The sequence below is a fragment of the Clarias gariepinus genome, chromosome 24, assembly GCF_024256425.1.
Source record: "Clarias gariepinus isolate MV-2021 ecotype Netherlands chromosome 24, CGAR_prim_01v2, whole genome shotgun sequence".
In the NCBI taxonomy this organism is placed as follows: Eukaryota; Metazoa; Chordata; class Actinopteri; order Siluriformes; family Clariidae; genus Clarias; species Clarias gariepinus.
Window position 1 is genome coordinate 11,016,977 of NC_071123.1, and position 144,179 is coordinate 11,161,155.

The following is a 144,179-nucleotide window of genomic DNA, read 5'->3' on the forward strand; positions in this document are numbered from 1 at the left end:
ACACACACACACACACACACACACACACACACACACACAGAGAGAAAACAGATGACTTTGATTGGAATAATACACATAGTATTAAATAGTATTATCATCATATGTAATCTTAACTATGAATAATAATAATAATAATAATAATAATAATAATAATAATAATAATAATCATCATCATCATCATCATCACTATGAACAAACAAACTGTGAAATGATAGCGTGTGTGTGTGTGTGTGTGTGTGTGTGTGTGTGTGTGTGTGTGCACAGCAGGTCTTTGGGATACACAGGCAAACACACACAAACATTTTTGACAAATCTCCAAAATACACTCTTAGACCACCGTGTTTACTCCACGCTTTACATCCATACTGACAAACTGGAGAGTTTTCAGTGAGGCAGAAAGAGAGAGAGGTCGAAATGACAAACACTGTGAAATGTATCTAAAGCGAAATTTGGACTGTTTTGCAATACTGAAAAGGTAAAGAGAGAGAGAGAGAGAGAGAGAGAGAGAGAGAGAGAGAGTAGTAATCTCTCTCATCTCCCCTGCAGACAGGACAGACAGGGTGTCAGACGAAACCCACTTTCTCCACAACATCTCGCACACTCACACACATGGCACATAGGTGCCACCCAGTCAATGACGCGCAACACCCACTCTCACAGAGAAAGAGCGACAGACTGACGAAGGAAGAAGTTTGTGTGTCAGAGTGTAAGAAAAGAACAAGAGTCAGGTCCGTCTGTCAAAAACGCTTCATTCATGAATTTAAGGGGAATTCTCGGGTCCCAGGAGCCAAAATGTCAGTGTACTGTCATACACACAATGATTCACCAGTGATGACGTGAGCTATTTAATAACAAGACTCATAGAAGCTCTCTCGAATATAGTTTCACTACTGAGAATCTAACAACACCATGTTTCATATCTTTTATCTAAAGGCTGCAAACGAGAAAAAAGTGACTGTAAACATTATTTACAATATATTTTTGAAGTTACTGAGAGCTACCCAGTTCATAAAAATCGACTATTCAATGTATTAAAATCTGTGAAGCTGGAGGTCGAAGATGATGAATGCATAATGAATGTTTCCATTGACATTGCATTAGAGAAATCTTAATGTAGTCACTTGGCCAAGAGATGTTTAACTTATTTCAGTTAATGCATACTGCAATTTTAATCCCAATGTACTGTATCAAACAAGTTCTGGACCTCTCTCACCCCAGAATAAATATCAGCATCAAACAGCATCAAGTTCTTCAGTGATCTCACACAGACTTGCTGATGTAGTTTATTATACTGTACATTATGACCGACTGTACTTATTTGTACTTATAAACAGAACTTCACTGTGTAGCTAAAATCTGTGTTGTTATGTGGCAGACATCTTGGACAAGCAGAAACATTCCACCCAAAGTATTTCTCTGCACCAGATGACAAGTATGGTTTTGTTAGTGACTGGTATTTATAAAATCGTTTATTTAAACCTTTTTTTTTTTTTTCTAAAGATTATGTAGCTTAATGGCATTGTTTAAAGTAAGACTGAAGATTTAGGCATTTGTCTTCTCCTCGTTGCTCCAACAAAACTGGAGGAATAAGGGAGGATCATCTAGACATAAACAGATGGGTGTTTCCAACAGAGAGAGGAGAGAGAGTTTGCAATGCCTTTCTCGGACCACACACAAGGCAAAACCTCACCCCAACTAGCATTAAAAGTATAGTATAAAGTAAATGAGGATGCATTACCATGCAAACCAAGCTTGCCACAATTTTCTGAGATGTGTGATGCTTTATTGTGGGAAACACATTCATACAAAAAAGTGTGCTGTTGTGCTGGGTATCAGCACAGCTGTGATGTGCCATAGGCACGCGGGCTTTCATCCAACAGATCCGCAAGCATTATTTATCATCAGCATATTAGCACTTGTTAGTTTATTTAGGCAGTGATTTCGCTCTCCCAACACATATCCTCCTGCGACTGGTGGAACTACAGAAACGAACCGCAACTTCCGAAGCAGGCGACCGAGAGTTGTGGACAGTTGTGGAGTTCCGAGGTTGAATCCCAAATAACGTTAAATAGAAAGCTAGTGTAATAAGTAGGGGGTACAATAACATGTTCTTTGATTAAGGAATAAGAAGGGATTTGGGATTCTGCCTTGTTTTAGAAGTTAGTTGCTTTTTTGACTAGTTTTGAAAGTGGGTTTTGGCAGGCAGTTGCTCTCTCCTCAGTACTGTGGACCATACAACCATAACATGGTTTTCAAGTTTGGTCAACAAGTTTTCCCCCATACTGCAACTGACAGTGTACAGTGTACTTGTCGCAGTGCTGTTATCATGTATTATCAGTAGTCATGTAAAGGCTCTTATCCAATCAGATTACTTTGCCGGAAATAACGTGTGAATGATATTGATTATATCTTTACAGTTGTACCCATTAAGGGGTGGGATATACCAGGAAGCCAGAGAACACTCAGTTGATGTAGTTGTTGGAATCAGCTAAAATGGCTTACGATCTGAGCATCTTTGACAAGAGCGGAATTGTGACAGCCAGATGGTTGGTTTAAAGCATCTTCAAAAAAGCACTACGTGTAAAATGTTTCTGGTAGTATCTCAGAACAGGGTCATGGGTAGTGAAGACTAGCCCATCAGTCTGATCCCATAAAAGGGCTACAGTAGCACAAAGGTTAATGCTGGCTATAAGAGGAAGGTGTCAGAATACACAGTCCATCACAGCTTGCTGTTTACTAGTCAGATCACCCATGCTGACTCTTGCCCACTGCTGGGACGACCTACAGGGGGCATCACATGAGCATCAGAACTGGACTATGGATCAATGAAGGAAGGAGGGCTGGTCTGATGAATCAGGTTTTCTTTGACATCATGTGGACATCCTTGCTGTTTGTGCGTCACTCACCTGGGGATGAGATGGCACCAGGGTGCAGAAAGTAAGCCATGTGATGCTCTGGGCAATGTTGTTCTGGGAAACCTTAAGCCCGGGCATTCATGTGGTTGTTACTTTGACACGTACTACCTAAACATTGTTGCAGACCAAGTGCTGTATTGAAACTGTGTCCTCTAATGGCAGTTGTTTGTCTCTGTCAGCAGGTTAAAAAATATTCAGGAATGGTTTGAGGAACATAACAAAGTTCAAGGTCTTGACTTGGACCGCAAATTCCCCAGATCTCAATCTGATTGACCTGTGAGTTATGGACTCCTATTATTTCTCCATTACATTAGCCTCATAAGCCAAGTGCACAATAAAGTTTTCACCAGAGCTAGTAACAAATCTGTTTTAAAAAGATATTTCACTTCTGCTGTTGATTTGTTGAAAACCATGATATTAGATTTATTGATTATGTTACCTTTTTTTCACACTTCCAGCCCAAGAGAAAGTCCAAGAGAAACAAGCAAATCCAGCCCTGCGAACCTTCAGACTCTTGAACGTGTTGAGTGCAAACTGAGAAGGAACATGAGGACATTTTAGCAGTTATTAGAGAATGGCAGTGGAAGATAAGCACTGGGAAATATTTTACTATCTGTCACAAAAAAATTATCTCTTAAATCTGATGAATGTATTCCTATTTGGTTACACCCCTAAAATACAGATATCATCAGTAACCTTAAATTTTCAAAGTGAAAAAAAGGAAGGAGAGTAAAATGTTAGGTTGTTGAGAACTGTGATTAAGTGATGACATTGTTGTACTCTTGTTTGTGTAACTCCAAAATGCACAATCGGAATGAGTTTCAGTAAGTACTGGTCATCCCTCTCCATGTATTCAGGAGGGAAAAAAAATGAAGATTTTCTAAAATTGCATTAGTTATATGATGCAAATCTGACATTAAAGAAAGATCTGAAAAAATAATTTTACATAATTGCCCCCTATCACCAATGAAGTCAGAGATGTTAAACAGGAAACATTTGCCTATTTAGTTGATGCACATTGGAGCTGTTGCTAACAAATACAGTAATTGACGTCTCTTACTCATATAGTTTTCTGTAAACCGCTGGCACAAACAGCATCTATTTAGCACCTTATTGATATCATTCATACCATAGAACTCAATTCAGCTATTGTTGAAGGGGTTGCACCAGAATAGCAGGGAAAATATGGTTGCTTTACTATGAACAAAAATCATAAGTATAGCTTACCTTTGTTATTTTACAAACTCATGTTTAAAGCATTCAAATCTGCTTTTTTAAGACTCCTTTAAGGGAAGAGGGATTTAGGCATCACCAACAAGTCCTTACTGATCGACTGTAATTATGATTATTCACTGAAATATTAATTTAAGTATTCAAAAGGGTAAGTCAGACGTGAAAAAATGTGTGTGTGTTTGTGTGTGTGCGTCTTTAAGGAACACACAAATGTACTCCTAATACATGTACCATTCTTCACAAAGAGCCTCATTTTGAACACACAAACTCATCTTGCATCAAAGGCTCCTCTTTTATAACATTGTTCAGGTTGACTTGGAAAATATGCTGCTTTCTGGGCCAACAAAACCAAACTGCATGATGAGTCAAATGTTACACAGGGTGAATGTAGTGTCACTGAATACCATGGATGGTTTGAGACTCTACAAGCAGATACCAAAAATACCTTTGGTAAATCCACATGGATTTTGTACTGGATTGGAGCTCGCCGTTCAGTCATTCACAATCGCAGTGCTCATAAATTCACCAAATAGGTGAAATATAAGTGGGTTTGGTATGAATTATTTTCACAGCTGAGATTTGAATGTAGGTGCAGATGGTAGACTGGGAGGCCAAACAACCACTGTGTGTATTCTTTGTGTGCTTATGTAGCTTATGTAGGCTTTCTATTTTGGCAAGTGTTTCCAAAGAGGGTAAAGAGTCTCATGAAGTTTAGCTCATTCAAAATACAAATCTATGTCACAAGCTTTAAGCCTGGTACGAGGACTGACAGAGAAAGTGAGCTTAAATACTAGAGATGGAAATCACCAGGGAGTACATGATACAATATTATCATAGCTAGATGCCAATTTGCTTTGTTCCGTGATTATCAGTTCATATCATGATTTTATAAATATCTATATTCATTATTATTATCATTATTATTATTATTATTATTATTATTATTATATATTTTTCTACATCTCTAAACAAACAGTTTAGAGTGCACTGTAGCATTATAAAGGAACTGCAACATATTTCCATCTCAAATGCAAACATATATAAGGCAGTGTGGCCATACATTAATCGCCACCAAAAAGAATAATAATATATAAATAATAGCATTTTTCTGCTATTAAGTATCCTGGAAAGACTAGAAATAGAAAGTCTTCTATTCCGCACACTCCTCTCAAACTGCCTCATGCATCTTCACAGGCTTGCATTAGTTTGTTTTTCCCCTAATCCCCCTGTGTACAGTAGCAGTCAGAATGTTTTATCTTCAAAGAATCTTTGATCTAAATATATTGCTTGGAAGGTGATGGATTGATTATTACATTCCAAGATATATTTTTTTCCCTTAGGCAATCTGTGTTGGTAAATGTTGATATATTTCTCTAATGAAAAACAAGACTTATTTTACAGCATGTTATGTTAACCGAATAAAATTTTTTTTTATATAATCTAAAATTATATGTATTGTGCCTGTTTATTCTTCTTTTCTCAGTTTTATGCTCTAGTTCTGTTTTAAGATTCAAATAAATAACATGCCTTTTGGAATATCTCTAAGACAATCTGTATCTTTAAGTTGAAAGGATGTATAATACTGTTTTAACATCCAACACTTTTTTAATCATGTTTTAATTTAATTTGATGTAAAATGAATTGTTATCAGTTCACTCTTTATTTTCTGTTAAAACCGCAACGGATCTTAATAGCGCCACAAAACGCAATGGGAATTTTAATAGAAATACTGGCCAAAGTATTGCCCAATACTTGGCAAATTTCTCAGAGCACCATTTATTATCACAAAATTATCCGAATAACACTTTATCCTAATGTAAAAAATAAAGTCTGACTATTAAAACAAATCATAACTAATCACAAGTTTCACAATTATACTATTGTTATTAAAATATTGTGGTCATAGAGGTTTTATCACTGAACTTTTCCCTGATAAAACATATGAGGGCTCATGTTGACATTTTATAGGCATGTTCTTTAGTGTTATTTATTATAAAAAGAAAAAGAAAAAAAACTGAGTGAGACTGTCAGACTTCAATTTTAAACCCCTGATATATGCAGCTCTTATACTGTAGATTGTTGTGACTGAGTGTGTGCCATTCCACCATGTTCTACTTTAGAACCATGCCACTATCTCAAAAAGAAAACTATGAATTGCAATTATCTGTACGACAATTGATCATTAGTTAAAATTTCATAACCATGACAAGCTTTATTGTAATCCTAAGAAAGAGCCCAGAATGACTGTACAGACCCTACTGTTCACATCTGGCCTCTTCTACTTCTATCTTGATATACAGGTCAAGAGTTCACCAGGTGACAGCCACGTCTCACACAGGTGTGTTAGAAAAAACTTTGTTCAGGCATCACTTGCATGAGCTGCGCGAGCGCTGAGTATTGTGGCATTTAGCATTACAGCCTGCATTCCATCACCGTCTTTAGTGGACGTGTTGACAGTGAAGGGAGAAAGGAATCGCCTTCCTGAGCTCCAAAAACAAACTCAGCCCTGTACAAGACAAGACGCCCAGGTGTGCTTTGGATATAAAGTGTATTATGTGGTGTCCTGAAGATGAAGTTCCAGTTGGTAGAACGCAGGGATCTGATGACGTGCTGTGTTGATAGCCTGTGGAACAGCACACTCGGAGTCAGTATCATGAATTTGCACTTGGCTCTTGGAAGAAAGAAACATTTTTTTTCCTGATAGCGGAAATATGGAGCTGGATAAAGTTTGTGTCTCGGCAATAACCTTCACTAAAAGAAATAATATGGGCGAATATAATGACAAATGTGCCATTAATTGCTCGATAATTGAGGAGGGGAAATATTTGAACATCGCAGAGTGTTTTTATAGACTGAATTATTGTAAGTGCTTAAGCAAACTTGTGAAAAAGATGCATGAGTTTATCATCTTTGCCTAGCAAGAAATACCTCTTAAGAACATTAAGGATTTATTAAGAAGGACAGTGAATGAATAAGGAAAGGAAACGGATGTATCAGATATCAAATCTACCATTCATCCACTCCGTCCTTTCTCTCTGCTGACTCTAGATTGCAGGAATCTGTTTGCAGCAATACACAGTTTCTGGCCTTCCACTAACGTTTACTCTAACAAGGAGTCTTTCAAACCTTGTGAAGTGGTGAAGGAGGAGGCGTCCCAGGCTTTACAGAGCCCTGTCTGTGTTTTAATAAAATCCTTATCCTTGGTGGCCCAAGATCATCAACTAGGCTCCAAATACTGGGCTTTTAGCATTGTAATAATAATAAAAATAATAATACTAATAAAAATACAACCTATCCTTTGTATACAATATAATTATTCAATCTCATGGTCATGCAAACATTGTAGATCTGTCGTCTCTGGTATGATGAAGGTCATCGAATTTAACAAGGCAAAACCGACACTCACATAAATACCGGCGTAAACATACACTTCAAAGGCTTAAATGAACAGAGGCGTAGACTGTAAACACATCCAGGGAACCTCACCGTGATGATTATGCAACAGCGTCTCGTTTTAGGCTGCTTACACTGGATGCCTTGATTTAAGGTCATTCCTGATGCTCTCCATGTGAGAGGTAAACAAACACCCGAAAGAGGTACATACAGACTCCTAGCCTCTATTCTATCAAAAGCAAGCAGTTTGAAAACATGAGCTAATCTTGTTGATGCACACATGTTTGACCTACTAATCGCCATATTTTTAGCGATATACTATTTTTATTTAGGAACTTTTCCTATCAAAGCACTAGATTTAGGTTTCTGGGCTTTAGGAAGTCTTAAGGCTGGGTTTTCTATAACGAACATCCCTTAAACTCTAGTGTTTAATTAACCAAACCCCTTTTTAGCTGCATTTAGCTCTGGTGGAAAAGTGGAACAGAACTCACCCCAGAGCTATTTAGTTGTCATTCCGGATAGCGCCAGACATTTGTGTCGCGTTCCTTAAAAGATTCCCTGGTGAACACCAGCTTATTTATTCATTCATTTATCTTCACACATATCTGAGGAACAGCCTGCATAACTAGTCACTAGTCTATCACAGGGCACCATGCAGACACATTCATACACTAATTCAAATAAAGAGCCAGTTTAGTGCAGCCATTTAACCTACTGGTGAGTTTTTAGGATGTGGGAGGAAACTAGAGAATCTGGAAGAAACCCACACAAACACGGGGAGAACACGTGAAATTCCACATAGACAGTAACCTGAACTTACTTCCAGATCTGCTCACAATTCTTATGTGTTTCATAAATAGCTACAAAATTGACTGCATTTGGGGAATCTGCACTGTAAGTGGGATTTGCCTACAGCACAACTTACGGCTACATTTGAGTATATTTGTATTAAATCCGATGCCTCCGAGCACAGATAGCAAGAGAGAGAGAGTGCGCGAGAGAAACAGAGAATGAGAGAGAGTTTTATTTGGCTGTTTGTCAGTTAAACCCAAATGATTCATCTAACTCATTCCCAGTGTCAACCTGATGAAGACAGGCTTCCTTTCCTAAGTCTTAGTATTTCCTTTTCTCCTTCTATATCCATTCTAAGATATTTTCCCTTGCTGACTGGAAATTACGACAGCTGGGCCATTCCATGCAAAGGTCAGCCTCACCATGGGAATAGAAAGTTGGCATAATTCATAAACTTCCTACCAACCCATACTGATGCACTAAAATACTACATCTGCTTATGTTGACACAGCTTTTACTCATAAATAAAAAGTCCAACGCTGAGCTTCAAGAAGCACAAAAATTATGAAATTTACAAAGAAAAAGAAAGGTAAATGAAGAGAAAGGAAATTGTAAGAAATTTTTGATGATTTAATTTCATTAATTCAAATGATTCATGATTTTAAAATTTACAATTTAAGCATGTTCTTTATATAGTATATAGAGGACTGTTGTAGAATCTAGAAAATAGATTACTAAACGAAATGAAAGAAATTTGCAAGTGATCCCAAACTTTTTAGCGGTAGTGTGTATGAATTTACATAATTTGTTTGTTTTTAGCTGAAGAGGTTACTTTAAAAGTTATGTGAATTAACTTAATACTAAGCTTGTCCATGCTCTAAGGCTTTTTCGTTACCAATATGAATCCAAAAGTCACATCCATAATGCTGGAATCACCCAATAAAATATGTAAAGCTGCTTTTACCATCTGGGGGAAGAAAGTTTTTATTGTTATGCATCAGGTGGCCAAGCAGTTGCAGACACCAATCATCATAAAAATGTGACAACTGTCCGGTTACCCATTCTCAGACTCATCCATCTACTCTGCAAGCAGTTACAAAAAAAAAGAACCCAAGCCAAATTACACACTGTTAAACTTTTTCAATAATGCATAAATCTGCTTTAAATAAAATTTCAGTTATATTCAAATCTGTCAAAGAAAATCTCATATCCAGGATCAACATGATTTATGTATATTTTTATGAATAAATTAGAAGTTGTAGATTCTAGTTATAGATTATAGTTTTCCGTTTTGGTCACCATACTGTTGCGATTATCTTGGAGATTAAAATCACAAGTCAAACACATCACAAGCACTTAACTTATTTAATGGTCCAAGCTGGAAATTCACTAAGCTAGCACAATTAATTTCCCAGTTCTTGGACACCTAATTCAACTCACCAGCTTTACCTAGCCTTATCTCCAAATGATTATAGCCCCATAGACTCCCTCTGCAAATGCATTGATGAAATTAACAGTTGGATGTGCCAGAATTTCCTTCAATTAAACAAGGAGAAAACTGAAGTCATTGCATTTGGAAACAAAGATGAAGCTCTGAAGGTGAATGCATACCTTCACTCTAGGGGTCAGATAACTAAAAACCAAGTCAAGAATCTTGGGGTGATTTTGGAGACGGACCTTAGTTTCAGTAGTCATGTCAAAGCAGTAACTAAATCAGCATACTATCATCTCAAAAACATTGCAAGAATTAGATGTTTTGTTTCCAATCAAGACTCAGAGAAACTAGTCCATGCCTTTATCACCAGCAGGGTGGATTATTGTAATGGTCTCCTCACCGGCCTTCCCAAGAAGACCATTAGACAGCTGCAGCTCATCCAGAACGCTGCTGCCAGGATTCTGACTAGAACCAGAAAATTTGAGCACATCACACCAGTCCTCATGTCCTTACACTGGAATCCTGTAACATTTAGGATAGATTTTAAAGTACTTTCACTTGTTTATAAATCACTTAATGGCCTAGGACCTAAATACATTACAGATATGCCCATTGAATATAAACCTAACAGACCACTCAGATCGTTAGGATCGAGTCAGTTAGAAATACCAAGGGTTCACACAAAACAAGGGGAGTCCGCCTTTAGCCATTATGCTGCCCGCAGTTGGAACCAGCTTCCAAAAGAGATTAGATGTGCTAAAACATTAGTCACATTTAAATCTAGACTCAAAACTCATCTGTTCAGCTGTGCATTTATTCAATGAGCACTGTGCTACGTCCGAACCGACTGCACTATTTTATGTTTATCTAATATCTTTAACTTTTTTTTTATTTTAAATTATGTTTTTTATTAGTTTTAATTAGTCTTTTATTTTTATTTTTAATTAAATTTTAATTAGTTTAAAGTTTTGTTGCAAACTGTTTTTATTTTTATTTTAAAAGAAATTTAAAAGTTTTTGTTAAAAAGTCTTATTGCTATTATCTTTTATTCCATTTCATGATTTTTTTCCTTTCTTCTATGTAAAGCACTTTGAATTACCACTGTGTATGAAATGTGCAATACAAATAAACTTGCCTTGCCTTGCCAGTATGTTAGAATAAGAACACTGCTGAACATTTGATAAATCATGCACCTATTTGTTCTTATACATTTACATAATTTTTGAACAGTTTTATTTTCCCAAAAATTATATAAGACTTTTTCATAACTTGTATATTTCAGAGTTTTATATTCAATCATGGATACTCAGAGTAAGTTTATCCTTGCCTGTGTAATCCTTGGCTGGAACCTTATTCATCTTGCCTTTATGATATGTATTGCCATTTTGTGAACACTATTGTCAGAATCACTGCATAAATAGAAATAGAAATCTTTCACTAAACCCTTATATAATACCTACCTTAAAGAACGAATTGTTACACTCTAAAACTAAAGATCTAAGGGTAAGACAGACATGAGCGAAAGTCTTTTCAATGCTGTTATTATGTCCTTTTGGTTTCCTGAACATTCTGTGCAATGCCTGCACCACAGAACATGAGACGCTTCATGCTGACTATGTTGGTGACACATAACCACAAATTCTTCCCTCTGTAAAAGTATTCCTAATCAGACATGCACTACAGATGGCAGGTTAAAAACATGGCAACATTTCTATAAGCCGTCCAACGGATCACATGCATCAACTGAACCCACGGGAAAATTCTTTAGCTATAAGGGACATTGTTAGAAAAACAGGCACAAGAATGCTGTTTATGCTACTTTAGTGCATTAAATGTTTTTTTTTTAGGGTGGAAAAGATAAGGTTTAGGTAAACAATAATAAGAATTATACACGTTAGTTATAATTTAGACGAGATATCTCATTAAACGAGAGGCATTCCACAAGTGGTGATAATAGTCAGTAACCGGCTGGGGTATTTAATTACTTGTATCACTCCGCATCACAGGTATTCTAACAATCATTAACACTAACAGTCAGTCGCAGCATGGGTGAAAGTAGGATGGTATGGGTCGTAGTACTGGAAATAGCAGAGAGCACCTCCCACATTGAAAAGCGGTCACAGAAGCACTTTTAGTAAGAAATCACATCTGATAATGTTACGTCATCTTAAACAACAATTTGTCTCCTTCTGTCATCCATGCTGTATTATTTATGGCTAAGGCAGGCTACAAGGCTATCTAGCTTCTAATACTAAATCTGTTAAGGCAGAATCCAAAAATCCCTCTCTTAACCCTGATCAAGGGTACTACTTGGTGTGTGGAACAAGTGATTGTACACCCTAGTGTGCTAGCCGTCCATTTAATGCTGGAACCCTGAAATTAACATAGCCGATAGTCTAAAGAAGAATAAATTCAAGTTCAAGTTTCGTTAATTTGTCATATGCATGTAAAACAGGGCCAACAGTACAATGAAATGCTTAGAACAAGAAGAGCCAGTCAACTTGTATATGTGTATATGTGCATGTGTGTATGTACACTACCGTTTAAAAGTTTGGGGTCACTTTCTAACTCCATGATGGTTACTGATTTTATTTCTTTCTAAATTGTAAAGGAATGCTGAAGGCATCCAAAAAATGCATTAATCTCCTTTAAACAGTTGATCTCCTTAACATTGATATTGAGATGTGTCTGCTACTTCTGCTCTGTAAAGACTTCATAACGCCTCTAATCTGAGATGCTGTTAATTGGTCATTTTTCAGGCTGATAACTCTAAATGAACTTCTCGTCTGCAGCAGAGGTAGGTTTTGGTCTCGCCCTCCTGGGATGGCCTTCATGAGAGCCAGTTTCATTATGGTGCTTGACGGATTTTGCAAATGCACTTGACAATACTGTTCTTGCAAGAACTATTACAGAAAGGCCGACCTCTGTGTCTTAAAATAACAACTAACTGTTGTTTTTGTTGTTATTAAATAATTACCTAATTCCATATGTGTTATTTTATAGTTTTTAAATCATTAGTATCGTTGTAAAATGTGGAAAAAAAATCACTAAACAAAAACAAAGAAATTTGCAAGTGACCCCAAACTTTTGAGCGGTAGTGTATGTATGTATGTACGGTATGTATATGCATAATTAAGTGCATGTGTATGTGTTATTGCACATGAATAAGTTGAAATATAAAGAGAATCTTCACACTTCACAGGACTGTTTACCACCTCCATGTTTTATTCTCCTTTCAGCAATGGTACCAGTAAGAATTTTAAAATACTTTTATCCCTGAAGCCCATAACGACCCACGGTGACAGAGGTGACACAGATGACACAAATCCTTGTGAAAATTTCTGGAAAATTCCTTATTCAGCTTTATCCTTGACTTTGTCTCTAAGTAATATCTAATGAAAATTCTGATTCAACAACCTGTGAATATATGTACCATGACATATGATATGTATATGAATAACAATATGAATTCCATGACACAATTCCCCAAATGGTGGTGTGTCTGGGTAGCACATGTGATGGAACTAGCAAGAAAATCTTGTGTTTTTCGTACTGAAAGTAAGTTTCATCCTATTTAACAATTCTAATGATCTAAATATATAAAATCTTATATTTTATAATGAACCTGTTCTGTCTGCATTTATTGAGCAAATTGATTAGAAAAAAGGTCTGGACTGTTATTGGCTAACTATATTAATTGTTTAGTTAGTTTCAACAGTCATGTTGTTGGCGGTTATAATATCTGATTAAATAAATAAACAAATCATAATCTGTTGATTATAAATGGTGTTTGTGGAACCATTGTATCAAATCAATATTACACTCGATGTCATGCTGTAATGCTCTGTTCCCTCATGCCTGACCACATAACAGCCATGCTGATATCCAGCACAACAGCACTCAACACCCCATAAGCTCAGTAAAATAATTTGTAAAATCTTTTTCAATTTTGAACCCTTCATGTGGTGTACAATATTTTAACTGCTGAACAAACAATTTCTTAGGGAAAGTTATTTAAATGCCACAGCACTGACATACATGCAGCAAAATCGGTAAATTAAAAAAGTCTGTACTATATATGCATATGAATATTGCAGCTTTAAAAAGTCTAATTTCCTGATTAGTTGCCTTTGAGGCAAGTTATAAAGAGGTAACAAATAATTGTGATTTTTGGCTAATGGTAGGCATTTTAGGAAGGAAAAAGTAAGAAAATGTAGAAATAAATCCTTTAGAAAAATGGGATTCTCAGTGCTTTTACTCGAATCCTAACCAAAACAAAAGGTCTTAATGTGTACTTGGCTAAACAATTCACCTAATTTATTTTATTAAAAATTAAGCATTTCTCTCCACAGTTTCTCTTTATACCAAGCTTATTCAGCTCTTTTCTATCCACTCACCACTTACTTCATTAGGGAACTCTGCTTATTCATGAAATTATTCAGATTATTTATTTAGATCATGTAGCACAAACAAATCATACAAACTCAATTCACTCTCTCACTCACTCATTGTCTATACCGCTTTATCCTGTATTTAGGGTCGCGGGGACCTGGAGCCTATCCCAGGAGACTTAGGGCACAAGGCAGGGTACACCCTGGACAGGGTGTCAATTCATCGCAGGGCACACACATACACACACATATTCACACACTACGGGCAATTTGGGAACATCAATTAACCTTACCTATATATATCCTTGGAATGTGGGAGGAAACCGGAGTACCCGGAGGAAACCCACCAAGCACAGGGTGAACATGCAAACTCCATGCACACAGAGATGGGAATCGAGCCTTGCCAGGAATCGAACCCGGACCCTGGAGGTGCAAGGCAACAGTGCTAACCACTACCACTAGGGTGTACAATCACCATGCCACCCACATTCAACAGAAAATTATGGATATGAATTAGAAAAAGTTAAGAAAAAGAAAAAACTATCAGTTTCTAACTATCAGTTTGTACTGGTGATCAGGTTGAGGGTGACAGTGGCATGGAACAACTCCCTGAGATGACAATATAAAAAAAACACCTTGAGTGGGACCAGATTCAACAAGGCACCCGTCCTAATTTGGTGATATCAGATAGTGTGACCCTAAATCAGTCACTGATATATATGTGTGCTATAAGATCTTTTAGAAAAAAAAATTAAATAACATGACAGGAAATGTCCTTGAGGTGATATAAAGTCCAATTTTGCTGACCCACAGATCCGGGTCAAGAGCTTCAGAGCTTTGAATAAAACAGTGAGTTAATTAAGTTAAAGAGCAAAGCTGTAATATTAAATGCATTAGCCAAGCATCACAACATTTGTTAACTCCTTATTAATTGCCTCAAAACAAACTAAGACCAGGTCTTTTTAAACCTGCAATATAAATATGCATATATAGTACATGGCTTTTTTTGTTGTTGTGTTTTTTTACTGATTTTGGTGCATGTACTCTATTCAAATAACTTCAAAAAAGCAGTTTGTTCAGCAGTTAAAATTTTTTACACCACATGAAGGGAACAAACCCGGGGCTGTTACTTGCTAATGGGGTGTTGAGTGCTGTTGTGCTGGATATCAGCATGGCTGTTATGTGGTCATAGGCCCATACTGGTTCAATACAACAACAAAAAATTATAGTAATGTAAATAATCACTCTCTAACAGGTATATGTAGCAGCCAATACCATGAAGTAAAAAAAAAATCAGAATGTAGAACATGATGTGATGGATAACATATCAATCGATCAGCCCAGCTAAATAATTAGGTCGTCATTAAGCATATTATAGTAACTCATATAACCAGTTATCAAAAGTGCTGACCTCCCGTTTTGTCTGCCCCAGGAATCTCATGCTACTTTCAAATGCAATTTAAAGCCTCAGAGAAAGCACAGGTATTAGAGTTCCCAATGATAAATGGTATGGCAGAATTCTTAGCCATCAAAGAGTTAAAGAGTTATAAGATAACCAATGTTTACTCTAGCCTCTATATTTTGGTTCCTTATATTAAGTGTGAAAACATGATTCTAAGTTAACTAACAACACAAAACCATATGTTCTGCATGTGCAATACTCACAAAGTCAAGTTGGTTAGTAAATGTATGCTTAAAGAAAAATCTATTTTAATGTATAGAAATACTAGCACCATTTGTAATATTTATAATTAAACTTACACAGAAAACCATTAACCTTGAAAGCTTCTGGCCTTGCATGAAATGTACATTGACTCTTCACATGAGTTCGTACACTACCGCTCAAAAGGTTGGGATCACTTGCAAATTTCTTTGTTTTTGTTTACTGATTTATTTTCTACATTCTACAACAATCCTGGGGATTTCAAAACTATGAAATAACACATAAGGAATTAAGTAATTATGTAACAACAACAAAAACAATAGTCAGTTGTTATTTTAAGACACTGAGGTCAGACTTTCTGGAATAGTTCAGTATTGTCAAATGCATGGCTCTCATGAAGAACATCTCATTAAAGCAAGATCAAAACTAAGTTCATTTAAAGTTATCAGCCTCAGAAATCACTAATTAACAAACAGCACCTTAGATTTGAGCCGTTATGAAGGCTTTACAGAGCATAAGTAGCAGATACATCTCACCATTAACTGTTCAAAGGAGATTATTCCATATTTTGGACACCTTTAGCATTGCTTTACAACGTAGAAAGAAATCTTGCTGATTGGATAATTGCGAAATTGAGTATATATGTTCATTGAAATTTGGGCACCAACAGTACTGCTCACTTCAAGCTATCAATTTTCACAGTTGTGTGTCATGGAAAGCAAAGGAAGCTTAAATTTATCCTCCATTTTCCGCAATTTAACTGGATGGTTTGGACCTTTTTCCCCCCATAAATCTAACACACTCATTGTCTATAAATACCTCACTGAAAAATTTTCACAGCCAGCCCAACCCATGCAATTTCATGAATTTTCCAATTTAAAATGGCTAAAACAGATGAAGAGACAGGGCTATTATTGGGAATCCCATTTGAATTAGTATCTTTTAAGCATCTTGAAGTCTTTGAGTCTGTCATTACACAACAATTCATGGACGCAGAACTGCAGTTCTTAAAATGTTGAAGTCATGAGATTGCAGACATTCATGATTAGAACCATTTTGCGAAGGCAATGACAATAGGCAACAGGGAAAGCCCATGGAATGGGTCCCTCATGAGTCGCACAGCATGGCATCTGCCACCTAACAGACACCCAACTCTGAAAGCACTTCTTGTCCTATGTAATTCATTCCCCTGCCTTTGTGTCATATCTTTATGTTATTTTATCCTTTGCTACTTCATGTCCAAAAGTCAACACATAATGTAATGCAAGCACCAGAAAAGAAAAAGGTATTTGCTATATCAGCATATTAGTACAACGGTTTTCAGGGGAAGAAGGTTGGATATTGGAGGAAACAGCTGCTATGTTTTATTATACAAGTATTCAAAAGTGTAAATAGCAGTATTTGCCTGAGTTTGTCATCTGTTCCTCCTCAGTGTCCATTTTACACTGTTCAGAGTCACAGTAGATCTGGAGCAGATCCCAGAAACTCAAGAAACAAGGCTGTGTTACACCCTAGATGGGATTCAAGTCTATTATAAAACATTACACATGCACATACAGTATATTTGTACATTCATTTGTTACCATACATATGGGTTTTTTAAACAGTGAGAGGAAATTCCTAAAAATGTGAAACTAAGTGAACCTCTGATAATAACCTGACCGAACCAAGGACCTTATGCTCATGGTCATCAACATACACAAATTCATTCTCAGTTGGCAACATTAGCTAAATAAATACAACATATCATGTTGGAAAGGATTGACATTTTGCAGACTGATAGTAAGTAGTATTTTCTATATGAAGACATCAGCAATGTTTTCATGAACTCTCTCGTATGTCGTAGGCCTTTACATTTTTCATTTCATACAGCGAGATGATCACAAACCATGATCAACTCTGAATGATGGTATGAAATGATACTTAAAGAACTTTGCATGTGTCCAGGGTGCGTGCATTTCTCCCCACCAACACCCTAACAACACCATATTGTTTGCTGATGCTGCTGTACTGCTATGCAACCTGCTCTCAGCAACGGCCCGACCGAGGAGAGGCAGCAATTCAGAACTGATTCTCTTCAATTCACCCTGGACATTTTTTCAAACCCTTGCTTCCTACTGCCTACCTCTGCTGAGGCTTTTGGCTGTCTTCACTTAAATTCATCCGAGATGTTTTACTGTGTGTGTAAAGTATTCTCTGCAGGCACTGTATACTCCCTTTCCTTATTACGGGCCAACTAAAACAAGCATAACCAATGTTTGCCTATATATTTAATAATTTAACGGCAATAATGTGGAAGTGATCTCCAAGAATGAGTTCAGCTGACATAACTGAATCACCCAGGAGTCATAATATGTGTTGTTGGTTTGTTTATGAACTGCTGGGTTGATGAGGGCTGTTGCTATGGAGGTCACACACTGACTGCCTAAACTGGTAACGAAAGAAAGCAAGTAGCCAGACATGGATGAATGATTAAATGCAGACATTTCTTGTCAAAGTTTAAGCAGTTAACCGGTGCAAGGCTTTTACAAGTCAATGCTGTGTTCTTTCAAACATAAATTAATTTAGTTTTTTTTTTTTTTTTTTAAGACAGAAAGCAAGAGCCTGGGAGATCTTAAGCCTCTGAGACCGAAATGTCACTACAGTCAGTATCATTACTGACACCTGGTGTTGCCACAGTAAACATTCCACAATTCACAGAACCATCGGTGTTAAGCACTTATAGCCACGGAACAATCAAATTAAGTTGGTGGAACTCCAAAAGTGGAGTATTTAGAGAAGTAGTTCAGGACTGTCACAGAAGTTCCAAATTAATTCCCCAGCTGGGCATAAAAATAATGGCCAGATGTAGAAACATCTTGAGCAGATATAAATTGCTGTTTAAAAATAAAAGGACCGTATAGTGTAACTAATCTCATATTAGTTATCTAACAAACACCAAAAAACTAGTTTATATGAGGTCAAAATTATGTAATAAAAACTAAACAATTACGTAAAAAATCACTAGTGGCTCATGGATAATCTTTCCTACATGTGACAATGCCGCACATGACAGATTGTTGTTGTTCTTGTTCTTTTGATTTGTAACATATTCACTTTCACACACAGCAAAACAAGCTTTCCAGGAGCAAAACAAGGAAAAAACGTGACCATATACCACTCTTATACATTCCTCAGTGTGAAACTTGTTCATCTTATATTGCTCAGCCATAACATTAAAATCACCGACAGGTGAAGGAAACAAGTGTGTCCACTTGGTGAAGAGTGCTGAGAGCTTCTTATTGTAGCGTTCATATGATTGAAGGGTAATGTGGTTCCACAATTGCAAATAAGTCAGCTTACAACTGGATCTGCCATTAAGCATTAATTTAGCTAATCATTTTGCTGCACAGATGCTCAAACAAGTGATTTGGTTGTTCTCAATGTAATTAATTATTATCTTATTGCATAATCACAAATACATGTATCACATCACATGCATACTTGTTGCCCTGTCCAACACCTTCATCAGAGACACATTGGCTCCACTTGTAGTAGAGGCTAAAGACAGACACACAATACATACTGTAAGAAGAAGTAGTTCGGGTGTTTATACAGTATAAGACAGTGACACAGTTGTTGCTGGACCTCTTTGACATAGAATATTACAGTGATCTTTTAGGCAGCATTCCAATCAATGTTCAAGGCCATAGCTGTGTAGTTCACTGGGTTTGTTCATTAGATGAGAAGGCAAGTTGTTTGACTCAAGCACCATTGCCAGTGCCTTGTAAAACACTCTGTCATCTGCAGCTATTGCCTGGACGACTCATAATAAAAAGCTTGAATAAGACTCATTTAAACTCACAGCATGAAAGTAGCCAAGCCTGACCTGTTCACTGCAGACTCAAAAAAGGGGGGCAGTGGTGGCTCAGGCTGTTGAGACTCAGAGTTGCTGGGGGACTGGGGCTTTGAGCCCTGTCACCGTCGGCTCACCACTGTTGGGTCCTTGGGTAAGATTTTAGACCCTACGACCCAGTCAGTGTTGGTCCCAAGCCAGGGTATAATATGGGAGGATTGCAACAGAATGGACGTCCATAGTAAAACCTGGGCCTAATCTTGTGTATCAAATGATCCTATATGGTTACCTCTATGGTGTGAGGGACAAAGCCCAAGAAAAAAGTGACAGACTTTAAAAGTCAGCATTATTCATGAAATAAACCACAACAGATAGATAGAATTATACAGGATACACAGCGCGGGTCACATATTTGCTACCGCAAAAAATCTACTTTGTCAACCACCAAACACATGGGTCTGCTGTACAAGTGTACAACTATTTTTTGATCCCTGCATAAGGGTAATCAGTGGTGGACCTAAACCATCTAAACTACACTCCACAATATAACAGAGCCAATATATCCTCATTCTCATCTGTCACCATTCTCACTAATAGATCCTTTTTGTGTTTGTGAAAATTAAATCTTTTGTTATAAGAAGTCGTCTTTTGTCCAAGCGTACAGATTTTCCTACCTCAGCACAACTATTATAAACCGCAGAACCATAAAAGGTAGCTTTCAGCAATATGATGCCTTAGCTAATGTTAACATTTTAAATAGATGCTTCAACTTTTCTATCCCTGACTATTATGCGGCCTCTTAAACTCCCCTTAAAAGAGTGGAAAAGTTAATTGCCATGTGACCTAATATATCAAACAAACCTCAAAGCATTTTGATGAGGGGTATTACAACAATGGGAAAAATGAGCGAACAAAACATTATCATGGAAATTCTTTGCCGTTAACTGTAATCAGCTCTGACTTAACTGTATGACAAGGAGGCTATTTTAAAGTGTTGACAGAGTGAGTCTGCCACTCCCTGCACATACTGCGCTTCAGCTGATTACGTGGCTTTGTGAAAATTCCAAATGTAAAGTGTTAACCTCCAAAGTGCAAGGCCACATATGTAATATGGGTTTTCTTTTATTTGTTTTAGTAACATCTGTTTGCCATACCAACACTTGTTCAAACTGCACACAACCGCACACCTCAAATTGACTCTGCAATTGCAGTTGACCTAGTGTAATTTGTAAGCTATTTTCATGTGCACTTTACAGGTGGACACATACTAGTGCAGCATTCAGTCCGAACAGAACCCTGTTTTGACTAAATGGCAAACATTAAATTATTTAGTTTATTCATTTATAATGGCTACTTTATCCTGAACAGTGTTCTGGTGGTTGAACTGTTGGGTTGTGAAGTGGCTACACTGCCTGCTGCATTGCTATACCGCCCCAAGCATTTTATCTGAAGTAAAGAAGCCATGGCTTATTACCAAGACAAATGTATTTCTTTTGTTAAAGCATGGTGTTGGCGGCAGCTAGTGGTGTAGTGGTTTCGCCTTGCACCTTCAGGGTCCAGGTTTGATTCCCGGTCTAGCTCGATTCTCTGTATGCATGAAGTTTGCATGTTCCTCCCATACTTGGTGGGCAGATTAGGGTAACTGGCTTTCCCAAATTGCCCATAGTATGTAAATGAGTGTGTGTATGTGTGTGTGCCCTACCAGGGTGTCCAGGGTGTACCCTGCCTTGTACCCTAAGTCTTCTGGCATAGGCTCCAGGCCCCCCGCAACCCTGAATACAGGATAAAGTGGTATAGATGATGAGTGAGTGAGTAAGCATGGTGGCAGGATTATGTTGTGGGAATGCTTGTTTTGGGGGACGAATATGATCTACAGGTCTACACATTCAAGATCTAAAAAAATTGGACAAGGTCAATTTAAAGAGATGTATTTGGGTGGGTTGCCACACCCCATACTACCCATGCAATGCAGGTCCCAAGCTCGAATAACACGGAAAATCAGGTCAGGACAAGGTCAAAAGTGTCTCAAATTGGTCTAAAGGTTTGACTGGGTCGCAGCTATATTCTGACCTGAACTTGATAGAGACATTTTTTTAAAGACCAGAAAATAGAGGTACAGTACTGAGTTCTAATGACAACATCCACACAAGCTGGCATAGACCCCATGACTTTGTATAAAACTTAACAATCCATGCTGGATCAAATCCATCAGAGTTGTAAGAATTAGTGTACGAATAAACAGCTCTTTTTATAAACAGGCTACGGGCCCTGTAAAGTACACATTTTTTTTTGCTCAGTTCATGGAATGAAAGACAATCTTGTCCAATTTATATTAACCCTCCTGTTACCTTCAAATTTACTAGCATCTTTTATCCTTGGGGTTAATTTGATTTCAGAAATTTCAGAAAATTATCCAGAAAATTATCATAATTAAAATTGTTACCCAAGTTTATGAATAAAGTTCACTAAATATGAAGCAAAAAAAATATTATTTCAATCATTTATTTTGAGACTTTAAACATTGAATGGGGTCAAAATGACCCCAAAGATACTGTAATAGGAGGGTTAAGGTGTATTTCCCATGCCACGAAGAACAATATATCCTTCATCCTCATTCTCATTGCAGCACACACACATTCAGATGGAAAAACATTAACTGATCTCCCAAATGATGACTTCTTTTCATGTTTGTTTAGCCGTGAAATTGCTGGATCCGAATGGAAAATTCACAGTGAACTTGCGTTGAAATGCTACGTGACTACTGCAGCAGGCTTCAGCGATACACAAATAAACCTATTCAGCTATTTGTGTGATATTAACTATGCTGAAAGCCATAAGAACATGCTTTTGGGGCCAAAAAGACATTTCTCAAAGCCTTTGGCCAGTTTCGACATAAGATGTTTCACACGATCTGAGATCGAGATAAACACGCGGCGCAAATGGTTCAAAACTAGACAAAGATCCAAAAATACAACTTAAAGGAAAATGAGCTCAGTGGAAATCTCAGCATTCAGCAGATTTTTCCCACTGTCAATAAGCCTAAGTATTTATTCACTAGAAAACCACAGCTCTTTAAGTGGGCCTTCTTGTTTGAAATAATAGGATTGCACAAATTGAGCTAATTAAAACTTCAGATTTTTTTTCAGTTTACCAAACTGCAATGCATTTTTAGAATTAAACACAATTATTGTGAATGGAATTTTTCATACATTATATCTAAAATTCTATCTAATAAGCATGGCTCTGGCCATAAAGTCAGCACTGGGGAATCAAATTAGCCCAAGGTTTATCAAAATGTGTATACCCTGTTGGACAAACAAAAGTCACATGGATTTAACTAAGCAAAAATATGATATGATATGATATGATATGATATGATATGATATGATATGATATAATATAATGATATGATATTAAATTTTATTTGTATAGCACTTTTAACAATTGACATTGTCACAAAGCAGCTTTACACAATCAAAAGAATTGTGTATAAATCACAATGATAAAACTGTCCCTAATGAGCAAGCCGAGGACGACGGCGACAGTGGCAAGGAAAAACTCCCTAAGCTGGTAATAGGAAGAAACCTTTAGAGGAACAAAATTCAACAGGGAACTTATCCTCATTTGGGTGAAACGGATAGCAGGAATTGATCTGCATCATACTGTGCGAGACTGTTATTTCAGTATAACAAAAAATGTATTTAAGTTAAAAACCAGTTCGCTATTGGAGGCTCAGGTAGACTGTAGGAAGCTCCAGTCCTGAAGTATCGAGCGACTGAAGTCACAAGTCCCTAGAGAACAGCTGTCTGCATTAGCCGAGGACAGGACTGTCTTCGTGGAAAAATGGAACCGTCCCCAGTCACCACACGCATCCCAGGCAGACCACATGAGGAATCCTTGCGGCAAGATCTCCAACCAGGAGCAGGACACCAGGACGAGTCAGACAGCTCCAAGGGGCAGAGGGGGTCTGGATCACTGGCAGCTCAGGAGAGACATAGCTCAACAAAGAGATAGGTAGAGGGTAAGAGAGAGAGGGACAGAGGAGAAGAGAGAAAAGAGGAGAGAGCAGAAGAAAAGGAGAGAGGCAGTTAGGTATGGTCACAGTCAAACAATGTATAATGTGAATGTATATGTAGTGCAGAGTGCAAGCAGGGACTCCGGCACGACTAACTATAAGAGCATAACTAAAAGGAAGAGCCAGAAGGAAACACAGACATGAGGGCTCCCTGAGATGTAAAGCGACCAATCACTTCACCATCAACAAACCTGAGGGATCAATAAGAGTGGGGAAGACAGCATCTAAACATACCAGTTCACCATAATACTCTACGTCCATGAGTCCCCCAGATCTGCTCCTTTACCTAAGGCAAATCTACTCACGAAAATGCTTGATTAAATAAATAGGTTTTTAGCCTAGACTTAAACACTGAGACTGTGTCTGAGTCCCGAACATTATTTATACATTATTTAATACGCGGTACTGATAAGCAGCCTGCATCTTTTGATCGAAGTAGGCGTGGCGGATCGTAAGACACTAGCAGTTCACTCAGATACTGCGGCGCAAGACCATTTAATGCTTTATACGTCAATAGTAGTATTTAGAATTTTCACAGGGAGCCAATGCAGTGTGGATAAGATAGGGGTGATGTGTGCGTATCTTCTGACAAGCAAAGACTCTCGCTGCTGCATTCTGGACTAGCTGAAGCTTGTTTATGCACCTAGTTGAACAACCAGACAGGAAGGCGTTACAATAGTCCAACCTAGAGGTGATAAAAGCATGAACTAGTTTTTCTGCATCGTTTATTGACAATATATTTCTTATCTTGGCAATATTTTTGGGGTGAAAGAATGCTATCCTGGTAATATTATCTACATGAGCTTCAAATGAAAGGCTGGAATCTATAATCACACCGAGGTCTTTTACTGTTGCACTCGATGGAACAGAAAGGCCAAGTTACAGTGTGATCAGAAAGCTTACTTCTAGCTGCTTGTGGTCCTATGTCTAGAACTTCTGTCTTATCAAGATTAATCAGAAGGAAGTTAATTAACATCCAATCTCTTATGTCCTGCACACATTTCTTAACTTTAGTAAGTTGATTCTTTTCGTCTGGTTTTGCTGAGACGTATTACTGTGTGTCATCAGCATAACAATAAAAACTATTACCATGCTAAAAGGCAAATATTTATGCTATGAGATAATATAATATGACAGCTATCATTAGTAATGGTTGATTTATTAGCAATTAAGCAATTAAACTCATCCCAGGGGTTACAGATAGTTAGCAGATGTTGTTTTTCTTACCTGATTTTAAAACAAGTCTATTTTCACTAATTAAATCTTCTCTATTAGTCGATGCTAATCATGATTACAGAACATTTGGTAAGGTTAGCTTAGCCACACAGACAAACAGCACACAGTGATGTTTATAGCTAAACCTGTTTAAAATGGTGCTTGTCATTTTAACTGTGCTGTAAATTTTACCAACTTTTTGTAAAAATTTTTGCTTTGAATATTTATGCATTAGCGTCGTGTTTTAAAACTCATTTGTGTGTCGATTGGGAATTGATTTATTTGTATCCATGCATCACACAGCTACGTCAGAGACATGGACATCTAATACTATCTTCACCTGAATATAATATAAATGGCCACAAATGGGCCACGGATACGGGCATGGAAACAGTCATTTCCACAGTTAATGAGTTTTAATTTACTTTTCAAAACTGGTCGGCTAATGCTAATGCTTTGTTGCTTTGTTGCTAATGCTTTGTTGCATTCCTCTGATGGGGGAGGTAGGGAAAGCCAGAAAGGTGTCAATGAAGAAAGTCAATAAGGTTAAACAATTAAACAGAGTTATTGCGAACACACTGAAACACACTAAACTGTTGGGCTGTTTAAGCTGTTTAATGCAAAAGCCTGCTGTCAATCAAGATGTACAATTAAGCAATATCACACTCAACGTCGTGCTGTTGTAATGAATATCAGCATGGCTGTTATGTCCTAATATGAGTGTGATATTATTCTCAACAGTTCAACAAATGCCATTTATTATCATTATGATATTTTTATTTAACCAGTTATTTTGCTCCACCAGCACAAATCATTTCTTTTAAATGCCGGAACCAGTATTGAGCTGGTGGCTGAACGTTAGTGACTGAGAGTTAATGTAATTAGAGTAACGTGTAAAGCTAGTGCACTATGTAGGGTGTACAATCCCATGTTCTACACACCAAGTAGTGCCCTTAATCAGTAAATAGAGAGGGATTTGGGATTCAGTTCATGGGTTAGTAGCTAGTTATCATTGTGGCTCATGTTAATTCAGAACGACTTAAGCAGTAAGCAGTTACTATGGAGACAAAGTGTTGTTTAAGATGGCATAACATTAGCAGATGTGTTTTCTTATTTAAATGTTTCCGTGACTGGTTGAATATGAATTTGGCAGACAGCTGCTTTTCTCTCTTTCCAGTAAGGCAGATCGTCCCAACCTACTTTGACCCATGCCGGCGATCGAGTGGAATGCCTCTTGTTTAATTAGATTACTCGGTCAGAAACTGTCATATAATCCTGTTTTAAATCCATTTACACATCTGTGTTATGCTGTCTTACACGTTTAGCTTAATAAGTGTCTAAATACTGAGTGATGTCTCACAGGGAAATGTTGGGGAAGGTAGAACACTCACAGTGTCCCTTATTCAGTTGCTATTTCTGGTATTTACAGCAGCTCAGTTAGTTTGTGTAAAAAGCAAGGGGAGGCTTCTTTTGATTTTATCAGCTCTTCTTAGCCGGGCTGACCTTATGGAGGAGGAATACCCTCTAGACACCACACCCACACAGGAGGCAGAGGTGCAGAGTGAGCTGGACAAGATAGAACACTATATATATATATATATATATATATATATATATATATATATATATATATATATATATATGAATAAATTCTCTTATTTAATAAAACACTGAACTTGTGTTTCAAGTAAAAGTATAGTACTATTACTTTAACTACAGCATTACTTTACTTTAGTTAAGAATCATTTGGATGAGTCTGTGTGCATTCCTGCTGATTTGTCAATCAGTAAAACAATAATGCAAAAGAGCAGGTCAGCTCCTCTTCTGCATCCCTCTGATAGACAAGGTGGACAAGCCACAACAAGGTGGAACAGTTATACCAGGTTTTTTTTTATCATATTGCTGTTTAATTAAGCATGCTGAACTTTGGGGCTGTTTAACGCAAAAGTCTGTTGTTAAGCAAGATGTATAATGATAGTTGAATTTTATTTCTAGTGACTTTTATAGAGAATAAATACGCAGTGCTTTAGGACCAAGTGATAAACACATCTGTGTTTAAGGTGTGCAATGTTGCATAAAAAATTGTGATTATAAAGCCAAAGGAATGTTGTGCAAATAACAATATATAGTATATCATGCCCATAAGGCTTGTTAATTTAAGAGCACTTTGTAGTGATATTAATGCACATAATCTAATTGTGTGCTTTGTTTTATGAGAGCTGGATTTTATACTGTATACAAACAATATATAACAGTTTTATTACTGCTGTTTACATGGAACTAGCACTAATACCCGAGAAAAGACTTTTTAGAAATAATTAAATGGTTAAAGCTTAAAATAAGCTGAACAGCTAGTCCTTGTGCAGTAAACAAAGAGTGAATTACAGATGAGAAATCAAAAAAGTAGATCATTGTCCTAAAATGACTCCAGCGCATTAAAATTCACTTATACCACATCAGCGCTGTTATTTCAGCGGTGAAAATATTCAGTTTAGCTTTTCGAATTAATATCAATTGGTGCAGGTGTTTCTTTACTCAGTCTATCATAAAATCTGGCAAATAACTTTTCATAACATTACTTTTCCTCACCCTTTTGATTTAATTCATAGTGCAGGTTAAACTTGAGACAGATATCTAAGTACTGCAATAAAATTTCAATCGATTCCAGCTCCTTTATGTGGTAAAATTCCATGATAAAATGGTTTAATAGATATTTTTATAGCAATTATGTTGGGCGGGTGGCAATCTTGGGCAATCTGTGCCAGGTGGGCATTATAGTGCATAACACTGGCCTCTTAGTTCGTGTATTTTACACACCCTCACCTGGGACTGCTGCAGGTTTAGAAGAGAGAACCTTTGATGAGAAAAAAAATGTCGGGTCCTCCAATGTATAAAAATTAAAGATTTAATTTAAACACTAATTAATTAATTAATTTGAGTTCTGACCAATGTACAAACAAAACCTTTTTTTTCTTTATATATACACAGGGCTCGATTTGAGGGAGGATGCATCCTCCTTGTTGAAAAAAAAAAATTACAAAAACCCTCATTCCCCTTACCATCCCCCTCAGATAAATAATGTTGTGTATATTGCGATATTTGTCATAAAAAAGAAATATTAAAACTCTCTACGTATGATCATTTTTAAACTAATGATGGCGATTAGCCAATTAGAATTCAATATTGTAACGTGCTGCTCACAAGCCCATGCAAGTTTGCATAATTTTTCATGCTGTTCGCATTTTCGCAATGGCCAAGGGAACAGTAAAAGCACAGTTTTTGACATACTGTATTTTAAAAAAGGTACAGGTACTGTACTGAAGGTACAGTATGATATACATAATGCACAAATCTTCTCAGGGTTTTCAGTTTATCAAGTTTTTCAGTTTACAAATCCTCTCAAGAAGGATTCAGTTTAATACAGGAGTTTTCGAAATGATCAACTGCTTCAATGGTTATAAAAGACAAGTTCTCTACCCAATTTGTGTAATTTCATTTTCAATATAAAGAAGAGGCTTTGTTTTTTTATTAGACCTTGTGCCCACATACTTAGGTACAAAAGGGTAAAAAAAAAAAATTAATGCCTTAATAGTAATTGAATGATTTGTGTGTGTGTGTGTGTGTGTGTGTGTAAGAGAGAGAGAGAGAGAGAGAGAAGGGGGACTGGTGGTAGTCATACAAAACTACAATACTATTAAATTTAATTATTTAATTACTAATGTTTATGTAGATTTTTATTTGGATCAAGTGATAGTTTTGAAAATTACATGTTAAAATGCATGTTTTGTTTTGATGGCTCCAAGTTGATTTCATGAAGCTTATATTTTGTTAATATAACTGATCTTACAAATTTGACATATTTTGCAATCATTTTGTAAGGTTAGTTATGGAGAGAGAGAGAGAGAGAGAGAGTTTCTTGGGAGGCCAGGTAGTGAAAATAGCATACAAGCAGGGAGTCAGATCATCATGGCATAATTGCTCTTTCTACCTTGATAGTATCCTTAGATAAATTAAAGGAGGTGTTTACTCCTATATCTGTGCAAAATTCAGGGGTTTGACTTGAACACGGTTAGCTTAGACTGAGACATGAACTTAGCTGATACTAACAACACCCGCCGTCTATTGGCTGATTTCTGTGACGTGAAAAGGTCAAAGGTATAACTCGTGGTTTGGATGTTTAGCGGGCTCCAAAACAAACTTCTGTGCTCGTAGTGTTTGTTGTTTCCCCTCGGTCTAATGTCTGAAAGGTCCTCATTCACTACCAGTAACCTGGTACGAGAGTGACAGTTCGTTCCGATTTGAATACCGACGTAGACGGCGAGAACTCTTTAGCTTCCGGTTTGTTATTTCTCATAGTTACAGCTTACTGTAGTCGGTTGGTAGCTAAAGGCTAACAGTTAGTCGCTGGACTTCCCGGATTAATGTTTAGCTCCACAGGCAGCTGCGTAATAAACCCTCATACACTGCTTACTGCCTAACAAACCTCTTGTATTTAATAGCCGCTAGTTTCTTCTGTAAAACTGAGTTCGGAAGGGAAGTTTCCTCGCTAATTTGGCTAACGCAGGCTAGCTGTGCTAAGTGTGTGCGGTAGTAATGGCGGAGAGACCGGAGGACCTGAACCTGCCCAACGCTGTCATCACCCGCATCATCAAAGAGGCTGTAAGTACAACATTATCGCACACTTCCATACTTTAAACACTTTCTGCAGTACCAGGTGTACTTAATAGTTCCTGTTCAGTTTCTGAGGCCTGGGCCGGCACACAAAGCCGCAGGTGTTGCTCTATTTCATCAGCATGGATTACAGTCAGGCAGTGTCCTAAACAGCTGCACGCTCCCTGCACATGCGCACTAGCTCTACATGATATCTGTGATGGAGTGTTCTCCTGCAAGTGCACTACTTGCACTGTACGGAGGCGTTTAAGATGCAGCCATTAGCATTTTTAGCTTTGCGCTTATTAATTTCCACTCCTGCGTAATAAATGTGGCGGCAAAGTGACTTAGTGGTCAGCACTTTCATGCAACTTTTATGTTCTCCCCATGCTTGATTGGTTTCCTGTGTGCTCCAGTTTCTTCCCACAGTCCAAAGACATGCAGATTAGTTTAATTGGCCCATATGTGATTACCCATAGTGTGTGTGTGTGTGTGTGCCCTTGCAATGGATTGGCACCCTATCCAGGGTGTACCCCATCTCGTGCCCTAAGTCTAGTCCAGGCCCCCCGTGAAAAAGGAGTATAGATGAGAGTGGGTGTGCGTAATAACTTTTTTTCTTTATTTCTTTATTCATCATTAGTAGCCACTTAATACTGCTCACCATTACAGTGGATTCTGAGCGTATACTCAGAACATTGGGCCTTATGGCAGCGGTACACGGAGAAAGGGACAAGCTAATCGCAGACACCATGCATTCTCTTTTACAGACACAGTCTCACACCTAGGTGTCAAATCAGAGTCCACATGTTTTGGGGAGAAAACCAGCAGACACCCAAAGAGCAAACCTGTACATATGAATCTGAGCACAGACTCGAACCTGGAGCTGTGAGGCAGCAACACTACCTTCTGCAACATCATTTCGGTATTATAATTTTAAAGCTGGCAGTATGGTGGCTTACTGTTTAACACTGTGGCCTCGCACCTCCATGGTTGAGGATTCAAAACCCTCAGGTCTGTTTGCATGGGATATTTGGCTTTTCTAAATTGCTCATAGTGTGTGTGTGTGTGTCCAGGATGTATCCTGCCTAGTGACCTGAGCAGTGTCCAGGGATAATGTCCAGCCCACAGCAACATCGTGCCATAAGCGTTTTAGAGAATGCAAAATGTGCGTGAGACTGATTTTATATAACTTCTGATTATATAACTTTTTGTTATTCTTTCAGTTACCAGATGGTGTAAATGTGTCAAAAGAGGCAAGACGAGCCATATCCCAAGCAGCCAGTGTATTTGTTCTGTATGCAACATCATGGTAAGTTGGCAGAAATTCACGTCTGTATCGCATAAAGCACTATCATGGTGACACTCACTGACATTACTGATTTGATTACCAGTGCCAATAGTTTTGCCATGAAAGCCAAAAGGAAGACTCTGAACGCAGGGGATGTGATGTCTGCTATGGAGGAGATGGAGTTTGAGCGGTTCTTGCCTCCACTGCGTGAGGCTCTTGAAGGTAACTTGTATTAAAACTGTCTGTAATGTTGCAAATACACAAGTATGACCAGACATACCTAGTTACATTACTGGTCAAGTAACCTGAATTTCAATGAATACAATTTTTATTTACTTTTATAAAAAACAGCTTTTCTTTTTTTTCTTTTTTAAGCTGATGGTTGTCTTTTGCTTGTCTTGTTGCTTTTTCATGTTAAATAAGCAGTGTAATGTTTAGCGCCCTCTGCTGTCCATGTAGTGAAGTGAACTAGCAAAAGCTTTTAAACTTCTGTCAACAGCCTACAAAAAGGGCCAGAAGGGGAAAAAAGAAGCCTCAGAACAGAAACGCAAGGATAAAGAGAAGAAGAACGGCACAGAGGAAAATGACAAGAGCAGAGAGGAAGAGGAGGATGAAGAAGAGCACATGGAGGATGAGCAGGATGGAGAGAATGAGGGAGAGGAGGAGGATGTGGAGAACTGAGGGGAAAGGTTCAGCAATATTTTCTACAGCCCTGGTTCCTGCCAGAGGAGGGGGGAGAGAGAACAAACAGCCAGCACTTGATGTCTGAAAAAAAAAAAAAAAAACGCACAGGACTAAAAGATACTTCAAGCTGTATCCGGTCTATATAAGTGTCCTAAATGTTTGAAGTTCATGTTGTCTTAGCAGTATACATACTTTTCTATCTTCATCCTCCAAGTTTAGAAATTAAAGAAATCAGTGTAGATGTAGCTTGAACCGATGGGGTGAGTGTATAAATTCTAAAAAGTGTTTTTTTTTTTTTTGTATAATTGATGTCTGCAGGTGAAGTTTTACTGTTGGTGGGGTGTGGAAAAGTCATGTATTTTGGTGCTTTACCTTGGAATAAATTGTACAGAAGCTTTGGCAGTACATTCAAAGATGCAGGGAATGTGGAAAATGCAATGTTTGAAACAGACAAGGATGTTTAATAGTTTCCTCACATCTGGATCAGGACTTTGCTGATATCAGACCTTCGAGAAATGTTTTAATACTTTCTAATCAATTTGTACTTTTGTAGGACATTAGGCTTTTTCCTATTAAACGGGTTTTGTGTAAATGTCTGCTGCATGTTGCAATCTGTGAGCACTTGTGTAAAACTGCACAGCATTAGCCAAAGAGCAGTGTTCAAGTTGTGCTAAACTACAGTAGGTCCTAATTAAAATCTTCAAAGAAATAATTAAATTTGTTAAACCCAAAGCAGCTTAAATTCACACCTTTAGTTCTGATTGGATCTAGCTCATATAGTTGATGGCTGTAATTGTAATCTTACAGGCATGTGTGCTGGTCCCAACAAAAGGGAATTACCCAAGACTAGTTTAAAAAGCTTAAAACAGTAGGATCCTAGTGTAACAGTACTGTAGTCAAATTGTATTAATGGCCTAGTCTAAATAGACAATACACATCTAAATAAAATCCCAAAATAAATCTTGCCTTCAAATCTATGTAAACATGATGCATCATGTAACCTTGTGCACAAAGTGTTGGTACCAACCTTTCAATTTTATCTATTGGTAAAGTATTTTAATGTTTAAAAAGTAAACAAACAAAGAATGAATCTATTTTTCCAAAAACTTTTATTTTTTGAACAGTGTAGCTTTCATTCCTCCATGTCAGCCATTTAATCCTAAAAATAAAAATAGTTGTTAGTACTTGGTGCACCAACTATAATATAAATCATAACAGATACAAACTGCACTTACAGATGGGCACTCCTGTTTGCCGCTGTTGATGTCATCAATGACATCATGGGGCAGGCGGCCATCGATGGTGCAGCCAACAGATTGAGCTGTGCCCAGAATCTCCTTAATGGTTCCTGGAGAAACAGGACAAACTGTTAGCTTAATCTCACCTGTCAGTTCTGAAAGTGTTTCAAATGTCAGTATGAGAAATGATTTGAAAAGATGTTCCAGGTCTTTCGGCACAGAGTTACCCATCCAATAGGGCAGCCCTGCTTCCTAGAGCTGGGGTTTTCTCAGCCTCCACTGGTTTATACCCAGTCACTTATACAGACTAGCATAGTGGCGGGAGGCTGGAGCAGAAGGTCTGTATTATAGAAACTTGTACACACCTGAAAGTTCTCTGGCAATGGAGCGGGGCCTCATGACTCGGGCAATGCCAACGACTTCATCGAAGGTAATGCTACCAGAGTGCTTAACTGCAGGAAACATACAACAGTTAGAGCTAATCCACACTTTGAATACTTTAACCATTTACATTATTAAGACTGCATATTCATCTAGTGTTAACTCAGCAGGCAGTTTGTTCCAGGTCTTTCGGCACAGAGCTGCCCTTCGGTCTGAACAGCCCTGCTTCCTAGAGCTGGGTTTCTCTCAGCCTCCACTGGATTATACCAAGTCACTCACACAGACTAGCATAGTGGCGGGAGGCTGACTCGCATTGACCAGAGATTAAACAATGCTGATTTATTTCCTTCATGCTTATGACTAATGCTTATGAATGATTACAATTCAAATTAGGTATGTATTTTACCAATAAAACAAAAAGTCAATGAAACTTTGATAGTGCTTCATTTGTTTTATAGGTAGGTTTGTTTAAAGTAATGCTGTATTAATATCAACTGATGTTCACTAATTGCAAGCAGACTGACTTACTGTTCTTGACCTTCTTCCTGTCACGAGGAGGCTCCTTTAGGGCCTTGATGATGAGGGCAGAGGCAGAGGGAACCACCTCAATCTAAAGTGACAAGACAAGTCTGTAAGCACTGGAAAACACAGTCAAGCAACAAAGCATTTCAGCATTCGTGCTGATGTGCCAGGTGTCTAATGATTAAGTAAAATAATAGGATTCAGCCATGATTCAATCAACATGCAACGCCCAATAAACCTTAATTCTACCTCCATGGTCGCAAAACAGAAAACTAACTGAATTAGGTTAACTGTTTAAATTGCGGGACAAGGGGTAGAGTCTGTTTTCTGTTATGCAACTCACTGCATGTTAACTTAAAAAGAACAAAAAAAAAAAAAAAAACAATCCCATCATTATCCCTGCCCTTTCCTAACTGGCAAGCTTCACTGGCACTATAGAAATAAACATTTAAATGCTTTACACTTAAAAAGGTCAGTTTGCATCTGGACATATCGGAAATTATGCTGAGTTAATTATAGATTCAATAATTAAAACCAACCTAATATAGGCTGAATCATTTGGTCTGCCATGTATTTACCTGAACCATGAAAACACACAAAAAGATAAATTTTCTTTCAGAGTACATGCTGTTTTAAACAGGGAATGCTTACCGCTGCCTGTCTGTTCTGGATGGTCAGCTTGACAGTGATTCTCAGACCCTTCCAGTCACCGGTAGCCTTGGCAATGTCATCACCCACTTTCTTGGGGGACTGGAAGAAGCATAATAAGCATTGTTACTACTGAATCCTGATCCGTGCTCTCATTTAAAAGCTAAAAATTGACTGGTAGGTTTCCTTTGTTCCAGGTCTTTCGGCACAGAGTTACCCATCACACAGAGCAGCTCTGCTTCCTAGAGCTGGGTTTCTCTCAGCCTCCACTGGAATATACTAAGTCACTTAAACAGACTAGCATAGTGGCGGGAGGCTAATCACAAGACAAACTAGTTCTAGGCATCTAGTCCTAAAATGTAAAAGAATAAAAGTGTCACTTACCAGACCCAGAGGTCCAATTTTGGGGGCCAGAGAGGAAGTGGCACCAACCTCTCCACCCGTGCATCTCATGAACACTGAGGAGTTAAACAAAGTCAGTATTAGATGATTAGATAGATACGCCTCTTAGTACACAGTGACTTATTCAGTCTGTTCCAGGTCTTTCGGCACAGAGTTACCCATCATATAGAGCAGCCCTGCTTCCTAGAGCTGGGTTTCTCTCAGCCTCCACTGGTTTATACCCAGTCACTTCTACAGACTAGCATAGTGGCGGGAGGCTGTTCATTAAACATTCGTACAGATTATACTACACATGTCTCTTCTAAAACAAAAACTCTTAATTCAAAAATTCAGCTACAGGGTTACATTGGTTAAGTGCGGCAAAACCAAGACCTCGCATTTCCTTGACTTCAACTTGTATATATACACCCAACTAAAAACAAAAGCCTTTCTGTTTCTCATTACACTTTAAATCCACATGGTTTAAGCAAAAATACCAAAATTACATGTTGCTCTCTTTGCTGACTTATAGTCCACCTGCACATAGTCTCAGCCTCAAATAACTTTTGTAAACTTCACTGATCTATAAACTTAAGCGAGTCCTAATTTTTGTAGTGGTGGGGGGACAACACTCAAACAACTAAGCTTTGTCATGAGAGTCTCACCAACAAGCACCTTCAACCTATTCATGAGTTGTGTGAAACGGATTATGTAAAGGATTAGTTTAAGTAAACATGTGATTATCTTCCAAGTCGGTCAAAATACTGCTTCCTATAAAAAAAATAAACTTCTGAAGTCATTCTTTACTGTAGACCTAAACCAAACATTCAACTGTGTACCTTGAACAAGATTTGTACTTGCCATAATTTTAGCTGCTATAGGTTACACTGCACTACAGACCATGTCACTTAAAAACAGCACTGAGAGATTTATACAAGCAGAGTTCTTGTATTAGGGTCTTCCCTAATGTGTGTGTGTGTAGTGTCTAGAAACTTGGATGTAGGATGGTGTTTCACTCCAGCCAGCGGTTATGTTTCAGATGAAAATCAACTCTGTACTCTGTGTAGAGTAATTAATTCAATTTGGTATTCACTAAAAAACGATCCTAATAGTTTAACCTGATACTAGAACTGGGCTTGTATAAATACCCAATTGGTAGAGAAATACACAGCTTTTTACTACACTACATACAGCTAGTTAAACTAGTTTTAATGCAAGATTCCTAGCAGGAATATAGTTAACTTGTTTAAAATTTCAGGGAAGCATGACATGACTTGCCTTAAAAAAGGGGGACTAAAAGTGATTACAAAAGGTGAAGACTTCGGAGAGCCAAGGCTACGTTCACCTTGGTTAAATTTTAGTTTTTTTGTGGGGTGGTCAGATCAGATTTAGTCATAATTTCACATTCATAATTACAATCCAGTAGGTAAACTTATGCATCCTTCCCTGATATCGTCTTGACTCGTTTTGGGTCTTGGATTCTACGAGACTAATTGCTTTCTACTCTGTAGTTTTTGAAGCTGAGACATCATATCTAGCCTCTCCTACACGAAAATCCACGCATGCGCCCAGCGTCGCGTCTGTGCTCACGTTATTCAGGTTAAATCCGCTCGTACACGTTCGACCGGTCATTCATTTCAAACTTTTTAGCAAAATGAAGAGCTATCGCTTTGTTTTGAAAAATCATTCAGTCATGTGTGTTCGTTGAGGCCCAAAAAAAGCAATTCGCTATAGCTTTTAGCAGCCATTAAAATTACTGCTCTGAAAGCCATGCGCTAAAAACCCTGTTTGACGTCACAGCCCTACGCATGAACAATGGCAAAAGTCGCATGGACTCCAGCTTTTCCGTTGTTTAGACAGTAAATAAAATAAAAAGAGCAAAAATTGGAGTAATTAAGGCTGATAAATTGCACGTAGTCAAACTTAAGACGAGTTCCAGCCCACGCTAGGTCAGAGCTCCAAGCACGTGCTCTACGCTCACCACCGTCAACGTTATAATCCTTAACTTGTCTCCACGCAAAAGAACAAGTAGTAAGCTTAGCTACATTGTTAACTAAAACAAAAATATATGTAACTTCGACAACATCTAAAATAAACTAACCCATACACGCCGTCAATAGCCCCGGGCCTGGTCACAGATCCGAGGCCTCTCGATGAGAATAAAACACTCCGTCTGTATGTTATCAGGTTTTTTCTTCCTTTTCAAACGTACCGACTTTAATCTCGTTGGGGTCGAATTTAGGAGGCATGTTGTCGCTGAGCTCAGTTCGGCTTGAATTGGTGAAAGTGTCGGATGAACCCGGATTCGGGACGACCGATTACTGTTGCACCTTCACCACCTAAAGAGAAAAGGGAAAGGAACGAGAACCGCGTAGAGCGGGTTAATAAAGGACGACGAAATATCGCGAGACTAACCGTGTGGAACGTTTCAGCTCGAAATACTGCGAGACTCTAAAGTATCGCGAGATTGCATTTACCGTCAGTACTCAGGAGGAATATTATGATTAGTGACGTCAGGGAGTGTGTACACCCTCCGCTTTATTTTCGCTCTCTTCTACATGGCTTAGGGTTAGGGTTAGGTCTAAAGAGATAAACACCGGAAAGCTACTCTATATAAGGGGGATTTTAAAAGTTATTAATTACTTTTTGGCCATATAACAGCTTGCTACCCAGCGGCCTGGTTACCTGTGAGAGGGTTAACATCTAGCTAAGTCTCCACCTAGCTAACTGAGCTCTCGTGGATTTCTGTCTCTCATGGCAGCGCCAGTTAGACACTGAGTCGATTACTTCACGCTTCTGGCATTCTGTAGCTTGACAGAAACACAGCTTCGTATGGAATAAGCAGCTGGACACTGAAGGGAACTGAAGAGTCTCTGGATGCAGGATGCCTCTGTTCTACAGGAAGAAGAAGCCGAGTGAGGAGTCCAAGAAACGCCTGGAGTATCAGTTATGTCTGGTCGGTGTGAGAAGGTGTCTAGTGGGTTTAAGGCTTTGCGTTTGTAGTTTTATGTTTGTTTGAGTCACATGTTTGTTCCTTTGACAGTCTAAAGAAGCAGGTGCAGATGACATCCTGGACATTTCTAACTGTGAGCTTACAGAGGTGAGCAGTGATCAAGTTATTTTAGTATCGCTTATTTATCATGACAGCTGTATTAATCTCCAGTGGTGACATGGTGGTGGAGTGGTTAGCACCTCCATGGTTTGGGTTCGATTCCCACCTCGGGTCTGTGTGCGTGGAGTTTGCATGTTATCCCTGTGCTTTATGGGTTTCCTCCAACAGCCTCAAACCATGCAAATTAGGGAAATTAGTGTTCCCAAAATTGTGTGTGTTGTGTGTTCCACCTCATGCCCTAAGTCTCCTGGGATAGGCCCAAGGCTCTTGTGACCCTGGTCACAGAATAAGATGACTGAATGAATGTTATACACAGCTTTGTTTCTCTCTGCTCTGTTACCACACTTTGGGGAACACTGGTCAGTCTTGTGTGTACATTTTAAATAGGATGAGAAATTTTCAAAAATCAAACAGCACTTATGTATGCGGATTAGTCTAATCTGTGTTTACAAAAAATGCCCAGGGTCCACAATGTACCTCACCTCATATCCTAAGTCTCTTGGCATAGACTCCAGGCCCTGGAAACCCTGTACACAGGATAAGCAGTATAGAAAATCTAGAAGAGTTTGTGAGAGCTGGACAGACTAAAGGATTAAAGTGCTACTGCATCATGGTTTTTATGTAGACATGAAGCAAGAGCTGAATCCCAATGGATTGATAGTAGAAGATAGTCGAACAGCATCCTGGATAATGAAGGAAATCATTAACCAAAGTGGAAGTAGATTAACATGTTGATGATGGAAGTTTAAAAATAAAACTCAGATTTGTGTTTTATTAAATAATATTTGTTAGAATTTGTTACAATTTGGTATAAATGTATAGATTCTAAATCTATGGCATGATGGTGCACCTCCAGGGTTGAGGTTTGATTCCGGCCATGACTGTGTGCGTGGCGTTTGCATGTTCTCTCAGTACTTAGTGTGTTTCCTCCAAGTTCCACAGTCCAAGACATGCAGATTAGGCTATTTGGTCCTTTCAAATTGCCTATAGTGTGTGTGTATATGTGCTTGTGCTCTGCAAAGGATTGGAACCCTGTCTGGATCGTAGCCCACTTATTGCCCCAAGTCCTCTGGGATAGCCTCCAGCCAACCACCCCCCTCCCCCTGCAAGAGTGTACAGGATAAGTGGTATGGGGATTAAGTTAGTCCAAGTGAGTAAGTGATTATAAAGATCAGCAAGTCATTCAGGGTGAATATTTTTCTTTCATAGGAAAAAAAATTGTAAATCTCTGTCCTCTGTCTAAGCGTATCATTGATCCCAACATTAAACAAGCACACATACATTGTTTGTATAAATATATTTTTCGAGACTTTAAAAGCAGGTGGAAAAAATTTTAATGTTAAAATTTCTATCTTAAAATCGTTTTAAGTCCCATCAACTGGACATCAAACCGGTGTAGTCAAGTTCTACACAGATTGGACTTCCATCTGACCGTGTTGCTGTGCTGTGTTCAGCTTGGACACAAAGCACAAAAGATTTGGTTCTGTGCCAAGTTACATTTGAGGCGTACAGCCTATATACAGGGAAACTCTGCAGTAAAATGTTATGATAGATGTGACTCTGAATTTCTGAAGTTTATTTACAAAGAAATTGTATTTTCCATAGGTTCCATCCAATGTCTTCTCCATCTGCAAAGTGCTTCAGAAAAAGGTGACGTAAATATATACAGTATATACAGTACTGTACCCCACTCCTTTTTTTTTTTGGCATTTTCAGTCCACTCCCTGGATCTGACCTGTTCAAAGGAATGGTTTTTGTTTGTTAAGCCACACAGTGACCTATGAATCAATAAAGCATAAACCTTTTAAGGCATGAAATATTGAGAAACAGGTGCAGATGATGACAGATGATCAGGCTGGTGATGCTGAATGTTTAGTGTTTAAAAAAGACAAGAGGGGAGATGAGGTTGCTGAAGTTGTTACATAAACAACCAATTTTTAAATTGTACCTATAGGCAGCCTCTCAGTAAAATTTTTGTTCACATTTCACTAATTTAATTTCATGTGAACTAAAAGGGGCGCCACAAGACATAGTCCTATATATTTTGAAGTATCCCATTGTTAAGTATCGCTGGAGTAAAAAATCTAAGCCATTGCGTTAACTGTTCATTTGTTTATTTTATTGCAGGTGCTCATCCTCTGTGGAAATGAGCTCAAGTCACTGGTACCGAAAAGCTGTGTCATAACCTCACTGGCAACTATAAAAGTATGACATTCAGGCCAGAAATATGAAAAAATTCCTCATTTCATATATACGGCCAGTGTTCAGTGTGCTACTTTTTCCTTTCCCAAGGTGTTGGACCTCCACGAAAACAAGCTCACATCACTACCAGATGATATTGGACAGCTGCCCTCCCTGCAGGTCACACTTTCATCATTTTGTTTCATGCTATTCTATTCAGATTTTGTGCTCTACTGTGGCTATAACCATATTAATGGTGATGGTGTTCTGTAGGTGTTAAATGCAGAAAATAACCAGATCAAGACACTTCCAGTGTCTATAGGCGATCTTCGGAATCTACAGACACTAAACATGAAAGGTGCGGATTTGAGTTTGGGTGAATCAAATTCAAATTTTATTTGTCACATACACAGTCATACACAGTACGATATGCAGTGAAATGCTTGAGAAATGCTTGGGTGAAGACTAGATATCGTTTCTGTCCGTCTCTCTGAATTAATAGTTAGTTTCAAGTGTCGCATTTTAGTGTTTTTCTGCAGTGTGTAAATAATTAAAAGAAAACTCTTTGAGAAAGAATAATCACGTTAGGACTTTGTTTTGTGTGAAGGGAACTGCCTACGTGAGCTGCCCTCGTCTGTGGGGCACATGGGCAGTCTGCGCACGCTGGACCTGAGTGAAAACAGCATCAAAGAGCTGCCCAAAGAATTGGCCAACGTCCGAACCCTTGAGGTAAACGTGAAACCAGTTTAATCCAATTTCGCACTCCATGTGGATGTGGAAGCTCAGCTTAATTCGGCGCTATATATAAGGAAATGAGGACCTTAACCGAGCGTTTTACTCGTACACCCTGCCTGGCCAAAAATAAATAAATAACAAATAAGGGACAAGAAAACAAATAAGGAAATTTAAAATTACTGGAACACATTATGAAATTTGAAGAATACTGCAGAACTGTCAACTTTATGCAAGGAATGTGGTCTTAAAAAAAATTCATGAAATCGCTTGTAAAATCTAAAACCAGACGTGTGTTTATTAGTGAAAGTAAAAGCATTTCCATATGCACACAGTGTGATCAGAACTCAAAGGATTGGGACTAAACAGCTGTGTGGCCATAAGAAAACCACTTGTTTTCTGAGGCTAATCAGATAAGAAAAAGACTCAAATTAACTTGGGAGCTTAAAGATTGAACCTTGGAGCCATGGAAAAGGGTCATGTGATCTAATGAGTTTAGATTGACCCAGTTCCAGAGCAATAAGGCCATCTGAGTAAATGCATGAAGCAATGCACCTGTAATATATAGTCGCCTCTGGAAACATTGCCTTGGAGTTCTTATTCTCTGATGGCACATGTGTTCCTGGACTCGCATCATGAAAGAGTGGTTCTGGGAGCATGAGAAATCATTTTCACACATGAACTAGCCAACACGTTGTGTGCTATAATTAAAGCTAAAGGTAACTAAATGAAATCTTGGAGTGTGCAACTTTTTTTGGCCAGGTCACGTGTATCTATTAAAGTTCTTATCTTCCTGTGACTTCCTCGAGATCTATTTCTGAGATTAGGTTTAAACACCCTGCACACTTGTGGGCCAGTGCAACATATTTCCAGGAATTATGAAGTTATTTGGGATGAGTTTTAAGGTCAAAATCTGTGTGTGTAGAGCTTGACCCTTGATGCGTGCGTTATGAGCTACCCACCTGCCTCAGTCTGTACAGCAGGCACAGAAGAAATCCAGCGCTTTCTCTGCTCAGGTAAAAGTACAGTTTTTCCACAGTCAAACAGAACTCTGAATAAATTACATACTGTGATTATTTTCTGTCAATACGGCTGATTTAATGTGTGTTTTGCAGAGCTGGGGCTGGAGTATTGTCCTCCCTCACAGTACCTGCTGCCCGTGTTAGAAAACGATAGCAACAAGTCGAGCCTGGACTGCGTTGATGGGGAGGATCTAGCCTGGCAGGTGAGAGTTTAAAAAAACTGATAATTGGTACTTCCTACATGTGACTAACTATCTGGGACAGTGAACTAAGATGCTATGGACAAATTATGCCTAATAATGTAACGTTAGGGTGTATACTTTACGTTATTAGACATAACTTTTCCATAACTACCAGATGTAGTCGACTAAGGTGCGGTAAATGCCTTATATCTGAATCTGTGCACAAACTCTGGACATCATACTTGTCTTAGCTGAAGTTGTATATGTGTAGATGTAAAGATGTTTTTTACTGAAGATGTGTTTTGTTCCATACAATGTGTTCTTTACTGATTTAACACTCGTTCTCTTATATGGCAGAGCAAATTTATGGACTATGAGAAGATAAAGGTATGCTGGGACAGTCTTTATTAGTTCACTATAATGGACATTGGATTTTATATATTTTTATTATAATTTTTTTAAAGATCTTTTTTTTACCTCCCTCTCTGTCTGGTCCTATCAGGAGCAGAAGCAGCTGGAGAAGCTGAACTTTGAGAAGAACCTGGAAGAGAAACAAAGAGAGCAAACACAGCTTCTTCTTCTCAACAACTCACGCAAAGAGTGCATGCTCCTTTCGGTCAAACTGGTAACCTGTTTTCACTCTTAAATTTTTTGGTGACTGTTTCATTTTGGTCCGAGTCTCAGTAGATCCAGAGCTTGTTCTGAGAACACTGGATGGGATGGGGGAAGACACCCCACCCTGGTACCCTTAGCACGTGGCATATATCCAATGTTACAGGTTATAGCTTGTGTCAGTCTACACATATTAACATATACACCTATGTAAAATTACCTATTACACTGATACACTGTATGTTTCATAAAACCTGCAGAATGACTGGCCATCAGAAAAGTGTCTTACATTTATCTTTCCACACATAAATGAAACCCTTCAGGCACGTTTTTAAGTACGTGATGGTTATTTAGACACTCGTATTCACTGTTTTCTCTTAAAACATGTACACTTTTCCCCCCATATTTCTCCCTAATTTAGTCGTGTCCAATTCCTCCCCGTCGCTAGGGGGCTCCATATTAAGGCTACTACTGCCACTCTGTCAGGAGGGCCGAAGACTATCACGTGTTTTCTCCAAACCACGTGACGCCGTGGTTGCGGGAGCTCACAAGCGCCCCTGATTGGCTGTAGAGCCATGATTAATGTAGAAGCACTAAGTAACTCTCATCCCTCCCCTCTGAGAGAGCTCGGCCAATTAGCTCTCTCTAGACCTCCGGCTGCGAGAGGTTACAGCATCACTCGGGAATCGAACTCGCAATCTCTCTCTCCAATAACGAATGTACTTAAATTGGGATTTCATGTGATAGACCAACACAAAGTGGCACATTGTTTTTTTAAGTTAAAGAAAAGTGATAAATAGTTTTCAAATTTCTTTACAAATTATTACCTGAAAAATCCCAATACTTTGTAGAACCTTTCGCTCCGATTACAGCTGCAAGTCTTTTGGGGTATGTCTCTACCAACTTTGCATATTTAGAGAATACAATTTTTGCCCATTCTTCTTTGCAAAATAGCTGAAGCTCAGTCAGATTGGATGGAAAGTGTTTGTAGAGACAATTTTCAAGTCTTGCCACAGATTCTCAATAAGACTTATGTTTAGGATCGTTGTCTCCAGTCTCTAATAGGTTTTCTTCTAAGATTGGCCAGTATTTGGCTCCATCCATCTTCCCATCAACTCTGAGCAGCTTACCTGTCCCTGCTGAAGAAAAGCATCCCCACAACATCCCCACACAGTATTAATTTTCCAAAAAGTAAGCTGCTTCTCTGATTAGTGCTCTCCTTGCCTGGTCTGTTTGCAGTTGTGTCATACTTTTTCTATTTTCAGATGATGAATTGAACAGTGCTCCGTGAAATGTTTAACATGTTGTTTTTTTTAAATAAATGAACTCTGCTTTTAACTTCTCCACAACTTTATCTCTGACATGTCTGGTAGATTCCTTGAGCTTCATCATACTGTTTGTTTGAAATTTGAAAATCATTTATCATTTTGGTTTACTTCTCAATTATGTGACACTTTGTGTTGGTCCATCAGATGAAATCCCAATAAAATACATTTATGTTTGTGGTTGTAACATCACAAAATATGGAACAGTTCAAGGGGTATGATTACTTTTGCAAGGCACTGTAGTCCTGATGAACATTGAGATTCGGGATATAATTCGGGATATTGTCTTTTTTTATGCATATACTTTTCTCGTATGATCTGTGTGTTTCCAGGAGCAGGAGCGAGTAGAGCAGGGTGTCAGCCAGCAACAAAAGGTCCAGGAGGCTGAGAGGCAGAAGCTGCTGGAAAAAGTTCGAAGAGCTGAAGCCAGTATCACCTCTCGTATCTCTAATCTGCTGCTTGACAACAAACGGTGCGAGAACAAATGAAGTACATTTTTCACTTTTAAAAGAGAAAGCAGAATTTACTTGGTCTTACTTTGAGAATTTTTGTTTCTGCAGCCAAGCAAAAAGTGCCGAATTTCTGCAGGCGTTAGAGGAAGATCGGTAAGTGCTTGTTATTGATCTTCAGGATGGAACATTAAATTTGGCACAGACATAGAATAGGCTAAACACATTATTCGCTCCAAACAGATCTCTATGATGTGCACTAGTGGTTCAGAGCACACACGCACACACACACAATCCATTAGGCTTCTGTCTCTGGTCTATTATCACTCATTCATTCATCCTTAGTAACTGCTTCATCCTGGCCAGGTTTTGGTTGATTCAGAGATCCAGAATCAAATGAGTGACCCGGGGAAAACCGGGTCACTCATTTGCTTTATTGTGAAATACACTAAAAACCACAGGTTTCAGCACTAAAGATTTATCTTGTAGCAGCTATTCAGGATCTTATTTAGATCAGGTTTATGATTTTCAGGTGAATAGCCACAAAGCACAGAATTGGTTCTTATTTTAAGATTTTATTTCGTCATCTAGAATCCGGATGGAGCAGCTTACTGCCGTCACCCAGGAAGAAGCCAGCACTCTGAGAAAGAGAGATATTGCAGGTGGGATACAAAGTTAATCTTCACACTAAAAAAGTATTAATAAAAAGGTCCCAACATGACACAACATGATTTCAGAAATCAAAATAATTTTATTCACCAGTACTAGCTAGAAGAATTTGGCATGCTCATTGTTTAAATATCTGTTTGTATTTTACAGCTTAGATAAATCTGCCAGGATTTTTCAGGTTGATTTGTAGTTTAGTGCTGACCAGAGGAAAAAAAATCTCTATAATTCACTGTACTGAAGATTTTCTCAAGTTATCTTTATTTATAATGGAACCCAAATAGCAGGTCCTTTACGATATGGCCTTAGTACAGTGGAACCCCTGTTCACGCATGCCTCTGTACAAACAAATCGGTTTACGACCGAAAAATTTGTCTAAAATTTTTCTCTGTTCACAAACTGCTCCTCAGAACTCGACCAAAATCCAGCCATCCCCCGCTGCCACTATCAGCTGAGCAAAGCCTTTAGTGCACCATCCAGCATCAGTTTTGCTCAGTCCGCTGTCGCGAATCGCTCACATGATAAAAGATTTCGTGCAAAGTGGAGTGACGCCCAAGCTTAAAAAATGTCTGTGGTAAACAGATTGAACCATATGAACCATATAGTGGCTTTGTGCATCACCATCCAAAATGTCTCTGGATAGATTTTTAGTGAAAATTGCTGCCACCTACAAACCAGCGGGCAGGAAGCAAAAAAAAAGAAAACCAGTGAAGGAGAATTACCCAGTGTTATTATGGATGGGGGACTATCCTTCCAATCCTAACCTCCTTCCCACACATCTTTCTCTCCTCCATTTCTTCACATCAGTAAGTCTCTCTAGGAAAAGTGCATTAACGGTACATATTAAAATGAAGTGTTCACTCTCTTCTGTACAGTTTATATTCATATTTAGTGCTGAATCATTTTTGTATAGTTAAAGCGTTTTAATACTTTAATTATTTTGTGATGGAAACAAAATACATTAAAAGGTAAATATAGTTCATAGTGACAGAGAACGGATTAATTCTATTTACATGTATTCCTAGGGAAAAAAACAAATCGGTCTACAACCAAATCAGGTTCCACAGTACATAGCATGAATTTAAACCTAATTCAGCAAAAATTTTGAGGGATGTTTTGCATGTTTTCATTCAACAATTAATTAAAACCTCAGAGTCAAAGTAATTTTAGTTAATTTTACTTTACTGAAGGTTTTGTGGCATCCCTACGTGATAGGCCACATGAGTGTGTTGGAACCATGGAACCACAAATTGTTATTCATGAATATATTGTTATAATAACTGTAGTTCCCACTCTCGATTGCCAAGTTATACAGATGTATTTATACAAATGTATTCAGGTGTAAATGACTGGATATCAACTAAACATGTACAGAGGTTAAAAAGAAAAGATTAGTACTGCATATTCAATTCAATTCAATTTTATTCATATAGCGCTTTTAACAATGGTCATTGTCTCAAAGCAGCTTCACAAAAATGAAATAAATTCATAAAAAAAATATATATATATATATATATATATATATATATATATATATATATATAAATTCATAAAAAAAAAAAAAAAATATATATATATATATATATATATATATATATATATATATAGGACCAGCTCCAGCTGAATTCTGCCTTATTGTGGTTGGAGCTACACATCCTGCTCCTGTGCTCCCAGTGATCCAGATCCCATCTGCCCTCTGCACCTACTGACTCATCCCTATGTTGAACTGGACTTCATGTTAATTTAATTTATATAAAGAATTCAGCTGGAGCTGGTCCTTCTCTGGATGCTTCAGGATCCTCGCAGGGTTGGCCTTTGTCTACTGAAGCTGGTACAATCTCCAGATGCCTCGGGATGGGTAGAAAAGTACAGAACAGATGGAGAGGATTAGTGTAGTTGCCATTCAGGATAGATGTACTGAAGTATGAAGTTATGGGATGAGTTACAGTATGCCAGATTAAAGAGATGCGTCTTGAGTCTACTTTTAAACTGGGAAACTGTGTCTGAGCCCCGAACACTGTCTGGAAGGCTATTCCAAAGTTTTGGAGCTAAATATGAAAAAGCCCTACCCCCTTTTGTAGATTTTAAAATTCTGGGAATTACAAGAAGTCCAGAGTTTTGTGATCTTAAGGAGCGTGGTGGATTATAGCGTATCAAAAGACTGGTTAGGTATGTGGGAGCTAAACCATTTAAAGCCTTGTATGTACAGTAAGTAATACTATTTTGTAATTTATTCTAAACTGAACAGGTAGCCAGTGCAGGGATGATAATATTGGGGTTATATGATCATATTTTCTGGATCTAGTGAGAACTTTGGCGGCTGCATTTTGGACTAACTGAAGCTTGTTTATTGAGGATGCAGGACAACCACCTAGTAATGCATTACAATAGTCCAGTCTGGAGGTCATGAATGCATGAACTAGCTTTTCTGCATCAGATACGGATAAGATGCTCCTAAGTTTGGCGATAAATTCATATGTGTTTGAATTGCGGTTGGCATGAAACCCAAAACAAATGGTCAACCAAAAGTGAAATCACAGGCGGGACAAAGGCAGAATGGAACATTTTGCTTCTCTTTTATTTTTTACTCTTTATTATTTTAAATTTTATAACTTCTATACTTTATAACTTTTTTATACTAAATTTTTTGTTACTGGCTTACCAGTTTTCCTTCCTTGGGCATCTTTGTATGTCCTGACCACTGGAAACTTGAAACATCCCATAAGAGTTGCTGTTTTGGAGTTGCTTTGACCCATGCGTTCACACATCACAGTAGCCTTAGTTACCTTTTCACAGTACCCTTAGTTACAATATCTCGTTACAGTGGCACCTGGAAATGAGTGAGATATATCAGACCGCAAGTGAACATTTTGTCCCTGACGTCGATGTGTTCAAAGCAGAAAAACATTGGCAAGCAAAAATGGAGCAACTCCAAAACTGCAGCACTTGTGGGATGTTTGCATTCTGCAGTGGTCAGAACATACCAAAAGTAATCCACTAAAGGAAAAACTAGTGACAGTGTCATGGGCGGCCTAGTCTGACTGACGCACATTTGGGAGTGTAGTCTGATTCAATAGAAAAACTGCTGTAGCTCAAATTGCTGCAAAGGATAATGCTGGTTTAAATAGAATGGAGTCAGAACCCATAGTGCGTCAATGTTTTGGTGGCAAAAGGGGGGGACGAATGTAATTTTAGACAAGTGGTCATAATCTTGTGGCTGATCGGATGATGCATAACTGTCCTCTTTTACATTCAAACTTGTACACAATGTCTAAGGTGGGATAGTGTCTCTCTGAGAGTGATGCTGTCCCTCCTACCAAAGATCCAATTTTTGTAAAATTTTATTTTCTTAGACTTTTTAAAATTCCTCTTCCCATTTAAGGAAAAATTCCTTTCAGGACCTAGATTTTTGGTCTTCTATCCCCATGCAGTTGATGAGATTAATCGGTCAGCTCACAATGTCTCTATCTATCTGTACAGTTGCTATGCAGACCATGTTATCTGAGAGCTATGCAGTGAGGTTACTGCAGGAGGCCAGTGAGGCCAGGAGACAGAATATGGTGTCTGAAGCCTGCAAGAGGTACAAGCAAATGCTTTCATCGGACTACTACACTGTGGGCTTTTTTCTGCTTTAAGCCTTATTTTTTTCTTTTTTAGTATGGAGACATTGGACAGGAAGTTTGAGCAGGTTTTGGCCCTGCAGCAGCTTGATAAAAGCAAAGCCATCAGCCAGATCCTTCAGGAGGTAAAAGGCTGTTCATCTGTTACTCAGACGGGAGTGCTGCACCAGGATCAGATTTCCTTCTGGCAAATGCTATTGCATTTTACAATTAATGAGACCATGAATGCAAATTTGGTTTGTCTTGCTTGCAGGAGGAGATGCAGAAGGCAGCCTTTGAGGCCTTGCAGCTCCAAAGGGACAGTGTGCATGGCTATATTCGCAATCAGGTAGATATCATGGTTTACATTTATGTTTCTATTTATATATCTATTTTTGTTTGGAAGGTCACTATACAATCTAGTATAGTGTTGATCTGTTGTGGATTAATGGTCTTACTCAAGAGCCCAGGAGAGGGCCTGTTTTTTCTTTTCAAAAGAATTTATCCATAAATTGTTTGTCATGGCAAATACTGTAAAGTTGGTTTCAAAAGTTTTGAGATTTTATAATTTTACTTTTGTTAATCTGTAGCTCAATAAGTAGGCTGGAATTGAGTATACTTGGCAATGATTTGCAATTTTATATACTCGATTTAAAGTTTGAATGGCTTATTTTTCAAATTGCCTGCATACTTTTAATGAAAATTAAGAAAATCAGTCCCCCACACAGTACAGTGTGTGTGTGTGTGTGTAGATATACAAAGAATACAAAAATACTGTGTAGCAATATGTATAGCAATATGTAGTATTACATATTGCTATACATATACAGTAGTCACACCATCGTTGATACAATCATGTAACCGTCAAAAAAAGGCATACATTTTTCATGTTGGAGTGTGTATAAAATTTTTGGGTCCCTCTGTATATGTTACCTGGCCAATGAAGGGTCACAGTTTTAAAAGGGTCAAATTATTATATCAAGCAACAAAAACAATCAACCATTTACTTTAACCATAAACTTTTTGATATGCCCATGAGGATGAGAAAATCAACATTAGAGAAACATTTTTAATCTAACAGGAAGTTTTAGTTTAGTTTGATCTCATTAAATTTTAATGCAACTTACTAAAAGACTTATGAATCAGGTCCAAGTTCTCTGTCAGTCCTAAGATTAAGACACATGTTCTTGTGTTTAGTGACTCCACCTTAAACACTGAGTTATTCCTGGTTGCGAATCTCAAAAAACACACAAACTTACTGAGTAGAGGCAATGTTCACGTACACACCTGATTAAATTGGAATGATTGTGTAGACATTATTGATATTTTGAATTTGAATTAGTTTGTGGAAGAAATGTGGTTGAAACAAATTATGATCGAGCATAATTAGAGATCACAAACTCTTAGTGAAGTTGCAGACTATAAAATCTACAGTAGAGCTCGAAACTATGTTTTATAGTGAGCATAAGAGCATTTCCAAAAACCCAATGTGATGAGAACTCTCAGCATTGGGACTAAACAGCTGTGTGGCCGTGAGAAAGCCACTTGTTCATGAGGCTCATCAGGGGGAAAAAGGCTTCAGATTGCTAGGGAACATAAAGATTGCACAGTTGTCATGTGGTCTGATGAATCCTATTCCAGGGTGATGAGGTATCAGGGTAAGAAGTGCACCCATCATGCATAGTGCCCACTACTGTACAAGTCTCTGGAGGCAGTGTTATGATCCGGGGTCGTTTCAGTCAGGTTTAAGCTTGGCAACATTATTGTATGTGTCAATAAAATGAATGTACTGAATGACCAGGTTGTCACATCAATGATTTTGTTTTTCTTTCCTGATGCCACAAGCATATTCCAGGACTTAATTTATAAAAGAGTGGTTCTGAGACCCTGAGGAATCATTTTCACTAGATTTCATGCTGCAGTTAAAGCTAAAAGCAGTTGAACAAAATCTTGGCATGTGGGGAAACTTTTTTGGCCAGGCAGTGTATAAAAGTTAGTCATAGCTTATGTGCTACAATTTCTGAGCTGCATAAAGGAAAGTTTCGCACAACAGCACTTAGGAGCAGTTTGTTATTTAGTTTTAGAGCTTTGGTTTTCATGAAGTTTTGTGCATCTGCATGAATTCAGCTGTAAACACATTATTTGAGCACATGAGCATGAGAATGCCAGCATTAGAGAAACATTTTTAATCTAGCAGTAAGTTAAGTGTGGTCTCATAAAAATTTTTATGAGGCGCTGAGTTAGTCCTGGTTGCGAATCTCAGAAATCAGAAACCCACTGAATAGAGGCAATGTTTACTTACACACATTAGCAGGTTGGAATGGTTGTGCAGACATTATTACTATTGAACATTTGAATTAGTTTTGAGCTTCATATTGAATCTCAGTATTTAGTTATTAGTTCATTTGCAGCTGGCCATTTTTTTTTTTTTTTTTTTGCTCCTACATTGTTCAGCATTTTTGGTCAACCCTTTGTGTTTACATACTACCAGCAGACTCACCTACTGTAGTGTTCAAAGTACCCCTGCATTCAGAAACTTCTTTTAGGTGGCCTACTCCAATTCTCTAGATACAGACGTGTAAAAGCAGCACTTAAGTCACATAGATCTGTTTAAAAGAAGAAACCTTGAGATAGGAAAAAAAAACCAGCTAATTAGTTTGAAGCTGTCATGGTTTGTTGGCCAAATTAAAAGATGTCAATTTTAATTAGTTTTAGCTATATTTAGTTTAGCTCAAAATAGCTACAGCCATGTTATTGGATACTTGGCCATTAAAACATTTCTAATCATATAATGGTTCAGGGGCACTTTGAGACTTCTTATTGGTTCTTGCTTTTTGGCATCACCTCATCATGTCTTCATGTCTCTAGATAAGGCTAATTGAGGCAGAGTTAATGCAGCTGACAAAGCTGGAGGTTAAAAGGAGAAATCTGGATGCAGAAACCCTGCAGGTATGTTGGAAATGTAGAAGCTGATTTGGCTGTTTTAGAGTGTAATATTTCTGTATATAGAACAGCGGAATTTTTGTTCAGTATAGAAAACAGCATCTTGATATAATGAACTCGATATTCTATCCATAAAATACTTTGCTTCATCCTTTTGTTATTGCATCTTTTAATTTTTCTTCATTTATTTGATTATTTTGCTTCTGTCACTTTACTCCAATACACACAGGTTGACACCATGATTGCGCAGCAGCTATTTATGCATTAATAAAGATTTTGTATTTTTGTGTGTGTGTGTGTGTGTGTGTGTGTGTGTGTGTGGTATTTGTCAGGAGGCATTGGCAGAACAGAGGACAGCTCTGTCTGATATGCTCCAGCAGCTGCTGAAACAGAAGGACCAGAGGGAGATAGAACTCAAACAGATTCTGGTAAGGCGGCTGTGGAACCGAGCAATTAAATCATAAATCAACTTAAAGGATTAATCCACTTGTAACCTGTGATATTGTGTATGCACATACACACAACAGATTCTTTATTAGGCATGCCCCTACATCATCTTAATCATATAATTATCCAGTACAATGTACAGTACCCATGAGCTCAGTTCAGGTTCTGAAAATGTATGGAAAAAAAAACAGTGACCCCTAGATAATTACAACCATGCATTATTAGTACAGTATAGTATTGTGATTAGATTACAATCTTGAAATGCATGAGCCCCTTCCTTTACATACACCAGGTTGAAGAGCAAATATTATAATATGAGCAAACCACATTGTATATATCATTAAACTCTTTAAATCACTTATAATCTTCTGGGATTCATTTCCCAGGATGTTATCTTCACTGACTTAGTACACTTATTTAATTTTTAGTAATTTACATGTAATAGAACATTTTCTAGTTATTCATTAATGAAGGCACATGAAACTGTCATTGTGAACCCAGCTCTTTTGGCCTGCTGCTTTTCTTTTTACACGAGCCAACAAGTTCAGTAGGCTTTATTGTCATTACAACCATATACAGTTAGTCAACACCGTTGATGTTAAACATATTATATATTATCTTTAGATGGAGATGGAGCTGAAGAGCGACTCCACTCAGCAAAACTACTGGATGATCCAGTATCAAAGACTGCTGGCTGCCAAGCCTCTGTCGCTGTGCATGCAGGTTAGGTTCTTTCTAAACTTGTGACTCAGATGCCAATCATATTAAGATGTTAAAGTTTTGTTGCATTAACCACTTTGTTTTATTTGCCTACAGGAAGTTGGTGTGGATCAGGACCTGGTGAACATGTTGTGTAAGCTGTCTGCTCAGCATTACCTGCCAATTATAGCTCATCATCGAATCACAGCAGAGGTGCTGCGTCACATGACCACCAAAGACCTTAGCAAGGTTCGTCATTTTTAGTCTTATTAATATGAGGCTTCAGGATATCAGTCCCACTACACCATACAGTTCCATTTACATGCACATATCAAATTAAAATACATTGTTATATCCTGCTCTAATATGTGACCTAGGGAAATAAATCCTGTTGCGAGGGGTGGTCAAGTCAAACTGAGATTTGTGATGGAATTTCTTGTGAATGAAGGTGTAAAACCGAACTAACCGATAACTTCAAGCACAGCAAGGTGATGAAACTGTCAGATGCAGTAAATGGTGCGAAAGGTTTAAAGAAGGCCATCTGTTTGTAAATAATTCCACCCAAGGTGGCTCGGAGCCCATTGCAGTAGTTCCCACGAACATTGAGTGAGTAGAACACCTGATCTCTAAAAATCCTTATAATAACTTGTCCGTCAACTTGCAGAAGAGACACATCTGTCTGTGGAAAACGTACACACAATCACAGCCATTTCGACATGTAAAGGAGTTCCTGTGGGGCTCTTTAGAAGTGAAGCAGGCAGTCCGATCCGACTGAGAAAACTTTATCTTGATGGTATTCAAGCACTAATGAACAGTGTTGGGAAAGTTACTCAAAAAAGTAATCTACTACGAATTACTAATTGACTACTACTAATTAAATTGTAATTCAATTACATTACTGATTATGACATGTAAAAAGTAATCAGATTACTAATTACGTTACTGTAAGGGCTATATTTCATTCTTGTAATTTGTTGTTGTGTTTACTTCAGTCTATTAGTTAAGCATTAAGTATCATACTCGTAATTTGTATTGTGACATCATTTCATGAGTTGTTCTGTGACATCATCCCACAGTTATGTAGCTGCATGTCTATCACGCACGTTAGTTGTTCAGTTGTTGTTAAGACACGGAAGGATACAGAAAGGTGTGGAGAACACAAGCTTTTGACCGTGAGACTGTAAGCTAAAAGATACAGTAAAATAAGTTGTTGTAACTGTAATCTGTCGAAGCTACAGAACACAGCAAGCGACTTGTCGTGACTACAGTGGATTTATGCAAGAAACTGTAACAACTGTTGTACTTTGATGTTGAAAACAAAACAAGGGACAAAGAAATCAACGAATGTCTGGAGTCGTAAGTGACACTGTGTAACAAAAAAGACACGCGTCAGAACTTGTGAATAACATGCACGTACATGTAAAGTCAAAAGCTTTCTCCGCTGCAAAAATGATAAGTGAATTAAGAGTGTGAACGTGGAGTGAAGAGCGCACGTGCAATCTCAAAAAACACGCATCGACTGTTGACAAGCAACCGAAAGCCAGAAGAGGACTTGCCTGCTTAAATTTCACCATGTCAGACGGCGAGGACAACATCGCTATCGTCGAATCTGAGCGGGTGATGGTGCTCAACAAAAACGATTCCTAGACAAGCTTCACAGACTAAAGAACACCAGAGAAGGCAAGTGGAGTCAGTTGACCGTATTATACAACGAACTAGAGGCGCTTATGGACAATGTTTGTAATTTGCATGACGTTAAAGCCAAGCGCCGCGAATACAAAGGGCTGCTAGATGACTTTATTGAAAGCAATGTAAAAGTGCGAGCGTGCGCAAAGGATGAAGAGCGTGAAACCGATCAGCACCACTGGTACTACCCTAGATTGACGCGCTGCGCAGAATTCATAGTAAGAGTGAAGTCGTGGATTGCGGAAACTAGTAATCGCTTTAAGTTGTCCCAAACAGTTGACGATGGAGTCTCGCCAAACGACAGCGTGTCAATGTTGGAGCTCAAGACGCCCGCGCCTAAAAGGCACGGAAGCGTAACGTCAGCGGCATCCAAGAAGTCCTCAACATCTACAGCATCCTCAGCTCTAAAAAAGGCAGAAGCTAACAGAGCAGCCTTGCTGGCTAAGGCAGCAACCTTAGGAGATCGGCATGCACTAGAAATGGAGGAAGCACAATTCAAGGCACAAAAGGAAAGGCTGGAAATGGAAACGACGCTTGCAATTGCAGATGCTGAAATAAAATTGTACCAGGACTGTAAAAAAAAACAACACCCTGCGAGACAGAGTGTGGTCATTGAAAAGAGTGGTGCACCCCCCCGAACCGGAATACAATGAACACCACGACCACAGTTCGGCAACGGAATACCTCGAACTGCCATCACACCTCCGAGCAACCCACTTAAGCATGCCCGTGAGTTCCAAACCCATAATGTCAAGCACCTTAATGGGACGGTCTACCCAAGGTAACGAACACTCACTTTACAATACTGATACAGTAGAGTCTCAGGGTAGGATGCCACTTCAGGCAGATATTACAGAAATATTTGCGAAGAGTCAAAGGCAATCTTCCTTACCTCCGCGCGAAATTTCTTTTTTCGATGGCGACCCTCTTAAGTTCACGTCCTTTGTAAGAGCCTTTAAATATGTCATTGAAACCAGAACTGATAGCAATCTGGTTAGGCTGTTCTATCTTGAGCAGTATACTAGTGGACAGCCTAGGGAGCTTGTGAAAAGCTGCCAGCTGATGCCAGAACATCGCGGTTATGCAGAAGCTATGAGACTGTTACATGATTATTTTGGAAATAGACAAATAATCGCTACAACACTGATGCAAAGGGCACTCAACTGGCCGGAAATAAAGTCAGAGGACGGAAAGTCGCTGACCACCTTCTCCCTGTTCCTGGTAAACTGTCACAATACTATGTCAAGCATCGATTACATGGATGAGCTAGATAATGCTACCAACTTGAGGACTATTTTCTTAAAACTGCCCTACAAACTGCGTGAAAGATGGAGGTACCACGCATACGAGCATGAAAGGCGCACCCAAACAAGAGCCAAGTTTGTGCAGTTGATGAAGTTCGTAGAGCAAGAAGCAAAAGCAATGTCCAACCCATTTTTCGGCGACCTGAACGTTTCAACTAGTGATAAAAAACACTGCAACAAATCTCCGTCAGGACTCAAGCAAAAAATGGAAGGAAAAAGAGGTAGCAGCTTTGCAACCGGTGTAAAACAGGTTGGTAAAAATCATAAAGACTTGATTACAGTAAAGAGTAGTGGTGCATCGGTTATCAGTGCCTTTACTAAACCTTGTGCATTCTGTGTAAAAGATCATACCCTAGACCCGTGGTTCTCAAAGTGTGGGGCGCGCCCCACTAGTGGGGAATACAGACATGACAGGTGGGGTGCAATGAACGGGAGGGAATTAGTGGAAAATAATAGAAAAGTACCTATTCTAATTTATACTTTTTTAATTGACAATAAAGATCAGACACTCAAAACTAAACTATCACACGCAAAGAAATGGATCATTAATGCAAGTAAATTAAAATAACATCAGAGAAAAAGTGGAACCATGATGCAACAATAACGGTTTAACGTCAGCATGTTAATTTCAGAGGAACAACATAAGGAAACTTTCGGTATTATACAGGCCTACGTAATTTCATTTACTCCAATGTTTATGCTGATGTTTCTGTATTTTTGTTAAAAATTAATATTTTATCAGGCAGTTCTAGTCTGGCATTTCTAGTTTCCAGTGTGGCGACAAAGTTACTTTTTGATCCTTCAGGCGCTGAACAGAAGGGAAGATCAATATCGTTCTACGCTTTTTGTTGGTGTGCGGCATTTTGCGATGATCCCTTAATCATTCGTTGCGCCGTAGAGAATAATGGTGTTTATGCTTTTAAACATGTATAATTTAGGGCGGATGTAGCTTAAAGACAATGTAGAGAGGAAATATATCTGGGTATCCTATTTGCGGGTTTATTTACACAGCTATTAAATTCGAAGATGCGAATATCAAACTAACTTTACCTGCGACACAAACCGGTGTTATGCGCTAAAATGCCCCCCTGCCACGGATTGCACCCCTTCATAATCTCTATCAAATATTATATTAGGACATACATTCAAAGGTTTATTATTATCAAATATATTATTACTATTATAATTAACCCTAGGCACGTGACAGCCATCGAGACGATTAATACAAATTCTCATATAATGTTTATTTTATGGCACATTTATTTTGCAGGGGTTTGTCATTAATACAAAACTAACTTTTATTCATCATAAATTACACTAAATAAATATTGTTCATGATGAAAAATTAGACGAAACTATTTTGATTATAAAATAAGCAATATAAAAATATACATGTTGTATATGAAAAAATATATAACTAATTTTTTTCCCCTATACAAAATTTTTTATATAGTTTATTTTTTATAATCAAATTCGTTTGGTGTAATTTATAATGTGTAAACCATAAACCTATGACTTTATGTTCTAATATATTATTTAAAAGAGATTATGTAGGGGGGGAGGGGGGGGCAATTCGTGGCAGGTAGTGTTCTGTATGTAGTGAGCATAATAACGTCAATGGATACATTTGTTACATGGACCACAAAAAAGCAAGTGATTTAGCACTATTAGCCTAATCAACCAAAAGCCAGCCGAAAGGAAAACATGATGAAGCCTATGTTACGCTTAGATTCATGGTGGGGATGGTGGGGGCAGAGGAGAGACCTGTGTGTGTTTTGCAGAGGTGGGACAAAGTCATTGTTTGGCAAGTCACAAGTAAGTCTCAATTCATTGCCCTCAAGTCCCGAGTCAAGTCCCGAGTCAAGACAAGCAAGTCCCGAGTCAAGTCCAAAGTCCTACGGTTTGACTTTCGAGTCTTTTTAAGTCTTTTTAGCAGAAAAATAAAATGTATACAGATTATGTATGGTTGTAAGATCTGTATTTATTAAACAAACCTTTTTTTTATAAAAGAACATTGCTCAGATACATAAAAATACAAATGTTAGTAAATGCTAGTAGCAATGTAAAATGGTAGCACATATTCTCAATAAAGTAGGCTACTTCATACAAACAATAACGTTGTTTTCTTCACATAACATTAAAGAACTTTGCTCCCTACCTTGTGTGATACACTCACGTAGGCTACCTCATGCTGTGTCGAAGTTTGTTCCCCCATCAGGATGCGTTTTTTTAGCCCCACTCCCGTGAAAAGGGCACAGGGAACGCGCATTTAGGAGAAGGCTCGCCCGCGAAGGGTTATGCGCGGTAATAATTCAATTATTATTATTATTATCATGCGAGATAATCAGCATTTTATCCGCGTGATGTCAATTCACTAGGTCACATTGTTTGAATAAACCCAAACTGCATATGAAAGAAATCAGCAAATCATGGGTAGTGTATACCAGTGATTAAATATAAACAATACAACGCATGTACTGACATGTTTACAGCCTACAAGTGACTCAGCCGAGGTTCATCATTCTAAATACTGTATGTCCAAGATAACAAGGGAAACACATCCTGATGGCTAGAGTTAGTTCCTTTTTGGCCTTAACTGCGTTCCGTAGAAGCTCAGTGGTCCGCGCATATAGCCAATTTTTTATAGCCAAACGAAGCTACCTCCGGTATCATTTCACGAACTGGCGCATTCACGTTGTTGTCACGTTGGACGCTGTCGAATCAAAAGAATCTACGGTACTTTGATTGGATGTCGTGCCGAATACGCGCATGCGCTCTGTCACACACACGCGCACAGACACATAAACAGAGATAGAGCGGACCGTGTTAACATACTTTTTATCTTTGGGCTTTTTATGGGAAGTAGCAAGTCTTTACAAGTCAATAGGCGCAAGTCCAAGTGAAAGTCCGAGTTATTTATGTCCGAGTCTTTTTATATTTTGTCAAGTCGAGTCTAAAGTCATCAAATTCATGACTCGAGTCTGACTCGAGTCCAAGTCACATGACTCGAGTCCACACCTCTGGTGTTTTGTGTCTTAAACCGCTGGCAGCAGACAGCATGAGAACGAACAAAGTAGGAAGACACTTAAAGACAACACACCCCAGTCACGTTAATAAGCCACTTGACTTCTTTGAAAGAAAGCTCTAGATAAGTGACGAAGTAAGTCTGTTATAACAATTGCACGTGTATTTTATCTGTTTTGAACTTGGTGTTATTTTATCTTATTGGTTTGGAAATTTATATTTTAATAAATAGTAAACTTGGCTGATTTCGTTATCATTTTGTTGACAAGTGGGGCTTGAAAATTCACCCACCCTCTTAAGTGGGGAATGACAGAAAATGTTTGAGAACCACTGCCCTAGACGAATGCTACCAGTTTAACGGCAATACATATAAGGACAAATGAATGAAAAAGGAATGGATTTTGCTTTAGATGTTTAGTTAAAAGGACACTTAAGCAAAGACTGCACAAAGAAAATTACATGTCAGTTGTGCTCAAAGAAACATCCTCGCATGCTACACATCGCAGCACAAGACACAGCTCAAGCGATCGTAAAAGCCGACGAAACTGAACCAGTTAAAACACTGCCTGTTACAGTGAGTCATGAAACAAGCGCATGCACTGCGTCTGGAGATGATTGTATTCTCTCCATAGTACCTGTTAAAATAAAGTCCAAGAAAGGTAATAAGACAGTAGAAACGTTCACCTTTATGGACCCAGGTAGCTCTGCTAGCAAGGCGATTAAACGTACAAGGTATAAAAAAAATTTACAACATGTTAAGCACCTTGAACGCGAGGAAACAAGTAGAAAGTTACTGACTTTGAGGTTAGTGGTCTGGAAGAAAACACTTTTGTTGAACTCCCCAAAGTGTTCACACAAAAGAGCATCCCAGTCTCAGTGGAAAACATTCCACAACAGCACGACATTGATAAGTGGCCATACCTCAGCGACCTCTGCTACAGATTAATGCTAGAGTTGAAATTCTTATAGGTAACAAAGAGCATAGGCTCCTAAAACCATGTCAATTAACAGCAAACACAATGGGCCATATGCAGTGAAATGGATGGACCATAAATGGACCTCTTCGAGAGACGGTTGAGGAACCCACGCGTGACAATGAGCAAGCGAGCGTTGCAGTCAACAGAGTTTCCATCGAAAGTGTAGAACAAATGCTGATACAACAGTACAACCACAATTTTCCTGAACGGAACTCTGATGACAAAGCTGAGTTGTCACAAGAGGACTATCAGTTCTTAGACTCTGTAACTAACTCCCTGCAGTTCACCGACAATCACTTCTACATTGGCCTCCCATTTAAGAAAGCAGTTATTCAAATGCCCAATAACCGAAGTGCAGCCATGCAGCGCACACTGAACCTCAAAAGGAAGTTTAAGAATAACCGCTCCTTTCATGAAGAGTATTCAAGCTTCATGAACAACATGTTTGAAAAGAGTCATGCAGTTAAGGTTCCTACACCTCACCTAAGTCGACAAGATGGGCAAGTGTGGTATATACCTCACCATGGTGTATCCTCAAAAGAAAAAGCTAAGGGTAGTCTTCGACTGTGCCTCTAGCTATCAGGGAGTATCATTAAATAGCGAGCTCCTGCAGGGACCCGAGCTGACAAACTCACTCATTGGAGTGCTTACACGCTTTAGACAGGAGGAAGTTGCCATGATGGCAGATGTGGAAGGCATGTACTATCAGGTTAGAGTTCCGGAAAGGGACACAGATTTGTTGCATTTCCTATGGAGGCCGAATGGGGAGGTGAGTCAAGACTTGGTCGAATATATAAGATATATATATATGGGGGCCAGGGGTAGCTCAGTGGTTAAGGCATTGGACTACGGTTCGGAAGATCCCAGGTTCAAACCCCACAACCACCAAGTTGCCACTGTTGGGCCCTTGAGCAAGGCCCTTAACCTCAACTGCTTAGATGTGTAATAAGATAAAAAAAAATGTAAGTCGCTCTGGATAAGAGCGTCTGCCAAATGCCTAAATGTAAATATAAAATGGGTGTTCATTTGTTTGGTGCAAAATCATCTTCAAACTTAGCTAACTTCGCCCTTAGAAAAACAGCAGAAGAAAACCGCAGCAATGCATCTGCTGAGGCAGTCAACACAGAACTAAAAAACTTTTATGTAGACAACTGCTTGAAGTCTGTTTCTAGTCATAATCAAGCAGTTGCGTTATATAACAATCTCACCAAACTTTGCGCAAGTGGAGGGTTTCACCTCACCAAGTGGGCAAGTGATAGTTGTACATTACTAACTTCCATCCCTGAGAGTGAAAGAATCAAAGACATAAGGGCCTTAGACTTGAGTAAAGACGCACTCCCTGTTGAGAGAGCTTTAGGGGTGCTGTGGTGTATCAATTCAGACATGCTCAAGTTCAAGATTAGTCTAAAAGAGCGGCCTGTGACTAGAAGAGGAATCTTGTCGGTCACTAGTTCAATTTATGACCCCTTAGGCTTCCTTGCACCAGTCATACTGCCAGCTAAGATCTTAAGGCAGCAGCTATGTAAAGAAAAACTCGCTTGGGAGGATGACATTCCCAAACAGTCCACAAAAAGATGGAAGGCCTGGCTACAAGAGTTGCATCAATTGTCTGAGTTTAGTGTAGCAAGATGCGTAAAACCAGTTGACTTTGGGGTTACAGCTACAGCACAACTTCACCACTTTTCAGATGCAAGTGAGATAGGATATGGAGTTGTCTCATACCTTAAGTTAGTAAATGCTGATGGCCTCACACACTGTGCATTTATGATGGGGAATTCTTGTGTAGTGCCCCTGAAACAAACCACTATCCCCCCAATGGAATTGATAGCGGCAGTGGTTGCTGTGAACAATGACAAAATGTTGAAAGGTCAACTGGAAATAGAACTGCTAGACTCTGTGTTTTGGACCGACAGTACAACTGTCTTGAGATACATTGTCAATGAAAAACTTCGCTTTAAAACCTTCGTCACTAACAGAATTTCCATCATACGACAGTCAACCAAGCCACAGCAGTGGAGGTATGTCAACACTTACCGACGCCGCATCCAGGGGAGTTTCCTGTGAAAAATTCATGAAAAACAACAATTAGATCCATGGCCCCTTCTTTCTCAAATAACCAGAGAGTAAATGGCCTGAGAACATTCATGATCTGCCAATGAAAGAGGATGACATTAAGATTAAACATTCAGCCTCAGTGAATCTCGTAAAGACTACAGAGAGCACAGATGCCGTGAGTAAATTGATTAACTATCACTCTGACTGGTACAAGTTGAAAAGATCCGTTGCCTGGATTCTTTGCGTTAAGGACATGCTTAAACAGAGAACAAAAAGGATTAAGGGACAGGCAAATAACCCAATAACCGTAAGGTTATAGTAAAGTCTAACAATTAAGGACTTAACAAGGGCAGAAAACGAAGTTATTAAGTTTGTCCAAAACCAAAAATTCAAAGACGAAATTTCCATGTTACAAAAGGGTAGTGCATCTGTAAAAAGAAACAGTTGTCTCTCCAAACTAGATCCAGTACTGCAGGATGGAGTGCTAAGAGTCGGAGGACGTCTTGGTAGGTCTGCAATGCCTGAGCATGTAAAACACCCAGTCATTATACCCAAAGACTCACACATTACAACTTTAATCTTAAGAGACATTCACAAACAGGTCGGACATTGTGGAAGGAATTATATGCTTTCAAAATTGCGGCAGAAACACTGGATTCCGATTGTACATTTCCTTGTGAGAAAGTTTCTGTCCAGTTGTGTGATATGTAGAAAGATCAGAGCAAAGACTAGCGAACAAAAAATGTCAGAACTGCCACGTGATATAACACCAGATCACCCACCGTTCACTAACGTAGGTTTAGACTATTTTGGACCCTTCGAGGTCAAACCAGGTAGAAGTTATGTTAAAAGTTATGGCGTATTGTTTACTTGTCTGACAACAAGAGCCGTGCGCATTGAAGTTGCGCAGTCATTAGATACAGACTCCTGCTTAAATGCTATTCGATGCTTTATGTGCAGAAGAGGCCAGGTGACAGTCATGAGAAGTGATAACGGAACCAACTTTATAGGTGCTGAGATTGAATTGCATAAAGCTATCCAACAGTGGAATCAGTCAAAAATTTAAGGCGTCCTCATGCAAAAGGGGATACAATGGATATTTAATCCTCCTCCTCTCATTTTGGTGGAATATGGGAAAGGCAGTTAAGATCAGTCAAAAAAATCTTGAGGTCCATACTAAAAGAACAAACACTAAACGATGAGAGCTTGCATACATTCCTGTGTGAGGTGGAAGCTATAATGAATGACCGTCCCCTTACCACTGCTACGGATGCTGATGAAAAAACAGCCAAACTTGCCTCCTGGACTTTTCAAAAAGATGACATTTACGCACGTTGCAAGTGGAAGCAAATCCAATACCTTGCCGACTTTTTCTGGAAGCGATGGGTGCGTGAATACTTGCCCTTGCTTCAGGAGCGCCAAAAATGGTCTCAAGTGAGAAAAAAACTCTCAATTGGAGACATAGTTCTAATAATTGATGAGTCTTCTCCAAGAAATTCATGGGTCGTCGGACGGATCACGAAAGTGTTCCCTGATAAAAAAAAGTACTTGTGAGACGTGTACTGGTCAAAACTAAAACACTGGAAAGACCCATCAATAAGCTGTGCCTTATATGTGAAATGGACTCTCAATTATCTTATAAAGTGGTCATGTTCCTTTTCATTTGGTACGCAGCGATATGAATACCTGAAGTTAAACCGTAAACAAATGTTTAAAGTGTTAAAGTTAATTTAAATTTGAATTTAATCTTAAATTTTGTGGCCCTATTATTAAAGAAAAAAAAAAAATGTGTGTAATTGTCAGTCTCCCTGCCTGTCATTTAGGGGCTGGAAATGTAAGGGCCATATTTCATTCTTGTAATTTGTTGTTGTGTTTATTTTATTTCAGTCTATTAGTTAAGCATTAAGCATTAAGTATCATACTCGTAATTTGTATTGTGACAGCATTTCATGAGTTGTTCTGTGACATCATCCCACAGTTATGTAGCTGCATGTCTATCACACACGTTAGTTGTTCAGTTGTTGTTAAGACACGGAAGGATACAGAAAGGTGTGGAGAACACACGCTTTTGACCGTAAGACTGTAAGCTATAAGATACAGTAAAATAAGTTCAAATCAAATTCAAATTTTATTTGTCACATACACAGTCATACACAGTACGAAATGTAGTGAAATGCTTACACGACCGCCAGTGACCTTAAAAAGAGAATTAAAGCTTATAATAGTAATAAATATGAATAAAAGAAATACAATAGAAAATTTAAATAAAAAAATTAAATAAATAAAATAAAATTTAACTAGGAAAAATAGAACTAAAAATAGAAACTGAAAATAGAAATGTACTGTACGTACATTGTACGTTGTTGTAACTGTAATCTATCGAAGCTACAGAACACTGCAAACGACTTGTCGTGATTACAGTGGATTTATGCAAAAACTGTAACAACCGTTGTACTTTGATGTTGAAAATAAAACAAGGGACAAAGAAATCAATGAACATCTAGTGAGCAGTGAGTGACACTGTGTAACAAAAAAGATATGCGTCAGAACTTACTTTTAAGTGACCTCAACCTGTTGTCGCTCCTCGCTTACTCCGTAGGCTTCCTACGCAGGCGCACCCCCCCCCCCCTCCTGCAGGTGCGCGATAATTATGGCGGATTATACAGAGAAGTAAGGGATATTTTAACTCTGATAACTGTATTCTGTTTTACTGCATAATCAAAAGTTCCAGGTTTGACTTGGACACCCCCGTCAATTCTTAATGGTGTAAACGTTTGGATATGATTGTAACTGAAATTACAAAAAGTAGGCTGAAACTACATTTTAAGCTCTCTTACCTTCCCTCCTTGAGACCAACCCAATTTTTTTTTTTTTTTTTTTTTTTTTTGAATGCATGAAAATGACAAAAGTAATGCCAGTTACACAAAGGGCTGTCCACTCCTTAGTGTGCACACATTTTCACTGATTGCTTTCTATCTCCGTGTTTGCTCATCACCTGCAGAATCACATTCATCTACAAGTTATACAAAAATATTAATTTCAGGTTGGTCAGTTACGTCGTTAGTCTAATGGCCTAACCTTAATCTTGGTGAGTAACTCAAATCCAGCTAGACAGAGAATTTAAAATTTCTTGCTACCTGCTATTTCAGTTGGGAATCAGTGAAGTGGGAGTCCAGAAATCCCTCCTGCACTGGGCCAGGGAGCAACAGAGTAAGATTACACATATACTTCACATTCTTGAGATCATAAATTTTTTACTAACAGTAAAAGTTTTTTTTTTTGACTACAGTAGAAATGACTTTTCAAATGTCTTAAAACTCAGATTCCCCTAGGAATTCTCCTAAGAATTCCCCAAAGATGTTTCAGGAGGAACAAGAACCTGGTCCGTCCATGCCCAGCACTTCCCTGCAGCACCAGCTGACCCCACCTCGAACCCCAAGCACTCCCCTGACCCCTACAGCCCCCAGCCCACTGGACACACCAGGCACAAGCGAGTGTGTGGTGTGCATGGAGGATAGGGTGAGGACCCAGCATTTCATGTTTTACTTCAAAAATTGCATAAAATATTTAAATTCTGTCTAAAACATAAATGACATTAGGCACAAATTTAGCAATTCTCTATTCTGGAAATGCTTTATGTAGCATCGACAAATGTTTTACATTTACCTAAGTCTAAGTTAATTAATTTATTTGCAAGTAAGTGCTTTTTTCATAGTATAAATTAATTTTCAGGTCTCACATGTGCACATGTTCTTGTGTATTTCTTTAGTCCCTAGTGGTCTTCTTGCCATGTGGCCATATATGCTGCTGCCAGGTTTGCAGTGATGCTCTACAGTCATGCCCGCTGTGCCGTTGCCACATCTCTCAGCGTATCCGCCTTTACCATGGCTGAACCCGTCCAGGACCCGGTCTGACCATTTATGCTGTTCCACATGCTTAGAAAATACCTGCAATTCAGATACCTTTTTTCCATCATGCATGAAGTCCTAGGCTATGATTTTCCAAAAATAATCCAGGAACATTTCAAGTAGGAAAGGAGACTTGCTACTAAATACCAAATTATTTCACTTTATGCATTTAACTTAGTGAGAAACAGATTGTAAGAGTTTAGCCTCCTGAACTTAAGCAGGTAATCAAGAGCTCTGGTTGTCATGTTTTTGCACTATTTTAATATTTGTGCCTTTTTGTGTCCGATGTGCGTTTTCCCCAAATCCTGACTGTTACTACATAAAAATCATTTTGCATGTTCTTAAACGACATCAATTACTAAACTCGTTCACTATCGGTCATGCTCGTGAATTGTGACATGATGCCTCCATCAACCATCTTCTTACTGTAAGCTGTAGCTTCTGTGATGTATGGATCACAAAGGAACAAGGAAGTACAAATGGAGTTTTTCTTTTTTTCTCCAATAACTTTTGGGTAATTTGAGCTGGATGGGTCAGACTTGTGTTTGAGTGGTATGTTAGCAGACCTGAAATTTCCTCAGTTACCCCAGCTCCACTTTTTGCCCAATCACAGTTACGAAAGTGAGGTTATGAAAGGTTCCTCTTTGAACCTGAGCAAAAGTGCGGCTACCAGGTCTTTTTTTTTTTTTTTGCCATTTTATACACACAGTTTTGGTGTAAAAGGTTTATCCGTGGTAAAGGTGAATAATTCCCTCATTTTAATGGTCAAAGAAATAAGAATGAGCAGAAATGGCTTCACTACAATTTGAGTACCGTAGTAATCTATACTTGGTTAAATGTTTTTGTTTAACCTTTAGTACTTAAATGGGAACATATTAAAAGACCAAGACTACAATTTCAGAAAATGCTCTTTGTGCAGGTATAATGCAATCAATAGTTTCTAATAGAAATATGAAAAAATTATCTTTTCTTATGGAGCTTCACAGCCAAGGCTCCTATGGTATATAAGATCTAAATGGTTAATACACTGCTCGTCACCTGATAGTAAGCAGTTCAGTAAGGGTATTGTAATGTGAAACTTCAGTTTTCTTGATTGAGCCAGTTGGTTGATGGCATGGCCAGGCCGATTTATGCTGGAAGGAAGATGATGAAAAAAAAAACCTCAACCATTCCTGTATGTTGTCTAACTGAGTCATTTATTTGCTCAACACAACAGCTTCGTAAAGAGTAGCTGTTTGAGGTACTTTAGACTTCCTGTCAGCTCAAATACTTTTAACCTGAAAGCTTAATATTTGACATGGTGTTGCCTATGGGTCTGTGAACAGATTCAAACCCATCCACTTTCCTTAGTTTTATCTGAAAGGCAACACTATACACATGTCCCATGCATCGCATGAATTCTATTATACTCCATGACCCGTACCAAAGTTGATGTTTTTAAATTACTTACTGGACCTTGTTAAACACTGCCTATCTCGAAAGCTACAGTTAGGCATAAAATATACATTTGGCAGTGTTATCTCTTCTTAAAAAGACTTAAGCAGTCTTTGAATCATGTTTATTGTTGTGTTGGTTGGCCAGCCTACATCTAGCTGTCTCCTGCATTTTTTTTTTCCCCCTGCTGTGGTGATTTAAATTTTTCTAAGCTGTTAATTGAGCAATATTCTCTGCTGGTGGTGTTTTGCTTAAAGTCTTGCCCATGTCTTCCGCTTCCTGTTGATGAAATTTTGGTTGTAGGGATGACGTAAATAAGTTCATATATAGATACTCAGTTTTTACCCCTATATTCACTAAAGTGCTCTTATAACAAAGCATGCTTTAAAAAATCCATCTCGTCTAGAAATCGCAGTCGTTACCATGTCCTAACACAATCCATTTGAAGTTAATATTTAAAAAATATATAGCAGGACAGGATAACTGTGTAAAAGTCTGTCTTTTTTAGGTGGGCTGTGTTCATTAAATACTTTAAACTGATAGAATAATTATAATTTTACACCAATACAGTAGAAGTAACACGTCATTTTGCTGTGCTAGTGTTGGAATAAATTAAAGGGTTAAAAAACATCACTCACATCAAGGATTTCTCATACTTCACACTCCTCCCTCCTCCCCCAAATGCTTATTTTCAGTGTTTATGTCCCAATACAAAAATGGACGAAGCAAAAAGCACGAAATGTTTATCTTGTTTTTTGTTCACGCACACGCATCTGAATGTAGAAACATTAAGAAAAGATTGGAACACTGAACATGGACAAGCATAATCATAAGAGCAACAGAACATCATTCTATCAATGGTCATAACAGCATGGTGGTGTAGTTAGTTGTTAGCACTGTGGCCTCTCACAGGCCTCAGGTCTCTGTGTGTGGAGTTTACACATTCTCCCTGTGCATTACCTCATCATATTAAATTATAAAAATCTTCCCCCTACTTAATGTTTGTCATTACACATATATCACTATGTTGTTTAACCCAATTGTGAATGTTCTATGTTCTAAGAAAGCTTACCTAATGCAAACATTCTGCTAATCAGACATGAATAGAGATAAAGACTGTAAAATGTACAGCAAAAGCAAAATTAGTAGCCGGTATATACACACACGCAGTGCTACATTTTATTTAAACTCACTAAAATATTATCATTTGTGAAAATGCTTACATAACACCAAAGCTGTGTACCTCCTGTAATACATGTAAGACTGTGCATGTTTTTCTTAAAATGTGAAAGTCATTTTGAAACTTCTGTCAGACACTGTAAGAATTATTATATACATGATCTAGGTAACTTTGAAATTTCTGATCAGTCTCAGTTACAGTTTTGTTGTAGATTAGCATTACGTTTTAGCAGAAGCCAGGAGATTAATAGTGTTATGAATATTCACAATAAAGTCACTTTACAATGCGTGTATGCAGTGTCCATTTATGTCTAAAATGTATTTTAAATGTTTATTTTATTTAACATACTAAATACAAATACAAAATTACATATAATCTTAGCACATAGCTGGTTTAGCTGCTGTTTTATCACAATACATTTATATTAGTCAAAGAAATGAAATCAGCAATATGATGCCATTAAATCTGTAAATTTTAGTAGAACATAAAATATAATTCTGCAATTACTGTATTCCAGTATAGAATTATTGTGGTATGATTACCAGCTTAGAAGTTTGGCGAGTCTTTGATTGTTTTAGGATGGAACATATTTGGTGGATTCTGTCCATCATACACTACTAACCTAGTAAATAACCAGTAAGTGTGGAACAGAATGGAGTTTGCCTTTCCTTTTCTACAAAAACTTAGTTCCTCATTTTGGAATTCAGTCATTTTTTTTAAAACATTGGGTTCTTGTCTCCAGTTATGACTGACATCAGATATTATTTACAAACCCCTCACTTGCTGGCTCTTTCTGTACATCTGAAGCTAATGAAAAATCAGTGCTCACTTCAGAAGCTTCTAGACTGTTGGTTTCGTATGCAGTAACATAAGTGCTGTCCACACTCTTGGGGCTGTCAATTTCCTCACTTTTTATTCCACGTTCTTCCATTCTCCCACTTGGTGTCTTCTCTTCAGAGAAGTACTCCTCCTGTTCCTCAGACTTGAGCTCCTTGAGGAATCGCATGGTCACATGCTACCAAAATACAAACAAAAGATCATTTCATTAGTCATGATGCAACATTCCCCCTTAAGTATATATTCATTCACTCATTCATCAAGTGCTTTTCCCCAGTTGAAGTCAAATTAGACCTGGGGGTGAATGCGCACAAGGTGAGAACACCCTTTCACATGGGCCTAAGCACACACAAGTGCAACTCTGCTGCATGATTTTATTTTTTTAAGCAAATTCTTTTTTTAAACAAGAACTTTTAGAGTTTAGAATCAAACCAGTGACCCTAGAAACTGTGGAGATAGCAACACTATGCCATAATTGATGAATAGCCACATCAGAGTAATCAGTTCATCACTATGCAAAGACTGGGTTAATGCTTGTAAAGCAATACAGCTGTCACGAAAGTCAGTATTATACAAAAAACGCATGAGTCACAGTAGTTTTAATGCACTGCTTCTTCAGCATGCCTGCAACTTAATCCAAACTTCATTCAAATCCAAACATTCTCGCTAACTACTAAGTCATTAGTTAAGTCTTAAGGTAGTTACAAAGTTGTGCTGTCATAGCTCTGAAGAGCCATACCTTGATGGTACTGAGGACAACGTTCAGGACAAATTCACCAGAATAAGACTCCTGCTGATCAAACTCTGCCCTTAGAGCGCGGAACAAGCCATTCATCACCCATTTCAGCTGCAACAAAACAGCATGCACGTCTTGTAAATTGAATATGTCGCACATGAACAAAAGAACAAGGTTCTTGAGATTAGCACATCTCAGAATACCTGCATATGGTATGAATGCTAGATGAGAAGGAGAAAATAAAAGTACAGTGCTTTACTGGCTAACAGATGGTCATACGGCTAGTATCCTGATCTAGGATATACCACTGCTGTACTGAAAAACCATGACCACACCTCACCTGTACAGTCAGCTGAGCTTCAAATTGCTGTCGTTCGCTCTCCAGTTCTTCCTGCAAGTTTGTATTCTATAACAAAGCAGAGAAAATAATTCAGGAAAAAAAATAAGGTTATGGTTAGGTTAAACACATCTGATTACTGACCATCATACCTGTTTTTGTAGCTGAGAAATTACTTCTTCTAGTTTTGATTTCTGCTCATCCAGTGCTGCATCACACTTCTCCTGCCACTCCGGCTCAACCTGAAAAGAAACCCACATGGTGGAAGTATCTACATCAGTCACTGCACTCTAATCTGCCAAACCCGGAAGACTGGAGGTCTGGGTTGGACCATCTCCCAAAAATAAAAAGGAATGGTTTGAGAAGCATGAGGAGTGTTGGAGCATGGTTGGTTTGTACAGCACAAACAAGTCCGATCCATAGACAACAGTATTGTGGCTGACTGGTGAATATGAGCAGCATATCCATCATCTATTATTACATATTAGTATTACATTTAAATTACACTGATTGTTATATGCAGCTCTGGCCCCTTTGACGGTGTGCTGTAGTGTCTGACATAAGGAAAGCAGCAGATTATTTGCGTACTGTGAATTGTGGGATCGAGTCTCAGGTGTCCCCGGGGTGCCAGTGTCTTTTTTTTGTGGTCAGCACCAACATGTTTTTGGCAAGTTGTGCTACACTGGCTTTTCTATAAGATTGGACAGGACCAGCTAGTCTTTGTTCCACAGAGATATAAACAAGCTTTGTGCCCCTGATCTTGTCACCAGTTTACTGGTGCATAACTAATAATGGTAATGTTATGTGTTGTTCATGTTATTGATCAGTCACATGTCCTGTCCTGGCCTAATACATATTAAACTAAAAATGAATCATTGAGCCAGACATGTCAGTGGTGTGTCTTAAGAATAACCTTCTAGATTAAATGGCATTTGAAGATTGTGAAAATGTTAGGTTATGGATAGCTCATATAAAGACAGCCAACGTAATTTGTGGATTAAATTATCTGATGTGGCAACCCCAAGAAAGTGAAAAAGTCCAGGAAGAAAGGAGAAAAAAAAAAAAAAAAAGTTTTGTACGGTTTCTTTTTTTTCCCCCACATGAAGTGGATTTAGCATTGAAATGCTAAAAATAATAATAATTTAAACATCTGCAGCATAATCTTATATTACATTAATAAATAAAATTCACTGGTGTATAAATAGAAGGCGAAAAATCAAACGTATTTTTTCATGCATTGTGCATTACACTGTGTGCAGTGTTAAGTACAGTATCCTGTGCTTCTCTACACAGGACATACACTCATGTCATATCCCTGTACACTGCACCTGGGTTCTGCTGTGTGTCCCAGCGTAGACTCGAGCTTTCCTGAGCTTGTCCAGAAGTTGCTGCTGTTCCTGTTCATTGCTGTTGCGCTGCTCCTCCAGCTGTAATAGAAAACGCTCCCGTTCCTGCTGCCACTTCCTCCTTCTGTCCGAAAGCAGCTGGGACACAGGGACAGACACACACCTCAAATATCAGCCTTACAGCAGGAAATATCACAGTTTAGAGTTTGTGCCTTAATTTAGTGTTAATGTTCCTTTATTTTAAGTTTTTTTTTTTTCTTTTTAAAAATGCTTTACCAGGATAGAATACATTTAAGATAAAAAAAAAATTCAACCCACTGAAAGCCTGTAGTTTAAATTACTGAATGCTTAGTGTGATTTATAAAAAAAAAATTTCCCCCCTCATCAAACTTCACTGATTCAGCAGTGTCGTTTTTCTACACATGTGCAATTACTACACTGAATTTTTTTTTTTTTTTTTTTTTTTTTTAGAGTAACCATATTGAATACAAGTTCCCACTTGCACACATACTTACCTGGTTCAGGCTGTCATTCTCTGCCCTCAGGTCTTGAATTTCCTCCTCTCTGATTGTCATTGTCCATTCCATTTTTCTGCACTTCTGTTTCTCCTCTCTCCACTTCTGCTGAGACTGCACCACCTCCTTCTTCAATTCTGCACATTATAATATTCAATACTAATTCAAATACTTAATAACCTAAACCTTAAAACTGCATTAACATATGTTCAGTTATTGTACAAAATTATATAACAAGATTAAAAGGGTTGCTTCATTTGTGGTCATTTATAACATTGATCACTAGATGGCCGCAAAATGAAAGTCCTTTGAAAAAATACAATAAAAAATAAACTTACCTGTGGTAATATAATCGTATATAATACACTAGAACTCCATTAAATGCTCCAGTTGCACATTTTGAACTGAGCACTGATACAGCAAACAATTCTGGACAAATAGTGGTCCAAAAATAAGGGCTTATGTTTTCTAAGCCGAGCATTTTTACTCTTGTAGATGCACAAATTACAGGAGCATATTTTCATAAAATAACTGCATGGTACGACATGAAGACTAGCGAGGACCATCACATTAGCAAGCACTGTATATTCAAAGAAAAAAAAAAGTACCCCACTAATGCTGCATCAATTCAAGATTGTTTCTTAAATCCAAGTCAATCATTTAATTAATCAAACTGAACCAATCTCAGATTGATTTACTATCAATTTTAATTTATAAACAACCAGAAGGCAAATGTTGACCTCTACCTTCCACCTTAGCCTCCAGAGAACTCATAAGAGCACAGCGGTTCTGGCTTTCCTGCAGGACGGCACTGAGTTTGGCGTGCAGCTCCGTCACCCTTTGCTGGAGATCGTCTGCCTCCTGCTGCAGCTTACACACACGAGAAGATGACGCATCCAACTCTCCCGACAAACGCACCTGAGAGGGGAAACAAAACTGGTCAGTAGTTTATTCCTTTTTAAATTATGATGAAACACTAATTGTTTAGTTTACAGTAGTGTTTCATTTAAACCTGTCCCACATCGTGATCATACAGTATATTGCACCCATACAGTACTTGGAAGCAGCGCAATTGTCAAGGTCATGTTTTCAAAAACAGACATAATGAGCATTTTTCAAACAACTCAATTTATAGTGCATGTGTAATAAAGAATTTTGATATACACTGAACAGCCATAACAATAAAATCGCCTGCCTAATATTGTGTAGGTCTGTCTTGCGTCTCCAGAACAACTCTGAACCATAATGGCATGGACTCCACGAGACCTCTGAATGCGTTTTGTGGTATCTGGCACCAATATGTTAGCAGCAGATTCTTTAAGTCCTGCAAGTTGCATTTAAGTGGGGCATTCATGGATCAGACTTGTTAGTCCAACACATCCCACACTTGCTCATTCAGGTTAAGATCTGCAAGATTTGGCAGCCAAGTCAGCACCTTGAACACCTCTTTGTCCTGTTCCTCAAACCATTCTGAAATGATTTTGCAGTGCAGCAGGGTGCATCATCCTGCTGAGTATTTGGCCTGCAACCATTTTGGTAGGTTGTAGCTGAGCATCGCTCAGAGCATCATACTGCCTCTGCTGGCCACTTTGGAGATGCCATAACCCAGCTTTTCAACCATCACAATGTGGCCCTTGTTAAACTCTCTCAGATCCTTATAATGTTCATATTTCATGCTTTTAGCACATGATGAGTGACAGTTCACTTGCTTCCCAATATATCCTACCCACCGAGAGGTGTCGGTGTAAAGAGATAATCAGCATTATCCACTTCCTGTTAGTGCTTGATCCATTGCGGATGAGAGGAAGAAAGTCACAGGTTTGAGACTTTCTGGAAACACTGGAGTATTTCTTTAAACTGTGACTTCAGTAAGATTATAATCTATATTTTTGTTAGTTCTGAAGCTGGACTGCATGTATACACACCTTCTCCTGTTCAGCTTGTAAAAGCTTGCTCTGTAGGTGGTCATTCGTCTGATCTAGCAGCAAGTTCTTCTCCACATATCTTAAAACATACATGCAATTATTTTTAACAAACTGCAACACACTAAAGTAAAAAGCTAACTACACAAACCTACTTCATGGAACTTTTTCATTTCATAGTCAATAAATGTCAACATTGTAAGATGTTGACTGATTGGATAAAGATACATTAAGATTATTGATCGATTTATAAAACTGTCATGCCTCTGTTCAGTGAACTCTCCTGTTTTACAGTCATGTTCCTCCACTCTAGAGCCCTTCTCTAGAACACCCTTCTTCAGACTGGCATTTTCCTGCAGTTCACACGCACACACAAATAAATGCTATGTTAAACAACAGTCCCAATCTGTATCTTTCTAACTGTTTCTTTGGGCAAAACACACCTGAATAATTCTCTGTATGTTTTGCAAGATCATGCCTGTTTCCAGAGATCCACTAGATGGAGCAGAAGAGCAGACACCTTGCTTACATAAATCATCCACCTGGAGAAAAAAAAAATTGTTTACTAAACCTTTAGTAAAATTTAAGATTAGCTACATCTTTCTGATCAACAGGATAGAGTAAAATGACTTTTCTTCAATTTATAGCAGAGATAACCGTGTTGAATAAGTAGTTGAGTTTTATTCCACTCTAAATATTAATGCATTGGTAAACACCCAGGTTATTTAAATACACACTGAATCCATAAACAAGAAACTTGCTATACCTTTGAAGCCAAGTAGTCAACCTTGTCAGTCACTCTTGCAACAGCTAATCGGATTTCAGTATTATTCTGTCTCGCCTCGGTCATCATAAAGGAGCCGATTTCAGCTATAAGAAATATGTGCAAAACAGTCAGATACATTTTAAACGTAATACAAAACACAGACATATAGGCGGAGATCATAACTCGAAGACAAGCCGTAAACTATACAAGAACTATTTTACTTACTGAGGTATGGTGCGTGCTGGAGTGGGAAGGTTAATGGGTAAGGGTGCAGCTGTGATGCAGGATAAGGCTGTTGATAAAATAAGGGGGGGGACATGTCTATATAAATAAAATTTCCTGTTGTCTTTTTTATCAATCCAACCAGATTTTGTCAGACCATATTTCCCATCCTATGAAGTACAGTATATTTGTGCACCCCAAGTGCTGTGACTTACATAGTAAATTGGAGCGTTATATTTTATGGGGGGAGTGAAACTGGAGTTCACTTCATTTAGGTAAAACTGGGACTTGATTGTAAATCTATGCGAAACTATGTACTACACTAATGCAAGGTCAGGACTGTACAGGGGTTGTGGCAATGACAGACATTATATAATTTAGATTTTAAGAGAGACATATACTTTTCCATGTTAAATATGTAGCAAATTTATGGGCCCCTCTTTATTTATATGTATAAATAAAATGTGCTAGCAAATTGGAAATTACAAAATAGGAAATTTATACCAAAAGACATAGGTGCCAGAACAAATGTAATAGATACTGATATTGCTATGATAATTATGTTTTGATACTTTTACACCAATAACATAGATGATATTGCATAAAGATGAAGCAAATTGAAAATGAATATAGTAGATCACCACTCCACCTGAAACGCTCGATCTGAGCGGACATGTACATCCTGAGCTGTGCGTGTACTCACTGCCTCAGGGTATTGGACAACTGGAGGATTTAAGAAGACTGCAGATGAAACGCAACACAACACAGGAATATGAAAAAAGCTAGAAAGCTGTAATAAGCCATACGCTATCTCACCAGCTACAGGCAGTGGAGATGAAACAGCTTGGGCTGATGAACCACCCACTGATAGTGTCTCTCTTCGTTCCTTCACAGAGACGCAAAACTCACACTGACACGTCAAAACATCATGGGGTGTACATGTGGAATTTGAAATGTAAACCTAGAATATATTATGTTGTCATTTTAAATGTTGGAGGGAAAAAAAGTGATGACTCCGTCCTCATTCCCCACTTTTGCGTGCATCCCCTTACCTCCATCACAGAGTCGCTTGGTTGAGCTGGTACTTTCAGGAAAGGCAATGTCGGCTGGCCCATTTTAGCCACACGGGAGATTAACTTGGCTTTGTCTGCTTCGGGAAGCTGCAGTTTACAAAGGAGAAAAGAAGCAAGCGATCATGTCTATGGTAAAAGAAATTAAATCCAAACTCTTACTTTGACTTAAAAATAAACAAACATATAAATAAATAACCTTCTATAAAAGACATTTACATACTTGACCCAAAATAACTGAGTTCGCAGAGGAACATGTAAGCGCTTTTGATTATTTGATTTACTGTTTGGGAGTTATTGCCACATATCCCCCATACAGTCCTGAGCAAGTTACTGATCCAGGCCATTTCCACATGCACGGGCCAATAAATGAGTTACTGGGAGGCCTGCTGACATTTTGGACATGAAACCAGCAGTCAAGCGTATAGGAGAAAACTGTGAAAACTTTTTACATTGATGGTATCAGTGAAATGCTGGGATAAGTGCATTAGTCCAGCAGGGGATTATATAAAGAAATAAAAGGTAGATTTTACTGAGATCAGGGCTCTGTGTCCAAAAAAAATCACTTCCAGGACCTCCTTGCTTTTCTCTAAGCTGACGGTATTTCTTAATTTCATTGGCTGCATGTTTGAAGTTGTTGTCTGCAGACACTCATTATATACTCATTCAGCTCCCCAGCCCTTCAGCAAACAACCTGCCTTCTGCTACGGGCAAATATTAAAAATTTTGACTGAGCTTGAATAAGCGATTTTCCCCATAAGAAATAATTGAAATTGATTATTCTTTCCCCAACCCAAAAATCATATAAAAATTATTAATACAAAATATAAAGTAAAAATAAAACAATTTAACCTGCACTTTGCTTGTAGGACGACTTTCTCACACACACACAGTCAGGATTCTTCTCAAACCTCGCTCGTTTATTAAGTTAAAATCTATTAAACAAATTTGCTCGTCTTCCAAAACGCTCACAGACCAAGTTACTCACAATCCACTGTAAGTTCAAATGTTTATCCTGTTGTGCTCAATCTTGCCATGGTGTATGACCAGAGACATGAAACGGTCTTCCACACCTTAGTAGCAGAGGTTGGCTGGTCATTACGCAGTTTTAAGCCTCTTACACAGCGGTTCTTTTTCAGTTAAAGGTCCTACACATTATATTTTTCATTAAATTTTAATATGATCTTTAGGGTCCTAATGAAAAGTTTGTATTATACGTTAATTAAAAATTCAAAAGGATTGTGTAAAAAAAAACACTACTTTTACCTGGTAAAAACTAGCTCTGTTCTCAGCAACCTGTTTCAGTACATGCTAATTTAAATGCTCATGACCTCTGCTGAGCCCGCCCCCCCGTTCTGTGGGGCGTGACACGTGGGGTATAGCCACGGAAGTGTAGTCCAGTGCGGGCAATGCTTTGGACTGCATCACCCACAAAGCATTGCCACGCAGTGCTTTGTGGGTAATGCAGTCCAAACTGGAAAACTATGGATTATAGAGCCCGAGCCTGTTTTCTTCAGTCGTTTTTGGTTTGATTTAAGTACGGAACCTACGCGGAAGTTTGTAATATCGCCTGACAACGCAGAAATTAAAAGAATGGACATGCATCGACCCGTTTGTCTTTCTCATCACTGCATGTGCATGAATTAACGGGCTGTTGCGCTGCCGCGAGCAACAACAAGAAAAGCGGAGAAGCTTACCGAGAGAGATACGGACGCGATGTGTTTACTGATGTGTTTACATGACTTCTTAATCTTCGACAGACATCGTTATAAACCATCTAACGTAACAAAGGTAAGCATAATATAGTTTTCCGACTACGTACACAGTTTGCAACTAGACAATCACCTTAATGCATTGTTTATTATAAACGGGCGATTAGGGATTATATAGAGACGGATGTACATAGAGAAGAAGCCATAACCATGTTCTATGAGAGTATAAGTTAACTTACACTCCGCATTTATCGTGATTATTAGAAAAGGCGATCTGCAAAGAGTCATAGTAAAATAAATTACACTCACCGAGCCTGGTGAAGATGAAGCAGGAACACGAAGCGTTAGTACAGATCCGATTTTTAGGAGCAGCTTCCTAGTAAAACCTGCTTTATATTGACCCGCGTTTATAAAGCAGTCTGGTGAAAAATGATTATCGCAAACATGAACGCATTTAGGTAAATCAGCGGGGACGTTAGCTTTAAAAACTAAATTCAGCCACTTCGTCCTCAGTGGCTCAGATACCTAACCCTAGGTAGGTACCCTAGGTCACTAACCCTAGGTAGTGAATGACGACTGCTGTGTTCGCTATTACACCCAACAACTGTACACAACACTCGCTTAGGCGCCATTTTGCTCCAGCGGCGAAAAAACAATGGCCGACAGCGTCTTCTCACTCGGGGCGGGTCTTTGCTAAAACACCAGTGTCAATCAACTTGTGTAGGAACGCCCTCTTGTGGTGTGGCGTCACAAGGCAAGGCTTTTGTGATTGGCCTGATTTCAGAAGGGGGATGTTACTGTAATAAACGAAAAGAAAACCACTGGGCGGCTCTTTATCATCGTAGAGTGGTTGTGTACGCACTCTCCTAACACACAGTTTAGTCCAAACAGCTTAAAATAGTGCATGTAGTGCTGTATGACCCCTTTAACAACTGTACATGAAATTGATTATCATTAGCCCATCCCCTTGTATAATTTGTTAATCACACACCTGACTCTTATCCTATAAAATCCATGACTTTGTGCAAGTGTAAAAATTTAGGCTGGTTTGAATAGGAAAGTTACACCATATATTAATTTAATTTAAATTTCCTTTATGTTTGCTCACTTTGCATTTTGTAAATTGATTAAAAAATAAATATTTTTTTAAACCATTCTACGTTTACACCATTTCTTCATACCTGCCTCCTGCCTAAAACCTTTGCATAATACCCACCCCAATCAGCCTCTATGTACAAACACCCAAAAACCCTTTGATCATAAATAAATCAAAGTAACAAATAATTGTTGCTTTTAAATATACATCATCTACATATAAATTTTATTATATTTATCTGAATACTGAAACAAAATGAACAAAAATACAGGTCAAGACATCTGGAAAGCATTTGGTTATATTGATGCACTTAAAAAATAAACAAACAAAAATTCTTCTTTTAAAGTGACTTACCTTAGGGAGCTCATTTACATCTCTGCACTTAACACCAGGTGCTTGATTTCTAAATGTTAAACATTAGATATTAAACTGCAGTTTAGAGAAATAATGTATAAATTAGCTAGAGAGATATGCACTTAGCAAGTTAACTTAATATTTAATATCTTAATATTTAAGAGTCTTAAATTTGTGTGGTGCTGATAAATACCATTACGTGTTTTATTTTTACCTAATTGTGACGGGTAAGAATGATAGTTCAAAACTTGTACTTCATTGTAAATGTCCTATTATGGATCTAATTATATTGTCCAATTGAAATAATTACAAAGCAAAATTATAAAAGATGTTAGATTCCATGCTAATGCAAGCTTGTTATGTTAGCATGTAGTTGTAGTGCGAAGGAATACAAAATTTCTATGTGGAGTTGTAATGTCATGACGCAACATGTCTTGCACAAACCCCTTGTTCAGAGCTGCCCAAAGCGGACGGGACTGACCTCTCAACATTGATTCTGTCTAGATCAGGGACTAGAGACTTGTAGAAGTCTGTAGATCCAGCAGCGAGGCTGTCTGCATCTTTAGAGAAATGAACCTTAAAAAAAAAAAAATTATAAATCTAAAATTTTAATCACCCGCTAACTATCATTAAATACAGGTAAGAAATCCCTACAATGAAGCATGCATGTGTCACTCAGTGCAATGGGGAGAAAGAGAGATAGCCTACCTGATGAACTTCCACTGCAATCACTAATGCGCTGGAGGGTGGTACATGGTTTGGAACTTCTTTTGACTCATAACCCATGATGGGGGGAACAATTATAAGACGTCGACCTCCTTTCTGCATCCCTAACAACCCCTTTTCCCATCCCTACCGAAGACGGTGAACAGAGGAGCTGAGCAAATCTAACTTGTGTTGGATTTAACAAGACAAATGTGTAAAGATTAGCTTTCACAAATCAAATAAAAGACTTACCATCAGGGCTGAGTTAGAGGTCAGACTCACTCGCTGGAGCTTTTCTTTGCATGAGCTGGAATCAAATAACTGCAAAACAAAGATCATGTGTCTCTGAAGATGTAACAAACATCTCTAGAATGGAACAGGACACACTTAAAAATACAATGACTTGGGTTTCTGTTGTCGATTTGATGTCCTTGTTTAAATGGCAAGTGTTTATCTAATGTCTTCATAAATACAAAATATATACACTTTGAATTTTAATGATATCCCTACCTATTTTAATTTCAATTTATTTTATTTGTATAGCGCTTTTAACAATTGCCATTGTCCCAAAGCAGCTTTACACAATCAAAAGAATTATTTAAGTTTGTATGGAATGTGAATGTGTATGAATCAAAATGGTCAGTTTGTCCCTGGTGAGCAAGCCGAGGGCGACAGTGGCAAGGAAAAACTCCCTGAGATGGTAATAGGAAGAAACCTTTAGAGGAACCAGACTCAACAGGGAACCCATCCTCATCTGGGTGAAACAGAGAGCAGGAATTAATCTGCATTCATACTGTGAATTCATACTTTAAAACTGCATTAACATTAAATAAAGAATATGGATTTTCAAACTTCAAATTTTATTTGTTACATAGTACATACTCGTATACTGTATATGCAGCGAAAAGATTAAACAACAGTTTGTGACCTAAAAAAAAAAGATAAGGTAGAATAAGAAGATAGAACGTTTTCCCTGCATGAAAGCAAAATGTAATTGCCAACAGAGGAAAGGGGAAGGAAGAACTTTGGCAAACAAAACCAAAGATTTGTAAACAGAAGAATACCTGTCCTATAGCATGATTCTGAAGCAGCCAGCTAGACAAGACCACCTCCACCGTGTCCCCCATGCTGACAGTCCGTCCCTCTCCATGGGCCAAGTCCTGAGTCAGCAGTGTGTCCCTGAAGGTCTGACTGTTCCACCTGGCCACACACACCTTAGAGACAGAATGGTTTATGCATAGAAACTTCATCATAATTAAAAAAAAAAAAATAATAATTATTTCGGGAAAATTAAACCTAAAGAAAAAGTAAGTGGGAATACTGGGGAGTACTTTGTCATTTTATCGATGTACATCATCACTTGTTTTTTATGCTTGAATGCTTCATAGGGCTATGTGTAGCTTAATGCACACAACAAAAAATTCCTATGAAACTGGTCAGGTGCAGGAACTGGACTGGAAAATGAAGGCCTAAAAATAAGAGTCAAAAGTCCTTTATGAAGCCTGGAAAACAAAAAGTCTGGCTCAAAGTCTGGTTGACTTTTCCAAAGTTGCTTAAAATAAATAAACAGACCAAGCTACATCAGTGCACAATCTTTTCTCTTGTTGTAATACTTTTGCTTTCATACTTTTTGTTACTCTGTAAATACACCAACAGAATAGGCATTCTTTTATACTTGATTTCAATGTGCCTGATTTGTTTATACAGTAAGAAACATGCACTATAAGCTTGATGATGATTTTTAGATAATTGTCCCATGACTCCAAGATGTTAGTATTTAGAAAAGTGAGATTACCTCTTTACAGAAGTCTATCCTAGCTTCCTCCGAGTCGAACCTCAGGGACCAGCTCTGCCGCTGATCATCATAGAAGGCAGTGTAGTTACCAGGCTGAACCTGTGGCGAGAATAGTTATGCACAGCACTGATGCTACTGAAAACAACAGAGGATAAAAAAAGGATAAAAAGATAAACTTGCGGTGAGAACAAATCCATGGTGGATTCGTGCTGTAGTGATGTGTTTCTGTTGACTTGCATACAGCAGAACTTTATACTGTGATGACAGAGTGAGAAACCACACCATTATATAAACCACATACAGTATATGGCGGTTTATTTTATTTTCTTTCCCTCACCTCTTTGTTTGGATGGTTTCCCAGGATGGCCACGCCCAACTTGCCATGCTTCACGTACTGTCCATTCACACTAAAAACTCACTTTGTTAGACATCCCTCAGCTATTATGCTTAGTTATTATAACCCGAAGTCAGCCAGCCTTTTCATGTAATTCTGTTTAATTGTCACATATACTTACAAGTGAAATGCATGGACCGCAAAAGCCAATAAGACGACTGGAGCTGGTGAAGGAGGAGCCTGTTGCTGAGGATGTGGACCTAAAATGGCAAACCCCACATTTGATGAGATCCACTAATGCTACAGACATGCGTTGTTAAAACATGCTGAAATGTGTTGCGTACCAGAAGCAGAGAGGACTTTTTTGGGCTGCTTGGGGGCAGTAAACTTAAAAGACTCATTTCCTTCTGGCTCAGCATGGGATGGATTAAAAAGAGAGGCCAGCTTCGCCCTGTGAGCACGATATTTTTTGTTATTGATATATCTTCAGAGCAAAGGATGTTTGTTTCATCCATAAAAGCATTAGTATCACAACGCATGTTCAACATTTCAACAAAGTTCCTCAATCTGAAAAAGGAAAGTAATTCACATAATCAATTATAGTCTAAAAACTACTGATGCGGCTATAAGCTTGAGGGCGGAGCTTGTAATGACGACAGTTAGTGTAATTAATGAGGTGAAAGTAGTTTAAATTCTTACCATTACATAGTAAGCAAAGAGAATGAGCATGGAGGTGCTTTACAGCCCTAAAAACATTACAAGATTTACTTTATATCTTCACTTATTCCAATTTAGAATATTAGCTAACTCCCAGGGTTCCGAGGTTAAATCCCAAGAAGTGTTTAATGGAAAGCCAGAGTGTACAATTCCTTGTTCCACACAATAAATAGTGCCATTGATCAGGGGCTAGAGAGGGATTTGGAATCCAGCCTCATGTTAGAAGCTAGTTAGCTTTGTGGCTCAGCTGTGAACAGAACAACATGGTTCTGGTGCAATTCGGAATGACTTAGAAGTAATTACTAAGAGGGTTGTTTAAGATGACATTATCATCAGATGTGCTTTCTTTCTAAAAGTGCTTCCATGACTGGTTTTGATGTGGAATTTGTCAGGAAGCTGCTCTCTCCTCTTTCTAGTACTGTGGACCATAACGATCTATTTTCATTACTTTAACGTCCCAGTGCTGTTAAAATCCCAGTTATAGTTAAATGTCCCAGTACTGTTATGGTCTAAATCAGCACTTGTAGAAGGCCTCTCATCCAACCAGATTACGGAGTCAGAATAATTCCTTTTAAAACCCTTAGAAGTTAGGCATAGCATTATATCATAGATTTACATTTACAACCTATTTTTAAACAGTAAGAAAACAATTAGAAGCTGTTTGTTATCAGCTAGACAGGCAGAACACACACTGCTTTTCTTCAAGTCGTATTTTAATATAAAGCTTTGGTTAAAAAATATTAATAATGGTAATTATTAGTGTGGTTAAAGCAACAACAATTTTATTAAAGTAAATCTAAATAATAATGTTGCGATAAATACATTACACGCCCTCTGGACTAAAAAAAAAATGCATCAATCCTTTTTATATTATGAAATATAAAAGTTTATAAACGTACTGCCTCTACTTTACAAGAGTTGTGGACAAAACCTCCAAACCAGACACTCAGAACATCTAAATATTTGATCTAAAAATTTAAAATTGCATTAAAAGGAACAGAATCAGCAACTAGGAGAATGACAGAAGAACGCTTAAGTTTACTAATTACCAGCACCACATGTCCACCAAAACATTAAAATATTTTCTCAACCAGGCTTCCAACCTTGAGCCCTGTTCTTTTAGCCCTACAAAGCTTTCAGCATCTATTCCTTAAGTGCATCCTTCTGATCCATCCATTCACCAGGACGATTTCCATCTCTGAGGGCTCAGAATTTAGTGTACTGACCCTTGCACCTCCCTCCACAGGTAGTCAGTGTCCCACATAGCCGACACGAGCTCCAGAGATGTCCAGGAAGCCTTTCTCACTTCCTTCAGTCTATTCGGTATTCTTCAGCATGGATAGAAGGTAGTGAATCCACCCAGTCAGCCTGCCCTAACCAATAGCATGTGAGAGGAATTACAGCAAGGAGTCTTGTGCCTCGAGGTAATCTATGCACTTCCCATCAGATGGAATCTCCTATTACAGGCTTTCTTGCTTCTTTATTTTTTTTTTTTCTGAAAAAATATTGATTATGCATATTCACGATATAAAAACACAAAAATCCTGCCAGATACCAGAGTATAACCTGAACTTTGAGGCTGGTGTTACTTGGTGTAGTAAATGGGAAAGTTAATGTGGCTTATCAAAACATGAGTATTAAACGTGACAGCAAATGAAATCATTAATATCATGTAAAACTATCTAAAATGGCACAGGAAACCTAGACAGACTAGACTTTTGTAAAGGTCTGAGGTTTGACCATTTTCAAATTCTCTAAGGATGAAGCTAACCAAGAAAAGGCACTACAGAGGATGCCGCAGTGAAACACGTGATGTTTGTTTTGAAATATTTGTGAGGTACCCAGTGATCCAGGAGGTAATTCCCTTCCTGCAGCACTAATGGTGGTCGTTTACATGGATGCTGAAGTCTTGGAAGCTGATCTGTTTGAGTATATATTACAGAGGAGGAGGTGAGGGAGAGAGCTGAACTGAATAAATGATTAAAGCACTGCTGGATCCCTCTCTTTATGGTAAAGATGAAATGAATGCCAAGTTTCACGGGCACCACCAGTGGCCATTCTAGAGGCTGTTGGGGCCTTGTGCAAAAATTTGCAGGTAGCCTCTCCATCCAGCATTCATCACTAATGTCTTATAAATAATCTGACATCAACCAAAAAAACTGCTAAATGTAAACATTAGTTTCAAAGTCAACTGTATTGTTTTTAAAATATAAAGACTTTGTAATTTTTAAATAAAGAACATTTAAAAAAAGAAAGAAAGATTGGAGATGTCAGGTCTTCTATTGTCATTGCACACACTTGCATAGTTACTGATAGTTTGTTAGCCCACGGGCGCCCCCTACTGTCTAGATACTATATTTCTTAATATGATATTTTCAATTCAGTTAAATGTTTTTATTAATATATAGCTGGAAACAAATTTAATGCCATAATTCAACCAACAAGAATGATTAAAGACAACTAGACTGCGACTTAAATAAGGAACAAAGTATAAAGACTAAAGAATTTCACTTTCTTTTTTTTTTGTTTGCACAAAAATTTTAACTCAAACTTATGAAGCCCGGTACCGTATTTTCGTCGGTAAAGTTATTAGGAGCTGTAATAACTATAAGCCTCCTAAACACTGCCTGCTCCTGTTAAACATTCTTACCCGCTTTTCGGGGCCAGAAACTCGCCGTCATGATAATCAGGAAAAATATCTTTAATTTCTTTCATCACCAGCTGAGACAGAGAGCACGCGCACACAGGCCAAACCCAAGCGCGTGCGGACACCGCTGCTTTGGACCGTGCAGGTGGACGTGACGTCACATTACTGCGCGCACGTAGACACGCTCACGCGCACACTAATTCTAGCCAATTATTCAATTAGCACGTGGCGTCTGTTTACTTATGAAGCTTTGAAGAACTTTCTAGTTAATGCAGGCCTGTTTGCTCTTAATCGATTTAACTATGGAGACCCTAAATTACCACATTCATTCCATATTGCTCGTACAAGATATTGTCTTTTGGAACACGTACTGTATATCAGAATCTTCTGTTCTGTTTATCCTTTACAGGGTCGCAGGGGCCCCAAGCCTATTGATGGGAAATTGAGGGCATGAGGCAGAGTACAACCTTGCATTGTGCGCCAGTGCGCAGACATGTTGGAACTGGTGTGGGGTAATTCTTCAAGAGTTGGACTCAGCTCCTTCGTTCCAGTGAAAGGAACTCCTAATGCTTCAGCATACCAAGACATTTTGTGCAGTTTCATGCTCCCAACCGTATGGGAATAGTTTGGGGATTGTCCCTAAAGACATGGATGATCAAGTTTGGTGCGGAAAAAAGTGACTGGCCTGTGAGTCCTGACCTCAACCTGATAGAACACCTTCGGAATTAATTAGAGTGGAGACCAGGCCTTCTTGTCCAACAAGCCTCACAAATGTGTTTCTGGAAGAATGGTCAAAAATTTTCATCTACACTCCCAAACCATGTGCAAAGCCTTCCCAGAGAAGTTGAGGCTGTTATAGCTGCAAAGGGTGGGCCAACATCATATTAAACACTGCGGATTAAGAATTGGCTGTTGCTCAAGTTCATGTGAAGGCAGGTGACCAAATACGTTTTGCAATATAGTATACACAGGTACTGTACAGTGCATCCGGAAAGTATCCACAGCACTTCACTTTTTCCACATTATGTTATAGTCTAGTTCCAAAATGTATTAAATTCATTATTTCCCTTAAAATTCTAAAAACAATACCTCACAATGACATGAAAGAAGCTTATTTGAAATCTTAGAAAAATAACACAAAAAAAGCAAGTCACATGTACAGACTTTGCCATGACACTCAACATTGAGCTTAGGTGCATCCTGTTTCCACTGTTCATGCTTAAAATAGACCTCCAAGACAGGATTAAATCGAGGCACAGATCTGGGGAAGGGTACAGAAAAATATCTACAGCATTAAAGGTTCCAATGAGCACAGTGGCCTCAATCATTTGTAAATGAGCAATCAGGGGAGAAGGGACTTGGTCAGAGAGGTGACCAAGCACCCGGTGGTCTTTCTGAAAGAGGTCCAGCATTTCTCTGTGGAGAGGAACACCTTCCAGGAGAACCACCATTTCTGCAGCACTTCACCAATCAGGCCTGTATGATAGAGTGGCGAGACAGAAGCCAGTCCTCAGTAAAAGGCACATGACTACCACCTGGAGTTTTCCAATATTTTTTTTTCCCAATTTGAAAAGACTTCAAAACTTCTTTCCACATTTTCAAATTGTTGTTCACACCATCAGGTGTCCCTTGGTCGTCATCTATGTATCCTGCTGCCATTAAGATATATAATTATTTAACCAAGCCCTAATTATTTAGTGCAAATTAATTCCAGACATGGACTTTCTGAACTTCGTTTATTGCTGAACATAAGAATGAATATTAGAAATTAATTGTTGCAGAGAACTAACTATTTCAGCACTTGTAGAAGTTACAAGTTACACATTAATTACAAAAATAAAATAAAAGTTGTTTATGCAGTGCTGTAGCGATTACAATCTCTAAATACAGTACATGGTACTCGCTATAACAAGAATGTTAAATAATTTACAGTCTGTGCAAATCATTGTGCACATAGGTCAAAAAACATCATTCTGGCTCATTATTAAAGTATATAGTAATAATCTGATTCGCTAAGTTAAATTTCACATCTATATACGCTCTCTATACATATGCGCACACAAAATTGGCATAGTGGTAAATAATGACATTTAAAATCCTACTTAGGTTTTAAGATTTAAAAATTAAATCAATAGGAAAAAAAGAAATTAAACAGCTGTTAGCTCTATTGTACAAAGGATGAAATGAATGAATGCCAGTAGTCTCTTAAGAGTTTTGTTAAATTTGTTTGAAATTTTATGAGTTATTTTATTCCTACTTCTGAGGAAAAAACAAAACAATTAAGTGCCATCTGCTTCAAGTGACTACTTTAGTCACCAGGGCAGTAAAACCTAATAAAAAAGTCTTATTATTCCAAACAATGGCTCCGTGCAAAATGACTGGCATACTGTTCATGAAAAGTTATTCAGCTTGGACTTAATGTCCTCTCAATACTTCAATGAAATGGCCACAGAGTCAGTAGTGAGTTTCACTTCATTTACAGCTTGGATTTGAGTGTCTGATCCAGCAGCCTCTTCATATCCAGCAAAGCACCCTCGAGAGCGTGGGCCAGGTGAGTGGCACTGGTATCTGCACAGCTGTTAAAAGAAGACACTGCAAAGTTAATGTGTTTCTCCATGGGGTTGTAGCAAACCCCATAGCCATCGGGCACAACTGGGCCAAAACACATCACGCAGTCGGTCTTAGCTGGGACCTGAATGGAGGACGAGAGAAAAGAAGGCAGGCATCAAAGTATAGTCATTGGTTTTCCTCAATCATACTGAGATTGAACTGTATAAAGAAAGTGCATGCTGTGTCCATCACACCAAAGTAAAGATGTTTGTACCTGGCTGGTGGAAAGTTTATAGTGATTTGCTGAGGCATAAGACTTGTCCTTGAAGATTTCTGGTAGGACAGACAACTCTTCAACAGCCTGCAGCTTCAGGCCAAGCAAATGTCTGTCGATGGCTTGTCCATGGATCGCCTACACAAAACATACACAAATACTCCTAGGACCCTGGAGCTGCAAGACTGTATCGCTACCCAGCTGTATCATATTGCTGTATCAAACGTACAGTAGGACCACCCAGCTTTATCACCCATGCATGTCTCTACAAATTGTAGCATAAGTTTAAACCCGAGTCTAGTCTCTCACCATGTCTGTGTACGCTCTGTGTGCCTTCACTGCCTTCTCCAGCAGGGTCACCTTCTCTGGGTGCTGTTGGTCAAAACAGGCATCTTTTAACATTATTAGAATAACAAATGTACCCTGCACAAAATACCACTAGGGCGGATGCAATACTGTAACTGTCATTTGATTCAACTATTAATAAGCCAAATTTATCCTGTATTTACATTTATAAACATCCATATCTATACAATTTCTATTATGTATTCAAACTTTCATGCACAGAAGACGTCTGATTAACTGCTTACAGAAAGCTTGATTCATGTAACTTTAAAAGGTTACTCTATAGTTTCTGACATTTAAGCCCCATGTACATAAAGCCAAAGAGCAATTTGTAATGGTGTACTGTAAAGTAATAAGAGCTGAAGATAAATAAAACCAACCTGCTTGACAGGGTCATCCATGGCTCGGACAAAGTTGGCAGAGTCAATGGATGCTGAGCGAATGGTGTCTGTTCGGCCAAGTTTAAACATTCGCAGAGAGGCACTCTCGTAGGTGGCACAGCAACGCTTATACATCCTAACACATTCCACCAAAAAAGAAAAAAGTTGAAATGGCAAGTTTTCAATTATTTAAATCACAAACTACGTACCTAATGTACCTTTGAGAAATCAGACCAATATATCCACTTATAGAACATACATACTACAGGTAGTCACCAACTTACGAACATTAAAGTTCACAGATATGAACGGCCCAGTTCACCAAGTTCGGCCCGGTTCCACTTCCGGTTCAATCACAGAAGTAACTCTCATGAATTGTATGTAAAATAGACATTGCAGTGCACCAGATACTTATAATTATTTACAATATTTTAGTATATTAGTAAATGTATAAAATGTCTGGTATATTATGTTTGTGTGTGTGTGCGCGCGCGCAGGAGAAATGAGTCCGGAAGCACAATGGTGGACAATGGCTGTTCTGTAAAGCTGTCTGTGCGGTGAATACTACCAATTTCATATAATTATACATATAATGCCTGTACATGTTTATATGGTTAGCACAAAGTCATCACAGCTTTGAACAGACAGAAGTAAGCAGTACAGCTTATCTGCTGAACTTACCTGTAATATGCCAGCTGTAGAGCCACCTGAATAAAAGCATCAGGACTCATCTTGTATGACTTTGGAACATTTTTACCAAAGTGGGTGAACACAACGACTTTCGCATCCAAATCATGAACCATTCTGTGGAAAAGACATTAATAATGCAGAAAACAATAATAACATGTGCGCACAGTAGCGCAGATGGCTTTACTGTAATCCTGTGTGCACCTACTTTCTATTTTATGTCTAACCTTTTAGATCAGTGATTACAGCTCATCTCCTATCACACACACAGTGTGTGCTATTTGACTTTGTGGCCACATCAAAGCCAAACTATGCTGCTGTGCTGATACGCTCATGCCAGCATGTTTTCATGTCAGTGTAACTGCCGTAAAGAATGATCCATCATGTAAATCATATTTGCTCCCTGATGGGGCCTCGGAGGTCTCTTTCCACTGAACACTATTTTATAGAAGGTTTAGCAAACTAAAGTTTGTTGGTCTACAAAATACATGCTATTTAAACAGTGCATGTTGTGAGGTCAGTTAAAAGGCCATGCATTTGCATATAATTATTATAATATTATAATAATTGCATATGATTTGTTGCTGTTCTGTAAACTTTTTCAAAAGTCTAGAGAATTGCAACAAATCAAAGGAAGGGTTATATAGCACACAGCCTTTTAACTGATCTCAGAGCATCATTATTAATAACTACAGCTTAGATGCATAAGAATAAGATGTATAACAGGTTTATGTATTAATTTGGCAGTCCACAAAAAAAAAAAAAAACTCTGCACATTAACTATTTTTGAAATTCAAAGATGAAGGTTGAACTGAATCAGCAGAAATGGTTTCAATCTAGAGCTTCTTACAAATTCATGTTTTGCTTGGCCTCCTCAATGTCGCTTTTAATCTCTGGTGTGATGTTGAAGCGCAGTTTCTGGGGCACAGGAAGAGGAGCCAGGGGGGAAGAAATCATCTCTGACTTCTTTCTAATGGACAGGACCAAACATAACACTTAGGACCTGCTGGAATTATATTTTAAAAATAGTCTGCATTAAAATGTTTATCATGATGCTTACGTATACTCCACCACATGATCAATCAGCGCAACGATTGGAGGACCTTCTGCAGGGGCGTGTTCGTAGATCAGACCGCATGTCCCATCTTCACCAATGATAAACTACACAGAGAGAAACAGCCAAACTCAGGGCTACAGCAGGGGATTTCAAATGACCCCCTACCTATTTATCCATTTGCCAACTCCAGGACATGTCAGTCCCCCCTCCCTTATATAAATAAGGTTGCACACATTTACAGACCATATTTACTTAAAATCTTTTCTGAAAGTTGATTTTAAATCTTAAAATTAAATCTTTAAATTATTAATCTAGTTAACCCAGTGTAAGTATGTATCCAAAGTTGTAAACATAAAAGCACTTTTTGTAAGTCGCTCTGGATAAGAGCGTCTGCCAAATGCCTAAATGTAAATCTTTTTTTTTTTTTTACATAGTTAAAAAACTCTTTATTTGGGCCAGCGTATAAAAATATTATGTCTTCTTGTGTGATCCTGCATTTTTTTTTTCCCCAAAAAGTAAATTGACTGTCGTGTATAATTCTTCATACATGCCAAATTCTAAATCCTAAATCAGACAAGTTATTTTTTACTTAATCCAAACAACCCCACACAAATTTGATTGATATTACATAAAAAATAGATTAATTAAAAAAACATGATTTGTGACAATTTCTAAAAAAAATGGAGATATATGTAGTATTGCAAATAAGCTCTTCAAGTGTGTTCATTCTTTCAGTATATTACCACTGAACTGATCTTTATCCTCTCCCCAGGCTAACCTGAAGTGTTTTATCAAACCAGCGGTTTCCACTATTCCATTGGCTGCCTCCTCCATGCAGCATCTGTAAAGCTGCTCGAGTATGGTACATCTTGTCTGCGACCCGTGGCATTGGAGAGTCCAGACACACTATAAAGATGCTTGTCTGAATTTTCTGCACGGACTCCTTATTTTTTCTATCTGGAATATGAAAAAAAATATATATTTTTTTAAATAAATAAATAAATAAATAAATAAATATCAGCTATTCTTTTATCAAACCATTTATACTGTGATCAAGTTGAAATTTCATATGTTAAAAGTGTAACTTTAAAAATGCTTTGATCTGGGGAACCCCTGCATTTTTAGCTGAATTCAGACAAATAGAAAACTAAAATGTGGCCAAATTAATTTGCCTCAACAACCCTTAAATATTTTTTATACTCCACAGTCTAGTGGAAAGCCTTTCCATAAGAGATATACTGTATATTAAACAAGCAAAGAGGGGGCTGAATCAAAAACTAATGCTTAGCAAGCAAATATCCATGTGAGGTCAGGCATTCACCAAGCAGTCATAACATTAAAACCATTAACATTAAAACCACTTAGGTCTTGTGGTACCGGGGCAACTGTGGCTTGTTTGTCCGGTGCATCCAATACACTCTGAATGACTCTCAAAAAAGATCTGGGGAGTTTGGAGGCTGTTTAAAGTCTATGATACTAGACACTTGTGAAACGGCACTACAAAACAAAATCTAATTTAGATCAATGCACTAATCATTAATGTTAACTTAAGAGTTCAAAGGTACGCCAATCATCATGTCAGAGGCTTACTGTATATAGACAAGGAAATTTAACAAGGAGTTTTCTGCAATACTGTTAGTATCACAATTTTTTAAATATCCCGATGAATAATGATTTTTTTTTTTGTTTTTTTTTTGTGGTTACAATTCTAGCCAAACATAGCAAATAATTCACTCCTACCACACATGACACTGGGCTGCTTGACAATGTGTGACCAGTTTAGAGCACACCAACTGTACGAATATAAAGAAACTGCAACATTTTACCACCTCAAATGCAAACAAATATAAAAAAAATTTTGTTGTTGTTGATTTTGGAGTCATACATGAATAACCACAGAGAACAGAATCCCAACACATCACTAAATCAATTTCCCAAATCTCTACAAATTAGCACTGAACACCCCTACTGCAGGTCCACTCCCCGAGGTTACACACTTCTCTGACCTTTAATGAGGTTGGCGTAGGCTTTGCCCCAGCTGTCGCGATGATTGGAGGTGAGGATGCCGATCGGGTCCTCGCTGGGCTGCGGGGAAGAGTTACAGATTTTCTCCAGCTGAGTGTAGAGCTGATCCACGGTCAGCGGAGTGCCATCATTGTGGTATACATCCAACACAAAGAACTACAGCAGTGCAGAGAAGATAGAGAGAGAGAGAATATTGTCATGTACAGTTGTGAATGTCATTGCATTGGGCTTTCAATTATTTCTTTCTACTGGTATTTCTCTGAAAAAAATCTTTAATAGTGGAAAACACCAGATTTTATGGAACAAGATTTAATTTCCTTGAGGTTTTTACCCTATTAACACAGGGTCAAAATTATACCAACTCCCACTCAGATAGTTAATTCAGTGGTGCGGAACATCCCTAAATGTACACACTTCCAAATATTTTCTTTTCTAAAAAATTATTTAATTTTTGTGAAGCTGCTTTGAGACAATGACCATTGTTAAAATGTACCACAGTACAACAGGAAAGTCCAAGGAGCTCAGCATGAAAAGGATGAAAGACATATACAAATCAGAAATGTCTCTTGGAGCCTAAATCCTTAATCAATTTATAAAATTGCATGTAAAGTACAAGTTATTACTCAGTGTAGCCACTTTGCCACGATCTGGAGGAAGACCAAACGGTCGCCATCAGCCGAGATAAAGGTGGTTCAGGTAGTGAAGAACCAGCCTGCTGAAACACCTGTCTACAGTCAAGCCCGTTTTACATCACCATGGACTGAAAGGCTGCCATCCAAGAATGAACTGCTCCAAAATACTGACTAAGGTTGACAAAGAAGACGCCATCTGGAGAAAGGTATGTTTGGAGGAGTAAAGGTGACTTATTTAAGCCCAGGAACACTCGCTCTTGTAGATTCCTTCTTTACAATATCAGAAGAATTTGTCAATTTCTTTCTTCACAGGCTACTCAGGTGCTTGTTCAGTCCCATGTTATTTCAAGACTGGACTACTGCAACTCACTCCTGGCAGGCCTGCCTCTGTCCACGATTCGTCCTCTGCAACTGATCCAGAATGCAGCAGCACATCTAGTTTTTAACCTTCCCAAGTTCTCCCACACCACACCATTCAAAAACAATGATGCTTGCCTACAAAGCTAAAAATGGCCCAGCACCTACTTACCTCTCTGCTCTAATCACACCACGCACTGCACCATGTTTCCTCCGATCCTTTAGCACTGCTCGTCTCATCCCACCCTCTCTCAGGGATCGGGGTCGGCATTCATCCAGGCTCTTTTCTGTTCTGGCACCTAGGTGGTGAAACGAACTTCCTCTAGATGTCCGTACAGCTGAGACTTTGAATATCTTTAAACGACGACTTGAGACGCATCTGTTTTGTAAGTCGCTCTGAATAAGAGCGTCTGCCAAATGCCTAAATGTAACACTGTATCAGTTGTTGTGGTGTGTGGTAGCATCACGCATTGGGGCTTTTGCCAGTGTGGATGGAATCATAAAGACATCAGAATTCAGAATTCTTTAGCATATCCTTAAATCTTCAGCTTAGATGGCTGAGACCTGAACAAGACTATTTTGTCCTGTTGAATGTTTCAAAGGGACAAATTGATCCCAAACCCACATCAACACTGATTGAGAAATCAATACTGGAGTTGCTTACTCATATCAAAGTACAGAACTTAGGTGTGGAGGGGTCAAGGTGTGTGTGAGCATCCTGCCAGTTAAAAAAAAAAGAAGGTGTTTCGTGAAGAATCTGCCTCTGTACACTGACCTGGAAGTTGCGCACTACGGTGATGTAAGTAGGAGGTCTGCTGCTCGAAGCGTGATTCACCACAGAGTCACTTGTTATCCCGGGAATGCGGCAAGAGGACAGAATCTGATAATACTGATTCATACACAGTGGCTTTCCACCAAGATACTCCACTGGTAACGTTTGACTGGAACACAGAACGTGCTTGTCATTAGAAACCAGCTTTAATTATTTCATTTTGACACGGCATAACCTGCCAATTTAGATACGAATTTTGGAATAAATAAAAAAAAATAAATACTCACTTGTCAATCATGGTTTTGAAATCCAGAACCCCTGCAATCAATGAGGCTGCGTACCTGTGAGAAACAAACAGCAATGCACATTCAAACAAGGACTGGCAATGTTAAATTTACACCGTTTTTAAACTTAAAGTAAGCAGATTATACGGGTGTCCTTTCTACAACTGAGTCACAAATTTAATTTTGAGTTGATTGTAAAAATATAGACAAAATTCTAATTCAATTTTTTTGTTTTACACGGTATATTTTACACAGTATGATATGCAGTGAAATGCTTAAACAACTGTAAAAGAAAAAAAGAGTATAAGAAGATAAAGGTGTGGTTAAATAATTAATTTATAATGAATTAATTAATTGTAGCCTACCGTTTCTACTACCTGACCCGCATGGTCTTTGTTTTACTCATAACCAAACCATAAATAAATAAAAATAAGTTACACACAAATTACCACCTGGCAATCACTTTTTTCGCAGGACTCTGGCATGAATGGGCACAGTGATCTGTGTCGTTATAATGGCGTCGACAAACCTAGTTGCTAAAAAAGGTGCAAATTCACCTATCTGGCAATACTTTGGCTTTAGACCGAATGAAATAGGACAGCCACGAGATACATCTGAAGTAGTGTGTAGGATTTGCGGTAAAGTTGTCCATGCAAAAGATGCGCAGATGACAAATTTACATGACCATTTGCGTGTTCACCATGCCGCGGAATACAGTTCATGGCCAGTGTCATTACGAACAACTGAACCAGTGCTCCGTTTGAACGTGTGTTCAGCACAGCGGGTAATGTTGTTACTCCACTTCGCAGCTTATTAAAGCCAGAAAAGATGAACGTGTTAGTATTTCCGTCCAAAAACCTTCATTTTTAAACTTGTTTTTGTTTCAAGGTCTGTTCGTTATGGTAAAACCATGGAAAAGCCATATTTGGTGTAGATTATTCAATCCAATTTAATAAAAATTATTTCGATTTTTTCTGCTGTTTTTGTATGCCTCATTTATTAATGAAAACAAACTAGTTCGGGTAATTCGTTTGGAGTTCACTGTAAAAATTGAAAATTGAAAGCATGCATTTTATTTGGCTATATAGTGTGATTAAGTGTGTGTTTTTCGAGCGCTGGTTGCTGGTGGGGCCGGGCAGAGGATCACGATGCCGGCTTAGCATCGTGCAGTCTATCGGCCATCGGCGATGAACACTGGCATTGTCTATCGACCCAACCCTAGACTAGGTGATATTTTGTCACTGCCTAAAACACAAGTTACACCAATATTTTTTCACTTACTCATTTTCTATACTGCTTTATTCTGTATTCAGTGTTGCAGGACCTGGAGACTTAGGGCACGAGGCAGGATACACCCTGGACAGGGTACCAATCCATCGCAGGGCACACACACACTCATTCATACACTACGGGCAATTTGGGAACGCCAATTAGCCTAACCTGCATATCTTTGGACTGTGGGAGGAAACCGGAGTACCTGGAGAAAACCCACCAAGCACGGGGAGAACATGCAAACTCCATGCACACAGAGACGGGAATCGAGCCTGGCCGGGAATCGAACCCGCACCCTGGAGGTGCAAGGCGACAGTGCTAATTACTACACCACTGTGCCCCCCCAATAATTACTGTTTGTGGACATTTTTTGGCTCCTTATTCAGCATAAGGTAAAATGTTATTGTAAGTCATGCTGCAGCAGTTGCCAAAATATTTTTCAGGAGTATGGACATCAGGTTCTTTCATCGATTTTCGTTGCACTTGAACGATTAGGATCTTCAAGCTAATTTTAATATTACACAAAGATAAAGAGAGTAAATAAACAGAAAATAAATAAAATAAAAACAGAAAATCATCCAACGTGGCTGAATTGATACAATTCTGCAAGAAAGAGTCGGCCAAAATTCCTACACAGCAGTGTGATGGACTCATTGCCAGTTATTGCCAATGCTTGATTGCAATTGTTGCTGTCAAGGGTGGCACAACCAGTTATTAGGTTTAGAGGCAAATACTTTTTTCACATAGGGCTAGGCTTTTTAAAAACACAATTTAATGGCTCATTTAAAAACTGCATTTTTTATTTATTCAGGTTATCTTTGGGCATAATTAAAAGGTTTAATCATTTAAGCGATTAAATAAAGGAAGTAAGCATTTAATTTATTTCTTTAAGGAAGACTGGAATGGAAAGCCGGCTTTAGAAGGCCAGAAGGATGAGAGAGAGTGAAACCTATAGGTGGGTGTAACACAACTTACTGGATGGCAATTGCCATAAAACAAGAAAAAGGTGGGTAATAATCAACAGTCATATGCATAGTTAATATTGATCTCAAAAGGCAACACACATTTTTGTAAGTGGATTTACAATCCCAAACGTTAATTTCAGCATGATGTTGAAGTTTTATTAAACTTTCAGATGGTACTGCTGCTCATTGGAGCTGACATGATACAGGAAAACTGTACTGTAATTTCAGAACTGTGCATAACTGAGAAACGCCTATATTTTATGGAAACTAAATTTTGCATGTTGACAGATTATATCAGATAACAAGACACATTTGACCTCAGTCACACTTAAGTGCACTTGTGATCCGATCACCCGAGGCGGATCTTAATACCAAGTTTGGAAGTTTTGCTTCATGTGCTCAGTCTTGCAAAACACAACAAACACAGGCCTAAGGACAGTCTTTAGGTAGTGAAACCTGGACTGTATGAAATAAAACTAAACCCAAGTGTAGCACTTCCTGCTATTGCAGCATTCTGAGTAACTCATAGTAAGTTCAAGTACAACTGGGTTAGTGTGTACAAAGGTCATTGCAGCTGCCATATTTATTATTAGTCTTGGAATCACTGGCACCAAGCCTTGGTCATGCATGATGAGCTGTGTACAAGTCATTAGTTACATACGAGTTCTATATTATAGAAGTCTAGAATTAGTCTAGAATAAAGTAGCGTTGTTTGTTATTTGGTTTTGCTTTCAAAAAAAGAACAAATAATGAAGTGACTAATTATTTAAACCATCAAAGATTTTTCCAACATTTTTATACACAAGCATACCAATACAGTGCTGTCCTGACCTTATTTGACCTAGATGGTCATTAAATTCTAAGCGAGGAAGGACGACTCCAGGACTCGAGTGGACAACCACAGGCATTCGGTAGTCCAGATATGCAGTCTTTAACCACCAGTCAGAGAGCTAGAGAAAGAGGGAAGAAAACATAACATCAACATTCTCTGTGTTATGAAATACTATTTATTAAAAAGATAAGTCAGCAGATTGTTAATTTAAGTACCAAAAAAGTCAACACTGTTTGTGCCTGAATTACAAATGGTGAGAATCATAAAGCAGAGCAAGTTAAGATTGAGGAAAGACAATGTACCTGTAGACTAAAAGCTTGATTGCTGTGATATTTGGCATGAATAAGGACACACTGCACAAGTACAAGGTCTTTCCAGGTCATTCCCCTATCCTTGCGTAAAACGTTTTTTTCTTATCTCTATGCTTGCTATGCTGTTTCATGGCTTCTTTCTTTAATCACATAAAGGGAACCCATACAACTCAAAAGAAATGTCTAAAGACAAATACAACTTGGTCTTGGTCTTACTCCGACTACAGAAGTTGGATGCTTTTTCCAAAATCATGTCCCTGTACTTTTTTCAGACCAACATGTTTCCAGTGTTAGTAATATGTTGTACCCAGTTTTCCAGCTTGCTTGCCCTCCTCTCCAGGCTTTTCTGCAATCTTTCTCCCACTTCACCGGGCAGCTGGAACTCCTCCAAGAGTCTGCGCGTGTGTTTCAGCTGCTCTTCATCCACTATAGGTTCCAAAGCGGTTAGGTATCTATCACATGTCTGTTTCAGTGGAGGCACTGGAAGCTTTGGGAGAGACTCCTGATGAGCCAGATAACGACCGGGTATCTTAGTCACGGACACCGGCTTCACCAGAAAGGACGGCTTCGCCATGCCACCCTTCGCCTGCAAAAGAAACAAGGAGATGCAAAAAAAAAAAGAGGGGGGGGGGGGTTAACATCTGATTGATGTTTTCTTTTCTAAAAAAAAAATTAATAATTCTTTAATTTTTTGTGAAGCTGCTTTGAGACAATGACCATTGTTAAAAGCGCTATATAAATAAAATTAAATTGAATTGAAAGAGAGTATCAAAATCAGAAACGGGACATGCGTAGCTCACTGGTTAAGCCACTGGACTTTTGATCAGAAGGTTTAAGTTGCCACTGTTGCAACAGTTCAGATGTATAAAGAGATAAAAATGTAAGTTGCTCTGTAATGCCGTAAATGTAAATGCTCCTAACATCAGGATACAATTCACTTGCACATATTCATAGACTTTTAAACAGCTGTAATTTTAGGCCAGTTAAAGGAAAAACTCCCTGAGACGACATGAGCACTTATATCCCCACAATAATCCATTAAATTAAAGCAACTGTTAACGCAAAAACTCTTACCTAAAGATTAAGCGGTGCTTGAACTAAACAGCTGGTTTAAAAACTATTATGATTATTACTAACGTGCTAATCAAACGCAGCTCAAGTTAGATTTTCCAGCCAAGTGCTTTAGTGACTCCAACAACATCTGATCTGATTAAACAGTCAGCTTCATGTCGTGTCAGTAACTAAGCCTATAAAATCCCACTCAGATCTCAGTTTCAGAGTTCATTTGTTAGTTCGATACATAAGCCGGAACTGGTACTCTTAGCCCACAGGTATCAGCTAGCTAACCAGGTTGCTAAGCTACAATAATGTAGCAGTAGATATAGAGTAAAGAGCTAAGAGCGAACCGTTCCGTATTTCACTCGCGCAAGTGTCCGTGTACGGGAGAAACAGAAACCGGATACAGTCTCCACTCACCATGACCCTGGACAAAGTCCCCAGTAAAGTCATTGTAGACGTGGTTTGGCTGAAACGCCCCCAAAAACAAACTGTGACAACGTTCTCACAAACGACACCACGCTACCGCCAGAGATATGATTCCAATCTCCGAAGCCTAAGTCGCCCAGAAGGGGCGGTTCCAAATAAGGTAGACGAAGACCTGTGTTGTCTTTTTTTGTGACGTGACCAATGTGACGTCACGCCCTACGTGTCCAATCAGCGTACTGCGCGCTAAAGCAAGCCCTTTTAACATTAGCTTGTGTGATATATATATATATATATATATATATATATATATGTACAGCTGTACATATATATACATATATATGTATATATATGTACAGCTGTGTAAAAAAATGTGAATATATTTATCCATAATTAATTCAAATGTGGATTTATCATGGACTTTGCATGTGAAAATCGTAATTTTTAAACATTCAATTTTTTTTTCTAAGTTTTACATATGTGAATTGTGTTTTGCATTTGTGAAACGTATATTATGAATATATATTTTTTCGTTCACGTGAATTGGGTTTCACGCATGTGAATTGGGATACGCATGTATGCATCGAGTCTTTTGTGTGAATTATTAATGAGACTATTTTGCTTCCATATGTTTCTATGGGTCACGGTATTCTGTTATATCTGAATATCACCAGATTTGCTGTTAATTCATTAACAGCTTAAATGTGTATAGCATAATGGATTAAAGCTCCATGATTGCAAATTTGCTTTGGTGCCGTCACTGAGCCAGAGAGCAGTTGTCATTTATAGGTTTTATTAAACAGGTTCACGAACAGTCTCTTCAGTCACCATTATTTCTTACAATATGGTTTCCTTTCAATAATTCAAACTATCAGAGGTACTGGGATAAAAGTTTTTATTTCTGAGATAAACACTAATGTCTACAAAACAAACCAAAATAGAGTTTTTTTTTTATTTTAAACATTTTAAAAGTAACTTTAGCTTTAAATAAAGGTTGTATCAATTGTATCAGGAGGTAAAGACAAGTAGTTGCAAAAAATGTACTTTATTCATTCATTCATTTATTAATTCATTCAGGAGATTGGTTAAAAATGTTGATTTATTAAAAATAAAATAACACCAGCATATATATATATATATATATATATATATATATATATATATATATATATATATATATATATATATATATATATATATACTCAGCAAAGAAAGAAACATCCCTTTTCAGGACTGTGTATTTCAACAATAATGTTGTAAAAATCCAAATAACTTTGCAGATCTTCATTGTAAAGGGTTTAAACAATGTTTTCCATGCATGTTCAATTAACCATAATCAATTAATTAACATGCACCTGTGGAATGGTCGTTAAGACCTTAACAGCTTACAGAAAGTAGGCATTTAAGGTCACAGTTCTAAAAACCCAGGACACTAAAGAGACTTGTCTACAGACTGTGAAAAACACCCAAAGAAAGATGCCCAGGGTCCCTGCTCATCTGCGTGAACGTGCATTAGGCATGCTGCAGGGAGGCATGAGGACTGCTGATGTGGCTAGGGCAATAAATTGCCATGTCTGCACAGTAAGACGCCTAAGACAGCACTACAGGGAGACAGGAAGGACAGCTGATCATCCTCGCAGTGGAAGACCACGTGTAACAACACCTGCACAGGATCGGTACATCCGAATATCACACCTGCGTGACAGGTACAGGATGGCCACGACAACTGTCACACCAGGAACAGACAATCCCTCCATCAGTGCTCAGACTGTCCGCAATAGGCAGTCCATGAGGAGGAGATGCACTGCAGTACTTCAAGCAGCTGGTGGCCACACCAGATACTGACTGGTACTTTTGACTTTGAGCCTCCCTTCATTCAGGGACAGATTGTGAAACATTTTTAGTTTATGTCTTATGGGGTTGACTCTTTGACTCTTTACCGAAAGTAAAAACAGTTAAAAGTCAGAGAACGTTTCTTTTTTTGCTGAGTATTGAAGCGTTTTACCGCTAAAAGAACGTTGGAGATACGAGTGAGCTTGTTTGCTGCCCAATGCAAATGGCTGGGAGTACTTTATTCAGCATACAGCATGTATAGCATGAGCAACCGATTCACTTTGAGAACCTCTAATTTAGCCTAAGCATGAACCACAACACATTCAATAGGATACACACACCTAACACACACACACACACACACAATATGGCCAAAGCCACTAACCCAAACACATTTCCCCAACAGGGTAAACACACAGGAACCCTTACCGCAGGGCATGATGTCATGATTGTTTTTGTTTAGTGATTTATTTTCTATATTCTACAACAATACTGGGGATTTTATTTTAAAATAACACATATGGAATTAGGTTATTACGTAACAACAAGAAAAACAACAGTTAGTTGTTATTTTAAGACACAGAGGTCAGCCTTTCTGTAATAGTTCTTGCAAGAACAGTATTTTCAAGTGCATTAGCAAAATCCGTCAAGCACCATAATGAAACTGGCTCTCAGGAAGGCCATCCCAGGAGGGCGAGACCAAAACTTACCTCTGCCGCAGACAAGAAGTTCATTTAGAGTTATCAGCCTGAAAAATGACCAATTAACAGCACCTCAAATTAGAGGCGTTATGAAGTCTTTACAGAGCAGAAGTAGCAGACACATCTCACCATTAACTGTTAAAAGGAGATTAATGCATTTTTTTGGCGCCTTCAGCATTTCTTTACAATGAAGAAAGAAATAAAAATCAGGAACCATCATGGAGTTAAAAAGTGACCCCAAACTTTTGAACGGTAGTATATATATATATATATATATATATATATATATATATTTGACTGATCCACTGACGCTGTATGAAGTTGCTTAGATTTGACAGGGCTGTCATGACATCTTCTGGAATATGTATAATTTCATCCATGGCACCAATAACCACCAGCTCCTGTCTGCAAATGAACTGTAGGTAGTCAATGTTCAGTGGCTGTGTCTCCAAGACATAAACCAAACCTTCATGAAGTCATTGAAGAATGTACTGCTGGAGAGATTCCTAAATTGTGAGAAAACTTGTGAGAAACATGTAATGAAGGTGGTGTGTTATTACTGTGTTATTTTCGGCGAAGTTCATTAATTAAACATTATGAAATAAATTAATAACTTAGATGTGCATTCTGTTCTTGGTTTTAAGGAGATAAAACTGATTTCTGTTGTAATTAACTCAGACTGTGCAAAAGGTGTGGAAAGCTGAGCTACTCGAGCGCTGCTGAAGGGCTATGATTGGTTGAATGGTGAGGTCGCATCTATTTGGCTAAAGAGTACCAGTGACATATTTTTGATAAAAATACACACACACAAATCCAGCGATATTCACACACGTAAATCGATTTTCACATGCACAGTCCATGATGCACTTTTTTACATAGTTGTACATATGTGAATTGTATAATATGAATATGTATATTATTTTATGCACGTGAATGAGTTTTTTGGTGAGTATATATTTTTTTCGTGCACGTGAATTGGGTTTTACGCATGTGAATTGGATTACGCACGTGAACATCGTGTCTTTTGTGTGAATTATTTATGAGACCGATCTGCCTTCATATTATTTGAACACACCCCATCGATATGTATGGACGGATATAATGTGCCTCTAATGAAAAAAGGTAGCGTAAATAATTGTATTTGTCTTGTGCGGAGCAAATTCAAACAGTTTGAATGGTTGTTATCAGTCAAAGTAGCTCTAGTCTGCATCTCAAAACTCATAAACTCATATCATTTTACTGTTCAAAATGAAAATTCCAGACGTCCACAGCGTCACTCTTGCTAGAACAAATGGAAAATCCCGTTTGCCATCCATGTGTCTGGGGTTTATGTAATTACAAATATCTCAAATATCTTTAATTAGGTTGTAAATTACGATTATCCGTAATTCCAGTAATTTCTACACTGTGTGTGTGTGTGTGTGTGTGTGTGTGTGTGTGTATATACCCTAGCAGAGCAACACTTGTTAAAAAGCTATTATTTTTTACTGATCTATCCTTGATAGCACCATTAAATGGACATTGTATGTTTGCTCCGTCTTACACGGATAATGCTTTTGGGGTTTGGTTTAAGTGTGGTATTGTGTCATTATACGATCTTTACATTGACAATATCTTTGGCTCATTTGAACAACTTGTACAAAAGTTTAACATTCCCAGGACACATTTTTATAGATATCTACAGCTGAGGAATTTCATTTCCTGTAACTCTGACTCCTTCCCTTTGTCTCCTTCTCCATCCCTTTTAGATTCTGTTTATAGCCGTAAACCAGATGCCAAACAGATGATTAGTGCTGTATACAAGTTATTAAACACAAGTTACTCAGCCACATTAGATACACTTAAAGGCAAATGGAAAAATGATATAAAAGAACAAATTTCAGATAAATTGTGGCAAAAGATAATACATAGAATTTACTCATCATCAGTTTGCCTCAAACATACAGTCATTCAATTTAAAATTGTTCACCGGCTTCACTGGTCCAAGGTAAAACTGGCAAGGATTAGAGAGGACTTTGATCCCACATGTGACCGATGTAAGCAGGAACCAGCTACGCTACTACATATGTTCTGGACATGCCCAAAGCTATACAATTTTTGGAGTTTTATTTTTGATACCTTGTCAAAAATATGCCAAATACCATTAAAACCATCCCCATTTATTGCACTTTTTGGTGTTGACTCAAGTGGTGTCCGCTTGAATGACGCCAAGGCCAATATGATTGCCTTTAGCTCCTTTCTCGCTAGGAGACTGATCCTGTTTAGATGGAAGGAGTCGTCGCCACCAGTGGGTACTCACTGGATTAAAGAGGTCTTGTATTTTCTTCATCTAGAAAAGATTCGCTATTCTATAAAGGGATCGACTCAGAAATTTTATGATACCTGGCAACCATTTATAAGCCATTTTGAAAATATAGATGCAAATCAATTAGATCTGTAATAAAATATTGCTTTTTTAGTCTTTGTTTCTAATACTTTCCTTCTCTTCCATTTCTGTTTGATGTGCAATTTATTTATTTATTTTTTCCCTTTTTTCTGCTGACTGGCTTTTTTTTTCTTCTCTTTTTTTGTGGGGTGGGGGGTGGGGTACAGTTAGGAAAAAAATAGTGTACAATGTATGTATGTATATGTAACTTTATTTATTTTCAATAAAAAAGACTTTGTTAAAAAAAAAAAAAAAGCTATTATTTTTTTTTAATACAGTCACAATCAGAAATTTCTCCCGGAATGGCAATTACTGTAATGAATTGCTTAACAATCAGACATGGAAGTTATGTGCACAAACATTTGATTTTCACAACAACTCAACTTAAAGTTAGACGCCCTAATATTTTACTGATTTTGCTTAATAGTGTTCACTTTCATACTGTTAAAGAAGAGCAGCAAAGAAGCCACTTCTCTCCAGGAAAAACATCAGGGACAGACTGATATTATGCAAAATGTACAGGGATTGGACTGCTGAGGATTGGGATCAAGTCATTTTGTCTAATGAATCCCCCTCCCAATTGTTTGGGAAAAAGCTTGTCCAAAGAAGAAAAGGTGAGTGCTACTATTTGGTTTATGCCAACAGTAAAGCATCCTGAGACCATATATGTGTGGGGCTGCTTATCAGCCAAGTGAGTGGGCTTAGTCATTTTGCTTAAGAACACAGCTACGAATAAAGAATAGTAAAAAAAAAAACATCATCAGAGAGCAACTTCTCCTAACCATTAAAGAACAATTCGATGACAAACAATGTCTGACAACAACCAAGAACAATAGTTCTGGAACAATTCATATTTGTGTCATTCTCAAAACTTATGGCCACAGCTTCAGTAAAACTGTAAATAAATGTTGTATTAGAGTCTACCTATATTGTAAATAATAATCATAATAATAATAATAATAAATTAGACATTTTGCTTTATTTTTTTACTTTTTTTAAAAAAAAAAGTGAAAACGAAGAGGCAAAACTTAAATAAAAGTCTATACCGAATATTCATTATAGTCTACCGTGTGATACACATGAAAAGTTGAGAGGTCATGTTGTGAACGTTGCCATCAGTAAACATGGCGGAGACTGAGCAGCAGGCAGGTAAATTTCAAACAAACTTCACTTACATCCTGATGAAAAGCATTCTAAAATTCACTGCTTTCATTTGTATTCCTAATATTTAATTTTCAGCACATATTTTCTTGCAGTCAGATTTCATTTGCCACATTTAGGCACAACGCCTGCTACAAGTTCATCGAGTGTGCAGTGCAGCTAACTAGCAAGCTAGTTTATTTAGTTAGCGTTATCTTTCGTCCACCCGTATTCAGTAAAAACCCCGCCTCCTGCGTTTTTAGCATTTAGTTGTGAAGTCCAGACTCTCTATGATTCGTTAATCCAAGAACGCGTTGACTGACTAGCTAATCGGAACAAAGGAAAGGGATTCGTATTAGCCAATCCTAGCGCAAAGGGCGGGATTTTTATGTATACGGGTGTAAGAAAATAGCGTTTTAGCTGGTTAGCGCATTATTGACATTGGATTTTCAGGTGTGTTTTTCGAGTTAATATTGATATTCCCGTAATTATTACGCCTACTTCGCTTCTTTGCAACGTAAATACGAATGTAGAATATGTAGAACATTTTAGGAGTTTTGTTTGTGGGAGCAGAATGATGCTACAACGGGCTAATGCTCGTTTTCTGTCGCACCGCGGGGTTAAGGCGCTAGAAGATGATTGATATATTTTGTAGTCGTTTCAGGCAGAACCAGACGGATATCAGTGCAAGGCGTTTGTTTCGGTTATTCAATAAGTACATTTTCATCTTAAAGAGAAAAAAAAATCTTAATTATATGAATCATAATTCTTTTATAAACGCTCAATAGTTCATGACTAAAATTCCTACATACAAGTACCTGAGCCTCCAATAATGAAAGCTGACTCGATATTAATTAAAGACATCTCCTGTTATATTAAACTTCCAGACCCACACTCAGTATGACTGCAAAACAGTTCCCAAATGAGGATGGGTTCCCTGTTGAGTCTGGTTCTTCTCAAGATTTCCTCCTACTACCATCTCGTGGCAATATTTCCTTACACATTTCAAATAAATTTTCTTTCGATTCCTTAAAGCTGCTTTGTGATAGAGACTATTGTTAATAGCACTACATACAAGAAAATGTATGTGAACCTTTTGCAATTTCAGGTTTTTCTGCATTAATTTGTCAAAACACGTGATCTGATCTTCATTTAAGTAAAGGGTATTGACAAATATAATGTGCCTAAACATAATTTAAAAAAATCTTATCTTTCATGTATTTATTAAATGCACTTATTTACCCTTTTCAAAGTGGTAATGAAAAAAGGTAACGTAAATGAACGTATTTGTCTCAAAACTCATATTCTCAACAAGACTACAGGTAAATGCTAAAACCTGACTTCAGTTAGCTTTCTTTGAGGTCATTAACTCAAGGATTTATATACTCTTTGCACTAGCACTTTGGTGTTTTATGGTTGTTTTCAGTAAAGACATGGAAGATCAGATATATTTTTTTAATTGTTATTTTGACACATTATATTTGTCAATTCTTTTGACTTAGATGATCAGATCTATCGAACCATTTTATGACAAATTAATGCAGAAAACTATAAAAAAATTTTAAAGCATGGTTAAAAAGGCTAGATAGGAGAAACTAACGATCATGTAGCTGTAGAGAGAATTCATTAATAATCATGTCATGGCATCATTAATCAGAATCATCTTGTGATTAATGTGTTTAAGTGATTAATGCAAATTATTATTATAAAATATTTTATGTTATGGATTTTTTAAAATCTTTTTACATTACCACCAAACTTCTGGAACAAATTCAATGCTTAGGTAAAACAACAGTGCAGCTGTTGTCAGCCATGGTTTGTCTTTTTCTTTTTTTTAAATTATTATTATTATTATTATTAATACACTAAAGGATTTAAGAGGGGCATCGGTGGCTCAGTGGTAGGTTTCTCGCCTGCCATGCAGAAAGTCCGGATTCAATTCCCACTTAATGCCCAAACCCCTGCCACTGGATCCAGTGTCAGTCCCAAACCCAGATAAAATGGGAGGATTGCATCTGGCGTAAGATCTGTGCACAGATCAGATAGTCCACTGTGGCAATCTCTCGATGGAAGCAGCCGAAGTACTAAACGATTATCATTGTTATTTTAAAAGTTTTTGTAGATTCCTCATTAAAAATAATTTCCTGTTTGCTTTTTCTGCAAGGCTTATCTTCTAATTTATCCTAAACATGCTTTCTAACTAGACTTTGTGTGTGTTTGTTTTGCTTTTTTTCCCTCCTTAGCCGCCTCTTCTGAAGATGACGCACATCCACGACCTGCCAGCTACAACTTCATGGTGCCGAAGAAGGAGATCAGCATGGTGCCTGACATGGGCAAATGGAAAATATCTCAGGTGTATCGACAGTGACTGTATTCATTCTCAATTTAATTTACTAGTCGATCATATAATGTAGTTTGTGAAATAAAAGTTAAACCCTACACAAATACACCTGGGATGATGATTTGCAGCAAAAAGAGCACAAGTAGAGCTAAACTTCTGTGTTTGTGTTTATTAATCAGGCGTACGCAGACTACATGGGATTCATTCTGACTCTGAATGAGGGAGTGAAGGGGAAGAAACTCACATGTGATTATCCTGTCTCAGAGGTACAGTCACAGTCATTTATTACACCTATGTTTCAATGTGCATGGAAAACCAAATTCTTTCTAGCTACTTTCCTCTGTCGTTTCTTGCACACTTGTCTTATTTTATTATAATTTTTTTCATCATTCTCTCTCTCTCTGTGCATTCAGACTATAAAAAAGTTGCTGTCTCTGCTGGGAACTTTAGACCGCTGGATAGATGAGACACCACCAGTGGACCAGCCGTCACGCTTTGGCAATAAGGCTTACCGAACCTGGTACGGCAAGCTAGAGCAGGTACAAGCAATGCTATGTGTTTAAATACTTTTTGCTTTTGAGTAACATGGCTATTTTAGGATTGTTCTTACCAGCACCTGCTGGCATTTCCTGATGGGTGTACATTTACATGCATACACACACCTTTTGTTAACTTGTATAATAGTATAGTAATATACAGTGGTATCTTGCATACAAATTAAATCCGTCCTGGAGGCAAGTTCTCTACATATAAAATACAAGTTACAAACTTTCAAAAATACAAACAAAGTGCAAAGTGCTGATGTGCACGTGGAAGTTAAATTACATGTCAAATGTGTAGCGTGTGTGCAGCGTGCATGCCTGGAAGCAAGTGTAAAAGCACCAGCAACAAAGCTGGTACTACTAAGAAGCGCCAAGCAATAACGATGGAGAGTTAAATACTGTACCTAGACAATGTTTGTTTGACTAACAAAAAAATTTGCCTTATAAAGGAGCTCTCGGAATGGAACTCGTTTGTATGTCGGAGACTTGCTGTATTGCAAAATGCATTTTCCCAGAGGTAATGTAAACGTGGATAATCCGTTCGAGCAACCGAAAAAAAAATTCAAACACTAAAATCTGATTTTCTCATATAAAAACAATCAAAAGACATGTAGATGTACATTAAACCTCACGTAGCCTTAATCCATGATTCCTCTTGGCATTGGCTGCTTTAAAAACAAAACTGAAAATGACTCCCTTTTTTTCTTGCTATCGTTTTTGCTAACATTTCTGGGTCCCATGGGGCTATGTCTTCACTTAATCTTGCACAAAATGCAAAAAAGGTAAACTTGTTTTGCCTGGCTTTATGTTGATGCAAACAAGTTTTAAAAGTCTAGTGTCAAATGCATAACTTATCTGACATTCGGTTCTACTCGGTTCGTTTGTTTGTATGCCGAAAATGCTTTGCAAACATCTGCAAATAGTTACCGTGATAATATTGGATCAGTGGCTCCTGGTAATTTCCCTTCCCTTACTAATAGGTAGGGTCTGATTTAAGTTTTGTTTAAGACTTGATTAAACAGTGTTTCCAGCTTTTTTTTTTTTCGTTGTACTTGATTAAACTCTTTAATATTGCTTTTCAGTAAATTCAAAGCAATTCTATTTATTTTACTCAAGTGAACATTGCATTTGACCAGTCAATAACTCCACCCTCTGAATGACTTAAAAATTAAAATGGCTCAGCATTTAGGGGGAAAAATAACTTAAACAAAAGTTTGGATGCAATTTTGGATTTATTTTTTACACTGAAAAATACTGGATTTTTTCTTAACTGTTAAATAACACATATGGCATTAGGTAGTGACTTATTAACACCACCATCAGTCAGGTGTTATTTTATACAGTTAGCAGTTCTTGAATAGTTAGACAAGAATGGTATTGTCACATGCATTTGCAAATCCCACCAGCACAATAATAAACCTGGCTGATATTAACTGTTCAAAGGAGATTATGTTATTGCTGCATAATTTGCATGCCTTCAGCATTATTTTACAATCTAAAAAGAAATACCATTCAGGAGAGAAAGTGCTGTTTTTGTGTGATGTCTGAGTGGTACTGTATGATTTTGTGTAATGTCTGAGTGTTAGTGAATGATTTTTTTTGCTGCACTGTCCTATAACACTGTCTATTAGAAACTTTCTTGGTGGTCTCTATATTTGATGTGTAATCATACCGATAGATATGCAGTGTACTTTAGTGTGTTGTTTGTGTGTGTTTGTAGGATGCTGAGGCTCTGGTGTCTGCTGTTCTTCCTGATCAGCTTGGTGCTGCCGCTCCGGAGATTGCTGTGTACCTGAAGGAAGCAGTAGGCAACTCTACAAGGATTGATTATGGCACAGGTGTGAATGTAACCATATGTAATATTAAAATGTATATGAAATATTCTTTATAATGTATTGACTAAGCAGTGGTTTCTTAAATGTTTAATATTTATAAATCATAAGCGGTTGTGTAGGTATGATAATTGAACAAGTTGGGTATGGCAACCTGCACTATAAAGACCACCACTAGAGGGCAATGTTGTAGTAGGAAACTCGTAGAGCCTCACAGCACCTCTGTGGTAAAATGTAAAACTAAATCAGATCCATCAATGATTCCATGTTGTCTTTAGTGTCTCCAGGCTCTTTGTTTATATATTATATAAAATGGGATCTTTTGGCTGCTGTGCATGCTAAAGGGTGTTTGTTTGCGTGCTTGCAGGTCACGAAGCTGCCTTTGTAGCATTCCTCTGCTGCCTTTGCAAAATAGGAGCTCTGCGAGTGGAGGACCAACTAGCCATCATTTTCAAAGTCTTTGACAGGTTAGCAGCATCCTCTCATATTGTCTTCACTCTCCAGAGTCAAAATCTGTCCTGAAAGAAAACATCCTCACCAAACCACTTACATTTTAATGTTACTGTTGTTACATCTCAACCTGTGGGCTTTGATTGGTGCAGGTATCTGCATGTGATGCGGAAGCTGCAAAAGACGTACCGCATGGAGCCAGCGGGGAGTCAGGGTGTGTGGGGGCTTGACGACTTTCAATTTCTGCCCTTCCTATGGGGCAGTTCACAGCTCATAGGTAACTGCTGATCTCTACACTGCCATTTTTAACATGTCCACTGTGGGTGTCTATAGCAGCAGAATGTCATCTGCTCAGTGTCTTTATCATCGGCCTTAACGTTATGTGTTGTCATAACCGTTAGCTCAGAATGATGGGGCCAGTTGCCTAGTAACAGTGTATTTTTAAACAAACACGTTTTAAATGAAAGTGCATTGTATGGTAAAATTAGAAATTTGCAAGTAATGTTAATGCTTTCTCTATGGTAAGCCTTTGGCATTGAGAAAGCTATTATTTACCCTCAGACCAATACTTGTCCAAGAGCTTCTAATAGTTTTCATACTAATAATAGTAAGTAAAAAATGGTGGCTTAGTGGAGGTCGATTACCAGCCAGGTTCAATTTCTGACTTTGTGCATGTTCTCCCCTGTGCTTGGTGGGTTTCCTTCCACAGTCCAAAGACCTACAGATTAGGTTAATTGGTGTTCCCAATTTCCCCGTAGTATGTGAAACAGTGTGTATGTGTGTGCGCCATGTGATGATTAGGCACCTTATCCAGGTGCACCCCGCTTCGTGCCCTAAGTCTGCTTATATAATACATATGATATAAGACTGTAGTAAGCGATACTCCAACATTCTTTTAATCTATTCTTTAACTATATTAGGTATAACGTCTGGGAAGTATTTAGTAGTGTACGGTCACCATCTGGTGGTGAGACTGAGGAAGTGCACTAAAATGTGCGTTCTGCCTCTATTGCAGATCATCCGACTCTGGAGCCGCGGCATTTTGTGGAAGAGAAGGTGGTAAACGAGCATCATCAGGACTACATGTTTCTCGAGTGCATCAAATTCATCAATGAGGTGTGTGTGTGTGTCTGTCTGTCATGTGATGTAAGAGCCTTCTGTAAATAAAACACCAAGAGCACACAGGGAGGAGGTTTAATGGGAGGAGGAAAAAGTTTAGTGGGAATTATGGGATTCAAGATGATGAGGCAGTTTTTTCCAAGGATGTACTGAGAAAGGCAGAGGAATTGAGCTTGGCAGGACGTTTTATGACCAGGCGGGAGCATTACTCGCTTTATCAGCCTTACTGATTGAGTCGACCTGCCGTCATCGTTAACCTGTTTACAGCTTCTAGATGTTGTCACAGTTGACTGTGTTTAATATTAATTTAATCTAGATTTTAAAAAAAAGAAACAGAAATGGGTGATTCTGGAAGATTGTTAGGGTTGTCTTCATGTTTATAGGCTAGAGTACACCACACAGTGTCCTGAAAAAATAATAAGTGAGCTGCTTTTTTTTTTTTTTTTTTTTTTTAAGCTGTAGTGGGGGATATCCCAGTTATCCTGGTTCATTTGTTCAGAATTTTTTTTTTCATTTTGCTGAATTATTCCTTTAATGGAGTGACCGTGTGTGCATGTGTGTTCATTTAACTCTGAGTGTGTGTGTGCGCGTGTGTGTGAAAAGATCTGCAGCTGTGGTTACAGAATGACTCAACTTCCCAGAATGCAGAAAGGAGAGGGTGTGGGGGGCCAGGGAGTGGTTTAGCCCAGACTGAATTTACAGCACAATATAATACACTCAGTCTCTCTCTCTCTCTCTCTTTCTCTCTCTCACTTACTCTCTCACTCTCTCTTACACACACACACACACACACACATACTCACTATCTCCCTCTGTGTTCTGTAAGTGCATGTTTGGGCACGTCATATTCACTGTAGCCTTAAGAGACTGAGAATCTTGGCAAAGCTCCCTAAACACACACGTGACGCGCACGTTACTCACACATGCTCGTATAACACGCACACACATACACAGTAAGAGTCTCGGTCTCTCCCTCCATCTCTCTGTCTCTCAGGGAGGTTATGTGTGGAGCACTCGGCTCACATGAGTCATTTCCTTCCCCACATGCTGCTGTGAATCACTGGGGCCCTGAGCCCCTCCTCCTCCTCCACCTCCTCCTCCCCCTTTCCCTCCAGCCCTGTAGGGCCCCCACTGGAAAGTCCAGCTTGGTGGAGCAGTCTGGGAAAGATTGTGTGTGTGTGTGTGTGTGTGTGTGTGTTTTCTGTAAAGCCACACAGCACTCCCATTCATGAGCTCGTCTTTCCTTAGGGCACGGAAGCCCTACACCAGCCTTTCTCCATCGCTAGCCTCCAGCTACAACTAATATTACTATTCGCATCGGCGCTCTCATCATACTCGAGTTACAGCTCGAATTACCAAATACAAATCATCATAGCACTGTTGTTTTTACTGTCATTCTCATTCCCTGCACCAGTTATTTGGCCTATTTCATTTAGATCAGCTGTTTGATTTATAATCTGTGCTCATGGTCGGTATCATAAGGAAGTATTAGTACTCGGGGTGGGGTCAAAACTGTGATACAGCATCACACAGATATTTGTAGACTACGGTGGCCCATAAGCACAAAACAAAACCAAGAACGCAGCAACATGTGTGAAGATACACTCAGTGAACTCGAAACGAAAAGGTGCTTATCAAACATCAGACGAAGACGGTTGTAATAAAAGGAAATGTGAGCCGGGATGAAGATTTTCCATCGACATTGTACAGGGAACACAGAACACCCACCCAATGGAAGCTGGATCATTCAAAAAGCTTGTACCATTGCTGTACGGTTTTAGGAAACACACAAATAGAAGCCAACGGTGTATTTTCAGGTCATATGCTCTGTTTTGAACTTCAACGATTTCAGTCACTAAAACATAATAAAAAAAAAACATTTGTATTTCTTACTAAAAATTAAGCACTAAAACTAAGAAAAGTAGGAGTAAAATTATCTTTAAATATTGTGCACATTAAGCATGTTCAATCCAGTTTAGGATGGCTTTATGTCAGATCATTTCCATTATACATACACATATTTATAATTACAGGCTTGAGCCGCCCCTCATTTTTTAAATAAAATTAAATGATGTGGATAAAATTTAAGAAATGGGAACAAATGTTTTACGGTGACAGACTGAAAAGCTTCTAAAGATGCAGTTTAAAAAAAAACTGGGGGTTTATGTAACTCAAACTCATCTCCCCTCTCATTTGTTTTAACCACTCAGTATCAGCGCTATACTAATCACTGGCCTGATCATCTGTGTTCATCCGCACCAGTTTCTCACTGGTTCAACTGTTATGCTAGATTACATTTATTTATTTATTTTTTTACTGGTTGAATCATTCATGGATCACTGTGTGGTTTAACAAAAAAAAACATTCCTCTGAAAATTATCATTTACATGTACTGAACTGAAAATTAGATCAACTCAAGTCGTGCTATTCCTGAAGGCCACGCTTAAAAACAAAACAAAAAAACACACGAAGTCTGGCTCTTTGGAAACTAAATGTGAATAAATGTGGGATGGCTGAAGATTTTTGAACAGTACTGTATAATTATCAACTTACCATACGAATCTGTGCCTTTATTAGTCAGATAAGTGGTGTACTTGATGATGGTTTAAATGAGCTTTTATTTATTTCAGATTACATTTAATTTTATTTCTGTGCTTCATCTCCTTGAATTTACACCCACAAGATATCAGAGAGATAACATAGTCTGCTGTCTTATAAAAGATTCCAAGATTAGGTTTTGTTGAGGGCACAAACACAATGGAGATTCAGCTATTTGAGCTGTAAAATTGACCAAGAAAAAAGCCCACCTCTATATATGTTTTACCAGCAAATAAATAAGAGCGGGTCAATGGGTGACTCCCCCTCTGTGGTGACTGCGTCAGGGCAGCCAGCGGTCAGTGACACAGATGGTGGTGTAAAAACGGGGGTGGGACAAAAGGAGAAAGGGGCCTGATTGACGTTATTGCACAGGTTTCTGTAAGGTCGCTGATACTGACGACGTTACGATCCTTCCAGTTGTCTGTCACGTTGTTGAAAAATCCTAGAATCCTGAGTTCATTTGGTTCTTGTTTGGGCCAGTTCTCGTTTTCAATGTGCAGTAAAAGCGGTATAAGTACCGTACCTACATGGCAGGGCTTTCATTAGCAGTAATGACTACACACTCCTCTTGTTTTTACTTTTTCCCCCCCTCAGTCTAGCTTTTTTCTTCCCTCTTTTTTTTGGAAAGTATATTTTTTTCTGAGTCATATGGGTGACTAAAGGTCATGTATATCATGTGTGCTTATTTTACCCAGAATAAGTGTGTGTTGCATCATTATTTTTATATGATTTTTTTTCCCCCCTTAATTTTCCACAGGCTTTAAAACCCATCCTGATTGTGGAATTTTCAGACTTGCTAGCTTGAAAATGAGAAATGTGAGCGTGTGACTGTGAGAAAAGAACTATTTTAATATGTAAAACCATGAACAGAAAAATGTGCTGATATCATCATCATAATATAAATATCCAGCCAAATCCACCCGACATAAAGCAGGAATTCAAACCTTGACTTTACAAATCTTTAGCCAACTTGTATTTTTTAAAAGGAATTTCATAGTTGTAGTACATGCAAGAGAAAAAAAAAAAAATTATGGGATTCATAGATTATTAACAGACCTACATTATTAGTAATGAATCATGTTTCTTCACATGTTTACAAGCAGGCGCTATCATTATGGTATTAAGAACTTATTGGTCCATAGTGATGCCACAGCTTCATGTTAATAAGCTGAGAGGACTGAACCCTGATGTATTTTTCTGCTCATGTAGTCCATCCAACCTAGTTATGTTGCTCATTTTGAAATTCTTTTCTGCTCACCACAGTTGTAAAGATTGATTATTTTTGTGTCCTGGTGTGCTTTAATGCATCAATCTCTTTCCCTTTGTTGTTTTCCCCAGATGAAAACGGGACCCTTTGCTGAACACTCGAACCAGCTTTGGAACATCAGTGCCGTTGCCTCCTGGTCCAAAGTCAACCAGGGCCTTATACGAATGTACAAGGCTGAAGTAAGTTTCTTTTTTTATATAATATAATATAATATAGACATCACGCGGTGGTTGTAAACCACCGTATCAGTTTAAACATTACTCTGACATATTTTATATTGTCATATTCTGTGGTTTACCTTTTCATCTTTACAGCATTTATAAACATCTTCCTTTACAAAAGCACATTACTGTACATTATACAAAAAGTCTCATGATGTTTCTGTTCTCAGTTCTTTCCCCGTAATCTGATCTCATATGTCTGTGTGGCATGTTTACTAGCAGTTGGACTCGAGTTCCTCTTTCCTGGGGAAATCCCAGCATCACTTCTGGGAAGTTGTATTCTGGGTAGAGAGAAAAAAAAATATATATAGATAGATATATATTAGTATTTGTTTTACTTCTGTTTTCTTCTTTTAGATTACTTGATTATAACGTTGTTATACTAAATGTTTTCTTTTAGCCAAAACAGAACAAGATTCAATGCAAAGTCTTCTGACTTGAATGGGTTAAGTGTGTGTGTGTGTGTGTGTGTGTGTGAACCAGAAGGCCCCACCCCCTCCTCCAGAGCCACATCCTGTGTTAAGAGAGCAGGCTGTTCCCCTCCCTTAAGCAGAGTGCTGAGCTGAGGGGCCGGTGTGTCTGTGAACCTCCCAACCCCCATCACACACGCACGCACACACATACGAATGAGCACTCGCGCACACCCTCACATTTTCTTTCCTGCTTTATCTCTGCAGTCGAAAGTGAGCCTTAAGTGTCAAGTAAAAAATAAAACCTGAAAAAACTTGCCAATGTGATTGGGGAAGAATTTAAACAGATTTAGTACAAATAAATAAAGCTCGCAAATAAAAGTGATTAACCATTAACAATCTTTTTGTGTACATGGATCCACTTTATAACCCTGTAACACAAACTCTTGGTAAAGCCTGTGTAACGTCTCTCTCTCTTGCTCTCTCCATTATATCCTTACAGAATGGACGAAAAGTAACTACGCACCCAAGGATAGACTAAGTCATTTCCTGTTTTAACAGGAAGTAAACACATTCCATGCGCTTTAATCACAGGTGACAGTCAAGGCCACGTAGCGACGAGTCGGGCAGCACGAACAGGACATGCGTGTGAGCGTGGGATTGAATTTCCTGAGCGGGTGTCTGAGCGACACTGCGTCATTTCCCTCGGCACACGCGCTCACCATGTTAGCATGTAAGACATGTAAGCGTCTACAATTTCAGAGGTTCAACTTCGAGAGGTTGACCAATTCAGAACATGATGGTGGGGCGAAAATGCCTTATTTTTTGTTTAATTAATTATTTATTACACTGGAACTACAAGGCTAATCACCTAATTACATGTCTAAATTATGCCCTTGAAATTCAGATACAGAGCCGTACCATTCTAATGTTCACTGTATCTCCGAGTCAGAGGCCTGCCTCTAGTCATTTTATGTTGTTTTGTTCAAACTCGTCATACACACTGCTAAACTAGAAGCTTGTTAGCTACATTAGTCCAACAGACATTTGGTGGAATAGTGTGTAAATTTAATTTTAGGTCACAATATTTTTTTAACCGTTTGCCAGACTTGATGTCTATTGAGAATACATATCTGGCAAGCTTGGTCGTGAATTGAGATGAAAACGGGACCTAACATGATCACACCCATGGTATTTCCCTTTGAAGCAACCCCAGATTTCCTGACGTCCATCTAGAGAAGTAACATTTAAAAATGAAAGGATTTTCATCTAACTGAATCTAAACAAATTTATTCATAAATCTTTACCGAAGCAGTTAAACAATTTGAAAAGAAAACTGTTGGATCCTGCAAGAGCTCTTAAGGTTTTGTATATATGTATGTATGTTTGATACTCACTAGTGTAACTTTAAACAATTTCATATTGGTTTCAGTATAGTTAGAAATAAGGTAGTGCAGTTTTATATTGGTATTGTGGAACTCATGTGGTCACAGTTATAGTAAACAGTACAGGCGCGCATGGATGTTGACTATACGTGTGATGCACTAAGACTAAGCATCACACTAAGATTTTCCCACCATCCCACAGTGCGAGACAGAGAAGAACCATTGGCTCAGTTGTGATCACGTGTCACTCGGCAGACAGCGCATACGTATATAAAGACCGTGCTCGTTTAACAAGTTTAAAATTTATTACAAATTTTTGCTCATCTTGCAAAACACTTACAGAACACGTTCCTCGCAATCCAAGGTTCCACTTTACTTTAATCTTTAGACTTAGATGCACACAAATTCACTCTCATTCCATATATCACATATCCTGTTCAGGGTCACAGGGGGCATGCAGTTTAACCCAGAGGACACTTGTCATTTCTGGCAGGGTGCTAATCCATTACAGGTCATAAGCATTCGCTTACTCTCACACTGTGGCCAATTTGGAAACACCTACTCTGCGTGGCTTTAAGGCGGTGGGAGGAAACTGGAATACCCAGTGTACCTTGTGAGGAAATCTTACCAAGCATGGGGAGAACATGCAAACTTTAAATGCACTGACCTGCAGTGAAACTCGAACCCTCGACTATGGAGGTGCAAGGCCACAGTGCTTACCACAGTGCTGGCCACACTCAATTAATGTCTTTTTAATTTTTTTTTCAGCTTTCCTGGCTTTTATCCGTGGTAGTATATGCTTACTGTTGGTCAGAAACTGTCCACACGTTTTACCCCCTCATCAGAGCTCTGCCTTCTAAAAGTATTGGAATAATGTAGAAATCTAAAACGGATTTTCTTCCTTCCTTTCAAACCTTAATTGAAATGTTCTCATTAGAGATGTGTATTCTCATTAAAGATAATGTCTGGCTAAATGTCTAGAAACAAAACTAAGAAATCACAGCCATCTCTCTCTCTCTCTCCCCCTCTCTCTCTCTCTCTCTCTCTCTCGGTTTCTATCTCTCTCTCTCTCTCTCTCTCGGTTTCTATCTCCAAGTGTCTAGAGAAATTTCCCGTTATCCAGCACTTCAAGTTTGGCAGCCTGCTCTCCATCCAGCCCGTCTAACTGTGAACAGCAGCGGGAAGATCCAATCCGAGAGCACAACCAATTCTCAACCAATTCAAGCACCACCCAAATCATCCAGACACCCCTCCAGTGTTCCAGTGTTTATCCACTGCTTAAATTAATAAATGTGACTCTAATCAAACCCTAATTCTAAAAGCAGTTCAACTCAACTGCTTCCTTTTAAATTATACCACATACACAATACTACATTTCCTGTCCTAGGTCTGGCTCCAAAGAAATGGAGAAATAAGTAGAAATAAGTATAGTCCATGGCGCCGTAAATAGTATCTAAACAAAATTGCAGTATCCAGAATTGGTATTTATTTATGAATATGTACATATGAACAGTAAAGTTTTGCCTGAACTGCTAAGTCTTGGGTTTTATTTGGTGAACTAGAAAACCGAGAAAGTGTCAGTTTTTCCATTTAGACTGTGCTGATCCTTGTCAAGTTGATGATTTTAATTATTTTTTGTGTGTTTTAGAGAGACAGTTAATATTAAGCTGTTAATGTACTATTTTGTCATTTTGTCACTATAGAATTAATAAACCATTAGCTGTTTTAGTCCTGCATGTTTGTAATGTTCAGTTCTTAAGTTTTATTGCCATAAAGTTTTGCAAAGAATTTGATCCACATAAGACGATACTTACTGTACAGTAAACAATAACCCTTACATTTTATCAAGTTTCTTGGTTTTAGTGTAAACTTTCAGGCTAAAAACATATAGCACAGTGGCCTTTACAGCTGACAACTTCAATGAAATATAGCCATCTTACCCTTACAAGTCGCTAAATAATTAAAGATTCATTGGCTCCTTAAACACTTCTACTTGGAACAATTTCAAAACAAACACTCAATACCAGTCAATACACTCAAGGTACACAGTACCTTCCCTCTTACAAATTCTGATGATAAAACTTGATTACTTCTTGTTTTTCTTAAGCTGGATCAGCTCAGAATTATCTTTTTTTTCACTTCAAATCTTCAGTTCCAACATGAGATGCTGTAATGGTTTAAAAACTATATATATTTTTACTAGACAGTACTGTATTCATTAGTGAACATTTAACCCAAAATGTTGTCAAGATGGCGTGACAACACTTTTTCTTTACTGATACTGAGATCTTGAGTATCGGCTGGTACTGATACCCGTCCCTTGTTTATACTAAACCATTTCGGAATTTAATTATTTCACTCCAAAAATTTTATACCTGTATAAATAAAAATATTATGAAATATATAGTCAAACATAAAAAAACAATATTATTGATAGAATCAGATCCCCTATTATGTTACATTAATAATAGATTTTTAGCTGATGGCTTGGTCCCTATCTGGGAATTAGTTTGACACTTTCTTTATTAATCTTGCTGTTTTTTTAGTAATCAATAATTAAGATTTTATAATTTGATTAAGAATACTGACATTTTCTTTCTTTTTTTTCATTATTTTTAATGCAGCTATTTAGGTTTTAGTTGTTTGTTTAAAGCTTGATTCCTTGACTGTGATATTCCAAAAATTGGATTTTTATAAGTGTAAAGGATGAAATTCTGCTGATTTACAGACCAATATTAACAATGTATTGTTGATATTGGTCTATAAATAATCACTAATTAGAATAGAATAGAATGGTTTCTTAAGCTTTTTTGGTATTGGTTAAAACACTACTCATGATCACTATCTTCCGTATAACCAGGGGCACATTATTCATGGGCTTATCCTGTATATGGTTGTGGGGCAGAAGCCTATCCCAGGGTGCTCAAGGTACAAAGCAGGAGACACCCTGGATGGTGTGACAACTAAGTGCAGGCACACATTCAGTCCTACAGTAAGGGCAATTTGGAAACACTTGTTGTTGTTGGACTTTCAGCTGCTCCGATTGAGGGGTTGCCACAGCGGACCATCCAGTCCGCACACAATTCGGCACAGGTTTTACGCTGGATGCTCTATCTGACACAACCCTCCCATTTTATTCAGGCTTGGCAGCAGGGGTTTGGACATTGGGTGGGAATTGAACCCTGGCCTTCTGATCAGCCTAAAACACAGTATAAGGCAAACAGACTATCCTCAAACTATGGAGGCATGATCTGAAACCCCAACCCTGAAGGTGCGAGTGCTAAAACACTGAGCCACCATGCTTTACCCCTTTTAGATATTAAGCCTTTGCGATTTGTCCTGTATGTACCGACTCCTGTACCGGCTCCTCATTATCACTTATTAGATTACTGGTGCTCAGTGTGCGTATTGAACCTGTGCGCAGGCGGGGTTCGACTGCTCGGGCTGTGAGAGACGATACTCTCCCACCTCCCCACTGAGAACTTTTGGTCGGCTTGCTGAGTAATTTAGATGAAGGCAAACGCTTTGAATTTCGCCGATTCATCCCCCCCCCCCCCCCCGCTACCCCATGCTACCCCCTCCCCCTCCCCCCTCACACCTCCCCCGCGGTCTATTGTATTCATGGTGCAGAGATCAGCGCGCGCGCAGGCGATAAGATAAGCCCGAACTGCTCTGTCTGTGCATAAGGACATTAGATCCTTCAAGCTGAGCGCAGATTCACAAGATGTGCGTTTGATGGCTGAAACTCAAACACGCCGAGCTGACATTTTCAACCAGTGGATTTGAAGCACTGAAGATGAGCAAGTGGTTTATCTCACCGACCAATGAAACCAGTGCGTGCTGTGCTTTGAAAAGCTTATCTCGTAAAGAAAAAAAAGTACAGCCCACAGTATGGTCCTTATTATTATTATTTATTATTATTATTATATAATAAAAGGTAAAGTTTTTTCCTTTTTTCTTCTTCTTTATAAAATTCATTTAAACAACCCAATTAGTTTAAGACGCAGTACCTACTTTGGCCACACGGAGGAGCTCGTAATACACGGCTGAACGGCACTACTAATGCAGGACAGTTTTATTTTTTAAAACGATCCTCCACAAAAACCTTTAAATGCAACGAATGGATTTGTGCACATTGAACATTGGATCTCATATAAGCTAATTAGAATAAAGCGAAATCAAAACAAAATGCACTGAAAAGTACCAATAATGACATCATCATTATGCATTAATTTAGCCCTGTGCGGTATCAAGCGCATTCATCCCGTTAAAACATAAAACAAAATAAAACAAAGACATAATAATAATAATAATATTCATAAAGCGTGTCTCGGTTACAGTTTTGCGTGCGTTTTCCTGCAGCTGTCTTTAACATCTCGTATTACCTGCAAACACAAGTTATAACAACAAGTCACTTAATCGAAGCGCACGGCCACACGGAGATGTCGGACAGGTCGAAGCTGATGCGTCGGACCTGCTGCAGTGTCTCAAATTGAAAGGAATCAGTCGAGAAGCTTTCAGCTGGTGACTGAGGGAGGAGGAGAGGAACAGAGGGAGGATGGGAGGGGGAGGCGGAGGGGTGTGTGTGTGTGTGTGTGTGTGGGGGGGGGGGGTGATGGCGGATCCGAGGTCAGCCCGAGGTGCTGCTCCATAGGCGCTCTAATGCCTCCATTCATCGATTTTGAAGAACACCACCGTGTGGCACAGGACAGAGATAACACACTTTTGCAAGAGTTTTTTTTTCCCCTCGCTTTCTTTTTTTGCACAGCAGCGCCCAGTAGAGCACCGGTTTGGGAGTACAGCAATAATGCAATAAGAATGCAGAAACCAAAAGTCAAAATGCAACTTAGCATGAGTGTAGGATGCACACATGGGTTTAGTTCTGCTGTGTTCGGCATTGGCACATAACTGTAGTTGTGAACACAGAAAATGCTAAAGCAAACCGAAATTCTCAAAATGCTGAACAGCTACTTGGACGAATAAACTCAGTAAATAATGTTTATTTAACACTGAGAGCATGTTGATTCAGAATTGAAAAGTAAGACTTAGACCAGCCTGGACGCAAAAGTACAGCCCTGGATGTTGACTGTTAATGTAACTTTAAAAAACTACGCAAAACAGACCTGATATTTTGGACCCTTCAGCATCCTTCCTGTGTAAGATCCACAGCTTTGTGGCCTCTGAACAGCCAAGCCTCTTAATGTTGTTATTTTCACTCTCACTACTAGATAATTCATTTTTGGGTACACACCCACAGACTAGCGTGTGTTGTATGTGAACATATCTAACTTCAGAATCTACTGTAGTGCTTCATTTGATAGTGCATCATATCATACACTGAAGGTTTCTTCTGTGCAGACCTTAGACTTCAATTAATTTAACTTGATGTAAACTCTTCTGTGTGTGTAATAACGAATATGGAATAAAAGGACTCAAGTCATGAAAAATTCTTTTCATTTTTTATTAAGGTTATAAATTTTAAACAAATACTTTCTAAAACAGTTTTACCCGGTGATATACAATTTAATATGCACAAAAATACAAGAATACCAACAAAATATGGAGAGTACGTCTGAAAACGTCTTTAATTCAGTACACATAGTGCTTATATAATGTGAGGACTTATGGCTAACTTATGAGATTGCCTTTTTAGAACAAAAGGTCTAACATTGTAGAAAATAAAATCAAACCCATAAAACCAAGCAAAATGCTGGCATTATGAATTACTGTGAACTTTTAGAGGGAGGAAAAATGAGGGGGAAATTGTGACACCAAATTGTCAAACTAAATGATGCCTGGCTGCTTCCATCACGCCGTGCATGCTGGGAGTTGTGGTGTTAATTAATGGGCCCCAACGTTGAGTGAGATCAGGTGACTGGCATAGCTGGACTACAAACACACTGTTACTGTAAGTCAGAGCAGTAAACAAAATGCACCATGTATTGCCACTTGAAAACACAAAAGACAACAAACCAGAGGGATGAGTGTGGAGTATTGCACCTTCTTCTTCTTCAGCCTACATGATTGCCTTGCGTGATATTAAAGGTGTAGTAGATAGATGCCAGCCCCTCTCTCTGTCAAACCCTCACACGTTGTTCATGTGTTCTGCTAGTCTTTCTGCCTGGAGCCAGATCATAAACAGAAGATGTTATAAAAAAGTATAAAAGCAGGCTATCCTGACTGAGAAGGCGCAATGTTAGGAACTGTTGTGTTATTTCAATTAAACATTACATGGGTAATGTTATTTTACAAGACATCTTTGTGAAGTTGCTCATGACACAACTCAAGAAGCAAAACAATCCACGAGCAAAAAAAAAAACAAACAAACAAACAAAAAAAAACATTCAAAACCTGCCATGTTCGTGGTGAGAGCTAGCTAGCAGTTCCGCGTTGGGGTTTAAGGCAACGAAATTCGTTGAGATCATTTTAGCAACAAAATGTTCGCGATGTCAACGTTGTGTAGAAGAACACACACACACACACACACACACACACACACTCACTCACACACACACACTGGCAGGCAGGCGTGCACTCCGCGCCTCCCCACAAACGAACGAAACGAAAACAAACCTAACTCGAGTGTTTTAAATAAGGTTCTGTTGCAAAAATAAAGTCTCAGGCTTTGTACAGTTTGTTTTTGATCATCATAAAGGATTTGAGTCCGTTTCTTTACCACTGGGTCAAAAAGCTACGATGGCTCTTGTCCATGCCCCTAAACTCGCCAGCGCCTGCTTGCTGCAGAACTGTCCGTTGAGCGCTTGCTCTAAGTCCGCCTGCCGGCTCACGAGCCCCGAGAAGCCCGAGCCGAAGATGGAGATCAGGTTGGAGATGTTACACGCCTCCAGTGGCTCCGCACTGCCCGCGTACGCGCACTCCTCCAACTTCTGGCGCTTGCAAGGCGCGAACTCCGGCGTCTCCTCCAGCTCGGGCGCGTAGTACCCGAAGTCCATTTTGCGCTTCCGCACCGGGCCGTGCGCGCTCGGACAGCACGGTGCCAGCGACGCGCAGCAGTCCTGATGCAGGCAGCCGTTCTCCACCGTGGTCACGACGTGCGTGTCCAGGTCCAGCACGGTGGTCTTGCTGCAGTGCACTCCGCCCGACGGCGAGAAGTCGCAGCTCGGCGCCACGGCGCACGCCTCCACGCAGCAGCTGCGGTAAAACACAGCGTCCGACTGCTTGCAAGGCGAGTCCTCGTCCTCTTCCTCCTCCTCGGGCTGGAGAACGAGAGACGCGGAGCACGCGCCCGGCAGTGGCTGTGGAGAGCGCGTGCCGACCGGCGAGAGCGCAGCCGCGCACAGGCTGGGTGCAGGGTTCGCCACGCCGCAGCAGCTCGGCTCCTCCTCGGCGTCCTCGGCCACGTCGAGCGGGTTCAGCTCCTGGATCTCGTTGCACACGGTCATGACCTCCTCGTACTGCTGCATCCTGTAGATCTCCGCGTACTTCTCGTTCATGTAGACCTGGCGCGCGTTCCTCAGCACGTACGACACCAGGAGGTTCTTGTGCAGCTTGATGCCTCCGCGCTGCGTCCGCGAGTTGTGAATCTTCCGCAACGAGATTGAGATCAGGCTCTGCGCGTCCACCGCGCACTCCCCCGTGTTGATCATTGTACTTGTAGAGCCCTCTCCCACACTTCGGCGAAGGGAGCACTCGGGCTTGCACTCAGTCGAAAGCGCGGTATTTGGTTCGGGGGCGCAGGCTCAGGTTTGCTCGGTGGTGAAACATTGAACAAGACCGTCTCTTGCCTCTTAACGAGCGAGCGCCAGCGATCATTAGCCTGAGAGCTGTGCTCATACTATATATATTGCCTGGGCGGTTCTGCCCACCTCACTACGCTCCAATCGTAGAGCGAGAACGCTCATGAGTGACGTGCATGTCCCGCCTACGTCTTTCGGTTCTTTCCAATCAGAGACGGGCGGTTCTTCTGTGCTATTCAAATTCCAAACTGACTTTACCGAGCTGGAATGTTCTCATGAGGCGCTGAGCTGAACAGAGTAGAGGAGACAGACTTCCCTCTCTTTTACCAACTATACTTTTCCTTTGCACAACTCTTGTATGTTTTCACAATGTTGTCCATTAATTTTTATAAAGTTCTCTTGAACCATTTGCAATACCCCTTTATTTAATTTAATGTGTTTGTGTAAACTGAATTAATAAATGACTCAGGTAAAAAAAAAAGGTATAATATGTAAACATGATAAATATGTACATATAGCTTTCTTTACATTTTCCATTAAAGCTAGTTATTTCTTTTTGTAAAATCTTTATCACCTATACCACTTTATCCTGGGGTCACAGGGGGGGTGGGGGGGTGTTGGGCCCATCCTAGGAGACTTAAAGCACAAGGTGGGGTTCACACTGGACAGGGTGTCGATCCATTGAAGGGAACACACCCATTCACACACTGCGGGCAATTTGGGAACATCAATTAACCTAATCTGCATGCCTTTGGACTGTGGGAGGAAACTACATGGTAAAAGACATAGTTTAAAAAAAAAATAAAGTTAATGTTATTGAATAAACACAAAAATCACACTTTCTTATACTTTTTATTATGTAAGTTGCATACATTGTTTCCCTCATTTTCTCATTTTATCCCATGTTTATCTAACTTGACTATTTCTGAATTCTTTTGGGAAATTCACATTTTTTAATAGTTTCTACTAAATTCTGGGAATTGTTTTGTAAATAAATGTTAAAATGAGAGGAGAATTCTTGTTTTCACTTTTAATTATTTAAACAATGTATTAAATACATTATTATATTGTCCTTATTTGTGCTGCAGAGTGTAAATATGGAGTACAAATGCCTAATAAAACAATCCTATTACCTACTTTAAAAATGTCATATTATTATTACTATATAATAAAGCTTTATAACTAACAGGTAACTAGTACTTTAGTATAAAACCTCCTTAACTATTGTTTTAACCATTTGAATGAAATGATTTTCATTGCATTTAATTGAAAGTTACATATTTAATGCACACTTTTTAGGGGGAAATACCTCAAATAAAGGGGTATTTTCTGGTCAATCTAAAGAAATCATTAAAGACACTATGAAGAACTCTACAGCAGATGCTAAAAAGCATCCAAATATTCTCCTTTTTTGTAAAAAAATAAATAAATAAGAGTAGATTCTGTGATAAACTGGTAATAGCATCATGTTACAGATATTATAACAGCACCTAAGATTTTCAACACAATACAAATTCAAATCACAAACTTCTTCCTGCGTCTTATTCAAAATGTGATGCAATACCTGTCAAATTAAACCGAGCGCAGGAATTAACTATTATTATTACACCAGGTATTCTTCACCAAAATGCTGATTTTCATTTTATTCAGTGTAAAATTGGTCATCTTTATAAACTTGGAAGCATTTATAGCTTTAAACAGTTACTACTGCTCTGTGTTATTTAGGAGTTTTTCTCAGTCTGCCTTGGTGTTTTCCTTCCTAATTAAACCCCACTAGTATTAGTGGGTGAATCATGCAGATCCAGATCATGTGAATCTCTCTCTCTCTCTCTCTCTCTCTCTCCCTTTCTCCTTCTCTTGCTCTCTCTCTCGCTCTCTGATCTCTAGTGGCTGAGTGTTGGAGCTACCAGCTCTGCATCTTAACAATGACTGGGATCAGGAGCACCCATCTTTTAGCTATGCATTGCAAGGATAGAAATCAATAAGCATGTGAGAAGAACCATAGCAGACCAAACCAGAATGGCGATAAGGCAATAATACGATGTTGTCGTAGGCATGGACAGATTCAGAGCACGTTAGAAAGAAAGCTGAAAATGTTTTCTGATAGTTGCTCACACAGTGATATGAATATAGGGGATTCATATAAATGTGAAGAAAGTGCATAACGCAAATTATTCACTGGCAACCAGAAACACAGAATATAAGAGGAACTGTTGATAACTTTGACCCATCTCTTGGAGTTGCAAATGTTTTAGTTCATTTTCAACTAAATCTGTACCATATATGAGATTGCCAGGAACGATCATTTTGACATTGAAAAAAAAAACTTAATGTGTGTCTAAGGCTAGTTATTGGGGCATTGATAAACAATTTTGCTAAGTGTGTATTTATGTAGAACACTTTTCTGCAAACTTAAGTCAAAGGTATGGCAGGTCAAGCGCTAAACAGTTATAATTAATCTATCCGGAGATGGCACTGCTTTTTCCAATATGAAAAACCTGGGGTTCTGTTATTATGCTATAAATGGAGTATGGAGTAATGTGGAACCGATAGCACCTGGATTCCACGAATCCTAAGCAGAATTACCCTGATCTTATTGCACTATATTGGAGTAAGACAAATAAGACACACTCTTATCTCATGTCTGTCTTACCTTTGTATATTTATTGTTTACAAGTAATAGTTGTTTTATATAAAATTAAATAGTAAGTTAAAAAATTCAAGTAAGTGATCAGTTTACCTAATTGTTAATGTATGTGTCTTCAATAGCTATGTGGACAGTTATATGGATAAAATGCTGGAAGATTTCTTAAAGGACTTGGAGGTTTGGTTCACTTTTTCTTCCACTGGGAAACCTATGAATGTCTCATGTATTGTGGACGTTTCTATTGCTGAGTAATTGGTACAGTATAGTATGTTTTAAGCAGCCTCGCTTTTTATTTTGTACTTATACATTACAAGCATTTATCTATCAGAACCATTAAATGTTTATATTGGTGGCTGTGGCTTTGTTTCAAGCTCAACTGCAGTTGTCTAACAGACCTGGGATTTGGTCACATAACCTGCCCTGTTTTTAAACCAAGCCCTGGACTTTTCTCTACTTTCCTGGATATATCCTCCCCCATTTTTCCCCAATTTGGTCATCGGCCAATTCCCAACCCACCAGCCAGCTCTCTTCTATCATTCGACTGCTATCGGGGAGGGTGAAGGATAACATATGCTTTCTCCAGAGCTCCACACTTGGAAGAGAGTGCAATCTACCCTCTTCCACATACAGTGCATGAGCCCACAAACATCCACGATTGACATGACATCATTGTGATTGACATGACATAGAGGGTATACACGTTTCTAGACACATTATTACTTCCTAATAACCATGAGTTCCTTTGGATTTAGCTATAAAATAATGAAACTTTCGAAATGAAGACTATTTAGTCTTGCCTGTCAAGGCACAGATGCAAAACGGTATTTATTTTTTAATAGGTTGTTCTTTATGGTCCTTCACACAAGTACACAGAAATTTAGTTTTACTTAGTAGAACACTTTCTAAAATACCTTGATTTAAGCAAATATTTTTATATTTTTCATAGCCAAAACATTCTTTTATTGCTAGCACCAGCAATCTTCTTGGTGTCCACATCTGTGTCTGTGTGTGTCCATGTCCATTTGTGTGTGTATGTGTGTGTTTGTGTGTGTGTGTGTGTGTGTGTGTGTTGTTCAAAGGATTGTGGTGAATTGCTTTTGCACAGCTATTATATAGCAATGGCAAATGATTTTTTTTATTTTACCTATCCTTAATTTATTCTTTTTTAGTCAGGTCAGATTAAATTCAAAAACAAAATTAGTTTGGGCCCATGGGGTGAAAGATAGCGAAGGAAAATACAAGAGCAATAAAACATTAACCTTGCTCAAAAATTTCTGAAAGTCACAACTTTCTATTTGACAAATGTTATGGATGTTTACTCATTATTCCTCTTGCTTTTTAGGAATGTTTGATCATGTGTGTGTGTGTGTGTGTGTGTGTGTGTGTGTGTGTGTGTGTGTAAGCTAATCTTTGCTGAAGTCGTTAAAATTTGGTATATGACGTTTAGCTTCATGTTTAACAGTACCCTTTAGTAAGAGAATGAACTTCTTCTACTCGCTTTATTATAAAGAATGACCATTTCAGTCTGTTTCTACATCAGCCATTTGAGCTCGACTGCATTTATTTCTCTTTCATTTCAGCTCTCATTCCTGGAACAGGACCAAAAGAAAATGTGAAAGTTCTGACAGCTCCAGTCCTAGGTTCATTAGACTACAGCATTTGCACTGTAATCATTTGAGGACTGTTCAGTTAAGACTTAAAACCTCAGCTGCATCTTTGCCTGCTCAGTGGTCCTCAACTTTACTTACATCTTCAAATAACTGTGTACATGCTCTATAGCAATTCAATATGCTGCTATCGTATAAGTAAAAATATCCTTAATATAGGCAAATTAGACATTAAATTATTTGTTTAAAATCAATGTAATAAAGAAAGACTATTAAGAGAGAGTCTCTTTATAGTCTTTCTTTATTACATTGATTTTAAACAAATACAATATTCTTAGGGCTATCTGTTAATGTAAATAAACTTAATTTAAGTAACTGTAAAAGTAAAAACAGTTAAATATATTGGAATAACTTGTAAAGATACTTTGCAGTACTATGCCAAAAAGGACATTTCTTTATATTCTTTGAAATAAATTATATCAATTAAATTAAAGACATTGGAACAAATTGGAAGGATACAAGGATACAATTAAAAAATTGGTCTTTTATGCAACAACCCCAGCAGCAACCTCATTTTCCATCTCATCTGTTCCAACCACTTTACAGTTTTCAGCATCACCAGTATACTAATCACTGGCCTGATCATCATCCACCTGTTTCTCACTAATTTGTGCCTTAATGCTTGAATGATTTAAAAGTCACTGTGTGGCTTAACAAACAAAAAACATTCCCCTGAAACTGCTCAGGTACAGGGATTGGACTGAAAACCAGAGTCAAAAACCTGCCAAAAAAGAAAGCCAAAAAAAGGAAGCCTGGAACTATTCCTCAAGATTACATTAAAAATACAATAAAGTCTGGCTCCCTGGAAGTAAAATATGAAGAAATAATGGTGGCTCAAGACTTTTGGCATAGTACTGTAAATATGTAATTTATTAAGATCTAAACTGTGTCATGTGATGCTTTATAAACTTTGACATCAAAGGCAGAAAGAGACCGAGATGATGCCTACCATTTAGCTTTGAATAAACATTTATTATGTTGTATGTCTATAGTAACAAATCGTTTTTAACATATCACATTTTCTCTGCTGGTCATGTGGTTGAACACAACATGCAACGACTGAATTCACAGACTGAATTTTTCCAGCTCACAGAGTAAGGTCATGCAGTATTACATACACTCTATCAGTATTTAAATATTTAATTGTTTTGTTAGATTAGTTTTAGACGCTTAAAATGTAGAAAGTGTAAGTGTTTCTTTCCTCTTGCTATTTCTGATAAGAACATGGTATTCTGATTTACCCACACAATCAAATGAACTATCTAACACCATTTTGACTCCACACCCAAAAGACCTGAAAGTTACTTTGACAGAGTATAGAATGTGTGACTCTGTGCTATCAGTGGAGTTCTGTGGAGTTTACGCTTCACTTAAACGTGCAAAAAGGGAGAGAAGACTGCAACGAACGCAGCACAATGTGCAAGCTTATGTTTTACATGCCTGTGGCGCAGATGGTGTAAATTGAAATGCATGTTAAAACGGAAAATGTACTGCTGAGTGTGACATGCATTGAAAATATGATTTATAAATGCATTCTGTGTGAATTGGCATGATTAAAGTCAGAATACAACATAAACATCACAAATCAAATCAAATATTCAAACCTAGAGTACTACATGGAACCAGAATTGATCAGATGGTGCTTGTGCTTAAAAAAATTATTTAGAAATTATATGCTTTCAGTTTTTAAAAGACTAAATAGCATGTGTTTCCTATATTATACAGGGGGGGGGCGTCTGGGGCCTATCCTAGGAGACTTGGAGGCATGAAGTAGGGCACAGTCTGGACAGAGTGCCAATCCAATGCAGGGAATGCACAAATACACACACCTGCTCATTCACATGAGAACTTTGGGAACGCCAAAGAACCTTATCTGCATGTCATTGGACTGTGGGAGGAACCTGGAGTACCCGGAGAAAACCCACCAAGCACAGAAAGAATGTGCAAACTCCATGCACACAGAACCAAACCTGGACCTCGGAAGTGCAAGGTAACAGTAATAACCACTAAGCCAATGTACCGCCTAACCCTGCTAATTAATTTTCTATAAGAACAGCTGTGATAGTATTATAGACTATATAGATACTGTATATAGATAGACGAGTGAATTCTATCTTTCTTTAATATCCATGGAAGGAGTTTGAGGAATCAGAGCTTACAGTAGCATCAAGAGAGACAAAAAGAGACGCTGCTGATGTGAAGACTGTGTAGCTGCAATAGCGTAAGTGATGCCTGGACTAAGGTACATTCTACCACATAGTGCACATTGTTTTATTTTGTTAAATATTAAACTTTCAATAGTTGACCAACTGCTGAGGAATAAAACATTTGGAAGGATACCTTTGTTGTTGGAAAACTTTTCTATCTTCGTGTCTTAAAACATTATATCACCTTGAGTATTTAACATTAAATATTTTCCTGTAACAGCATGTCCTGCCATGTTTTGTAGGCCTCCATTCATCCATTCATTCATGCTAACATCACAAAGTGATGGCTGCATTGACATATAAATTCACACCAGTGGTCATTGCGGTTTGAGGGCCACTACATTGCTGGTGATCCCGACCTCTGTTAAATACAGGTACCCATGCGCACACACACACACACACTAACCTGATCACATACTATGAGTAATTTAAAAATTTGCCTACAGTGCATTTCTTTAAACTGTGAGTACCTTGTCACCAAGCATAGGAAGAACATGCAAACTCCTTACACACACAGCTTAGATTTGAACCCCCAACTCTGTGAAGCAACAGTTACACCCCTATCCAGAGCATTGAACATCTGAGTAGTTGAGTGCTAAGGGCCTTGATTAAGGGCCCAACGGTGGTAACTTGGTTGTGCTGGGGTATGAACCTGGGACCTTCCGATCAGTAGTCCGACAGCTTAACCCCTGAACTACCTCTGTAATAGTGCTAACTAAATATTCAATGCACAACATAAAAATCACTCATATATATCACTAATAGGTGCCAGACAAGGAGAACACTTCTTTTTTTTTTTCACTGCAAGCACAAGCCATTAGTCTCAGATTTCTTCATATATCATCTGTTCTACATTGTAATGCACATCACAATATTTCAACCTCAGTCAGTAGGAGTGATGAGGACTACATTGCCCGCTCGGTCTCGCTTCACGCGGCGGAGGCTTTGATCAGGAGGGCATTGTGGGAGTTGCAGTGTGAGTGATTCGGTCCGGACACTGCGGTGGCAGGAGGACCGCTGGGTGAAACATCAGGGCGGAGCTTCGTCTGCCTGCCAGATGGATGCCTTGTGAACTTAAAGGCAAAGTAATCAAGTTGAACATAAATCGCTAGCCTCATATCGGACGCCACCATACGTCCAGGAGCGCAGTTAGCCCTCCTCTGACCAGACAAACATGGCGTGCTCGACTAGGCGCTCTATAGAAATGTAAAGCGGCTACATCTCCCGAGAAAATCCATGAGGCAAGTGCATTGATCTGTTTGGGTATATATAGGTAGATAGATATTGTGTCGGGGTCAGATAAGCTTGATTAAGAGTGAGCTGTGGCGCGGTGGTGCGGCTCTGCACGGTAAGCTGCACTCGGATAACATGGAGACAGACATACACACACTACATGTCGTTGTGTCTTTTCGTTTTTTTTTGTTTTTTTCTGTTTTCGCAGTGTGAATTCCAGGAGTAAAGCACACGTGTTAATGACCTGCATTTATTGCCACAAGTTTGCAGGATTTATAGAGAATTAATATGGACTATTCGGTTAGACAAGATAAAAGATACGCATTAGCCTATATGCCCTTATCATATTATATATTTTTATTTGCTTCTTAATCAATTAATTAATTAACTAACCAAATTGCTCTTGTAAGATCGATATTACAACTTTTCACTTGTTTGCTTGTTTTTATTTATTATTATATAAACAGCTTCGCGATTCCAAACACGATTCTTTTTTCAGTCCCCAAATTACAGCCTGTTTTATTTCCCCTTTAAGAGCTCGAGCTGGGCGTTGAGGGCGGTTTCAGATCCCAGCCACCGCATTCCAGCCAATCACAGGCGCCGACCTCCACACAGCGAGGCGTCCCGATTCCGAAAGGGGGAGGTGCTTTTGATGTACACGAGAGACGTACGCGCGGTTTCTAAGGCAACCGCTCGTCTTGACCTCCATGTCCCTGTTCTCGTCAGGGAAGGCTGGTTTCCATAGAAACGATCGTATCTCTGCGCGCTGCTCCCTTCCCGTAAAGTGATCTGGTCGGAAAGCGGCCCGTTTTTCCAGAGTGTGTCGGAAAATCCTAAAGTGGAGGGGAAAAAAAACATGGCGTTTGAGAAAGAAGTCTATTAGGAAGCTCACATTATGTGCTGTTGTGTGAGAGGATGTTGAGCTTAAACAAAGGCTGAGGACCTTAGAGGTCGAACTGTGCCTTTTAAATAAGACTGAAACAATGATATGAAAAGGTTTGTTAAATATGTTATAACTTATGTTTGTGCATCACTTAAAAGGGACAAATAAAGGGACACCTCATGGTCTTTTACTCACTTATCATCTATAACGTTTTATTATGTGTACAGGGTTTCCTGGAGCCTATCCCAGGAGACTTAGGGCACGAGGCGGGGTACACCCTGGACGTGGAAATTCATTGCAGGGCACATAGTCAGTTAGCCTTATCTGCCTTATGTCTTTGAACTGTGTGTGTGTTTGAACCGGAGTATCGGGAGGAAAACACAAAACATGGGGAGAACATGCATACTGTACTCCATGCACACAGACCTGAAGTTGGAATTGAACTTGTAACCTGAGGTGCGAGGCCACAGTGCTAACCACTGTGCCACCGTGCCGCCATAGCCTTTCACACTTCATTGATTTTATTATTATTTTATTATTATTTTGTGTCTGTGTTGAATCTATATATTAGGTGTATCAGGAAACATAATTTCTATGTAGCCTCACCCTCCACCAATCCCATTTAGGGTCATGTCCACATCTGCATAAAATAGTCTTAGTGTTCCACAGATGTTATTTCTCCAGAACTTTGATCTGAATTTTTTTCAACTCAGTATCACAGCAGTCTTGTTTCTTTCATTTGCTTTGTATTGTAACTGTCTTCAGCCCACACGTTTGCAGCAGCCACACTGACACACAGTCAGTCAGGTGGAGGACTCGTTATTTTTCTGAAGAATATCTCAAGTACTGCCTATCCACAAGTTCTGTATAGAGCTCATTTATGAGGCTGATGGAAGAAAGCATTAAGAAGTGTGACACCACATTACAGGGTCAAGTGATGGAGCCCAGTGTGAAACCCAGGGACGTTACTTCCGCAAAGGGAGTTGTTTTCCTATCACAGCTTGTCACATAGTAGTTTATTCCTCTAGTAGTATTAGCTTTTTTATACTATAGAGTACTATATTATTTTTTGCATATTCCAATTAGGATGCTGAGGTCAGAGCACATGGTCAGCCAGGATACAGCACCCCTTGAGCAGATAGGATTAAGGACCTTGCTTAAGGGCACAACCATTGTGAGTTGGCAGTGCTGGGGCTCGAAACCCCTGATCTTCAGATCGGAAAGCCAGCGACCTACAGCCTTAACTACTGGAGCCACCAATGTCTCATTTCTTAAATGATTAAAAATGTCCTTATTATTTATCTGCATATAATTAAAAAAATAAGTTATGAAAAGGAAAAACAAGTTAGTTCCTATCATTATTTAGGCCACATTTTAGTTACAGCAGCTTTAAACAGTTGCTCTCCCACCAGCAAGTACTGACTGAGAATTAAAATGCAGCTTGTTCTGTTACTGAGAAACTGGAAAGACTAGTGGTGGAAATCTTCCTTGTCGTTACAACCAGCTGACACCTGAGACGTTAAATAAATGTCTCAATACAGAAAGTTTCACCATATCAACAACTGCCTGCTTTTTTTTAGGTAACAACATGCATCTGTTTATTATTAGTTTAGTTATGTGTGGTAGAACATACAAGTTGTGTGTTATTTTAGATAAATGTTAATACAGTCCAATGATTTTAATGCACATTTTTTGTCAGAGCTCTTGTTATAGAAAATGAATTAACACTATGTCCGATTAGCAGATTTAACATCAGCGTGCGGGAATATCTTTAGTATGTTGGCGTCCGTGTCTCTTCATGTTAACTGACGAAACCTGGAAGCAAAATGTTCAGTTCTCTCACTGCTTTCAAAAAAGCAACATAAGACACAGATAATTTTCAACAGAACACCCGTATGTGCAGGTACTGTCCTTCGCCATTATTTCTAAATTAAACTTTAGATTTAGAATAACAACTGACATTGAGTTGTTACCAAATGCATAATATCTGTCGTGCTTTCCCCCTCTGTTCTTCTTCCTCTGCTCTTTCTTCAGTTTCCTTCTTGGGGCTTTATCTGGAATCTCGACTTCCTGTGACCTGTCGAGACTCATCTGCATACCATGGGCCCTGAGTCGGTCGGTGCACGTGCATGTGTGTATGTGGGAGTGTGTGGGAGTGTGTGTATGTATGTGTGTGCGTGCGTGTGCGCATGTGTGTATTGGGGGAGGGGGGTAGGGGATAATTAGTAGAGATATGGAGAATGGAAGAAAGGGGGAGCTGTATCTCTCTCTCGTAAAACACGCGTGCACACACACACACAAAGTCAGTGGAGCATTATGTTTAAAGCCTAGCCAAATATTCTTCTTAAAACTTAAAAAAATAATAATAATTCAGGTAGGTTATATGCTAGATCATTATTTCTTACTCATCAGTATGCTATATAAAATATATATCAATTAAGTGATTAAGAATCGTGAATAAAAGTATTTAATAAAATATACTTATGATCATTTTGATGAAAATATTCTAGTTTTTGTGTCATGTACTGTGTAAATGTGTAAGGTCATAGCATACTGTTGATATACTACCAATAAAAGGACTATAACTAATGAATGCATGCTTTTTCCTGTCTTATTGATATAAGATAATTCAGATCATTGTCTTTGCCAAAATGACATTGATGCGTAAAGAAATACTTAATTTTTTATTTAAATATACCTTTATTCCAAAATGTACAATTTCTTAATATTAAGTTCTGAATGAAAAAACCCATGTTTATCCAGACACTTCACACACCACAGTGTTGTGAGAACAAACTCTCTCAAATCCTTGTGTGCTTACGTCATCGTTCACTTTGTCCTCTCTCAAATCCTTCCGTGCTCCTGCTTCTTCTTCACTTAGCGCCTTTTCTTCCCCCGTGTTCAACACTGAGCGCTCAGGCTCGCCCACACGCAGCATGGCTTAGTTTAATTTATGCCGACCGGAGGAAAAGATAAACGTCTCCTCAAACGCTATTTTGTGAGGTAAAAACACGTCATTTGCGTATTTCAGGGGTTTAGCATTACACAAAACAGTTTTGAACTTCCAACGACGGTGAAAGCATGCTATAACGTGTACCTCTATAGTGCCAAAATAGTAAGGAACTAAATTATTGACTTCACGATGCCTGATTTTATGGCCACATCTCGAATGGTTAAAAACACTCTACAGATACTGCAGTATATGAAAATATTGGGTTATGGAATGACAGTTGAAAATTACTGGATACATCTTAAACTGCATCCATACCATGGCAGCTTGGTGATTGTATGTCTCTAGTGCACAATAGCCTCATAACTATATAACTATGTCCAAAAAAGCATATAATAATCTATCTATCTATGCACAGTAAAGATTTGGGTATGACACACTATGAGACTATAGATCAGAATAAACATAAAACGTTCTAAGACCTCCCACTTTTTAGGTGTTCATTACCAGTGTTGGGGGACAGTACTTTTTAAAGTAACCAATTACATTACAAAATTACTGTCTTAAAAAAGTAATCAGTTATATTACAGTGTTACTTTCTGATAAAAGTAACTATTTAGAGTACTTTTCCATTGCAGAAAATGAAAACTCCTTTGTGATTTCTTATGCATGTTGTTTTAGTCAAGACCTTTACAATTATTGTACCATCATCACTCAGTTTGGTCCATAATATGTTAACTACTAATACCCTTATCTCACCTACGCGGTTTTGCACGGTGGCTGTAAGTATGGTTCATCATGATTCACTGCGAGTTTTGGTGCTGTGATTAGGTTTTCATCTTTCCGCGCGTCGGTCTTCGCATAGTCAAACCGCATAGGTCAGATAGGGGTATAACAGCAGGAATAACAGAAGGGGGCGGGTTATTGGGGGCGGGGTTTGTAGGAGGACTTTCACACACACACTAAGGGATTGGGAATGACTGCTGTCAGGACATGCAAACTCCATCCATGCAGACCAAAGGCAGAAATCAGACAGGGAACTTGGAGGTGCTAGGTGACACCAAGCCACTTTGCCCGCCAGGCAATTCATGTAAATAACCCTTAAAATTTCGCTTGTTTATTCCTTGCTTGCAATAACTGCCTAAATACAGTGATCAGCTGACATCATCAAACTGTTGGTTTGTTTTTTTATGATGCTTTTCCCAGGCTTGTACCACAGTATCTTTGGGGGGAAGGTTTCTCCCTTGAGTCTCCTCTTCAGAAGATGAAATTCATGCACAATCAGGTTAAGGCCTTGTGATTGACTGGGGCAGTCGAAAACCTTCCACTTTTTCCCCTTTCTTGATCCTTACTTGTTTTGGCAGTGTGTTTCAGATCATTACCTTGATGATGCATGATGAACGTTCTCCCAATTAGATTAAATGCATTTCCCTGAAAATTGATAGACAAAATTTTTCTCTAGACTTCTGAATTCATTCTGCTGCTGCCATCATGAGTTACACCATCAATCAACATTAGTGAGCCCACCATATTTCTGCTTTTGAAGACTTTTTGAAGATAACTTCATGCCTTTCTTTTGGGCAATGTCGGTGATGTCACTGATTGTTGATTTAGTTGTTTTTAACTTCACAGCTCCTCTACTTTTGTTGTTTTGAGCTCTGGTTGTTTGTACACTAAGGTCTCTTTTTTTCCCCAGAACCTCCATGCTTGTGCATGGGCTCTGATTAGATTTTCCTTCTTTTTTCTTTTAGCTTTTCTCTCATAGATGTCTCTCTGGTCTTCATTATGGTTTATCCCTTTTAGCAGAAAGTGCGGTCTTTAAAGTTTAAATTGTTTATCTAAAAGGGCACACCTGGGGACCAAGAAACAGACAGTCACTTCTTTAGTCAGTAAATGCTCTCAGTCACAGACAAAGCCTCTGATCACATTAAGGTTTTTATAATCACAGACATATGAGCATGTTATAAAATATTCTTCAATGATCAAGTAGTGTGTGTGTGTGTGTGTGTGTGTGTGTGTTTATGGTTTCATGGTCATCCTGATAATTTCAGCAAACTGTGGAACTAAAAATGAATCTGAACAAACCACTTACTGATTTAAAATGATTCAAGTCAATGACATAAATAAATAAATAAATAAATAAATAAATAAATAAGTAAATAAATCCTAATCACCATACCAATATGAAAATTTTAGGTAGAACATTAAAGCATTTCCTTATGCAGTTTGACTCTTTGTGGAGTATACTGTATATATTTTTTATTGAGAATGGTTTAGAAAGTATAAATTTCTATCAAACTGGTGAACAACTTATCTAGTGACAAAGCTAGCAAATTAGTTCTGTAATTATCCAAAGTATACGGGTTTATTAGATATAATTAAACCAAACACAATGGTTGTATATGTAGTTATGTAGAATTTTGATACAGTAAGTACAAATTTTTAAATAAAAGTCCAAATTATGATATGGAAATGGATATAGATACCAATTTAAATTTTCACAACCAAAACTGTAAGTTGGTAAGGGTATGTTTATACACACATGCACATATATCTACATCTTTTTTTCTATAAACTGGAAATAGATTTTTTAATATATTACACAGCATACTGACCTACCTGATGTCATAAACTATGTACTTCTGTACTAAATAGTTGCATGAGCGAGAGAATCTGAACATCCGCATTGCTGTGATTCGCCTCTAGGCAATCATGTTTTCTTGTGTGTGATATTGCTTTTGTACAACAGTTATATTAATAAGAAATTAATATTGAGCAAGAAGTGACATTTCAGACACAGTAACAGCCAAATATTTAGTTTTAGTTTTGCTCTGTCATTGTAAATAGTTTCCAGAGAAAGCCACAGCTAGATAGAGTGAAGCGTGTTACCATTGCCATGTTAAACCATGGACAGCCTATAATAAGTGTAGTAATGGTTTTCAAACTTATATTAAAAGTAGAATCTTATGTCGTGAACACAGGCAAGCGGAGATATCCAACACTTAAATGTCACTGGTGGTGGACTAGAATTGACCACTGTGTAATATTCCACATTGCTTTATGAATAGTTTATTCTACTAGTACAGCAGCAAGAGTAATGAATTTCATGGTATTTGACGTCATGGCCTCATTTAAATCTGTATTTCAAAAAATTTTGGCATCATAAGTAACATAATTCTGTGGACACCTAATGGGTACTTTCCAAACAGAATACAAGGTCTGTAGGCCTGTACGGTCCGGTACTGCATACCACTCCAAGATTCAGTTTCGGTACTGGAAAGACGGGGGCTGGCTGCCAGAACCCACATTTAAAACAAGTAAATGATAATGATAGTTTTTTTTTGCTTTTAAGTCATTTTAAATTGACTCTGTGTAGTCCTTCAGTCTTTTATTATTGCTAGTTAACGTGAGTGCAAGCTTCCGCCAACGCACTGACAGGTTTGACCCAGACCACTGATTTGTTCACAGCTAACGTAAGTAACACAAGGCTGAATCCCAAATTCCTCTCTAACCCTGGATTAAGGCACTACTTGGTGTGAGGAACAAGGGATTCTACAAGAGTGTCTACATAGTGCACTAGCTTTCCTGGAACAGTTAGATAGCTCTTCTAAAGCAGGCTGAGGTTATTCTAAAGCAGAATAAATAGAGAAATAAAGACAAACTTGTGACATTTACAGGACTGTCTGGCACCTCCATAATTTATACTCCTCACCTTTAGGCTACCAGCAAGAATTTAAAACTACTTTCACCCCTGCATACTATTATAATAAGTATATAAGTATAGTCCGATTTTCTCTTTTAGAACAAATTTTTAATATCCAACTTTACATATGGAAGTAAAGGGATTAGAACGTAGCCCTTGGGCCCCACCTGTGGTTTCAGGTTTAATGCTCTCCTTTTTTTTTTTTTTTTTTTTGCATTGAAGCTCACAGGATGTATTAGCTCAAACCGTTCACTCGAAATAGTACTACAAAATCAAAGTATACTTAATGGCATATTCAGATTAAAATGGAAAAAAGTATTAAAAAAAAAGAAAAAAAAAAAACCTTTTCATCAGCTTCCCTACTCATTCTCTGACATTTACAGAATGGACGGCCTGTGTGTATGCTGCAAGGGATACAGCTAACGTGTGCTTTTGCAACATTGTAGGGAGGCTAAATGAAGATGGTTTTCACATAAGCTTCATTCAGATAGATTACTTCAGGATGTTGTGAAGCACAGGCCTGTAATTATTTGTCAGTGCCACTATTCACAGAGCGAGAAGAAATGCGGCGAGCCCTAGTCGTGATTCGCTAGCGTGCTTCCCGCTTAGCTGCAGGGAGTGTCCGTGCACTGAGGAAACAGGTCAGGAAACGCGAGTGAGTTGTATATACAATCCTGTTTTAATGCACTCCCTCTGCTGGTGTCCACTTTGTCACCCTCGCAAAGAAAATCCAAGCCGTACAACTCAGCCAGGAGAGGAGAGAGAGAAAAAGTGGAGGAACACAAGAGCAGGAGGCACACGCTCCTATTACATCTTTGTATGCTTTATATAAAAGGAGACAACTATTGGAACAGACCAGTTCTCAGTTTACAGCCTCTGTCTTTCCTAGCTAATCATTTTTAAAAGTATTAAAATCTTTTAATTGATTATGTGTACTATTTTGCGATTGCTAGTAAAAGGTCATTAGTGCATCCAGAGCTAAAGAGGCATTTCCTGTTTGTGGGTTTGTAATCCGATCGGATTAATAACGAAAGAGTCTAAAAAACTAAGCGAACAGCTGTTTCATATGCACAATTAGTTTATCAGCCAGTGTTTCTTCTTTTTCCTTTTTGGAAAAATTGTTCAGACTGCAATGGTAAATGGAAAATCCTATTTTCCCATTTGATTGAGAGAGACAGTGTGGCCAAGTTTTTTTTCTTTTCTTTTTATTTTTATTTTTTCAGAATCTGGTCACAGAATTCCTGAAACATGTTTGGGAAAGCTGGAACACCCGGAATTCTAGAAAGGGGGCCTGAAAGAAAGAGAGAGAGAGAGAGCAAGCACTCTATAAACAAACACTGCAGCGAGCGTTAATAAAACCCACATGCTCATGCTCACGAAGAGGGGGTGGACGCTGGGAGGGAGCAGGTACTTTCCAACTGCTTTCCTGTAGTTCACATTTTGTAGCACTGCAGCTCCTCTGACTTTATTCAAGGACTTTAGATTTGCCTGCATATGCAAGGAAAGGCTGTTTTACCAACAAGAAATTCTGTATCTTTGGTTTCTGCGAGTAAGATGCCGTGTCAAACCGAAGTCATCTAGATTTGACAATAGAACATTCTACTGTTTAATACATGTTTACTTTATAAAATATACTTCAGCAAACACATGCCTACCAACCTTTAAAAAACAGTGGCACGATACTGAATGTCTAACTGGACGAGAGAACTTTTTGAAGCCTGAGATGCCTTTCAGCATGAAAAAAAAAAAACCTTTCACAGACCCTCTTGTGATCGCAACACAGATTTGTTTCTCCGCACATTAACCCTGTGTGTGAATTGTACAATGACATACGAGTCACAGTTCACAGCTTACGAATTAACTAACATATCATGCATGTTTTTATTTTCTATACAGTATGCTGACATACTGGATCATATTAGATACAGTATATTAGTACACACTACTGGTAAAGTATGGTATAGTACAGGCATACTAGACCATATTAGATATGTTAGTACATACTACTATGTGGTACAGTATGCCTGTACTATACCATACCAGTAGTATGTACTAACATATCTAATATGGCCTAGTATGCCTGTTCTATAGCATGGTATAGTACAGGCATACTGTAATATAACAGGTATGTTAGTACATACTACTGGAATGCTATAGTACAGGCATACTGGACCATATTATATATGTTAGTACATACTAATGGTATGGTATAGTACAGGCATACTGGACCATATTAGATGTGTTAATATAGACTACTGGTACAGTATGCTATAGTACTGACATACTGGATCATATTAAATATGTTAGTACATACTACTGGTATGGTATAGTACAGGCATACTGGATCATATTAGATATGTTAGTACATACGACTGGTATGCTATAGTACTGACATACTGGATCATATTAGATATGTTAGTACATACTACTGGTACAGTATGGTATAGTACAGGCATACTAGACCATATTAGATATGTTAGTACATACTACTCTGTGGTAAAGTATGCCTGTACTATACCATACCAGTAGTATGTACTAACATATCTAATATGGCCTAGTATGCCTGTTCTATAGCATGGTATAGTACAGGCATACTGTAATGTAACAGGTATGTTAGTACATACTACTGGAATGCTATAGTACAGGCATACTGGACCATATTATATATGTTAGTACATACTAATGGTATAGAATAGTACAGGCATACTGGACCATATTAGATGTGTTAATATAGATTACTGGTACAGTATGCTATAGTACTGACATACTGGATCATATTAAATATGTTAGTACATACTACTGTTAGGGTATAGTACAGGCATACTGGATCATATTAGATATGTTAGTACATACGACTGGTATGCTATAGTACTGACATACTGGATCATATTAGATATGTTAGTACATACTACTGGTACTGTATGGTATATTACAGGCATACTAGACCATATTAGATATGTTAATACATACTACTATGTGGTACAGTATGCCTGTACTATACCATACCATTAGTATGTACCAACATATCTAATATGGTCTAGTATGCCTGTTCTATAGCATGGTATAGTACAGGCATACTGTAACGTAACAGGTATGTTAGTACATACTACTGGAATGCTATAGTACAGGCAAACTGGACCATATTGTATATGTTGGTACATACTACTTGGTATGGTATAGTACAGGCATACTGGATCATATCAGATATGTTAGTACATTTTACTGGAATGCTATAGTACAGGCATACTGTACCATATACAGTATATGTTAGGCAATATTTTATAAGATATGTGCTAAACTACTCTCATGCCCAATA

The 144,179-nt window shown here is 38.4% G+C and overlaps 7 protein-coding genes and 4 non-coding genes across 15 annotated transcripts; 3 read left to right on the forward strand and 8 right to left on the reverse strand.

Annotated features, from left to right (window-relative positions):
• Window positions 1-29,107: 29,107 nt before the first annotated feature.
• Window positions 29,108-32,269, forward strand: pole3 (polymerase (DNA directed), epsilon 3 (p17 subunit)). Its single transcript, XM_053485785.1, has 4 exons — window positions 29,108-29,606; window positions 30,821-30,906; window positions 30,989-31,107; window positions 31,385-32,269. The coding sequence occupies exons 1-4, from the start codon at window positions 29,541-29,543 to the stop codon at window positions 31,564-31,566; spliced, it is 453 nt and encodes a 150-aa protein (XP_053341760.1). The 5' UTR covers window positions 29,108-29,540; the 3' UTR covers window positions 31,567-32,269.
• Window positions 32,270-32,661: 392 nt separating this feature from the next.
• On the reverse strand, window positions 32,662-37,114 carry rpl12 (ribosomal protein L12). Of its 2 annotated transcripts, none has more exons than XM_053485783.1 (7): window positions 36,952-37,114; window positions 34,743-34,816; window positions 34,362-34,460; window positions 33,717-33,798; window positions 33,173-33,259; window positions 32,805-32,917; window positions 32,662-32,728 (listed from the first exon to the last, which is right to left on the reverse strand). In XM_053485783.1, the coding sequence occupies exons 1-7, from the start codon at window positions 36,986-36,988 to the stop codon at window positions 32,723-32,725; spliced, it is 498 nt and encodes a 165-aa protein (XP_053341758.1). In that variant the 5' UTR covers window positions 36,989-37,114; the 3' UTR covers window positions 32,662-32,722. The 2 variants fall into 2 exon arrangements, with proteins under 2 accessions (XP_053341758.1, XP_053341759.1); XM_053485784.1 differs by having other exon boundaries at window positions 36,841-36,962.
• On the reverse strand, window positions 33,004-33,130 carry LOC128512690 (small nucleolar RNA SNORA65). The gene has a single exon (XR_008356314.1). It is a non-coding gene; the product is annotated as a small nucleolar RNA SNORA65 (small nucleolar RNA).
• On the reverse strand, window positions 33,362-33,488 carry LOC128512691 (small nucleolar RNA SNORA65). Its single transcript, XR_008356315.1, has one exon. It is a non-coding gene; the product is annotated as a small nucleolar RNA SNORA65 (small nucleolar RNA).
• On the reverse strand, window positions 34,545-34,671 carry LOC128512688 (small nucleolar RNA SNORA65). The gene has a single exon (XR_008356312.1). It is a non-coding gene; the product is annotated as a small nucleolar RNA SNORA65 (small nucleolar RNA).
• Window positions 34,888-35,014, reverse strand: LOC128512689 (small nucleolar RNA SNORA65). Its single transcript, XR_008356313.1, has one exon. It is a non-coding gene; the product is annotated as a small nucleolar RNA SNORA65 (small nucleolar RNA).
• Window positions 37,115-37,230: 116 nt separating the features above from the next.
• lrsam1 (leucine rich repeat and sterile alpha motif containing 1) lies at window positions 37,231-68,562 on the forward strand. The gene is made up of 24 exons (XM_053485072.1): window positions 37,231-37,695; window positions 37,783-37,839; window positions 39,457-39,501; window positions 39,979-40,056; window positions 40,144-40,212; window positions 40,306-40,390; window positions 40,640-40,761; window positions 41,690-41,780; window positions 41,880-41,989; window positions 42,326-42,355; window positions 42,471-42,593; window positions 44,238-44,377; window positions 44,466-44,510; window positions 44,946-45,016; window positions 48,501-48,600; window positions 48,678-48,765; window positions 48,894-48,968; window positions 51,488-51,568; window positions 51,895-51,990; window positions 52,634-52,732; window positions 52,826-52,957; window positions 64,904-64,964; window positions 65,077-65,273; window positions 65,524-68,562. The coding sequence occupies exons 1-24, from the start codon at window positions 37,624-37,626 to the stop codon at window positions 65,644-65,646; spliced, it is 2,190 nt and encodes a 729-aa protein (XP_053341047.1). The 5' UTR covers window positions 37,231-37,623; the 3' UTR covers window positions 65,647-68,562.
• Window positions 68,563-68,592: 30 nt separating this feature from the next.
• fkbp15a (FKBP prolyl isomerase family member 15a) lies at window positions 68,593-85,466 on the reverse strand. Of its 3 annotated transcripts, none has more exons than XM_053485071.1 (26): window positions 85,391-85,466; window positions 82,368-82,474; window positions 82,205-82,283; window positions 82,027-82,096; window positions 81,870-81,944; window positions 81,690-81,788; window positions 80,959-81,108; window positions 80,147-80,215; window positions 79,898-80,041; window positions 79,671-79,765; window positions 79,190-79,238; window positions 76,010-76,117; window positions 75,774-75,843; window positions 75,607-75,680; window positions 74,961-75,027; window positions 74,736-74,839; window positions 74,413-74,511; window positions 74,234-74,322; window positions 73,973-74,051; window positions 72,794-72,965; window positions 72,048-72,184; window positions 71,515-71,670; window positions 70,339-70,428; window positions 70,190-70,255; window positions 69,853-69,960; window positions 68,593-69,291 (listed from the first exon to the last, which is right to left on the reverse strand). In XM_053485071.1, the coding sequence occupies exons 1-26, from the start codon at window positions 85,453-85,455 to the stop codon at window positions 69,031-69,033; spliced, it is 2,682 nt and encodes an 893-aa protein (XP_053341046.1). In that variant the 5' UTR covers window positions 85,456-85,466; the 3' UTR covers window positions 68,593-69,030. The 3 variants fall into 3 exon arrangements, with proteins under 3 accessions (XP_053341046.1, XP_053341045.1, XP_053341044.1); XM_053485070.1 differs by having other exon boundaries at window positions 75,607-75,698; XM_053485069.1 differs by having other exon boundaries at window positions 75,607-75,843.
• Window positions 85,467-87,115: 1,649 nt separating this feature from the next.
• On the reverse strand, window positions 87,116-99,766 carry crata (carnitine O-acetyltransferase a). Of its 2 annotated transcripts, none has more exons than XM_053485882.1 (14): window positions 99,607-99,766; window positions 98,438-98,716; window positions 97,819-97,937; window positions 94,754-94,807; window positions 94,470-94,635; window positions 92,687-92,861; window positions 91,459-91,637; window positions 90,684-90,784; window positions 90,474-90,593; window positions 89,618-89,740; window positions 88,937-89,072; window positions 88,521-88,583; window positions 88,212-88,349; window positions 87,116-88,079 (listed from the first exon to the last, which is right to left on the reverse strand). In XM_053485882.1, exons 1-14 carry the CDS (start codon window positions 99,637-99,639, stop codon window positions 87,864-87,866), a joined length of 1,902 nt encoding a protein of 633 aa, XP_053341857.1. In that variant the 5' UTR covers window positions 99,640-99,766; the 3' UTR covers window positions 87,116-87,863. The 2 variants fall into 2 exon arrangements, with proteins under 2 accessions (XP_053341857.1, XP_053341858.1); XM_053485883.1 differs by lacking the exon at window positions 99,607-99,766 and adding an exon at window positions 99,205-99,547.
• Window positions 99,767-105,651: 5,885 nt separating this feature from the next.
• ptpa (protein phosphatase 2 phosphatase activator) lies at window positions 105,652-119,610 on the forward strand. Its single transcript, XM_053485975.1, has 10 exons — window positions 105,652-105,720; window positions 107,955-108,064; window positions 108,232-108,318; window positions 108,466-108,591; window positions 110,315-110,432; window positions 110,794-110,893; window positions 111,029-111,153; window positions 111,892-111,992; window positions 115,932-116,039; window positions 118,973-119,610. Exons 1-10 carry the CDS (start codon window positions 105,696-105,698, stop codon window positions 119,039-119,041), a joined length of 969 nt encoding a protein of 322 aa, XP_053341950.1. The 5' UTR covers window positions 105,652-105,695; the 3' UTR covers window positions 119,042-119,610.
• A 3,719-nt stretch (window positions 119,611-123,329) lies between these two features.
• Window positions 123,330-125,633, reverse strand: ier5l (immediate early response 5-like). Its single transcript, XM_053484795.1, has one exon. The coding sequence runs from the start codon at window positions 125,481-125,483 to the stop codon at window positions 124,560-124,562; it is 924 nt and encodes a 307-aa protein (XP_053340770.1). The 5' UTR covers window positions 125,484-125,633; the 3' UTR covers window positions 123,330-124,559.
• Window positions 125,634-144,179: the final 18,546 nt, after the last annotated feature.

Excerpts from the sequence above, each read along its gene's own strand:
- pole3 (XM_053485785.1), top strand. The coding sequence starts at position 29,541 with ATGGCGGAGAGACCGGAGGACCTGAACCTGCCCAACGCTGTCATCACC. Across the intron at positions 29,607-30,820 it reads CCCGCATCATCAAAGAGGCT|TTACCAGATGGTGTAAATGT; the intron begins GTAAGTACAACA and ends TTATTCTTTCAG. Across the intron at positions 30,907-30,988 it reads GTTCTGTATGCAACATCATG|TGCCAATAGTTTTGCCATGA; the intron begins GTAAGTTGGCAG and ends TTTGATTACCAG.
- rpl12 (XM_053485783.1), bottom strand. The coding sequence starts at position 36,988 with ATGCCTCCTAAATTCGACCCCAACGAGATTAAAGTCG. Across the intron at positions 34,461-34,742 it reads AAATTGGACCTCTGGGTCTG|TCCCCCAAGAAAGTGGGTGA; the intron begins GTAAGTGACACT and ends TGCTTCTTCCAG. Across the intron at positions 32,918-33,172 it reads CATTGCCAGAGAACTTTCAG|GAACCATTAAGGAGATTCTG; the intron begins GTGTGTACAAGT and ends CTGTTTCTCCAG.
- lrsam1 (XM_053485072.1), top strand. The coding sequence starts at position 37,624 with ATGCCTCTGTTCTACAGGAAGAAGAAGCCGAGTGAGGAGTCCAAGAAA. Across the intron at positions 39,502-39,978 it reads GCAAAGTGCTTCAGAAAAAG|GTGCTCATCCTCTGTGGAAA; the intron begins GTGACGTAAATA and ends ATTTTATTGCAG. Across the intron at positions 41,990-42,325 it reads GGGAGGATCTAGCCTGGCAG|AGCAAATTTATGGACTATGA; the intron begins GTGAGAGTTTAA and ends CTTATATGGCAG.
- fkbp15a (XM_053485069.1), bottom strand. The coding sequence starts at position 85,455 with ATGAAAGAAATTAAAGATATTTTTCCTGATTATCATGACGGCGAGTTT. Across the intron at positions 80,042-80,146 it reads CCTCTAACTCAGCCCTGATG|GGATGGGAAAAGGGGTTGTT; the intron begins GTAAGTCTTTTA and ends CGTCTTCGGTAG. Across the intron at positions 70,429-71,514 it reads GGACACACAGCAGAACCCAG|GTTGAGCCGGAGTGGCAGGA; the intron begins GTGCAGTGTACA and ends GTTTCTTTTCAG.
- crata (XM_053485882.1), bottom strand. The coding sequence starts at position 99,639 with ATGACTTTACTGGGGACTTTGTCCAGGGTCATG. Across the intron at positions 98,717-99,606 it reads GGACTTTGTCCAGGGTCATG|GCGAAGGGTGGCATGGCGAA; the intron begins GTGAGTGGAGAC and ends TTTCTTTTGCAG. Across the intron at positions 91,638-92,686 it reads CTACGCCAACCTCATTAAAG|ATAGAAAAAATAAGGAGTCC; the intron begins GTCAGAGAAGTG and ends TTCATATTCCAG.
- ptpa (XM_053485975.1), top strand. The coding sequence starts at position 105,696 with ATGGCGGAGACTGAGCAGCAGGCAG. Across the intron at positions 110,894-111,028 it reads ATTTTCAAAGTCTTTGACAG|GTATCTGCATGTGATGCGGA; the intron begins GTTAGCAGCATC and ends TGATTGGTGCAG. Across the intron at positions 111,993-115,931 it reads GCATCAAATTCATCAATGAG|ATGAAAACGGGACCCTTTGC; the intron begins GTGTGTGTGTGT and ends TGTTTTCCCCAG.
- ier5l (XM_053484795.1), bottom strand. The coding sequence starts at position 125,483 with ATGATCAACACGGGGGAGTGCGCGGTGGACGCGCAGAGCCTGATCTCA.